General features: G+C 52.0%; 4 protein-coding genes across 20 annotated transcripts in view; 1 reads left to right on the forward strand and 3 right to left on the reverse strand.

Annotated features, from left to right (window-relative positions):
• PNMA5 (PNMA family member 5) overlaps positions 1-376 on the reverse strand; it is a 1347-nt gene extending 971 nt beyond the window's left edge. Inside the window, 1 exon segment of the mRNA XM_037821007.1 lies at positions 1-376. This exon segment is cut by the window's left edge and continues 971 nt beyond it. Coding sequence (XP_037676935.1) covers positions 1-376 — 376 coding nt within the window.
• A 17766-nt stretch (positions 377-18142) lies between these two features.
• Positions 18143-73929, reverse strand: ZNF185 (zinc finger protein 185 with LIM domain). Of its 12 annotated transcripts, none has more exons than XM_037821670.1 (24): positions 73653-73929; positions 64113-64277; positions 63220-63297; positions 62999-63122; positions 62773-62838; positions 61336-61374; positions 61141-61218; positions 60831-60920; positions 60230-60316; positions 59742-59825; positions 59431-59472; positions 58458-58679; positions 55293-55379; positions 53487-53591; positions 52927-53025; positions 50996-51085; positions 46240-46443; positions 33916-34119; positions 30547-30657; positions 29454-29534; positions 27536-27607; positions 25504-25606; positions 20810-20908; positions 18143-20405 (listed from the first exon to the last, which is right to left on the reverse strand). In XM_037821670.1, exons 3-23 carry the CDS (start codon positions 63254-63256, stop codon positions 20810-20812), a joined length of 2124 nt encoding a protein of 707 aa, XP_037677598.1. In that variant the 5' UTR covers positions 63257-63297; positions 64113-64277; positions 73653-73929; the 3' UTR covers positions 18143-20405. The 12 variants fall into 12 exon arrangements, with proteins under 12 accessions (XP_037677598.1, XP_037677602.1, XP_037677601.1 ...); XM_037821674.1 differs by lacking the exon at positions 64113-64277 and adding an exon at positions 71929-72210; XM_037821673.1 differs by lacking the exon at positions 64113-64277.
• A 19764-nt stretch (positions 73930-93693) lies between these two features.
• On the reverse strand, positions 93694-119364 carry NSDHL (NAD(P) dependent steroid dehydrogenase-like). Of its 4 annotated transcripts, XM_037821838.1 has the most exons (9): positions 119245-119279; positions 115774-115862; positions 112965-113080; positions 109252-109410; positions 100097-100243; positions 97610-97738; positions 95676-95818; positions 94957-95059; positions 93694-94186 (listed from the first exon to the last, which is right to left on the reverse strand). In XM_037821838.1, exons 3-9 carry the CDS (start codon positions 113034-113036, stop codon positions 93854-93856), a joined length of 1086 nt encoding a protein of 361 aa, XP_037677766.1. In that variant the 5' UTR covers positions 113037-113080; positions 115774-115862; positions 119245-119279; the 3' UTR covers positions 93694-93853. The 4 variants fall into 4 exon arrangements, with proteins under 4 accessions (XP_037677766.1, XP_037677765.1, XP_037677768.1 ...); XM_037821837.1 differs by lacking the exon at positions 115774-115862 and having other exon boundaries at positions 119245-119364; XM_037821840.1 differs by lacking the exon at positions 115774-115862 and having other exon boundaries at positions 119249-119267.
• A 165-nt stretch (positions 119365-119529) lies between these two features.
• CETN2 (centrin 2) lies at positions 119530-123361 on the forward strand. 3 transcript variants are annotated; one of them, XM_037821703.1, is made up of 5 exons: positions 119530-119664; positions 120862-121020; positions 121362-121490; positions 122452-122589; positions 122989-123361. In XM_037821703.1, the coding sequence occupies exons 1-5, from the start codon at positions 119662-119664 to the stop codon at positions 123076-123078; spliced, it is 519 nt and encodes a 172-aa protein (XP_037677631.1). In that variant the 5' UTR covers positions 119530-119661; the 3' UTR covers positions 123079-123361. The 3 variants fall into 3 exon arrangements, with proteins under 3 accessions (XP_037677631.1, XP_037677632.1, XP_037677633.1); XM_037821704.1 differs by lacking the exon at positions 119530-119664 and adding an exon at positions 119670-119788; XM_037821705.1 differs by lacking the exon at positions 119530-119664 and adding an exon at positions 119674-119743.
• Positions 123362-140659: the final 17298 nt, after the last annotated feature.

The raw sequence follows: 140659 nt of genomic DNA on the forward strand, positions 1-140659 counted from the left end.
ACCCGAAGGTTTTGGCCACATCTACCATTCTCCGGCCCTCATCTTTCAGGAAGTAGTTCAGTCTATTGTAAAACTTGTCGTCTGGGCTCCGGGGTTTGACCACCACTTCCCAGGTGCCCCCCTTCCCTGGGATCTCGCTGGGCACCTGGGCGTAGTCGACGGGGTCGGCCAATTCCACAAAGACCACTTTGGCGTTGTCTTCCCTGAGGAACATTTTCCCCAGCACTCTGTATGAGCACAGAGACTGCAAGCCTGCCTGCAGGGTCTCCTTAATCTCGACCTCACCACAGTCCAGGGGGATCCCCACAATGAGCACGGCCTTCCTGGGGTCCAGATCCACCCCCATGCACCAGTCCTCCAGCAGGGCCACCGCCATTGCTCCCACCCCCTCGGGACCGATCTAACACAGGGGCAGGAATCAGTCAGTCCGTGGCAGGACCCAGAGAATGTGGGGCCGATGCCACGTGGGAAAGCAGAGGTGTCCCAGGTCTCCACAGCCTGCAAATGCAAAGGGATGAGAACACTGTGAACCCCTCCACCCCCCCATCCTGGCCTGCCACAGGGACTCAGCAGCCCCCCTCCCATTCCCAGGGCTCCTGCTGTCAGTGAGGGCAGGGCAGGGTGGAGGGGTCTCCCCAGGCAAATGTGCCACCCCCCGTCAAGCCCTCCCTGCTGACCTGCTGCTGCCGTGGGCTCCTCCTCCCAGTTCATGAACTCTGCTGGGAGAGCTGCTGCTGCCTGTGGCAAAAGGGTCAGCGTGAGGAGGCGAGGCCTGGTGCCCACGGCCGCCTGGAGGGCCTGCCAAGCAGCCAAGGACAGGACAACGGCCCTCTCCCGGGTTGCCTGGAGCCCTCCTCACCAGGGCCAAGGCTGGAGGAAGGACACGCATCCCCCACCCACCCCCAGGAAACAACCAACACATGAAGATGGCTGGAGCTCTGGGCTATGCAATGAAGCCAGTGAGGGTGGCAAGCAGGAGCGGGGAGAAGCTGTAGTGTTGCCATGGAAACAGAGAGCTGTGTAGACCCGGGGGTTTGCATTGTGGGGGGGCCTGCCTGGTGGTCAGGTCCACACCTGTGAGGAGCAACAGGCAATGCTACTGGCCTTGGAGCACTCTAGCAACCAGGCGGGTACGGGAGGTGAAGGCAGATGGGGGTTGTGGGGTGAGTGCTAAGAAAGCAGCAAGCCAGCTGACTGTTTCCCATGCGTGCAAGCTGTAGTCAGGGGCAGAAAAAAACCCCAGAGAGAGTGCCCAGCGTTCCCCAAAGAGCCCTCACCCTCACCCGACCCTACAGAAGCCCCTCCTGATAGACGCCACATCGCAGGGCCTCACCTTGCTCCCAGGAGGCTCCACCGGAAGCCGCGGGTGCCAGGCACCCGGCCCACCCTCTAGTTCTGACCAATCAGGCAGTTCCTGGCCAGGGGCGGTGGGTCCCGCTGCTCCAGAGCTGTGGAAAGCAACCCAGAGGCGTTTTGCCACGTGTCTGCCCCTTGGCCGCCATTCTGCTCTCCTTGTGCCAAGGTGTCCACTAGAGGGAGCTGCTGCTGGGGCAGACGGGCTCCTACGGTAACGCTGCTGCCCCATCCCCCACGCCCTCCACCCTCACCCCCAGCGCCTAACGCCTCATACCCCCACGCTTTCAACCACACGCGCCCAACCCGTCACCCTCACTCTCTACCCCCCACCCCATCACCCTCATGCTTTCAGCCACACGTGCCCAACCCTGCCCCCCTCATGCTCTCACCCCGACCCACCGACCCCCTCACACCTCACGCTCTCCCCCGAACCCCCATGCCTTTGGTCCCATGCGCCGAACCCCTCACACCTCACGCTCTTTCCCTGACATACGCACCTCATCGCCTTCACGATCTCCCCCGACCCCCACCCCCCACGTTCTCGACCCGACGAGCCGAACCCCTCACACCTCACGCCATCACCCGGGGTGCCCCCGTCGTCCCCGTCACGCTCTGGTCCGGAGGCGCCCATCCCGTCCCCCTCATGCCCTCACACCCACCCCGGCGCGCGGCCTCCCCTCTGCGCAGGTCGGCGGACGCCAAGCGAGGACGAGCCCGGGCGCCTCTAAGCACCCCAGAGGGCTCCAGGCAGGCTCGGGGTGGCCCACGGCTCCAACGCCCCCGACGTCCCCGACGTCCCTGATGCCCCCGATGCCCCGGCCCGACCACGAGGCCCGCGCATGTGGGGCGCCCTCGGCGTGCGGGCCGATCTCGGCGGGAGCCCGCTTCCCGGGGAGCCCTGGGACCACCCGCCCCGGGGACGGACGCCCAGCGGGGGTTGAGGGGGACGTCGGGGGGCTCCCCTGCAGCCGGGTGGCCCACCTGGATCCGGGGGGTCCCGCACCTTACCCGCCGGAGACGCCTCCGGACCGAAGCGCCCGCGAGCCGCGGCCACCCCGCGTCTCCCGCCGCGGTGCAGTGTGGGGCGCCGGCCGGTGGCGGGCAGGGGGGGCGCGCGACGGCTCCCCCGCAGTGCTGCGCACGGCCCGCTTGCGGCTGTGCCCTGGAGCCCGCGTGCCCCCAGGGTACCCCCGCTCTGCCCCCAATGCCCCCTCCGCCCCCCCGCAACCCCGCCCGCCGCGCGCGAAGCCCTACCGGCTCGCCGGCTGCCCCCCACTCCGACGGCTCCTCAGAGCCCGCCAAGCCGGCCACGTGGCCCGCCGCCCCGGCAGCCATTGCGAGGCCCGCGGCACGTGGCTCTCCCCATTGGACGGGCGCCTTCGCCTGACGGTCACCAGACACCCTCCTCATTTGCATACTGCGGCGCTCGCTGCGGGCCGGGTGCAAAGGCAGCACGAGGCAGGGCGCCCCTTCCGCTTCGTCTTGGCGTTTGTTTCGGGGGGGGTGCGGGGAGGGCGGCAGACGGGGGTCACCCCGGGAAAGAAAACTCTCCGCCAAGTCCGTGCCCTCATTTTCTCTCTGACTTGCGGGACCAAGTATTACCCACCTAGACCCAAATAGCTCCCTGCCCTCTCCCAAAGGCAGGTGTCTGCCCAAGGGATGACTGGAGAGGTTGGCCCCGAGGTCAGCAGGAGGCGCAGGGCGCTGCACCCAGAAAAGTGCGGGCAGGTGCCACCAGTGTGGATCAGGCAGTAGGGTGCATACAAACCCCCAGCCCACCTCCACCCCCACCCCCCGCAATTGGATCACATGCAGGTGCTGTGACAGAGAGTTAGGGACGAGGGGGAAGAGGCAGGGATGGCAGGGCGAGGTGGGGGGGGTTGTTCTGGAATGTTCCGTGACTCGGATGCTGCAGATCCCTGACCTTGCTTTGGGTAGCAAGGCTCCAAAGCCTGTTCTTACTTATCAGGGCCAGGTGATGTAGGCTGTTGGTAAAATAAGAGATTTCTTTTACTTTACACACTCAAAAAGAAAAGAAAAAAACACCCATGGACTGTTGTGTGATTGTTTTATAAAAATCCTAAGAGCAAACCAAATTTCAATGAAAAGTCACAGGGTGAGATGTTCACGGATATTAGCTTGTTCCCCTTTAACTGCAGAGGGCTCCTGGGGCTCGGGAGGGTGGTTCTCAGCCCTCAGTGGGCCTTACTTCCTAAGAATAGATGGATCGATTAAATCAGTCCCCTTCCCGTGAGGAGAAAACAAGGCTTTTTGGTGTTTTTCACAGCTCCAGGTGGGACATTTTACCTGGGACTCTCAGATCACGTGTCCAGTGTCCTGGCTCCCACTGGCCTCGTGGACACTGAGGGCTCTGCCTGCCAGACCTGTACTTCCTGTTACAGAGGCTAGGGGTGGGAATGGGGGCTTAACTTCACAACTATTCCTTCCTTTTCAAAAGCAATTTATCAAGGATACTTAACATGCAGTAAAACACACCCATTTTAAATTTAGAGTCTGAGCACCACCCCAGTCAAGATAAAGAATGTCTCTGTCACCCCCAAAATGGGTGCATACTGCATAATTCCACTTATATAATGCTCTTGAAAAAATGCAGACTAATCTGCAATGGCAAGAAAGCAGAGCAGAGGATGCAGGGATGGGGACATGAACAGACAGGTTGTGGGGGTGGGTCACAAAAGGGCACAAGGAAAGTTTTGGGGGTGACAGATATGCTCACTCGGTTAATCACAGTGATGTTTTGCGTGGATGTATGTGGGGAACCAAGCCTTTCATGTCACTTAGACCATGTCCGGGGTGGTCGCCTGGAACGCTGGGCCACAAGCCTGCATGGAATGCCGTGTAGGCACACCTTGTAAAGATGTGTGTCTTGTGACTATGACAGCAGCGTTAACCATTCACCCCAGATTGTTCCTTCTTATCCACAGCAGGATGTAAAGATTAATATCTGAGAGACCCTGAATGCTTTTGATCACGTAGCGTAGTCTAGCTTTGTGTAACAAACAAATAAATAACTGGAGCACAGGTGCATCAGCACCCACTTGGCACATGATGCTGTGGGTCCCCTGCTCCCTTAAATCTTAACTTTGTGTCTGTGTTTCATTTCAGCGTCGCCCTGTCAGCAACAGATGTATACGTGTCAAAACTCATCAGAATGTGCACTTGAAACGTAAGCAGTTTATTGTGTGCCAAGTCTACCCCCAATAACGCTTTTAAAAACATGAATGTGCAAACAGTAGAAAAGGCCTCATGTCCAGGGTCTCCCAGAGGTCTCCAAGCTGGAAGAAGCTTTAGAGCAGAGTCATGCAAGTTCCCAGGCAGCGGGTGGGAGCGAGGGCCTCCCCGGGGGTGGTGGTGGTGCCGACCGCACTGGGGAAAGTGTGGCACGTGGAGGGGCTCCACAGACAGAGGGCCTTCGCAGACGGAGTCCAAGGCCAGGAGGTGTGCAGGGCACAGGGTGCGGGCAGGAGGCATCCACAGACGGAGCACCCAACGCGGGACTCCTTCCCGAGCAGACAGCGGGGTGGGGAGTGTCGTCGAGCAGGGAGAGGACAGCATTGAGGGACTCGGGGGCAGGCACCAGGCAGGCAGGGCCACTCTTTATCAAGCACGAAGGGCTGAATACGGGCCATCGGCCACTTACGCGACCCCTTCCAGGCTGGGGGACTGCAGGCCGGGGAGGCTGTCACTGGCTTTCGGGAAATCCGAAAGTGGAGGGGTCCGATGGTTCCAGCTACCTGCAGGATTGTCGGGGCTGATTCCAGAAGCCGCTGGAACAGCCCACATGTGCCCTCTTTTGACGTCCCATAGGCCTGCCCAGTGCTGCTGCCAGAAAATAAGAGCTTCTCCTTCTCTGCCCTCCCAATCTGACATGAGTGCCTCTTTCCCGGGAATCGAACCCAGGGCCAGTGTGATAAGGGAAACTGGGACCCTTTACACAAAGGGGCAGGGACGATCGGAGCTGAGACAAGCCCAGCTGGTGCGGCCCAACTCTTCCTGCTCAGGATCCATCATACCCTCCACCCACATTTATTTCCTGAATGATAACCACGGCGACGTTACACTTCCACTCGGGGGGCACACCCAGCCCTCGGATAGGTGAACACGCCGTCACCCTCTCTCCAAAAACGGGGAGCCCAAGTTCCCGTTAGGCACACTCTCATTCTCTGGGCAAATTGTCAGGTTAAGCACCACCAGCACAACTTAACCACAGGATCAGGAAAGGGGGAAAAGAAGGAACGAACAGGATTGTATATTCAAACATAAAATAACAAAGCCAGACAAAATGCACAGAGCTTCCATAGCTCTTATTTCAGCAGCGGGCCCTCAGGTCATGGTTCATCTTTATAACTTCCTTTTTCCATGAACGTCTGGAGGCCCCTCTGTCCTCACCCAGCTGGCTGTGGCTGCTCACCTGCTGGGGGGATCTTAAGGGACCCCGATTGCCCAGGTATCTGCCTCAACTTCGCATTCAATGGAACCAGCGTGAGGTCCCCTGGTGAACCCCGAGAGCCAGGGAACATTCCTTCCTTCCTGACACACTTTTTTCCCACAGCTTCTGGGGTGCCACATTTTCGCAGTTTCCCTCCTCCCTCACTGGTCCTCCCTCTCCGTGGGGTTTACTGGCTCCTCCTGTCCTTGGTTCCCCCTGGGACTTGGCCCCACTGGGCTGCGGCACCAACTGCTCCGTCTGTTTGGAAACCTCTTCCCTCCAGGTCCCTGTACCTGTGGCTGCTTCTCATCATTCATCATTTCAGGTCAAATGTCCTCATCTGAGATTCTTCCCCTCACTATCAGATTATATAAGTCACCAATGCAACCACTCTCTAGTCCAGTGCTGTCCAACAGAACTTTCTGCAAGGATGCAGATGTGCTGAGTGCTTGAAATGCAGCGAGTGCAATGAGGCACTGAATTGTTAAATTTGATTCTAATTAATTTATGCTTAAGTTTCAACAGCCTCGGGAGGAGGCGGGGCAAGATGGCAGACTGGTGAGCTGTATGTTTTAGTTACTCCTCCAGGAAAGTAGGTAAAAAGCCAGGAACTGCGTGGACTGGACACCACAGAGCAATCTGTCTTTGGGCATACTTCATACAACACTCATGAAAACGTGGAACTGCTGAGATCAGCGAAATCTGTAAGTTTTTGCGGCCAGGGGACCCGCGCCCCTCCCTGCCAGGCTCAGTCCCGGGGGAGGAGGGGCTGTCAGCTCCAGGAAGGAGAAGGGAGAATTGCAGTGGCTGCTCTCATCGGAAACTCATTCTACTGATTCAAACTCCAACCATAGATAGACTGAGGCCAGACACCAGAGACTCTGAGAGCAGCCAGCCCAGCAGAGAGGAGACGGGCATAGAAGGAAAACAACACGAGAAGCTCCAAAGTAAAAGCAGAGGATTTTTGGAGTTCTGGTGAACACAGAAAGGGGAAGGGCGGAGATCAGGCCTTGAGGCGCATATGCAAATCCCGAAGCAAGGCTGATCTCTCTGCCCAGGGCACCTTTCCTTAATGGCCCTGGTTGCTTTGTCTATTAGCATTTCAATAACCCATTAGATCTCTGAGGAGGGCCGTTTTTTTTTTTTTTTTTTTTTTTTTTTTTAAATCCTTTTTGCTTTTTCTAAAACAATTACTCTAAGAAGCTCAATACAGAAAGCTTCAAAGAATTGAAATTTGGGCACGTCAAGTCAAGAGCAGAACTAAGAGAGCTCTGAGACAAAAGGCAATAATCCAGTGGCTGAGAAAATTCACTAAACAACACAACTTCCCAAGAAAAGGGGGGTGTCCGCTCACAGCCACCATCCTGGTGGACAGGAAACACTCCTGCCCATCGCCAGCCCCATAGCCCAGAGCTGCCCCAGACAACCCAGTGTGACGGAAGTGCTTCAAATAACAGGCACACACCACAAAACTGGGCGTGGACATTAGCCTTCCCTGCAACCTCAGCTGAATGTCCCAGAGCTGGGAAGGGGGAGCAGTGTGAATTAACAGAGCCCCATTCAGCCATCATTTGAGCAGACTGGGAGCCTCCCAACACAGCCCAGCAGCCCAGAACTGCCCTGGGGGGACGGCACTCACCTGTGACATAGCACAGTCATCCCTCAACAGAGGACCCGGGGTGCACAGCCTGGAAGAGGGGCCCACTTGCAAGTCTCAGGAGCCATACGCCAATACCAAAGACTTGTGGGTCAGTGGCAGAGACAAACTGTGGCAGGACTGAACTGAAGGATTAGACTATTGCAGTAGCTTTAAAACTCTAGGATCATCAGGGAGATTTGATTGTTAGGGCCACCCCCCCTCCCCGACTGCCCAGAAACACGCCCCACATACAGGGCAGGCAACACCAACTACACACGCAAGCTTGGGACACCAATTGGGCCCCACAAGACTCACTCCCCCACTCACCAGAAAGGCTAAGCAGGGGAGATCTGGCTTGTGGAGAACAGGTGGCTCGTGGACGCCACCTGCTGGTTAGTTAGAGAAAGTGTACTCCACGAAGCTGTAGATCTGATAAATTAGAGATAAGGACTTCAACTGGTCTACAAACCCTAAAAGAACCCTATCAAGGACAGCAAATGCCACGAGACCAAAAACAACAGAAAATTATAAAGCATATGAAAAAACCAGACGATATGGATAACCCAAGCCCAAGCACCCAAATCAAAAGACCAGAAGAGACACACCTAGAGCAGCTACTCAAAGAACTAAAGATGAACAATGAGACCCTAGTACGGGATATGAAGGAAATCAAGAAGACCCTAGAAGAGCATAAAGAAGACATTGCAAGACTAAATAAAAAAATGGATGATCTTATGGAAATTAAAGAAACTGTTGACCAAATTAAAAAGATTCTGGACACTCATAGTACAAGACTAGAGGAAGTTGAACAACGAATCAGTGACCTGGAAGATGACAGAATGGAAAATGAAAGCATAAAAGAAAGAATGGGGAAAAAAATTGAAAAACTCGAAATGGACCTCAGGGATATGATAGATAATATGAAACGTCCGAATATAAGACTCATTGGTGTCCCAGAAGGGGAAGAAAAGGGTAAAGGTCTAGGAAGAGTATTCAAAGAAATTGTTGGGGAAAACTTCCCAAATCTTCTAAACAACATAAATACACAAATCATAAATGCTCAGCGAACTCCAAATAGAATAAATCCAAAAAAAACCCACTCCGAGACATATACTGATCACACTGTCAAACATAGAAGAGAAGGAGCAAGTTCTGAAAGCAGCAAGAGAAAAGCAATTCACCACATACAAAGGAAACAGCATAAGACTAAGTAGTGACTACTCAGCAGCCACCATGGAGGCGAGAAGGCAATGGCACGATATATTTAAAATTCTGAGAGAGAGGAATTTCCAGCCAAGAATACTTTATCCAGCAAAGCTCTCCTTCAAATTTGAGGGAGAGCTTAAATTTTTCACAGACAAAGAAATGCTGAGAGAATTTGCTAACAAGAGACCTGCCCTACTGGAGATACTAAAGGGAGCCCTACAGACAGAGAAACAAAGACAGGACAGAGAGACTTGGAGAAAGGTTCAGTACTAAAGAGATTCGGTATGGGTACAATAAAGGATATTAATAGAGAGAGGGAAAAATATGGCAAACATAATCCAAAGGATAAGATGGCCGATTCAAGAAATGCCTTCACGGTTTTAACGTTGAATGTAAATGGATTAAACTCCCCAATTAAAAGATATAGATTCGCAGAATGGATCAAAAAAAATGAACCATCAATATGTTGCATACAAGAGACTCATCTTAGACACAGGGACACAAAGAAATTGAAAGTGAAAGGATGGAAAAAAATATTTCATGCAAGCTACAGCCAAAAGAAAGCAGGTGTAGCAATATTAATCTCAGATAAAATAGACTTCAAATGCAGGGATGTTTTGAGAGACAAAGAAGGCCACTACATACTAATAAAAGGGGCAATTCAGCAAGAAGAAATAACAATCGTAAATGTCTATGCACCCAATCAAGGTGCCACAAAATACATGAGAGAAACATTGGCAAAACTAAAGGAAGCAATTGATGTTTCCACAATAATTGTGGGAGACTTCAACACATCACTCTCTCCTATAGATAGATCAACCAGACAGAAGACCAATAAGGAAATTGAAAACCTAAACAATCTGATAAATGAATTAGATTTAACAGACATCTACAGGACATTACATCCCAAATCACCAGGATACACATACTTTTCTAGTGCTCACGGAACTTTCTCCAGAATAGATCATATGCTGGGACATAAAACAAGCCTCAATAAATTTAAAAAGATTGAAATTATTCAAAGCACATTCTCTGACCACAATGGAATACAATTAGAAGTCAATAACCATCAGAGACTTAGAAAATTCACAAATACCTGGAGGTTAAACAACACACTCCTAAACAATCAGTGGGTTAAAGAAGAAATAGCAAGAGAAATTGCTAAATATATAGAGACGAATGAAAATGAGAACACAACATACCAAAACCTATGGGATGCAGCAAAAGCAGTGCTAAGGGGGAAATTTATAGCACTAAACGCATATATTAAAAAGGAAGAAAGAGCCAAAATCAAAGAACTAATGGATCAACTGAAGAAGCTAGAAAATGAACAGCAAACCAATCCTAAACCAAGTAGAAGAAAAGAAATAACAAGGATTAAAGCAGAAATAAATGACATAGAGAACAAAAAAACAATAGAAAGGATAAATATCACCAAAAGTTGGTTCTTTGAGAAGATCAACAAGATTGACAAGCCCCTAGCTAGACTGACAAAATCAAAAAGAGAGAAGACCCATATAAACAAAATAATGAATGAAAAAGGTGACATAACTGCAGATCCTGAAGAAATTAAAAAAATTATAAGAGGATATTATGAACAACTGTATGGCAACAAACTGGATAATGTAGAAGAAATGGACAATTTCCTGGAAACATATGAACAACCTAGACTGACCAGAGAAGAAATAGAAGACCTCAACCAACCCATCACAAGCAAAGAGATCCAATCAGTCATCAAAAATCTTCCCACAAATAAATGCCCAGGGCCAGATGGCTTCACAGGGGAATTCTACCAAACTTTCCAGAAAGAACTGACACCAATCTTACTCAAACTCTTTCAAAACATTGAAAAAAATGGAACACTACCTAACTCATTTTATGAAGCTAACATCAATCTAATACCAAAACCAGGCAAAGATGCTACAAAAAAGGAAAACTACCGGCCAATCTCCCTAATGAATATAGATGCAAAAATCCTCAACAAAATACTTGCAAATCGAATCCAAAGACACATTAAAAAAATCATACACCATGACCAAGTGGGGTTCATTCCAGGCATGCAAGGATGGTTCAACATCAGAAAAACAATCAATGTATTACAACACATTAAAAACTCGAAAGGGAAAAATCAATTGATCATCTCAATAGATGCTGAAAAAGCATTTGACAAAATCCAACATCCCTTTTTGATAAAAACACTTCAAAAGGTAGGAATTGAAGGAAACTTCCTCAACATGATAAAGAGCATATATGAAAAACCCACAGCCAGCATAGTACTCAATGGTGAGAGACTGAAAGCCTTCCCTCTAAGATCAGGAACAAGACAAGGATGCCCGCTGTCACCACTGTTATTCAACATTGTGCTGGAAGTGCTAGCCAGGGAAATCTGGCAAGACAAAGAAATAAAAGGCATCCAAATTGGAAAAGAAGAAGTAAAACTGTCATTGTTTGCAGATGATATGATCTTATATCTAGAAAACCCTGAGAAATCAACGATACACCTACTAGAGCTAATAAACAAATTTAGCAAAGTAGCGGGATACAAGATTAATGCACATAAGTCAGTAATGTTTCTATATGCTAGAAATGAACAAACTGAAGAGACACTCAAGAAAAAGATACCATTTTCAATAGCAACTAAAAAAATCAAGTACCTAGGAATCAACTTAACCAAAGATGTAAAAGACCTATACAAAGAAAACTACATAACTCTACTAAAAGAAATAGAAGGGGACCTTAAAAGATGGAAAAATATTCCATGTTCATGGATAGGAAGGCTAAATGTCATTAAGATGTCAATTCTACCCAAACTCATCTACAGATTCAATGCAATCCCAATCAAAATTCCAACAACCTACTTTGCAGACTTGGAAAAGCTAGTTATCAAATTTATTTGGAAAGGGAAGATGCCTCGAATTGCTAAAGACACTCTAAAAAAGAAAAACGAAGTGGGAGGACTTACACTCCCTGACTTTGAAGCTTATTATAAAGCCACAGTTGCCAAGACAAGCATGGTACTGGCACAAAGATAGACATATAGATCAATGGAATCGAATTGAGAATTCAGAGATAGACCCTCAGATCTATGGCCGACTGATCTTTGATAAGGCCCCCAAAGTCACCGAACTGAGCCATAATGGTCTTTTCAACAAATGGGGCTGGGAGAGTTGGATATCCATATCCAAAAGAATGAAAGAGGACCCCTACCTCACCCCCTACACAAAAATTAACTCAAAATGGACCAAAGATCTCAATATAAAAGAAAGTACCATAAAACTCCTAGAAGATAATGTAGGAAAACATCTTCAAGACCTTGTATTAGGAGGCCACTTCCTAGACTTTACACCCAAAGCACAAGCAACAAAAGAGAAAATAGATAAATGGGAACTCCTCAAGCTTAGAAGTTTCTGCACCTCAAAGGAATTTCTCAAAAAGGTAAAGAGGCAGCCAACTCAATGGGAAAAAATTTTGGAAACCATGTATCTGACAAAAGACTGATATCTTGCATATACAAAGAAATCCTACAACTCAATGACAATAGTACAGACAGCCCAATTATAAAATGGGCAAAAGATATGAAAAGACAGTTCTCTGAAGAGGAAATACAAATGACCAAGAAACACATGAAAAAATGTTCAGCTTCACTAGCTATTAGAGAGATGCAAATTAAGACCACAATGAGATACCATCTAACACCGGTTAGAATGGCTGCCATTAAACAAACAGGAAACTACAAATGCTGGAGGGGATGTGGAGAAATTGGAACTCTTATTCATTGTTGGTGGGACTGTATAATGGTTCAGCCACTCTGGAAGTCAGTCTGGCAGTTCCTTAGAAAACTAGATATAGAGCTACCATTCGATCCAGCGATTGCACTCCTCGGTATATACCCGGAAGATCGGAAAGCAGTGACACGAACAGATATCTGCACGCCAATGTTCATAGCAGCATTATTCACAATTGCCAAGAGATGGAAACAACCCAAATGTCCTTCAACAGATGAGTGGATAAATAAAATGTGGTATATACACACGATGGAATACTACGCGGCAGTAAGAAGGAACGATCTGGTGAAACATATGACAACATGGATGAACCTTGAAGACATAATGCTGAGCGAAATAAGCCAGGCACAAAAAGAGAAATATTATATGCTACCACTAATGTGAAATTTGAAAAATGTAAAACAAATGGTTTATAATGTAGAATGTAGGGGAACTAGCAGTAGAGAGCAATTAAGGAAGGGGGAACAATAATCCAGGAAGAACAGATAAGATATTTAACGTTCTGGGGATGCCCAGAAATGACTATGGTCTGTTAATTTCTGATGGTAGTAGTAGGAACAAGTTCACTGAAATGTTGCTATATTATGTAACTTTCTTGGGGTAAAGTAGGAACATGTTGGAAGTTAAGCAGTTATCTTAGGTTAGTTGTCTTTTTCTTACTCCCTTGCTATGGTCTCTTTGAAATGCTCTTTTATTGTATGTTTGTTTTCTTTTTAACTTTTTTTTTCATACAGGTGATTTGAAAAAAGAAGGGAAAGTTAAAAAAAAAAAAAAAAAGAAAAAAAAAAGAAAAAAGACAAACAAGGAAAAAAAAAAAAAAAAAAGATGTAGTGCCCCCTTGAGGAGCCTGTGGAGAATGCAGGGGTATTCGCCTACCCCACCTCCATGGTTGCTAACATGACCACAGACATAGGGGACTGGTGGTTTGATGGGTTGAGCCCTCTACCATAAGTTTTACCCTTGGGAAGACGGTTGCTGCAAAGGAGAGGCTAGGCCTCCCTGTATTTGTGCCTAAGAGTCTCCTCCTGAATGCCTCTTTGTTGCTCAGATGTGGCCCTCTCTCTCTGGCTAAGCCAACTTGAAAGGTGAAATCACTGCCCTCCCCCCTACGTGGGATCAGACACCCAGGGAAGTGAATCTCCCTGGCAACGTGGAATATGACTCCCAGGGAGGAATGTAGACCTGGCACCGTGGGACGGAGAACATCTTCTTGACCAAAAGGGGGATGTGAAAGGAAATGAAATAAGCTTCAGTGGCAGAGAGATTCCAAAAGGAGCCGAGAGGTCACTCTGGTGGGCACTCTTACGCACACTTTAGACAACCCTTTTTAGGTTCTAAAGAATTGGGGTAGCTGGTGGTGGATACCTGAAACTATCAAACTACAACCCAGAACCCATGAATCTCGAAGACAGTTGTATAAAAATGTAGCTTATGAGGGGTGACAATGGGATTGGGAAAGCCATAAGGACCAAACACCACTTTGTCTAGTTTATGGATGGATGTGTAGAAAAGTAGGGGAAGGAAACAAACAGACAAAGGTACCCAGTGTTCTTTTTTACTTCAATTGCTCTTTTTCACTCTAATTATTATTCTTGTTATTTTTGTGTGTGTGCTAATGAAGGTGTCAGGGATTGATTTAGGTGATGAATGTACAACTATGTAATGGTACTGTAAACAATCGAAAGTACAATTTGTTTTGTATGACTGCGTGGTATGTGAATATATCTCAATAAAATGATGATTAAAAAAAAAAAAAAAAAAAAAAAAACTTTCAACAGCCTCGTGTGGCACGTGTGTGGCACGTGTATGCCACAGTAAAGCGGCCTGGCCCCAGCCCATTATGTTTTTCTTATGTCACAGGATATATCAGAAATGATCTCACTTACTTTTGCCAACAGCATTTACCGAGCACCTGTTTAATGCCAGGCACAATGCTAGGTACTGGGAAAAGAGCCATGAGCAAAATGACAAAAATCCCTTGCAGAGGTTACCTTTAAGTAGGGAGAGACAGTCCATAAACAAGACTGCCACATGAAGAGAGGGAGCTAAAGGGGATCTAAGGAGAGCTGGGGAGTGGGTACAGTTCTGCACAGGGTGGTCTGTGGGGGGGCAGGGGCTCAGGGAGCCAGCCAGATGGGCATCTCCAGGCCGAGGGGAGAGCAGATGCAAAGCCCCAAGGCAGGAGGATGCCGGGAATGGTGTGAGTGGCGGTGGGGGTGCGGTGCGAATCAGAGTGGACTTAGACTCCAGAGAAAATAGGGCCCAGAGGAAAGTTTGGAGCAGAATAGGGGTGCCATCTGACTTGTGTTTGAAACCATTTCCTGTGATGGCTGTGCTGAAATAGCTCAGGGACGGGGCACGAGGACAGAGGCAGGAAGACAAGGCTGGTCACTGCGATCATCCAGGCAAGAGAAGATGGGGCAGGGTGACAGCGGTGGGGATGGCAAGAAACAGGCAGCCTCCGGATCTGGTTGGCAGGGAGGGCAGGAGAGTGATGGGAATCTAGTGAAGAAGGGATCAGTTAGGCCAAGTGCTGCGGCTAGGGCGAGGAGACGAGGCCTGAGACTTGACCATCGATGGATCGGGTCTAGCAACGCGGTGCAGGCGAAAGCCTAGAAGGAGCGGGCTCCGGAGAAAACAGGGGGAGAGGAATGATTTGTGTGTGCGTTTATCGCCTGCCTCCCACCCTTATCCAGAAGAGCAGCATCTGTCTGTCTCTCAGGCTCCCCTGGGGTGGGCCCCGGGGCTTAGGATAGTGCAGGGACCCACAGGAGGTGCTCGGGAAATCTCTAAAGGATTCAGTGAATGAACCAATGACTCTTCCTCATCCTTCGGGTTGCAGCTCAGAGATCACCTGTCTGTAACCTTGAGAATCCCGAGTGCGGATCTTCTTCCCGGACTCCTAGCCTCCTCTGGTTTCCAGAAACTCCTACAAAAGTCATTTCATTTCGTTGGGACAGGCTTCCCTGACCAAGCAGATCCGACTTGGCTTCCAGATCACGGCCGTCTTTCCCCACCCTGCACATTTCATCCAGACCACTGATCACACCTGCATTTAACCCACTGTGGGCTTTTGAGCTCCACAGGGACACCTACTGGGTCTGCTGCACAGGAGTGAGACACGGAAGCCTGCCTGCTGAGTGGCCGAGGGAATATGTCCCAAGGCGGTGACAGGCTGAAGACCTTTGCTGTCGGGATTCATGAGCCAAAAGGGGTGGGAAGTGGACCTGCGTAGAAGGCACTGACCGGCCTCCCACTCTCACGGCTGGGAACACTGAAGCGAGGGCATCTACAGAGCCCCACACTGGGCACTTGGACCCAGAGAACATTGGCAGAGGTAACTCCCAGGCAGAAAGCATAGTGTGGGGACCCCCAGGCAGAGTGCCTGGCATGGGGGTGAGCTGACAGCACAGCACTGCACCCCCACTTCACCAATGGCACCTGCACCCCCGTGGCCTGCACAAGCAGAAGGCAGTCCTGGAAGAGGCGTCAGAAGAAGGCATGAAAGGCTGCGTGGGATGGGCTTTCAGGGACAGGGGCAATTGTCAAGCAAAGGCACTATAGGGAGAGGACTGACAGCAGGATGGAGGGAGACCCCAGGCAGGGAGCCCCCCGAGGCAGCTGATCAGGGAGCACCCCCAAGAAGAAAACATTCTAAGCAAAGCCCAAGGCCATAAAACAAATCTCAGTCACTTTCAGAGGACTGAAATCCTACAAAGTATGCTCTCAGATAACAGTGGAATGCGTTTAGAAATCGATGAACGAAAATTGGGAAATTCACAGGCACGTGGCAATTAACCACCCACTGCTAAATAACCAGCGGGCCAAAGAAAAGTCATGAGGGAAATGAGGAAATACTGAAATGAATGAAAAGGAAAACACCACATACCAAAACGTATGGGTATGTGCTCAGAGAGAACCTTAGAGCTGTAAACACCTAATTAAAAAAGGAGAGAGATCTCAAATCAATAACCTAACTTTGCACCTTAAGGAACTAGTAAAAGAGCAAAATAAACCCAAAGCTAGAAGAAAATAATAATGATTACAGCAGAAATAATGAAATAGAGAATAGAAAAACAATAGAGAAAATCAAGGAAGCCAAAACTTGGTTCTTTGAGGAGGTCAACAAAGTGGGCGAACTTTGAACTACACTGCCCAAGCAAAGCACGGCGTGCCAAGGGCGCTCACGGGAGGAAGGCTTGCACAGATGGGGCTCCCTGGCATGGCCCTTGATGCAAAGCCAAGTTCAAAGACCAGGGGGCAGGTGTGGGGCAAGACCCCGGAGCACAAGGTGGCCAAGGACAGTGTGCAGAGAATCTTCACAATAAGGTGTTCTGAGGCAGAGATTCACAGGTGGAAGGCTTTCAGAAGCAAAGAGCAGTCCCAAGAGGACACTACCCGGTGGGGTGTGTGGGTATGGGACCCCACTGGCGTGGGCCTGGTGGGGAGGTGTCAGGAGGAGTGGGAATGGAGGCCAAGTCCTGGGATCAACTTGCTTGATGGGGACTCAGTCTGCTAAGTGAATTTTTAAAATGACACTACCTTCTTTTTCTTTGGGGTGTTTTGTCACTCTTTCAGCAGCTGAGTCCCAGAAAATACCTAGTCAGGAGCTACCGCAAAAGTCGTCATCTTTTGAAGTAGCAAAACCTCTGCCTCCCTTTCCCAGTTGTAGCCACTGTCACCGAGATGGTGCCCAAGTTGGGGGCTGGGAAGAGGGGCTCACCGCTTTTGAACCCCAGGCCCCGAGGGCCCCACTTAGGGGTGCAGGGAGTCCTCCGAGGGTCACATCTGTCTTTGGCCTTCCTGGTCCCCCTTTTTGTCTGAAATGGTTTCGATGGAGACTTCCATGGCATGCAGATGGGCTTTTCAGATAATGCAGAACTCAGAAACTTGGTTCATTTAATAGGCAGAGGGGAGATTCGACAGGATTTGGACAGGCCGGGGCAGAGGGCCTTGAGCCAGCTGCAACAGCCTGGGGTCCTGGGGCACATCTGGAGGACTGGGTGTGGGTGGCAGGCACAGCTCTGACCAACGCCTGTTCAGGATTACTTGCAAGGCAGACTGGAAAGGCCCAGGGGTGTTTTGCTGGAAGCAGAGCTGCCCAAGGGAGGACGCTCGATGTGCATCTATTTTAGGGCCTGGTGCATAGGAGAGGGATTTGAGAGTACCCATGGGTGACAGTTCAAGGGAAGCAGATTCTAACCCTAATGAGGAATGTATTTTCTAAAATGGGGTCTGTCCACTGACTGGAAGGGGCTTGTAAAGGACTGAGCTCCTGGTCACTGGGAGCGTGCAATGGGGACTAGGTGGCCTGAAAGAATAAAATATTTCTCATTAAGATTTGGTAAGTCTGGAGAGTTTTGGTAATGGGAGGGGTGGTAGCACAACACAGTGAATGTAATTAACACCCCTGAATTGGATACTTGAAAAGGGTTAAAACAGGAAATGTTACACTTGTATATGTTACCATGATACAAATTTTTTAAAAATTAAATTGAAAACTGATTCTCACTGCCATTACTGGAAAACTTGCATGTTTGAAAACACTTGGGTATGTGAATCCACAGTTCAACTTGAAATTTTATTAAATCTAAATATAGATTGAGTATTTCCAATGAAAATTTAATGTTTGAACTGAAATGTTTTAAGTGTAAAATACACACCAGATTTCAAAGACTTAGGGTGCAAAAAAGAATGTAAGATATCTCAGTATTTTAAAATCTGTTACACGTTAAATTGATGACATTTTGCATAGATCAAGTTATAGAAAATATATATTACTAAAATTAAAGAAAAAAAGAATTGTCTGGCATTCCACACTCAGTGTACATTGCCCAGTTTCTAGATCTTGCCCTTTCTTCTTTTTTGATTTGATACTTCTTAAAGCTTTTCTTTCCTTTTGAAGAGAGAATGGCTAGAGGTAATAGGAGAAAAGAAATCTCACATCCCAACCCACAGAATTATTATGCTTAAAAAGGGAACATGCATGTAATATCTTAACATTTATTAGAATTGCATATGTTAACATGGGCTAAGCAAGTAGGATTAGAAAACACTAGACAAGGAAAAAGAAGCAAAAATGTAACGCAACTGCCTTCTTCCTTGGGCCTGCAGAATTCTGTGCCTTTTTAGACATTAAGGAGATTGTCCTGGATCAAAATCGATGTTGACCCTGCAAGCTGTCTTTCAACGTCTTGCATATTGGTTTTAAAAGCCCCTCAAAAGCAAGGTGTACCTTAAAGGAGGGAAGTCAGCCTCCCTCAGGCCTCCTGAGCCTACTTCCATCAGCTGGGCCCGCACAAGGTCCCAGGCCTGGCACCTGACTCCCAAAGGCCCTTCGCACACCCCCTCTGCACATGCTAGGTGAGGCTTGAGGGTTCAGCCTCAGTCCGGGGAGGACTATACAGATAAATGGGAAGAAGTCCACAAGCCAGTGTGCACAGGGCTCAGAAACCAGAGAGAGACAGAGAGGTATTTTACAATTAAATCAAGGAAAGGCCCTCACTGGTCATCAGAGAAACTAATGGTCCCCCTAAAGAGCTGACAAAGCAACGCTGGGCCCCAGCTGACTGTGTGAAAGGGCCTGCCCTTGCCCAGCCAGCCAAGGAGTTCCTGCCTTCGGACTCTGTTGGTCACCAGTACTTTGGGACAGAGCCTGGACTGGAAAAGGGAGGTCACAGAGAGCCCTCTGCTCAGGTCTGTGGGCCCACGGGGGCTTTCCCTGGATTGATAAGCTCCTCCTATGGAAGGTCAGTTCTGGGGCATTTGATGGGCACTATGGCCCTGGCCGTACTCACTGGCAGGTCCAGGATGCCTTGGGGAGGGACTGGGGCAGGGGGCCATTACCTGATAGGGATCAGGTAACCTGCACACAGTGCCCAGCACATACCATGCACTAACTGAACACTCGCTACTGTGGTTGTGTGACTGGAGAGGGCGTGGGCTCCGAGGAGGGATGGCAGTGGTTCTGCACAGGGCAATGCAATGGCCACCTCCCTGAGCCTCCGTCTCCTCACCTGTGAAAATGGAGACAGGAACACCCTCTTCACAGGATTACTTATGGGGTCAATTATTATCATTTTATCCTAATGCCTGGTTTTGCAGCAAGGCCCAAGAAAGCTTAGTTGCTCGTCTCCCTTCTTAATCCTGCTGGGGTCTATACACCCTCAGACCCACTTGAGAGGATTTCTGTGTCAAGCTTGAGGGCCGGGAACTGAGGGCAAAGGTGTTACTAGCCGTGAAGATTCCAACAGACACAGCTGTCCCTTAGGTCAGGAGCCTCCTAGGATTACATAGTGCAGAACTTAAATCCAATTGTGCAAAGTGTGCAATACATGCCCACGTTTCCGCCTGGAAAAACTCAAAATATAGTGAAGGGTAGCTGGGGGGAAGTCATTAGAATCTGCTGTATAACTCAATCAAAAGCAACTATTTTAAAAAGCATATGGGAAATTAAAAACAAATAGTATGGCAAACAAGCTAAACATTAGCCATGCCAATCCTTAGCATTCAATGCCCGCTGTTTACCCGTCAGGGATCGTCAAGAGTCTTCAGCTCGGCCCTCAGAAGCCCCAGGGGAGTCTCTTTCTGCCCCTGCCAGAAGGTGGCAGGTGCTCGGTCACTCTTGGTGGCTCCCTGGGTCAGGACACGTGAAACCCCAAACTCCCACCCATGCCTGAGGTCTGGGGCTGCCTACACTCATCAGGAAGCCGAGAGGGGATCCTTGCTCAATCCTCTTTGATGGTGCCTGAACTAAGATCATGGATGGGAAGTGCTCTGTAAACTATAAAAGGCTACAGACCCAAGTCATTATCACAGCGTCGTCAACACTACTGGGTGTCAGCCAATTCAAAAGGGCAAAAGCAGGAAGAAGTCCAATGGGGAAGGAGAAGTGAGGGGCGGGGAGCCAGCAACTTGGGGCAGCTGGGAACAGCCAAGCTTGTCCGGGAGTCATCAGCTTCTTCTTGGCCTAAGGAAGAAAGTATGGGTAGACGTGAGATTAGAAACACACGTCCCACCCGGTAACCAGTCAAAGGCCCTCCAGTGACCAGGAGTAACAGTCCAGCTAAAGGTGGCTTCCAGAAAGAAGGGGACACAGGCATGTATCTGGGGGGTGGCCTGGATGCTGCTCTTCCCAACTGCCTTCAATGAACAGACTCTGCTCTGGGTTTCTAGCTGAGAAGCTGCTACGTGGGAGGAACGGACTGACTCCTGCAGCTTGGAAGTGTCCCTGGGGAGGGTCTCTATCCATGACACCCAAGCACTCAGGCCCCCTTGGGCATAAAGGGTGAGCAGGATAGCAGTGTCCTGATCAGAGACCCAGGAAAAGACCAGAGCCAATAGCCGCTTAGCCCCTGGGGTGCTGGCACCCACCTAGAAGAGCTTCTCGTAGCATTTCCCACAGTGGACGGTGTCGCGGTGAAGGAAGATCTGGTCCAGGAGGTCCCCCATGGGTTTACTGCAGATCCCACACTGAAAGAGAAAGCAGGGGCTGCGCTCATGGGGGACCAACACACACGATGAAGCCACGAAAACTAGCACCGTGGGGAGGGGCGCCAGATTGAGACGGACAGGTGGATTCTCTGGGCTGATGTCAGGCTGTGGACTTTGAAGCAGACAATCAAAAACGGGTAAAAAACAAACACAAACAAAACCCGTAACAAACAACAACAAAAAATCAAGCTGGCAGGATGACCACATGGTGGTTAGGAGCCCAGGTTTTGGAATTGGGCCTGGGTTTGAGCCCTGAATCCACTACTTAGTAGCTGTGTGAGCTTCGGCAAGTCCCTGAAGCTGCCGGACCTCCGTTTCCTCACCTCTGCGGTGGGCACACCGGCAGGACCCAGTACGCAAGGCTCTTAGGAGGACTCGGGGAGGCGGCCCTGGGCCAAGTGTAAAGAAAGTGCTCACAGAACACTAGCCATCACTACTGTTGCAGGAGGGGACATTAACGGTGACACTGAAGGTCCAAAAAATGATCCAAGCTGGACAGTCGGTCATGGGAGCAGGAGGGATCAGGGACGGTGAGACGGGAAGCACAGTCAGCAGCACAGCCCCTCCAAACTCACGACTCTCCAACCTGTCTCTCTAGGGAGTGCCCAATGAACAAGGTCATCAGCCACTGTGGTGGTGGCTCTTCCAGTCTCGAATAGGACAGCCCTGGACCACGAGCCCAGGCATGGGTCTTGGTCCCTGGCCCAGGGCTGAGCCTCTGGCTTCAAATCTGCAAAGGGTGCCGAGGACAGCTGCTGGGATGCTCCAGGAAGCCCCTCTCTCGTGGCCAGCTGGCTGGCAGCTTCCATCTCTCGGTTCCTACCCTTCCCCCCCCCCCAGCAATTTCAATTCTCGCTGGAAGTGACTGGCGCTCTGCTTCCTGAATTCTGTTTCTGTCATTTAAGTGACGGCAGAACAGGACTTGAACCTGAACTTGGGCTGATGCATGCAGAGGCTCGCCCTGGGGTGTATTGAACAAGACCAACAACTGGGCTCTGCCAAGCACTTCAGCTGCGGAGAATGGGGATCCCCAGGGGTGGCTATGATGCTGCAGCCAGTGGTGCTGCCTCTTCTTTTTTCTAAGTGTGATAGTATAAAAGGGCTTTTTTAAGTGTTATAGTAACCTAATGAGTAGGAAAACCCCACAATTAAGATTACTGATGAAATATTTTATAAAAACAAACTCCCGGAAGGTGAGGGCTCTGATGTCAGCCCCCAGGACTGAGGCCCTCACTTCTGATCAATTCTGTGACCTCAGAGAAATGACACCCTCTCCGACTCTGTGCTCATCCCCCATGGGGGCAGCTATCAGACACCCTGCCCACTTTCCGAGAATCCGATCCTCAGGCCCCATTATTTTGCCACAATTTTAACTTCTGTACCCCAGGTGTGAGCTCCTATCAGGCAGGTTTAAAATCCCCACCCCTCCACGTGGCCAACTCCCCTGCCCACCGGCCCCACTGCAGGCATGCACAGATGCCACCCTGCAAACAGCCCTGTGTGCCCCTCCGCCCCCCTCCCTCCCAACACCTTCCCAGTGCCCCCTGTCCCCTGCCCCCTGCCACTGCAACCCCCCTGCACACTCAGCCAGCAGGAACCAGGAGTTGCTTCAGCCTCAGGTTCACATCACCCTGCCCTGTGCTTGACAGGATGCTCTGTCACTAAGTCTGTCATATATAGACTTTTCAGACAAACCCACAAGTCAGAAAATGTATCTGGAACCACGGGTCATGATCTTTAGCTTGAAAACTGCAACCATCTTTGAAGCCTGCTGTACATGATTGGCCCCCAAAGGGCCCCTGCCTGCCCCTTCTTTGGGCAGCGAGCTGCAAGAGGGCCTCTCCAGGCCAAGTGTGGCGTTGGGATTCCTTTCTCCCTACCACTCCTGCCCTCGTCTGAGTGAGCTGGGGACCAATGGGGACAGAGGACCTCTCCTATGGCTGTCCTCCCAGTGGGCTCCCCGGATCAGCTGCCTCAGTGTCACCTGGGAACTGGCTAGGGATGTAAGTGCTCAGGCCCCACCCAACAACTCCTGACTCAGCCACTCTGGGCTGGGCCCTAGCACTTTGCACCTTAACAAGTCCACCAGGGGTTCTGATGCCTGCCTGGGCTGAGAACCCCTGCTCAGGACCTCTGGCATCCCCAAAAGCTTCAAGTCAAATGTCCCATCCCTTGACACCTCCAGTGCACTCCAACAGGTCCCCACCACCAGCCTAGCCCCTCAGCCGGCCCCACCCTGCCTTCCCTCCCTCCCACAATCACACGTGGGAACTGTGCCCTGTGCACCCTCACTGGGCCCTCGTTCCCATCATCAAGGGGGCTGGCATGAGCTCATTACCCTCACCTGGTAAAATCTGAGCTCCAGGAAGTGCACCTCTCCCCACTCCCCTCCAGCGGGCCCCCGCCTCCTACATCTCCCTTGCCCTTGGGGCCACTCCCCCTCCCGCTCTCGGAACTATAATTCATCCCCTCCCCTTGCTCCTCCAAGGCCCAACCCGCTTCCCAGTCTTCACTGGCAGGTGACCCAGCTTCCACTGACTGAGAAAATGGAAACCACAGCTGAGGTCATTCTTCTACCTACCTGCATGGGGCCTGCACACTCGGCCCTCCCTACCCACGGTGCCACAGAAGGCCGGGTCTGTGCCATGGGAACCATCGGTCTGCGTGGCTCCCCTCATCGGGGTGGGCTCTGGCTCTCTGCTGGAGCACTGCCCTCCTGCTCCGCTCCCCTGCAAAGCCAACGCCCCAAGAGAGGGGTACAGACTCGGCCTCTCCATTTCCACCCACCGGGCTCTGAGCCCCACCCCACCACCCAAACTGTCCTCAAAGGTCACCACTGACCACACACGGCTAACTCCAAAGGCCAATGCTCAGCCTCCAGTTGGACGTGTGGCTCCTGGCCAGCACCCCGGCTAATACTTCACAGCCTCGAATGCCAGCCAACTCAGGCCTCCTCTCCACCTGCTCCCAGCTGGGGTCACTCATCCGGCCCCACTTGGGTAGACGGCATGTCCTGTCCCTGGAACACAGGCCGGCCCCAGGACCATTCTCCATGGCTCTCTGAGCCACTTACACTGCACTCAGCTCAACCTTCACTCTCGAACACATGCCCAAACCTCTCCTCTCCGTCCTGCCCATGACACATGGCAATGTACATGGTGACCTTTCCTGGACACCACCCTGATGCTCGGAGACGGTGGAGCCTTCACCCCAGTGTTCAAGGAGAGCGTGGCCACTGTGTGAGCACTTGGAAGGGGTGGAGCTGCCACTCCATCAGGCCCAGAGGACAAAACTTCCATCTATAGATGACTCTCAGACCGTGAAATCGAATGGACCTTTTCCTGCTGGGTTTCGGAATTGTTTGGGACCTGTGACCCCTGCTTTCCTTCCAATTTCTCCCTTCTGCAATGGGAATGTTTATCCTATGCCTGTCCCTCATTAGTATATTGGAAGCAGTAACTTCTCCAGGTTTCACAGGTCCACAGGCAGAGGGAATTGTGCCCCAGGACAGTCCACACCCATAACTGATTGTGATGAGACTTGACACTAAACATTGTTTCTGAAATGATGTAAGGCTTTGGGGATGTTGTGATAGAATGAACGTATTTTGCATAAAGAAAGAACATGTCTTTTGGGGTCCAGAGGCTGGAGTGTGGTTTGAAGTTGTATGTACCCCAGAAAAACATGTTCTTAGATTTAATACATTCCTGTGAGTATAAACCCGTTGTAAGGAGGGCTTTTTTTCAGTTAAGATGTGGCCCAGTCCAATCAAGATGGGTCTTAATCATATTACTGAATGGCCTTATAGAGAAGGGGGTGTGGGGAGAGAGAGAGGGTGGGAGGTGGGGGAGAGAGAGAGAAAGAAGGGGGGGAAGGGAGGGAGAAAGAATTAGAGAATGAGAGAGAGAATATGTGCACGCTACAGAGGGAGCAGCCAGAAGCTGGGCACTGCCACCTGACCGAAAACTCAAGGACCAGGGATCACCAGCAGCCGGCCCCAGAGTGCAGAGTCTTCAGGAAGAAAGCATGCCTTGATGAGGCCTTGATTTGGAATTTTGCCAGCCTCAAAACTATAAGCCCATGACTTCCTGTTATTTAAGCCCACCCATTGCATGGTATTTGCTTTACCAGCCAGGGAACCAGAATGCCCCCTTAGAATCTCCTGTCAAAAGCCCCAGTCAGATCTTGTCGCTCCCTGATGCAAAACCTCTAAGAGGCTCCAGTGACATTTAGAATAAAATCCACTGTGTCTCTGGGCCTCCAGGGCCCACCCCACCTGGCTGCCGGCTGTCTCTGTGGCCACCTCTCCCACCTCACGCCTGCCACACCTGCCGTGTGAGCTCGGACACTCCACGCTGCTGCCCCCGGAAGAGTGCCCTCATCTTCCCCACAGGACTGAGCACACGGCCCTGTCAGCACTCATTCAGTCCCCTGGGCTTTGTCAGCTTGCAATTCTGCAGAGCCTGAAGATGAGCATGGGCATATACAGAGATCAAGCCTTCTGCATGCTCTCCCAGCCCCTAGGCCCCCCGGGTCTGGAGGATTTTCTCTGCAGCAACACCCCTCTTCCTTACCTTAAAGCAGTACTCATGGCAGCAGATGCCCAGATGTTCCAGGGTAATCTTTGGACAGTCCCGTATCTCACGGCTGCAGTAAGTACAGATGCCCGCAGTCACTCTGCAAGATGAATAAGAACCCGGCAGTCAGGCCGGCACAGAGCCCTCTGGGGCGACCCAGCCAGGCCCAGATGTGGTACCAGGATTCCTGCTGCCATCTTTTCCTGTGGTGTGCAATGGGCTGCAGCTTCCCCAGAGTGTGGCCCTGGGCCGGCGGGCCCTGAGCCTGCCGTGGCTCCCTGCGGTATTTCCAGAAAGCTGTCCTGTCTCTGTGCCCTCCTCTCACTAGTGTGTGTGTGTGTCCAGCAGGTATTACCGAGCAAGCGTGGTGTGTGTGGATGCCCTGCTGTGATTGAGACTGCAGGCCGCCTGCCTCTCCCTCCCCTCTGCCCAGCTGGCCTGCTGGAGCAGCGAGACCTGTATCATCTTCTACAGGAGACGTGTCCTATGGCCCTTCCCTTCACACCAGGGCCACTGCAGTCTGCTCCCAGGCCCCACACTCTTAGGCCCACCCTGCCAGGAGTCTGGTTGGGAACTCTGGTGATTGCCACAAAGTCACCTGGCTGTAGCCCTTGCTGGGATCTTAGGTCAAAGTTCACAATACTGGGCTTCTCCCCAGTTCCAGGATGCCAGCCTTTGTTCCCAGGAATCTGCCCTGCCTCTCCTCCTCTCCTGGGATCTGCTGAGGCTGCCTGCCTGCCTCGGTCCTCAGGGTCTGAAGAGGGGATGCTTGCTTCCAGAGATGTGTGTCCGCTCCTGACAGGAGCCAGGCTGATGCCATCTACCTCGAGCCCCTTCAAAGGTCCTAAACTGCCGTGGGAGCCTCGGGTGCAGCCCTCCATCCCGCACCCAGCACAGCCCCGCTCCTCCTGCAGGGTTTATGCCCAGCACTCCCAGTTCAGTCCCAGTTCACCATGATTCTGTGTGCACAAGTGGCTGGGGCTGCTGTCCTTAGGGCGTCCCCTTACTTCCTGCAACCCCAGCAACTTGTCACGGTGGCTTTGGGACTGCATCATGGGGTGACGAGCGAGTCTGCCATGCTACCGGAAGTGACACCTCCTTTCATTCGCTCCAAATAACCGATACCTCTCAGGTTTCTGGCCAAACTGCCTTCTCTGGTCGCCTTTATCTGTCAGAGCCCCACTCCTGGTGAGGTGACTCCTCACGTGCCCTGTGGCTGTCCAGGACCCCAGGTATCTGGCTGTTTTTCAGCCACAATGGCGGGCACATCCGCCCTATCACTCACCTGCCCCGTGCCTGTTTGCCCTTGAGGGCCTGCTGGGAATCCCTTCTTCTCTAATTTTCTCACTTCCTTTCTTCTCCCCAGCCTATCCCTGGCCTGTTAAGTGGCATCCACAGGAATGTCAATCTCGCAAGAAGTGCAAACATCCCCACCTGGTGCTGCCACTAACTCGCTGTGTGACTCAAAGCAATTCAGCTATTGAACCTGGACCTCAGTTTTCTTTACTGTCAACTCGATTTCTAAGACCCCTTTTGTACCCAAGAATTGATAACTAGGACATGCTGTGCTTAAGGCCATCCTGTGACCGTGTTGTCATCTGGTGGCAACATTAGAAGCTGCCGAACGGGTGCTCTCTGTGTCTCCTTTCTGGCTCTTTTCTTTATTCTCCAGCTGCCACTCTCTTTTGCAATCGTTTTTCCCCTTCTGGTCAGATCTGCAAGTTAACTGAGTGATCCATTAGGTTCTAATTGAGGGCCTAAGGGCCTCTCCAGCTACCTGAGCTCCCTGGGCTTTCTGACAGCATGTCTCTTCTCAGTGGCCTTTCGTGTCCACCCTGTGGCCCTAGCTGGATTTGAAGGTTCTGGTTGTCCCGAGTGTGACATCTCAATCAGGGAGGCACCGCCCTATACAATGCCCCACAGATGCAGTGAGTACATCTGATGCAACAGGGCCTCAGACAAAAGCCAGCAGACTTAGCTGCTTCTCCTGCAGGAAAAAGCCAGACCCGTGGGGAGGAGGCCAACATACCTCTCAGAGTCCAGAGTGCCATCATACGCAGGCTTCTTCTCCATGTTGAATGAGTCCTCGATGCCACTGATGCTGCCCAGGTGTGACAGCGGAGTGGAGGACAGAAGATGAGAGCCAGATCATTACCACAGTTACTAAGTGGGGCGTGTCTGCCACCACCAGGGGAAACTCTGAAGTGAATTCCGTAAGAGGGGCAGAACCTGGAGTCATAGGGCTGATGCTGAGGCAGGAGAAATCCCTCAGGAAAGAGCCTTCTACGGAGGACAGAGGAGGCCTGTCACGCTGAGGGAGCTGGTGAGGGGCACTAGGCTCCCTGAGGCTGTGTAAGCCCGGGAGAACCCCAGTTTGCCTGACCAGTCATCAGGAGCCCACTCACGTCAGAAAGCAGACACTGGAGATGGAAGAAAAGAAAAGAAGGAAACGGAATGCCCAGGCTTGGGTTACAGGGTGGGAATCTTGGGTTTTTTTTTTTTTTTTTCCCATTTTGTACCTTCATTTTCAATAATACTGCTCTCCATAATAAAAACTAACAACTAAAATAACAACTGAAACGATTGCCCAGGAGGACTAACTTAGCACAAGCCCTGGGATTCGTGTCACACTTGGAATGAGGAGGAGCTGGACTTTCAGCCTGGGTTCTGATTTCCACGGGGCTTCCCGTAAGGTAGGACAAAAGGGGAAACACACCGGCAACTCTCACGGCCTGAGAAAGGGAGTCCACTCGTTTTTCATAAGACATCAACCTGTGACTGAATATTAAATTCAATTCTAAACTAAATTTAATTGTCAGAGACGAAGAATGAAATTTAACAGACTGGTGGGCCTGGGAGACAGGAAACCAGGAGTGACTCGCACAGAGGCCCCTACTAGACAGCAGTGACAACAGCTACCACACGTGGGCCAGAGGCTTCCCATCTGAAAATCTCCCTGGACAAGGCTCTAGAGACAAAACTGGATCAGTGGGTGCTAGGGGTGGGGGTGGGGAGTATCCCTTGGGAGATGACAAAAATGCTCTGGAATGAGACAGTGATGATGGCTCCACAACTCTGTGAGTAAACTAAAAATCAACAACACTGAATTGTGTACTTCACAGGGTGAATTTGGTAACTCTTGATTTATATCTCAATAAAGCTGTTTAGAAAGCAACCCTAAGGAGTCACAGACAAGAAAACTGAGGCTCAGAGAGGTCATCCTGCCCAAGATGGACTGACAGTGGGGGCTGAGCTAGGGTTTGAACTTGAACTCCACCCAACCCCTCACCCACGTTCGGTCCACAGCACCAGGGAATGCGGGTCTGAAATCCCCAGGAGCCGATACTGCGGTAAAGCTGGGAAGCTCCTGTCGGTTACTAAAACCGTCACACAAGCAGGGGGATGATGTGTCATAGAAAACATTCCCAGAGGGACCCAGTCTCAGCATGGGTAGGTGGCAGCACATGAGGTGACACCGAGGCCCCCTTCTATATGTCATAGACAGAATGAGTGAAACATTATGCACATTTATCAAGAACTGTAGTCAGACGTGTGCTCAGGGGAGGCCACTGGGCCTGATGGAAAGAGTGTGGGAGCTGAAAAGAGGAGTCCTGTGTTCCGAAACAGGACGGAATGAACTTGACAGCCCCTAAGGCCCTGCATGTGTCATCTAGAAGGAAACAAAGACAGGCAGAAAGGGAGCACCTGGGAAATGGGGCATGGGTTGAACTGTAAGGGAGATGCCATGGCCGGCCCTGAGTGAGGTAAGCAGGCCCAAGTGCAGCGGTTACGTCACCGGGCAATTATGTCACTCATCAGGTCAACAAGCAAGTACCCAGAGCCACTCTGAGCCAAGTCCAGGATAGGATGGTGAGGCAGGAATGAGGACAACACAGGGCCTGGCAGGAGCAGGCCGTGGAGCTGCAGGGAGCAGGGGCTGCTCTCACCTGCTGTAGCAGGAAGATGGTGGCTTTCCGGAAGATACTTCACTAGCATTCATGTACTCCTTCACAAAGAGGAACCCTTTGCTGTAGGAAGAGCACAAGCAGACTGGAAAGGAGAACACCAGAAGACTCAGGGGAAATGGGGCCCAGGGCTGGGGGCACCCCTACGGAGTGTGCAGGAACTGAGGAAGCCTGTGGGACGGCCTGGGGACAGCGGCACCAGCAGCTTCCAGAGGCCAGCGGCAGGCCAGAGCTGCTGGGCCACCGACACTCATACGAGAGCCCTAAGAGCACCTCCCTGGGACCAATGGCCAACTTGGCACTATAAGAGGCACAGCCCAGCCTCTCCGGAGACTTCTGTGTTCTGTCCTCAGGACAGTGAGGCTTTCAGCCCCTCCTCCTGGGCCCAGGAAGTCCTCCATGCCTCAATCCTCAACCATGGGTCCCGCCCCTCGGTACCTTCCCTCCTTCAGTCTCCCTCTCAGATGGGATGTCTCCCTCCTCCCTCTTGAAGTTACAGAGTCCTAGAAGTCACCTCACCCTGGACAGGCCCCAGCAGCCTTGGACACAAGGTCTGCCTCGTGGTGGGCTCGCCTTGGCCCCTGGCCTGGCCCCGGTCTCCATGCTGTCCTCTCCAGCCTGCTGACTTGATGTCGGCAGTGTCCCCTCGGACACCCCGTGCATGCTGACCTCACTCAGGAATCTCCCTGCAATGTCACCCCTTCCTAAGAGGCAGCCGGGACTGTGGATGAGGCGGTGCACATGTGTCTCTCCTCACATCCAGAGACCAGAGTGCAGTGTGAACGCCAACAGCCACTAATGCCCCAGGAAATGCCCCCTCTGCTCGATTCCTTTTGGGACTGTGAGAAGGGGGTCTGGGGGGCTATGCCCAGGCCCACAAACAAGGAGTCTGTACCAGGGACACTAGGACTGCCCCATGGGCCCCTTAGCCAATGGGATGCTGGGGGTTGGAGGAGGTGCCAAGGTCAGGGAGCCGACATGGTACAAAAGCAGAGACTTTTAGCTCCAGGGGGGGCAATGGGGAACTCCCTGTGCCCAGAGACCCTCTCCCAGATTGGTAAGTGTCCCTTCTTACTTGACTGAGCTGGAGTCCTGTTCACTCGGAGGGGCTGGAATATAAACGTGGGGCTCCTCGGCAGCAGTGGAAACCATCACGGTGACCGAGCAGCTCGAGGGGCTTCTCACGCTGAAGGAAATGGAGGGGGGGCAGAGCGTGTCAACCCTGAGAGCTGACAGCCTCCAGGCTTGAACCAGGCCTCTTGGCCTAATCCTGAGAATGCCACTTGAAGGAGTCTGAGGAATGCTGGTGTCTTCAAAACAACCTCTGCAAGTCACTGAGCTCAATGACCGGAACCTCCCATTCTACAGTGAGAAAAGCAGCTGGAGTGGAGCTGAGACGTGCCAGGCTGCACAGGGGGCCAGTGGTGAGCCCAGATATCCCAGTATCCCCCCAGAACTCTTCTCGCTGTGGCCACAGGCCTGGGGCTTGTGATCCACTCAGTTTGAGCTGAGCCGTGGGGCCACCCTCTGGAGCAGCCTGGGACGTGCCTGGTAGAAAGGTGCTGGAAGCCCAGACTCGGGGAGCAGAAGGGGAAGTATGGCCCAGCGCAGCTCCAGATTAGACAGGACTGCCTCTCCCTAGGCCCACCCCTCCCCTCCTCTAGAGAACTCTCCAGAAGACACAAGGCTGAGGGGCAGAGCAGCGAATAAATTCAGATGTCACCAGCCAGGCCATCACTCACTTTCATCCTGCCCACCCCCGGGCAACCACCTACATGCCAAAAGCCGCCACAGCTGCCATCCGCAGCCCAGGGTGCTCTGATGGGTGCTGACCTCCCTTTGTACCTCCGACGCACATCTCTCAGGCCAGCGTCATGGGTGTGTGCCAGCTTAGAGTCTGCCCAGGGTTGCTTCTCCCCAGAATGTTCTCTCTCAGCTCACACTCCATCCATGGCTGCCATCATCTAGCCCCAGTCCTGGAGGATCACCCCCTTGCAGGAGAAGCCAGTGCCCAAGCCCCCGACTGGTTTACGAGTGGGGTGGGGGAAGAACAAGCACGATCTAGCACCTGCCTAGCTCTCCAGCCTCATCCTCTAAATCTACATCACGTGCAGTCAAAGCTCTAGCCTACTGACTGACCCACAGCTCCCCTGAATGTGCTAAGCTCTTTCATGCCTTTGCAGACGACACCGCCGCCACCTCCAGGAAGCCCCTCCTGAGTACCCACCCTCCCGCTCCAGGCTGCCTGAAGTACCCTGTCTCACTGCACCCAATCACTCTATGCCTCATCCTCTATCACCCTATAAGAATGTGCCTTGGAGACTGGAGGGGTGGGCTGATAGGGGTAAGCCCCACAGGGACCTGGAATGGGGGTGGGGGGATAAATACAAAGCCAAAGAGTGAGAAGAAGACTGACTAGAAGATAAAGGAAACTGATCCTCTTCTACTGGGACAACTGTCGAGTGTCTGGCATCCTGTGATTCATGCCCCCAATCTGGGAATAGTCGAAAACGGACGGCAGAGCTGAGAGACAAGGTAAAAAACAACCCACAGAACACCCCCCGTCGACTGGAATGTGAACAATGGGGGCCCCCGACGCTCCCATCCCTCTTAGGGGTGGAGTGAGAACCAAAGAGTGTGTGTTCCATGGCACAGAGGGCAACTTGCACCTCCTTGGCACACAAAGGCCCTGGTTACTATTCTTGCATCTATGTGTCTGTGCACTGTGGGCTGTGTGCCCCAAGGTTGGGCCCTGGGCCAGCGTGGCCTGCATCTACAACCGGCTCATGGAGGTGCTTGGCACATACTGTCTGTAGCCCGTGGCTCTTGGTTATTCCCCAACTCATGGCTGCTTTGAGGAAAGGTCTCCGGGGAGCAAAGGAGCCTCCTAACGGGCAAGCTCGCCCTCCGCCCTCATCGACTGCAGCTCCAGGAGGTGACGAGGGCCTCTGGCCCTGCACAGAAATGGGGGCCAACGGGGATGCCAAAGCTGATTTCTGGCACGCACCCTGTCTGTCATGTTAGGAGATCAGAGCCAGGCTTGGGAATAAAATAGAGCAGAAAACACCTCTGCTGAATTCCTCAGCAAGATGGAGCTACAACAGTCTTTCCCTCTCCCCACTACAGAGGCACCATACACAAGCAACAGGTCACGGAGTGATCACAGAGCTAGAAACTGATGGGCAGAGGCAAGATGAGGCCAGATTACTAGATAATGAAAAACTCAGGGTCAAAGGAAGGCAGCAGGTCAACATCAGGTAAAGGGACAGGAAATAGCCAGAAAGCACAGAAACAAGGCAATCTTGAGACGTTGGCAAGTCCTGCCTCAAATCAGGGCCTCTGCCATACATCCTGTGGGTGAAGGAGCCCATGGTCTGGGTGTGGGAGCCAGAAAGTTATACCACGAAGATGGAGATTAACTTAACCCTATGGGAACGTAGTCAAATTGTGACATTTCCTCAGGTCTTCTATCTCTTGCCCACGTGGACGAGATGGCTGTGTAGCACTTCCAACGACCACACTGTATCAGAGCCAATAACTCGAACTTTCCATGGATTTTTGGAAACAATAATTGACAGACTGGGTTTCAGGATGCCAGACTGCTTATAAAACCATATTTTTTTAAAAACTTGGAATCATTTAAAAATGTGACAAGTAGTCTACAAGACACCTAGGTTTTCAAAGTTGCAAAGTTCTCAGAGCTACCACAGACACTGTGATCTGGTGTGAAGGCACACTGCTCCACGGGGCCTGCGAGCCAGAAATGACCATCCTGGAAGACTCAAGCTGCTTGTGCAGAGCATGTCTAGACGGTGGTGCTGTCACATACCTGGCATACCCCTCCTTGGTCCTTGGCCTCTCTCAGAACCACCACCCCCCGATCTCCTCAGGCTATTGGTGACAGCCTCTTGTAATCACTGTACAACTCTAGGATGCCACCGGGCAAGAGGGTTAATGCCCAAATGCCACCCCTGCATAGCCGTGATACCACCCAGGGTGGTAGTGGTGGCAGACGCGCTCATCCAATGGTAGCCTTTATCTCTGGTGGCAAGTCCCATCCACACCAGGGCACAAAGCCCTCTGAGAGAGTCAACAAAGCCCTCTGAGAGAGAGTCAACATCAATGACAAAGGCAACCCACACATCCCTCTCCCTTCCCAGGCCTTCACCCGCCAACTGGCTGCTGGACAACACGGTTCTTTGCCTGCTCTCTCTGTGTCAGGCCTGGTCTAGCAGGTGCTGTGGCTCCAAGCTGCCACCTGGGGAAACCTCCTCCCCGGAAGCTCCTTTCCAGCCTGCCTGCCTCTGGCTCCCAGCCACTCACAACCGCAGAGAGTACCGGGCATGCCTGGGGAGGGAGGGCAGAGCTCAACCTGGCTCATGGCCCCTGACAAAAATCCAGGATACACCTGGAGAGAACAACCCTGGTGCAGCTCAGCCCTTACCTGCTGGAGCAGCTCTCCAGTGCCACGGGCTGCTCGGGTTTGGGTGCTCTGGGGCTGCTCAGGCCCCCTGGGGAGATGGCATCCGCAGGCGGCTGGCTGGGCGTGGCTGGGTCTCTTGGGCCACCTGTCGGGGCTCCAGGTCCCTCCCGCCAGGCCTCCCCGGCCTTGGGGACCCACTTCTTCTCTCCATCACCAGAGAAGGCGCTGAGGGAGGAAGAGACCATTATGGGTTCAGTGGGCTCGTCTCCCTGAGAGGGAGGCAGAGAGGAACCACGCACAGCCCTCAGCCCCGCTCCCCCTCCTCGCTGACCAACACAGTCTCCGGGTGCATCTGAAAACTTGAACGAGGTTTTGAAAGTCAGCCTTCACCTGCAAACACACTGTCCCCCCTCCTCCCACCTTCCCTCCTTTCCCTAAGCCTTCCTCGGCCCCCAGCCCACGTGCCCAGCCGAAAGAACCCCAAGCCAGCCCGTCTGCTCCCCAGGCCACAGTCTCCGGGGAGCGCTTCTCCCCGAGCCCCAGCTGCTCTGGAGGGCTGGTGGGGACAGGCGCGGGAGGCGCGCAGGGCGGACGTGGTGCCCGGGCTGGGGCGCTCCCTAGCTTGGCAAAGGGGGCGGCGACCCGACCCGGCGGGGGAAGGGCCCGGAGATCCCGAAGGGCCCATCTGTGATCCTCGGGCGCCATCTGGCGGCAAGCGCGGGCACGGCGGCGGGAGAAGCCGCGCCTGGGCCCCTCTGGACCCTGGCGGCCATTTTGCTGTCGACGGCCGTATTTCCCGACAGGCTCTGCGGCCCGGGCCCGCAGCGACAGGAAATGGCGGCGCGCGCAGGCGCACACACGGGCAGGTGCGGGCGCGCGGATGTGGCTTCTCTGATTTCGCTGCTAGGACGTCCTTGTCTTTATTGCCAAGTAGTCGCAGCTATTATTACGAGGCAATAGCATTTCCATCCCCTCCCCTTTCTAAAGATAAGACACCTGGGGTGAGGGTTGGCTTGCAGCTAATAAATGGCCACCAGAGTCAAGTTCACCTGCCCCTCAACCCGATCCCTTGGCAGCCTGGACACCTCCCTCGCCTCGAAGTGTGGGGATCGAGGTGGGGTGGGTCAGGGGCGAGGGCTCATCACTTCAGCTTCCTATTTAAAAGAAACAAAAAGCCTTTCTCGATCTCAGTCCCCTTCCGGCCGCTGCTCTCATCTTTCTCTTCCCCCTCCAACAGCCCAACTTCTTGAAAGAGCAGACTGCCCTCACTCGTCACTCCTCCTACCCATCTCACCATCAACCTGCCACTGAAGAAGCCACTCCTGCCTTTCAAACCAGCGTGCTAAAGGATCTCCCTTCCCCTCGTCTGTCTACCACCCATATGTGGTCCTACCGTGCAGCTCCAACACCCGAACTCACCATAACACCCGAACTGGGCTCTACCCGGTACAACCAGACGAGTTGTATCTGTCACTGATCTGGCAGTAACAAGATGCCATAAAGTTCATAAACAGTTACTCTCCACTTCTGTACTTGTCACAAACCGCTCATGGAGGACTCAGTCTGTCTGAACACAGGGATCACTGCGTCCATCATTCTCCTTTAGATACCTTGTAGCTAAATCCAGTTAGCTGGAACAGTTGGCCACGCCCCCCTCCTTGAACCTTCTCTGTCTTTTGTCTTCCACGGCTGCACCCTCCGGCTTGGCCCCCTACCTCTCTTGCTGCTCCGAATTCATCTCTTTGACAGGCTCCTCCTGTTCTGCCCTACCTCTTAATATGGGTGCTTCTCTAGAGCTCCAGCACCTACTCCTCACTTTAAGCCTGCTCCCTGGACAATCTCACCCATCCCCAAGGCTTCAGTTGCTGCCAACATGCAGGTGACTCACAAATGTCTATTTTCAGTCCAGACCTTACCCCTAAGTTGCCGTCCTGTCTGTCCATCCATCTGCCTCCTGGACCTTACCTCTTACGTATCTCATGGGTATCACACATTCAACATGTCCGAACCTTAACTCGTGATCTTCTGCCTCCCTGGTTGACTCTACCTCAACTTGACCAAACTTTAGTCAGGCTTCTCTCCTCCCCACAGGCCCCTGAACTTGAGCTTGTCCCAATCCTGAGCATGCACTAAAATGCAGAACATGTTCCCCCTTTTTACCAAGAACCAACTGACCACAGGGAGACACATTTCCTGTCAAATTGCACTGATCATTTCCCTCTTGCTTGTCTAATATTTCCCTTAAAAGTTTCTGCTAAGCTATGCTTACCCCTCCCTACTAAAAAATAATAACAATAATAACAATTTAAAAAAACCTTGTTTTCTATTTGATTTTAAGGTGCTTACAGATCCAGTGTTTGGAGCATTCTTCCTATTGGAATAGTGTTTTTGAATAAAGTTTCTCCTTATCTAAGTCTGGATTTATTTTCAATTTGATGGTTACTGGCTCCATGACTCGATTGGAGTGCTGACGGCCCCTCAGGCCCTGATGTCTTCACCTGGGTATTCATGCCAGCTACTTAGATGTTTTGCGTCCTTCCGGGCTGGGGAAATCAGGATACATAATGGTAAGTCATAATTCATAATCCAGTGCTCTGGACATTTGTCTGTGATAACATGGCAGGGAGTTACTTTCATTCTATTAAATGTGGCTCTTCCCAGTTCTTTGGTGTTTGGAGCAAGAATTTTTTTGGACAGAAGCCTTCTTGGCGCTTTTGGAGTCAGGATTTACTCCCTGACTCTAAGCAGGTAGTTCCTGGCTCTTCTGTGAGGCTGCACTATTTTTCCCGACTCCTTATCTAGGGATTGCACAGAGTGAGTCCTTTGGCTCCCCAAGAGGACTGCACAAGAGACCTCCTTTGGCTATCAGACAAGAATTGTGGACGGAACTTTCTAGTGAGACTTTTTTCTGCCTGGCTCCTTTTCTATTTGACCGTCCTTCTCATTGGGGTAATGCTCAATCTACTGGGTGCCCCTCCTCCTCCCTTGCTGACTATATGTTCTGCCGCCACAACACTCATTCAGTCCTGTATCTCCCAAAATGGGAACAGTTCATGAAGGATAATTTGGAATTTCCATTGCCTCTTTGGGACACTTGAGATTTCTCCAAACTGGCTCATCTAAGACCTTGCCCTTCCCATCACCCCTGGCTCCTCCTTCCTCCCTTTTACCAGCTAAGACCTTCCTTCAGCGCCCCTGAATCCTCTGATCGGCCCCCTAACACCCCTACTCCTCTGCCCCTCTCCCCACCCCTGCCAGACCTTTCCCTTCCCCCTCCAGCCCCTCAACTCCCTCGAGTCACTAGGGCTTTAGGCCCCCTCCTCCCATCAGGGGCTCCCGAGGGGCTCAGGAACCCCAAGAGCAGACACCTGAGGCTGGAAAAGCAAACTGGAAACTGACTGGGAATTTTATCCACTCAGATGGGCTTTGGAGACTGCTTGGGGTCTCCTCAGTCCCTCGCCCAAAATTTAGTCCACAGCTTCCATAATATTACACATCAGAGCAAAGAACATCTTAAAAGCATCCTCTACAAATATCGGTGGGGCCTCTTTAGCCCACATATTGAACATTTAACCTCAACCTGTCCCATGTTCCAAAAACACAATCTTGGTAAAAATATACAGTGATGGCCAGCTCTTTTATATAAGCCAGCAAGTTTGGTGTTCCTTTATATTTGACTCATGGCTGAAATTTCAGAATTAAAGCTATAAGCTCTCTATTTTGTGTCTCTATGTACGTTTGTATCTATATGTATACACGCATGTTATGTATGTGTAATATTTTCCTACCTCTGGACTGGTATTACCAAATTAACTTATAAAATCCCTTAACTGAGTTCTAGTCTATTGGCTTAGAGATAAATAAGCACCAATGAAAAGTAAATATTCTTAAAACTCCCATAAATTAAAGAAACTAAACTTAATACTTGCAAAGTAAAAAATATATATTCTTATAAAAACTAATCCAAATGTTTTAAAAATTCAAGTTCACATAATTTAGGTAAATGGCAAGCAAAACTAGTTTGATATTTTTGGTTTACTAAAAATAGCTAAGTGTTCTGAGTTATCAGCATTAGGTATAAAACAAGCATACATTTTTATTCTACTTGAGTATATTCTTTCTAAACTTAAATAGGTTTACTAGCTGAATAAGCTAGCATTACTAGCTTATTAGCATTTTAGCTTTTTAGCTTATTAGCATTTATTAGCTTATCAGCATTTACTAGGTGTCTAAGATTATAAAAAAAATGTAACTTTGCATTTAAACAGTCATTATTCTGACAAACTATTTCAACAGTAATTATGTTTTAGTATTTGTCAGCTTAAAATCTTTTTGGTTACTTAAAACCTTAGACTTATGCTAAATTAAATTAACTAATAGATACCCATTAAATTCCTAGATTGTTTCTAAGTAAAGACAAAATACAGAAACATTAATGACTAAACCTCATTTTAAGTTTACATACTTTTTCCTTCTTATCTTTGTATGGTACAGAAAGAATGTGTATATTTGAGTCTAGTCAATAAACATGTTCATTTTTCTACATTGAAAAGTATACTATAAAAAGTATATAGCTATAAGAAGTTATGAGATGTATATTCATAAGCTTTGCTAGTCTGCTGCATAATACTAATGTGTGACAGTTCACAATTATCTACCACCTGTCGATAATTTCTTTGTAAAATAGAAGCTAATAATGATTTAAAAATATCATTAGTATATAAAAATGAAACTACTAAACGTAATAATGGCAAAGGGGAACAACTTTGTTGCAAGATATGCAAAGTATGTTTTTTAAGGAAAAAGAGAGTGGTTTTGTCCTAAATTAAAATGACTAGTTCCAAAATAGTATGTAGGACAAAACCTAAATGGATGTAAAAAACTATAAAAGGTTCACAGAAAAGGAACTGTATTTCTCATGCTCAAAACTGACTAAGATTTAATGTGTTTATTTATAAGATTTTCAAAAAAGAGCTTTAGTATCAAATATTATACTGATGCAAAGCTAAAATTTGGCTTCCTCTCCATTAAAATAACAGTTTTCTTGGATGATTGGTCTGCTGTTAATAAAAGGTTATAAGTTGCTTTCTTTCCTTCTGTTCGACCTAAAAGACAAAGATTTTGTCTTATCAAAAGTTTCTTATGATTTCTGTTGACTTTATCGTGTTAATTACTTTTTTAAAAAAGTCTTTTCAACTTTAAAGACATTAAGATTCTTTATGATCATTTTACCTCCTATGTTTACTTTTAAATCTTTTATCACTTTAAATAGATGACCAAGTACCATTTCTCACTATCCCATAATCCTATTTAATGAAGTGTTCAAATCTTCTGACAACTTTTGACATTTTGCCTTCCCCGTAATCAAATCCTAAGTGTTATACCACAGGGTCCCTAGAAAAGCTCGAAGAATATATTCTTTCACCTTGTAGGAAGAGAAGTGCTAATAATTATTAGGCTTAGTAATATTGCATATATTGCATGGGAATAAAAAAAAACTGCTTATCCTTCCCTACAGTAAATTGCAATGGATAACGTTAATATAAATATTTCAGAAATTATATAAAATTCCTAAAAATGTGTCAACACCCATGCAGTCCAGATGTTTATCAGAGACATGGTGCTGCTTTGCCTGATATTAGACAACAGTACCCTGTTATCAGTCATAATTTCAATCATTTTTTAAAATGTTAACTTCTTTAACCAAATCCGGTATGCTCCAGGCCAGGGGTTTTCAATTGGAGATTCACATCACTTCCCTATGAAATCTGGTTAATACACAGATCTTTAGGATCCTCTCTCCATTGGCAATCAGATTGTATTCAGCTCCTAAATGTCACGGCTATAAATATGTCCTTGCTATCATATGCATGTTCTCTCGCTGGCTGGAGGCTTTCCCTTTAAAAGGGCCACTGCCACTAGTGTTGCTCAACTTTTATTAGAACAAATCTTGCTCACATGGGGCGGTTCACTGGCTCTCTCAGATGACGGAGGAACCCAATTCACTGGTAAAGTCACCCAAGAAATCCAGAAAAGTTGTTCCTTTATCCGCCCAATTACACTGTCCTCCTAATCCCCTATCATCTGAAACGACAGAGCTAACAGACTCTGAAGGGCTGACTCAGGAAAATTCCCTCTTCTGCCTGGGCTCTCGAAGTTTCTAAGCTGGCCACTTCTGACATTCTAAAGCCCCACAAGGGACTTATTAAATATACCCACACTTACCAGCAACAGATTGAGGCTGTTTTTCCTCTAATATTGGCTACTTGGCTCTCTGGAGGCGACGCTGCCGGAAAACTCATCTTGAAATCCATTGGAAGAGTCTTTCGAGCACCCTCCTTATCACTAAACTCATGTCTCTCATATAAAAAGGTACAAAAGTCACTCGGACTGGAAATCCAATCCATCTGGAGACCTTACCCCAAGGCTCTCTCAAGAGCCGCCATAGGCCAACAGTGCCATGAGGTAGAAAACTTTCCCAAGGACCGCGGACCATGCAGGTGACATCGTGAGGTACGTCTGCCCAAGATGCCAGAACGAAACCTCCTGGGATCCCCTTGCCAGCCACCTAGTCTCATGATTTTTGTGGCCCTTCTTTGCTCTATCCTCCTTCTCTGCCCCCTCCAGCGTTGCCTTTGATATCCTCAGAACTCCCCTGATAGCAACCGCAGCCTTCCAGAATGAGCCTTATTTTATATTATCTCCTCCTCCTCCTCCCCTAACTGTCCCCTCTCCCTACAAGGACCCCAGCATCTCTGGCATCCTTCACTCGGCTCTTAGCACCATCTCACAACCGTGCTTTTAACTGCTGGTTATATCCCCGCTTTCCTTGGGGTTCTCCAGTTCTCCCCCAGTTCTCACTCCTATCACAGATTTAGGGGCATCTTTTGTGCTAACACTCAGGAGCCCTTATGCTTTTCTCTCAAAACTTCAAAACAAGCCTCCTTCAGATCTCAATACTTTTCAAACAGGGTGAGCTATGCTTCCACCGTGACCTACCCAAGGGCCCTGTTACGGAAGCCATTTGCAATGACACCTACTTTGCACCCATACACGTAACTGCACGATTATTGTGGGAGGCAAGAGTGCACATGCCTCGCTTTGCTATATGCATCTAAGAGACTCAGATGATCCTAAATGTAATTTTAACCTGATATGCTTAGGACCATCCATCATGTAAACAACGGCCTGATGACTTTCCTCTTCCCAACTGGGTGGGAGGAGGTCTCTATCAAAAGGGCTCGAATAAACTCTAAGATGCAAATCCACAGGACAGTTATTTCCACCAACCCTGGAAAGCCCCAAAGGAGATCTAATTTATTTGGGGCCCCCATGCCTATCGGTATCTGCCTGCTAATCAGACTGGATCCCGTTACCCAGTGAATCTTAATAACCCTTAGCAAATCTTTAGCCAGACTGCCTTCTTTTCTCACCTTCACTACTCCATTACCTCTGATCTAAGTTTTCCAGGCACGAGACAGTCTGAAAGGTCTTCAAACACATGTTACAGCTGCAAGCCAAGGGGCAGAATCCCAGCCTTGAGAGGAGGTTTTGACCTTCCCTCCTCACCAGGTTCTCAAGAAACCTTAGAACGAGAGCCTCAGAGATCGGGAGTCAACCTAAAAGCCTTGGCTGCTGGGGCATGGGCCACTCAGGCTCAGAGAGAGGACCAGGACTGTGGACGATCTTAGCAAGGCCACCACCATCACGGCCAGAAAACTCCAGCGATGACAGCGAGCGGTCCCCTGCAATCATCTGGCATTGGACATGGTTGGCAACCTCTTCCATACTGTCCCGTGACCTGAGCTGATGGCTCCCACATCTCTAGCCCCAGGTCAGGTCTTCAATGAATTTCCAAACTGTTTCCGCCATAGCCTCCTGGACATCGTCACTGGGTCTTCAGCAGGCACTCATTTCCCACATGGCCCAAATGTCCTTCCTTATCCTATCTCCCCACAGCCTCTCCAAACTCCCCCCTCGGCTACTTGCTGCATGGTTAAGGGGTCTGTGCTGGTTTGGATGTATTATGTCCCCCAGAACGCCATGTTCTTTAATACAGTCTTGTGGGGGCAGATGTATTAGTATTGATTGTGTTGGAATCCTTTGATTGAGTGTTTCCATGGAGATGTGACTCAATCAACTGTGAGTGGGACCTTTGATTGGATAATTTCCATGGAGGTGTTACCCCGCCCATTCAGGGTGGGTCTTGATTAAATCACTGGAGTCCTATAAAAAGAGTTCACAGACAGAAGGAGTTCAGACGAACTAAGAGTGACATTTTGGAGGAGCTGCAGCTGAGAGACACATTTTGAAGACAGCTGTTGGAAGGTGACACTGACCTTTTGGAGAACACCATTTTGAAATGCAACCTGGGAACAAGCAGACATCAGCCATGTGCCTTCTGAGCTAACGGAAGTTTTCTGGATGCCATTGGACATCCTCCAGTGAAGGTACCCGATTGTTGATGCCTTACCTTGGACACTATGGCCTTAAGACTGTAACTGTGTAACCAAATAAACCCCCTTTATAAAAGCCAGTCCACTTCTGGTATTTTGCAAAACGGCAGCATTAGCAAACTGGAAGAGGGTCTATCCCCATCTACCCCATCCCCTGATCCCGAACCCAGGAAGCAGCCTAAGCTACTATGCCTTTTCCTTGCTGTTACCTTTACAAGACTTGAGTGCCTCTCCAGACCTTGGGGCCTGTCTCCTGTCTCCTGAGAGCCCCGTGCCTCCAGTCTTGCTGTCCACCCGCAGTTTTAGGGGGCCTCCCACAATTCACGTCTGCCCGTGGCACTCTCCTACACAGAGGCCAGTGGTGCGTCCCTGGGCCCGGGTGGCGGGGGCAGGGGTGGCTCCTATCCTCAGCCCAGGAGCTGAGGAGCCTGCCCAGACCTCCTCATCACCCCTGCCAAGCCCCCGGCCTCCTCTGCTTCTCTGGGTACCCCAGCTCCCGCAAGCCTCCCCAGTCTCCTCCGTCTGGGAGCTGCCTCCAGCACATCCGATGGGCAGAATCTTCCTCAGCCTTCCCCACGCAGCCCCAACCTCAGCCCAGCCATAAAGTGAGTCTTTCCTGACCACCCAGTCTCTCTACTCACTCACACAACCAGCCGCCTCCTCTACCATGTGTGGCTGCATGTTTTACACGCCTCTCACCACAGGGGACCCTGGCCACATAGGAAGCCATGTGACTTGGCAGGAAGTCCAAAGTTGCTCGTCCAGTGCCTTTGGACTGGGCCTCTGCAGAGCCTGGGGCTCAGGACGGGCAGAGGAGTCAAGGGTGGGTTGGACGTCCTTAACGAAGAAATCTGCTGTATGACAGGGGAGCCTGGCCCTAGAAACAGCCTCCTATCTCGTTATGGAGCCTCTGTGGTGTAAGAAGCCCCGGGATCAGGGAGGTGGGATACGCATGTGCCCGTCTGGATACATTATGTCCCCCAAGAAAAAGCCCTGATCTTTTAACCCCATCTCGTGCGATATTGGGATTAGGTTGTTTCCATGGAGATGTGACCCACCCAACTGTGAGTGACACCTTTGGTTAGGGTGTGACCTCTGATTGAATTATTTCCATGGAGGTGTGGCCTGCCCATTCAGAGTGGGCCTTGATTAGTTCACTGGAGTCTTATAAAAGCTCACAAATAGAAGAACCTCAGAGCTGCAGCTGAGACAGACACTTTGAAGACGGCCATTGGAAGTTGACCCTGACATTTTGGAGAAAGCCCTTTTGAAAGCGGAACTCTGGAGCAGACGCCAGCCACATGCCTTCCCAGGTGACAGATGTTTTCCAGATGCCAATGACCTTTCTCCAGTGAAGGTACCCTATTGTTGATGCAGTACCTTGGACACTTTATGGCCTTAAGACTGTACCTGTGTAACCAAATAAATCCCCTTTATAAAAGCCAATCCATCTCTGGTGTTTTGCAAAATGGCAGCATTAGCAAACCAGAACAATGCATCTTAATTTTATCCCTTCACGTGGAGCCACAGGTACCACCTGCTCGCCACAGCAGACTATCTGCTCAACTCCACCATGTCTCTCCTTCCAGCATGTTCTATCTTGTGGAATAAGCTGTCTGCTTTGGCCTGCAGAAGTGTTAAGTGCTTTCCTTTGCTCTCCCTGAAATCGCTGAACAACATGAGCCCATTGTGTTTTACCTCTCTGTGGACGGATGCTTTAGTGAGCTCTGTGGGGCACGCAGTGGTAGGTGGCAGGCTAGATGCCTTTGGTGGGGGGCCCCTGCTTTACAATCTCACCCCACAGCACACGGCTGCCCTCTTGCTCACGCACACTCACACCCACCAACACACTCCAGTCCCAGTCTCGAGCCACCCTCAAGGCCACCGTCACCCTCGATTGCACTCTCACCTCCCTCATGCCCACTGACTCACATTCCCTTTCACTCACTCTTTTTTTAAAAAAAAACTTTTTAATTTGAAATAATTTCAAATTTATAGGACAGGTACAAAATAAACAAGCCCCACAGAGCATACTCCAACATACCCCTATACTCCCAGATGCCCAGATCCACCAACTTTTAACATTTTGCCACAATTGACATATCATTGTATCATAAAAAGAAATAAAACAAAATCAAGTTACTATGGCTAAGAGATTTAAAACGGAGTCAGGAGATCATTCTGGACATTACCCTTAGCAAATCTCTGCCAGATATCACAAACTGCTAAAGTCTGCAAAGCCTCAAGCAAGCTTGTCCTCAAAACCCTAAGGACATCCAGACAGCATAAAACAAACCAGAAGATAAAAGATTCAGTAAACTATCTTACCTGAAGGACAACTGGGTACCCCAAATATCCACTGACCACAAACAACTGGTGTAATCTTTTCCTTTCCTTTAAAAACCCTTGCCTGACAAAAGGGGGATGTGAAAGGAAATGAAATAAGCTTCAGTGGCAGAGAGATTCCAAAAGGAGCCGAGAGGTCACTCTGGTGGGCACTCTTATGCACACTTTACACAACCCTTTTTAGGTTCTAAAGAATTGGGGTAGCTGGTGGTGGATACCTGAAACTATCAAACTACAACCCAGAACCCATGAATCTCGAAGACAGTTGTATAAAAATGTGGCTTATGAGGGGGGACAATGGGATTGGGGGGGCCATGGGGATCACACTCCCCTTTGTCTAGTTTGTGGATGGATGAGTGGAAAGGTGGGGGAAGGAAACAAACAAACAAACAGACAAGGGCGCCCAGTGTTCTTTTTTACTTTAGTTGCTCTTTTTCACTTTAATTATTATTCTGGTTATTTTTGTGTCTGTGGTAATGAGGGTATCGGGGATTGATTTTGGCGATGATTGTACAACTATGTAATGGTACTGTGAACAATCGAATGTACGATTTGTTTTCTATGACTGCGTGGTATGTGAATATATCTCAGTAAAATGAATATTAAACAAACAAACAAAAACCCTTGCCTGAACAGATAGATTCAGAATCTAGAATATAGATTACCAGGGGCTGGGGCAGGGGTAGAGAATGGGAAGTTAAGGCTTAAGATGTATAAGGCTCTTATTTGGAATGATGGAAATGTTTTGGTAATGCGTGGTGGTGATGGTCGCGTAACACTGTGAACATAATTGACAGCATTGATATATACATATCTGAAATGTGATTAAAAGAGGAAATGTTGGATTGTATATATGGTAACAGAATAAAAATTTTAAAAAAAATTCCTTGGGGGTATACCTAGGGGGAAAAAAGAACCCTTGCCTGGAAGTGCCAAGACAGGACACAATTTGGGTCACTACCTAAATCTGTGCTCTCCAAATTGCAATTTTAAGACCCCAACAAATGCCTTTGTTACTTCTTGGCTGACACTATCCCTCCATCCCTCCATTTATCTATTTTCTAAACATTTTCCTCTGCACACTCTTACCTTCTCTCTATGCTTCACCCTGTGTCTGTCTGTCTGTCTTTCTCTCTCATGCTCTTTCTTTCCCTCTCTCACCCTCTCTGTCCTCTGCCAGAGTCATTTTATACCCACAAATAGCCCTCACCTGACCTGGGACCCTATTTTCTGGGAGACAGCCCCTCCCTCCAACTCCCTGAGCTGGCACAGGGCTTCTTACTCCTGGGGTCAGTCACCTGCTCCCACCACAGGCCTCCAGGCCAGCTCCTCACGCTGCGAGGAAGCCTCTCAGCACCACTCCAGGCCCAGGGCATCACCACCATAACCGCACAAGCCAGGCAGGAGCCTGAGCCCCCCGTGTGCCACTGGCCGGTCATTGACAGGCAAAGTCAGGGGGAGCAGTTCACACCTGGCTCACAGCCCATGACAAAAATCCAGGCTCCAGTTGGCAGGAGCCACCCTGGCACAGCTCAACCCTTACCTGCTGGAGCAACTCTCCAGTGCCATGAGCTGCTTGGGTTTGGGTGCTCTGGGGCTGCTTGGGCCCCCTGGGGAGCTGGCATCTGCAGGCGACTGGCTGGGTGCAGCTGGGTCTCTTGGGCCACCTCTCAGGGCTCCAGGTCCCTCCTGCCAGGCCTCCCCGGCCTTGGGGATCCACTTCTTTTCTCCATCACCAGAGAAGGCGCTGAGGGAGGAAGAGACCATTGTGAGCTCAGTGGGCTTGTCTCCCCAAGGGTGACGCAGAGAGGAACCACGCACAGCCCCCAGCCCCGCTCCCCCCTCCTCGCTGAGGAGTGCAGTCTCCAGGTGTACAAGGGGAGGACTGAGCCCACGATGCCTTTGCCAGCCCTGAATCCAGCCAAGAAGGAGTGGCGTCCCCTGCGAGCTCTGTGGTGGGTTGTCCATCACTGCAGCCAAAGACCCCAGCCCCAGCTCCCCCCAGCCCTGGGCCTCTTTGCTCACGGAAGATAATCCCTGCCTTCCAGCTGGATTAACAAGGGGAACAGTGCCCAGAGGCCATGGGACTCTTCAGCCCCAGGTGGAGGTACCCAAAATGCCCCAGCAAGCAGACTGCCACCTCTGGCTGCACCCAGAAGAACCACAGGCAAGCAGATGTGACACCACCCTGATGATGCTGGGGAAACTTTCCCTGAGTGCTAAGCCTCTCAGGGCTGCTTCTCCCTGACCATCCACTGCAGCCCATCCAGACCCCCGAGTGTCTGCTCAGAGGACAGCGGTCCCCGAACCAGCACCATGCCCTGACACACCCAGCCCACCTCTGCTTGTGACAGACATGCTGAGCCAAAGACAAACCGAGACGGCCTAAAGACCTTGAGCCCCATCTCCATGGCCCCGAGCTCCCTTTACCAGGGACTGAATCAACATCCTCTGTATAATGTGGCATCAAAGGTTGTCCTCACACAGATCGTGAACAGAGCCAAGATTCTCTGCCAAGGCAACTTGGGGTCCGCTGCAACATCAGGACAAATGGATGGATAGGCCATGGAGCACAGCCACTACATCTTTAGGAGGTCTAACCACCTGGACCATAAAAAGGAAATCTCGGCAAAGCAGTCCCACAGAGCCTTGCTGAGCCATATAACATCCTGGGGGGCTTACCTCCCAAATAAGTCTGTCTAGGCTCCTGAATAAACTGCACGAAGTCGAGAGATTAGAGATAAGCTAAAGAAGGCCTGCAAAGGCAGAGGCAGAGCCTGGAGTGATGTGGCCCCAAGCCAAGGAACACGTGGAGCCACCATGAACTGGAAGAGGGAAGGAAGGAGTCTCCTCCGGAGCCTTTGGAAGGACCTCAGCATCCAGAACAGGGAGAGAACACCCTTCTGTTGTTTGCTGACCCAGTTAGTGGTCGTTTGTTATGGCAGCCCTAGGAGACTAATAGTGGGTTTATGTGAAGCCCTTCCTTCTGGCTGTAACCAGATCAAAGAGCCAGGAGCCTAGCACAGACATTGACGACTCGCAACACAAACATGCTCTCTACACGAAGAGGGCACCTCCCTTCCACTTGAGCACTCTTTGCAGTAGACCCCTCCACTGGGTGACAATCGTCTGCTGTGAGTAGATGTGTCTAAAGGTCCCCTGCTCATGCAGAACATTAACCTGAAAAGCCCAGACTTGCAACATATCAAGAAGAAAAACAGCATCTGGCTTAGATGTAAGATCAAATAATAAAAGTTTAGCAGGGAGGGGACAAGCTATGGTGTCTTGTCAAATGAAGTCAGGCTAATCAACTTGGTGAAGGGGAGCAGAGGCTAGCTTTCCAAATGTGCTGGAACAGTTGGGGGGGGGGGACAGGTGTTCCTCTGGTGCTGCTTTATTTAGGTTGTGGCTTTTATAAAACCAGTATTTCACATTACTTCATACCAGGAACAACTACCTTACATGCTTTACATATACAAACCCATTTAATCCGCCCAGTGACTCTATATGGGAAGAGCTATTATTACCACTATTTTACAGGGGAGGCAACTGAGGCACAGAGGAGTTGAGTAACACAGCCAAGGCCACAAAGCTAGTAAGTGAGAGAGCTCAGATGTGAAGGCAAGCCCGGAAGCCCAGGCTCTAACCACCGTACTCTACTGCCTCTCCCCATCCGGGCGGTGAAGCAGGAGCGAGTTAGAGGAAAGCAGAGTCCCTTAAGCTTGGGACACCTGGCATTGCTTTGTAACCCAGGAAAAGTGGGGCTCCACCGCGCTCCCGGAGCCCACGTCCCCATCGTCCCCGGCCTCAACCCCCCAGGGCACTGAGCCCCTCGTCCCTGTCCTCATCCCTGAGCCCGTGGCCGGGGGTCCGTGGCGGTGCGAGGCCCGGGCGCCCCCCGCGCGCCCCCTGCCCCTGCCCCCGGAAGGCTCGGGAGGACTGCGTCCCGGTGTCCCAGGGCCCGCAAAAGGCGGCCGGGCCGCAGGCACCCCGTGGGCTCCCTGCCGACCCCGAGCTGCCCCCGCGTCGGCAGCTCCCGCCCGGAGGAACCGGCGTCGGCCCCGACGTGTCCCCGCGGCCACCGCGCCCGCGGGGGAGGGGACGAGCGCGCCGGGCCCATTCGCGATCATCGCGCGCCACCTAGGGGCCGTCGCGGGCACGGCAACGGGACAAGCACCACCGAGGCGGAGCGGGCCCGGGCGGCCATTTCGCTGCAGACCGTGGGATTTCCCGGCACGCACTGCGGACCGAGACCGCGGAAGAAGGAAATGGCGGCGCGCGCAGGCGCAGACGAGATGCTGGCGCGGACGCGTAGGCGCACACGCGACGGCCCGCACTGGAGAGGCGCGCAGGGGTCGGGTGCGTAGGCGCACGGGTTCTGCGCTCGGTGTCCTGCGTCCCCGTCTGGGTCTTTCGGTCCCAGAGCCGACCCCCACCGGGGACGTGGGAAACCTCTGGCACCGTGTTTCTCAACCTCAGCACTAGTCACATTTTGGGCCTGATAATTCTTTGTCGTGGGGGCTGTCAAGTGCATTGCCGAATGTTTAGCAATTTCTGGTTGTGCACCCGGCCTGGACGTGAGAATCAAATGGAGCTTTTTCAAACACATCGATGGTAGCATCTCAGCTCCAGAACCATTAAATACAAATCTCTGCGTGGAGCTCTGGGAGCCTTAAAAAAATGCAGCCGGGGTTCTGAAACACTGCGATCGAGAAAGTTCATACTGATTTTTTCAGACTTTTAAGCATTAGACAAAAGTAGTTCTGAGCCTGGCTCTAGAGTGGGTCTGGCTGTTCCTGGCTCTGCCCCTCTAGGAGAGTGTCCCTCACTTTCCTCCTCTGTCAAATTGCCTGATGATAAAACCCGATTCTTCCCCATTTGGGGAGGATTAAATGAGAGTATGAAGACAGTGTGCTCTGCACAGTGACCAGCTGGTTCTATGTTTTGAGAATAAGCTCAAAAGAACAAACACATCACATGAACCAGTTTTTTTCTGTGGTTTTTTTTTTTTTTCAGTTTCTCCTGAGGTTTTTCTTAGAACCTCTTGCATTGGGACTCAGCTCTGCCATGTAAGCTTTCCCTGCCTTAGTTTCCTCATCTTAGGCAATTCACAGGTTGCCGGGAAGACTGGGACAGTGCGGGTAAAGCACCTAGCTCAGTAGGTGTTAGCAATTGTTTTCATTCTGAGTGGTAACTGTCAGTGCAATTTGAAACAAAAGAAAGTCACATAACAGAACCTTATACCTTAGCAATTCATTGCCACTGCCCCCCCCAACCCCCACCTCACCCCAGCCTCCAGGTTTAGTGGGAGTGACAAATGTAAAGCAAATAACCGCACTGCGCTATGAAAATGCACTAACCTTTAAAAAGCCTAAATCAGGCCGTGTTCCTCTTTGGCTTAAAACTTGAACTAACACCCAAACTCCTGGTCATGGCCGTGTTCTATCTCCAGCCCCCCTCACCAGCGGCCCTGTGCATTTGAACATGCTAAGCTCCTTCTGCCACAGGGATTTTAGGCTTGCAGTTCCTTTTTTTGAGCTCTCTTCCCCTGCCCTTCCTCGAGTCGGTGCCTTCTCTTGAGCACCCCTCACTGCCAGTACTGCATCAAAGCATGAGGCACAGAGACCTTGGGTTCCAAGCCTGTTCTTCATTCCGATTAGGGTTAAACCTCGCGGGGTGGAGCGGAGGACTGGATGAGACATCGAGGGGTGCTCCAGAGTTGAGCTGTTGTGTGATGATTAGCAGCCTCACGGTGCAAAAAGCCAATCAGCCCCTGCCTTCCTTGCCACACCTTCCCCCTCCCCATGAGGACCCTCCGTGCCAGCCCCACTCAGCTACTTACAGTGTCCGGGAGCCACCAGGTTCTCCCGAGCCCTTTGGGTATGTGTTCCCTCTGCCCTTTGGAGATTCGGCTCAAAAGCCACCTCCCCCATGAAGTTGTCCCTGGTCCCTCTTCCCAAGCACTACTGGTCCCTCTATCACAACTGACAGGGGAGGCAGTATTAGTATGGGACCAGCTCCTGAGAGCTCTCGGAAGGCAGGGGCTGGGTCTGATTTGTCTGTACAGTCCGGCCTCCAGCATGGGGCAGGTGCCATCAAAATGGCTGCTGACTGTGAGAGGAAGTGACCTTTACTGATTATGGATTGCTTCCTGGCAGAGGCGACAGAGTATGGTGGAAAGTTCCAGCTGGGCCTTTGCCCCTCACCACGTGTCTCAGGCCGGTTCACAGGCCTTGCAGACACACATCCCGAGCTGTCATCCTACACCCTAGACGCTTGGCACTGCCTGCCGGCCTTACCCCTGCGGGTCGGCCTTAGTATCCTCCGTGTCCAGTGGCCTTTTGCTCTTCAGGTCAGCCGGGGCGGCAGGAGCCAACGTGGCGCTGGAGCTGGGGGAGAAAACACACAGGCCTGTTGAGGCCTCGGACCAAAGGGGGCTGGTGGCCCAGGTTTGCCCTCCCCCGCTGTCTTCTCACGGAAACAAGGACCTGTGTCTGCCACTGTGTGTGGTGATGTCACTTGAGCCCTGAACAATGTGGGGTCCCTGGGGAAGCCTCTTCCCGTGCCTGGGTTCTGTATCCTTGCCTGACCTACCTCCTGGCATTCCAGAAAGATCTTTGCTTACTAGGGCTTGCTAAATGTTCCCCGCACCCACATCAAAATGGCTGCTCCAGTGGGTGGCTGGCTAGGTGGGCAGATGAAGTGGGGTCCCTTACACCTTGTGCCCCAGGAGCCATTTGTCTCCCCAGGCGCTGCCACCTGAGATTCCTTTCCCTGACCCCTGCTCACTGGGTCACTGTCTTGAGGAGAGGGTTGCTGAGGCTCCGCAAGCTCCACCTCCCCCAGAAGCCCTCCTCTCGGCCAGCGGCCCCACCCCCACCTTGGCCTGGGTCCCCTTGGCTTGGTGCTGGGTCTTGGGGTCAGCAGCCTTATCACCCGGTCCCCTCCCTCCACTGCCCTGATGGGTGGGTCCACTTCCAGGCTGGGGCTCCTCCCAGGCTCCCCTGTCCCACTGTGACTCCCTGGTGTGAAGGCAGGAGGGAGTTGAGAAGTTCGAGGGGGCCCCTGGGGCCCCAAGGCTGGGCCTGGGAGGCTGTGTCCAGCAATGGCTTTTGGAACTGAGGGGCAAAGCTAGCAGGCAGACACAGCCTGTGGGAGGTGGCCATGCCCAATCTGGGTTCAGGACTCTCTGTCACCCCTTCCTGAGAGGGTATCCTCCGTCTGTGACAGCTGACGTGACTGAGGCGCTGCTCAAATGGATGCTCGGGCCCCCCCCCTCCCTGGAGTTGGGGTGCAAATCATGGCTCCACTGCCTCTGAGCCTTGTGGCCTGAGGCAACTTGCCCGACCTCTTTGGGGCTCAGTGTTATCTGTGAAATGGGCACACTGGGTGTGCCTGCCTCCCAAGTTGGCTGAGAAGAGTAAAGGGGTGACTAGATGCCAAGTACTCGGGATACTGCGCCAACAGGCTCCTGCACAAGTCTGCACCCCCCACGCTCACCCAGGGTTCCTTGGGTTTGTTTCCAAACCCGTTTAGGCAACCGCAGCGGCCAAATTCAATGAATAAACCTAGGAAAATGGATGGTTCCACGAGAACCATGTGGAATCTTTTGGAAAGACGATAAAGGCGAGTTTCTCACAAATTGCTGTCAAACAAAGCCTAGCTAAGTATAGGTAAGACAACCGTGAAACAAAAGCCTAACAATCTAGAAGATTCTTCCCTCGGATTATTTTGCAAGTTACTTCGAGGTTTTGCTTCCCTTCAAGAAAACCGAAAGCATTTTCTCGATGTGTCTCCTCGTTAGTAGCTGCTCAAAGCCCTGTCTCCATCCAGGCCCAGCTGCCCACCCCCCCCCCCCAAGGCTGCCACTTTTCCACCACTGTCCCTTGGGACAGAGCTGGCTGGGGAGTGGGGACAGGGCAGGAAGAGGAGGCTTTGGAGCTTCTGGAAGGGAAGGGAGAAAGCAAGACAAAGGGGCCTCCTTCCAGCTTGTTCTCAGAGCACAGCCAAGCAAGCAAGAACACACAGGTCCATCCACTAATTGGTTGTGCATCCCTCCCATCTTCACTGTACCCCAAGATGGGGAGCTGGGCCTCCAGCTGCTCTGGTGGAGCGTGAGAGCGAGGGGCAGGGGGTAGGAGAGGAGCAAGAGTCAAGCAGAGGAAAGTGCAGCGACGGAGGGCTGGGGCCCGTCCCCCAGGGACATGAGCGCCTTCCCCCGGCTGCTTACCCTCCTCGCGCCGAGTCGATGTCTGCTCCGGCCAAGGCTGCAGGTGGGGAACTCGGGGCCCTGGATGCCAGGGTGGCATCGCCCAACCATGTGCTCGACCTGTTATCGGAACAGAAGCATTTGCTGACTCAGCTCTGGAGTCTGATCTTCCCTAACACAAATGTCTTGAACACAGGTCTCAGGCACGGACACAGCCCACTCTCTCGGCGACGATTTCTGTGTTTCTTCCAAACGTGATGGGCCGAGAGCTAGAGGGGAGCCAAGAAACAGAGCAACTGGCTTCACAGGGGATCTGGGCAGGGGCCTACCCCCCTCCAGGCCCCACACAGTCATTGATTCATTCATTCAGCTGATATTTGTTGAGCCCTTGCCCTGCCCCCAGCTCTAGAAACACAGCCGGAGAGAGGAGAGACCTAGTCCCAGTTCCGTCTCTTGACTACTCGACCTCAGGCTGTGCCAGAACAAGACAGAGCTTGGGTCAGGGGCCAAGGGGATGCGTCAGCTCAGTGGCAGGTGGGCCCTGGGTGGAAAGAGGAGGTGTCTGCTCCCTGACGTGTTACCTTTTGGAGTCGGAATCAGGGGCCTTGAAGGCCGCCTCACCAGCCACGTCTCTCTGGGGCTCCCTGGAGCTGGGGGCCTCCTGGTCTTTGAGGCCTGGGGGAGACCTGTGGAGGAAAGAAGCTTTACCTAACCACCCTTCGGCCACTCATGCTCAGAGGAGGACAGTTAACTTACCCCCCAAATGGCAGCTGTCTTAAGGCACTGAAAACCTGATATTGACTGATCGATTGGCTGGTTCTCCAAATCTCCTTACCAATAGCTGCTGTTGGCGGTGGGCCATTAGACACCAGACCCTGTGCCGGCCCACTTTCCAGATGAGTAAACTGAGGCCCAGAGAGCCCGGGGGACTGGCCCCGAGTTCCACAGGCCACAGGGGAGGAGCTGGGATTTGAACCCAGGCAGCCCGACCCCCTCTGGTCCCTCCAAGGTCGTCGGGGAGCCCCAGGGGGTGGAGCCCAATGGAGACACGTCCAGCACCACTGCCACACCTGCCCTCTCATCCCCTCTCCTCCGTTGACTCTGGGGCGCCACTTCCTACCTCCTTGGCCACAGCTTCCCGGGGGTCCCCTTTACCCTTCCCTTAAATGTCAGCTGCTGCCTTGCATTGGGGCCCATGCCCAGTTCCCGGACCCCCTCGGCCCCAAGCCTGTGTGAAGGGCTTCTGCTCTCGTTATTTCAGCTCTCATTTGGCTGCGTACAGCATGGAAATCTCTAGAGCCCCAACTTCTGTCCCAAACCTCCATCATAAATCGTCAAACACTTTCTGGAACTGTTCACTTGGGTGCCTGTGAATAAATTCACTGTTTATTCATTCAGCAAATATTAAGTATTCAGTCGTGTAGCGAGGCGGGCTGGGGCAGGGTGTGGGGTCCTGGAGCTGCCTGCTGCTGGTTGTGAACTTGACCTAGTTATGGAACTATCCGGGCTTTCAGTTTCCTCATCTGCAAAATGGGCACAGGGACCCGAGCCTGGCTGCTTGGGGCAGGGCAGGGCTTTGTAGAGTCTGGTTGTCTTCTTTCCCACCCCATTCCCCAACTTGATTCTCCTGTGGAAAAGGTAGGAGAGCCCTCTAGGGCTTTTGTCACTCTCAGATGAGCTGCCAGCCTCATCTCCTCCTGTGTCTCTTGGGGTCACTTAAGAGACATCATCACACTGAATGATTTGCCCGTGTTCAAGCCACGCACATGCCTGTGCTGCTATTTGGAGCCAGGCCCTGGGCTGGGGTGGGGGTGGGGGTCGAGGAGAAAGCAGGGGACACTTAAGCGGTGTCTGCCCTCCTGGCGCTCAGAGTTCAGGGAGAGGCTCATCCATAAATGGACAACTGGGACACAGTGGGTGACATGAGGAGGAAAGCCCAGGGATGGGGCCCCAGACCAATAGGAGACTGTTGCAGAAAGGAGGAGGGTGATGGGGGGCCTGGGGAAGGCTGTGAGGGGGAAACCTCCCTAAAACAGAATGGACAGGGCTTGGTGCCTGGCTGGGGGGTGGGGCTTACAGGGGGAGCAGCCAAGAAAAATCGAGGGAGCTGGGAATCCCACAGGACTCATCACAGAGGCTGCTTCCTCCAGGAAGCCCTCCCTGAGCATCCCCGGCCCAGACAGGGTGGCAGGTGTGCAGCAGGTGCTCCATGAGTGGTAGCTGGCAGAGGGCTGAGTGAGGTGGCAGATGTGTGGGGAGAGGCTGCCACAGAGAGGCGGGGAGGCACCCAGCTCTTGGCTTGCCCTTCCAGGAGAACTGCTCCCTCCCTGCTCTCCCAGCCTCCACCCCAGAAAGAAGAAGCCGGAACAGTGGCAGGACCTCCTTACCTCCTTCCTTCCAGGTCCGGAGCCACCAGGTGGAGGTCTGCCCTGGGTGTCGTGATCTGCAGGCAGACGATCTCCTCACTTCTCCCCCTGCAGCCAAAGGAGAGAGAGAGAGCCAGTGAGCTGCTGCTCCGAAAAGCCTCTGTCTCCCCTGTCTGGGTTCTTCTCCTTTCCGAGGGACACCCAGACCTTTGGCCCTTCTTCATTCCAGCTCTTGTCCACGCTTTGGCCTCAGGCCTTCTTGGTGCTGCGGCTAAGCAGGGGCCACTGCCCAAGTCACAGCTCCAGTGGGAGGGGAGTGGAGGGCTCCTTCTGGGTGGAAAGGGGACCCAGCTCCGGTCCTCCCAGCCCCGACACCCCATCTCGAGCTGCTGCCCACAGTGCAGCTTCCGGATCACCCTGTCTGTGGACAAGTGTCAGAGGCGGGCCCTGCCCATGACACTGTGGAGGCAGGGATTCTGAGTTCCTGGCTGATGGTGACCATGGTGAACGTGACAGCCATGAAACCCACAGAGCAAATTTTCAGTGAGGTCCAGTGGGAGGTGGATGGTAAAGACTTGGGGGATGAGGGCAAGTGGCCGGGTGCCCACAAGATGGCACCCAGGTGGCATCTGACGACACGGGGCTCTAAGTCCCTGTGTATAAATCCGGCCGTGAGGACCTGCACGAATTCTGCCCCAGAGAAGGCCACTCAGCAGTCTCAGGGGGTGGGGGGCATCGGAGGGGTGAGGGTGAAAGCAGGGAATTGGGTAGTTCCTGCACTGGGGGGGCCTGGGGCCCTGGAGTTGACCCTGGGAGCCATGAGGCTGGAAGTGACAGGAGGGAAACTGATTTGATGACGACGATGGTACAGTAAAGCTATCACAGGCCAGTAAGGTGTACTTTCTCACCGGTGTTTTCCGGTTTCATTAGAGAACCGAGAAGAACAAAAGGGTTGCCCCACCCTGTACCCTCTTTCTCATCCTTTCCGACTCCCTCAAACTCTGCCTTCTTCAAGACGGTGCTCAAAGGGTGCCTCTCAGGGGCCTCCCAGCCTCCCCTCTGCTGGCAGCCCACCTCCCCTCCAGACCCTCAACCACAGAGAGCTCTTGTCCACTCTCAAGTCCTCAGTAGCTCAGCTGCAAGCTACTGGAGAACAGGAACGTTCTGGAAGGCAGCATGTGCCCTTGGAAGGCGCTCAGGGAACACAGAGCCTGGTGCCTGCTGAAGTTCGAGACCCCAAAATGGGATCAGCGAACCCTGAGCGTGGCCAGTGCGGAGGGGTGGGCTGGCCTGGCTTGGGGAGGCGCCCCCTCCTGGGCCACCCACAGCCGCGCCCCCCGCCAGGGCCAGCAGGGGGCAAGCTCGGCCTCTTTCTGCTTTCGGAGCCGGGCACTGTGCTGAGAACTTCCTTGACAGGATCCCACTTAGGATGGGCAACAGCCTGGGGAGGCAGCTATTACCGCCGTCCCTATTTTTATACGACAGAGGACTGGGGCACACAGAGGTGACATGACTTGTGACGGTGCCACAGCCAGGAAGCAGCAGAGTTGGGGATGGGCCTTGGCCTGAACCTGTGTACTGGCTTCTCCTTAGCTACTCTGGCTGTGATCGTCCCCTGTCACAGTCTGGAAGGCCCAGTTGTGACAGGTCTCTCTGCAGGCGTGGGGGGATGGCTGGTGGCTGCTGGCCCAGTGCAAAGCCTCATGGGACAGGGTCGGGGAGAAAGGCTACCTGGGTGGCTTCAAAATCTTGTGACTGCACGATCTGAGGTGAGGGAAAAACTATCGGCAACATTGAGCTGAGGCAACTCTCAGGAGCTTGGCCCTCCCTCTCCAACTTTCTTGAGCAGCCCCTGGGGCACACTTCTGAAGAGGGGGACTCTTTCCTTCCCGATGGAGGCCATTGGGAATGTTCTATAATCTGGTCCTAGTCCTGTTTCCTGGGGTCATACAGGCAAGACAGGTTTGCTCCCTGTCCCCGTAACAGCTCTTCATGACCCCAAGTTTGTTCTTCTCCAGCTTGACACCCCAGATCCTTCATCTCCCCCTTGGATACCTGAGTTTTGGGGTGCTTTGCTAACCCAGGCCTTGTCTGCGCCTCACCCATCCTGCCCACTGCTGACGACAACTCCAGCTATCCCCGGGCCGTTTCCATTCTCCCCCGGGCCTCACCCCCTCAGACTCCCCCGTCTCTGTAAATGGGGTTCCCAGCCACCCCTGAAGGCTGATGCTTTAAAGCATCCATCTTGCTCAACCCCCAGATCCCATCCATCACCACATCCTGCTGATGCAGCCTTGGAAAGAGCCCGCACATCTTTCCGCTTCTCTGAAAGTGATTATGGACGAGAGTAATATCGTGGGGGCAGCCAGACAAACAGGGAGGCTCCTTCCTGATGCTCAGGGCCCAAGGTGGGGAAGGGGGCTGTGGTGGCATTCTGGACTTGTAAGAACCCCCTGTCTGGCCTCAGGGTCCTCCAAGGGTGCACCAGAGGCCCAGCAGCTCCCAGCAGACTCCGGCTCGGGCAGAGCCCTCAGTCCAGGCAGGTGCTTTCCATGGCAGCGATATCTGGGCCACGGAGCGCACGGCAGGACTTGGTGCCGTTCCGGGGTATTGATTTCTCGGCATCAGCCAGCAAGGCTGTGCCATCATCTGTCCAGAGACTTGGGACCCAGAAACCGGGACGAATCCAGGCCGGGCCTGGGGTGAGATCCCTAGCCCTCCGCCTGCCTCTGCCCTGTCACCCCACATCCAGACCCTCCCTGGCTGGCAGGCCCCAGCCAGCCGACAGCACCTACCTGGGCTCCCGGCTCCAGGATGAGCTAGGCACACTTGGCATGTGCTCAATCCAAATTGCCCGGGCCATTTGGGTTCTGCCTCCGTCCATACTGGCAAAGAGCATCAGACACCCCTGCCCCCAAAATCCAGGCACAGGCACGGCTCTGGGGACTGTGGAGCCTCTGGCCCACTCCTGTCAGACCCCACATTTCAGACCCTTCTCAGATGTTGGGCTGTCACTGGGCTCAGTGGCACAAGGGTTGAGGTGACACAGATAAACACTGAAGAGACAAAAGCTCAGTCGTCTCTCCCTGGAGGCCAGGCTGCTCTGCCACTTTCAGCCCTGGGCCAGCTAGCCAGATGGGTCCTGAAGGATTTCCATGCCCCACCCTGGCACGTGGGGACACTGACCCTGAGGCCCAGCAAGGAGGTGGCCTGGCTGGCGGCCCTGGGCAGACAGGAGTGCGTGAGTACCTTCTGAGGCCAGCAGGGGATCTTGCCAGAGCAGGTGGGTCCCAGCTCTGCTCAGAAGGTCCGTCTTCATCCACAACCTCAACCCTTTGGGTGAGAAGAGAAGAGATGCATGGCCAGTCTCCAGGGCGCTGGTGTCCTCCTTGGCCACTCTGGAGCTTGCTTTGAAGGACATGCTTTCATTGGTGTCTAGATGACCAAGCCCAGGGCCCAGCCAGACCTGCTCCTGGCCTTTGCCCCAGCTGGCACCTTGGCCTGGGACACTGGGCCTGCCAGCTCCTCTGCTCTCACCACCCCACCGAAGGCCCCTAAAACTCAAGTCCCTAGAAGTGGAGTCCTTCTCTCCCCCACCCCGCAGACTACCCCCGTCCTCCACCAAAGGTGTTCCCCTTTAGGGCCTGTCTCCACCATCAGGGTCACCTCCCAGGGGAACTTTTCCCAATGGTCAGACAGCAGCGTGAGAGCAGAGGGTGGATGAGAGGCAGGGAGGACTGTTGCCAGTCACCAAGGAGAAGGCCTTCCAGTGCCTTCCCGCTGCCTCCCGGCTGACGGAAGGGGGGCAGATACCTCCCTGGGCCCAGGGGGCTCTGAATGACATGCTTCTGGGCCCCAGCCCAGCGACCCCTCCTGCCTGTCCCCGGAGGAGCAGGAGAGGGAGGATGGGAACAACTCCTCTGTACCCCAGTAGCTACTTTTACTTCAAGACCCCAGGTCCATCTTGAGCCAGGGGCTCAGCCCCGTTAGCCTTTCACAAATGGAAGTTTCCGGACACAAGCCTCAGTTTTAGCATCCTGTCAGTCAGGCTCCTGCCACCTAAGCTGGCAGCAGCCCTACACACCCCTATGCCCTCTGCAAAGCCCCCGCACAACACCCCTGCTGACAGGAGCCCAAGGCTTCCCTTGCTGCCACTTACCACTTCACGATAAACAGGGCCTGCGTCTCCTGGGTGGGGCTGCTGGAAAGGAGACAGAAGGTTGGCGTGTTGGGCAGAGCCCTCCGCCTTGGCGGGCCCCAGGCCTCTCCCCCACTCCCGGCACCTCGGCTGCCCTGTTGGCAGAGGCCCCTCTGTCTTCTTGAAAGTGCATCTGAGAATCTGGAAAGGTCTGGCCAGGAAGGCCCTTGGAAGTGCCCTCCCAACCCGCGCCCTCCCCAGCCCGAGGAAGAACTGAGGCCCCAAGGGGCAGGGACGTGTCCCTCGCTGTGGCTCCCGGCTCTGAGGCTCACCCGGCGCTTTTCTTGGCCGCTGACAGAACGTAGGAGTGCTCCCGGGGTGCCGTCTTCCTCACCACGCTGCTCGCAGCCTCCGACCTGGGGCAGCACAGGGGACACAGCTGAGCGTTCTGCCAGCCTGGCCTGGGACATACCCAGGATGCCTCAGGGCCACCGCAGCCATCACAGACCTTCACTGAGGCGGCCACGGGTTGGCATTGGGAACAGGCTGAGCCCGGAGCTGAAGGCACGTAGAAGGCCTTGGGCTCAGCAATCCATCTCCATCACGGCCCACAGTGGGGGTGAGGGGACTGGGTCCCCAAGCCAGAGGGTGGAAGGAGGGACTGGGGGTCGCAGCTTGGCTATTCATCCCCTAGGGGGTCCCAGGAGCTGTGTGGGCCTGGGGCGGGGCAGGGGAGCGGGAGCAGGGGATGGCCAGGGAAGGGGCAGTGAAGAAGGAGCCTGGGTTGGGGGTGATGGGGAGACCCAGTGGGCGCTGTTACCTCTTTTTCTGCTCGTCAGAAGAGAAGGGTGCCTCCTCCTCCTCCACAGCCCCCAAGGATGAGCTGCGCCTGACATTGTAGGGGGCCCTGGGGTGGGGTGGGGTGGGGGGAGACAGGCTGAGGATGTGGCGGTTGTGGCTGCCTCTCTCCCCCACACACACGCCTCCCACCCTGCTCCCACCCACAGGCTGCACCCCCGGGGGCCTGCTCTCCCTGTTGCGATCCCCGCTGTCCCTCAAGGCCCAGTTCCGGTCTTCCCCTTCCCAGGAAGTGTTTCCCAGCTCCTCCCACACCTCTGGGCACACGGGACGGAGCCTTTGAGGGGGACCTCAAGGGGGGCTGCAGGGGGAACCCACAGATTTACATCCAGGAAACAGCCCAGACTTAGGCTGAAAGTGTCCTCGGGGTCACCAGGCCCCCCCAGCCCAGCCCAGCTGAAGGACTGGACGGGTGCAGGGCCTTCCTGGGTCTCCTCACCCTGAGGTGGGCTCCAGGCCACAACTGTTACTGGCAGAGGGTCTCTGACTAGTGGGACTAGCTGTCCCCAGGGCTGTGCCCAGAGGCAGGGGACACCAGGCAGGGCCCAGGGCAATCTACTCACAGCTTCTTGTAATCCTCAGTGGTCATCTTGTAGCCAGAGGAAGAGGGCCGGGGAGCACTGGCACTAGCTGCTCTCACCAGACTGCCGGCACTGAGGAGGCAAGAAGTGTCGCTGTGCCCACCCAGCAGGCACGTGGCAGGTGGATGGGGGGTCTGGGGAAGCGGGGGGCCCTGCCGGGTGCCCAGGAGGCCTCAGGGACACAGCCCAGTGTCCGGTCTTCCTTGGCCTCTCCCCTCACCAGTGGCCTGGGCTCAGCCCCCGTGCTGCTCCCCAAGAGCTGCTGCCCCCCAGCTGCCCCCCGTGAACGTACCTCTTTGGAGCGCCATTGGCCTTGGGAAAGTGCTGCTGGGACTGGGATGAGCTGTGTATGGGCTTGGTGAACACTCCCCTAAAAGAGAACCCAGGAGAAGCAGCTCGGTGACTTCCCCCTGGAGGGGCCGGCGCAGTGAGAAGTTAGGGGGTGGGTGGGTGGAGGGGAACAGGCTGGGGGCCTGCCGTCACCCACCTGATGATGTAGCCGTCGGGAGCCCTGGTGTTCGGAGGCCTGCCAGGGAGAAAGAAGGCAAAGGGTGTTGGCTGGCAGGAGTCAGGGACCTGCAGCCGAGGCTTCAGTGGCCGGGGCTGGGGTGTTCGGTGGCCAGGCACTGGCTGCAGAGGTGTAACCCCCAAAGTGCAGCTGCTCCCTGGCCTGCCAGGCCCCAGCGCTCCCCAAGGCTCAGGTCACACTCGGTGCCCCGAGGGAGAACTCCTCTCAGAGAGCCGGCAGCCCTGCCACCCCCTGCTTCTCATTTAGACCCAACTGTGGCTAGAGTTGGGTGAGAGCCACGGACTTCCACAGTCCTGATGTTCCACCATGGCCTCATCCAGGAAGGCTCTAGAAGGTCCAGCAGGATGAGCCCAGCACAGGCAGGAAAGAGCCGAGTACCCCCTCTTCCCTCCTCTGGGCCCTTCCCTCCCCTGGCCCCATGGATGCCCCCATCACAAGCCTGGATGGAAGATTGAGGCAGGGGGGCTGGGCCAGGGGATGGCCAGCAGCCGGAAAACACCAGGCTCCAGGGACTTGCCTTATTCCTGGGCAAGGAGTCAAGGGCTCTGGGCAGATGGTCTCCCTGTCCAGGCTGGAGCTGTGGGGTCAGCTCTAAGAGGACCCCACGTGGGCAGCTGGGCAGGGCAGTGTAGCACCCCAAGTTCTCCATCCACACAGCCCCTGACCTCACCAAGGGGCAGCCTCCTAGAGGTGCAAGTGTCCCCCAGAGGCCAAGTCCCAGAAGCCCTTGGGATGGCGGCCAAGAAAGAAAGGTTGCTTAACCCCCTTCTAGCCACACAAGCCTTCTGGAATGAAGTGCCTGTGGGTGGGGTGGGGGAGCCTTGGGGGTTCAGGCCATGGATCGTGGCTGGCCTGGGCCTCCCAGGGAGTAAATGAGAGACAAGGATTTATTTAGACATTGTGTCATCCCCGTTCTGGGCCCTGAGCTGCTCCTGCCTCTCCCAGCTGTTGGGAGCAAGGACCCTGCCCTGATCCCCTTTCTCTCTCAGGAGGCCCCCTCTGGACACAGCTACACAAAGGTCCTTGAGACGAGATGCTTTTTCAATAAATCGAGAGAGGACATCCTGGTCCCCTTGGCACAGAAACCAAACAGCATCTTGCTTAGTTAAGGGCCATTTTCATCACTGGAGCCAGGGAGACCAGCGGCAGGGGGAACAGCTGGCCCCGAGGACACACAGCAAGGCCAGCAGACCCCCAGGCTGCCCTTCCCAAGAGGATGGAGTCGATTTTGACCAACTTGCTCCCAAGGCTCCCCCCACACTGGGCTGAGGGCGAGGAACTTTCTCCTGCTGCTTTCGTTGTTCTTTCTTTCTGGATTGGTCCTTTCCTACCCTGGTTTTCTGGGAGATTCCTGCCACCCTTCGCCACGCTGCACAAGCGTCCCCACCCCCTTACCTGGCCTTCTGGACCTCCCCTGCTGAGGAAAAGGAGGTGGCGCGGCTCCGGCTGGAGGGCAGTTCTCTGGAGAAAGAGGGGTCCCCAAAGAGTGGTTCCCAGGCTCCGCCACCGGCCAGGCCCTGAGGCCACCTCTCCCCTGCTGCCTGGCTGAGTGCCAAATGTGGCAGTCCCTTGTCCCCCCAAGGATGGCTCCCCCTGTGTGCCACGGCCGCTTCCGCCTTACATGGTGCGGCCCTCCAAGTCGTCCTGCTTGGTGATCCAACTCTTGTCCCCCTTCAGCGTGGTGCGCACTTTCATCTGCTTGAGGACGTTGTTGCGCTCCTCCTCGCCTGGCGAGAGCGCCTTCCCTGACAGGGGCAAGGCCAGGCCGCCTCAGAAGGGGAGCCCCAGCCCCAGGGACCCCCTTTCCACCCCTCCGCACGGGCTGCTGGCCCTTGGCCTCACCTTTGTGGCTGCCTCCGAGGGCCGAGAGGCTCATCATATCTGCTGTGTGGCCCTTTCGCGGTTGACTTGACAGGGCTCCTGGGGACAAAGACACGCGTGCAGCCTGTCACCTCAGGTGTCTGTGATGGCTCGAGGGTCACTGGCTGGGCTCTGAGGCTTCATGGCAGCCCCTGGCCCACCAAGGCCACCCAGAATGTTCTTTGGACATGAGGACAGAATGAGCCAACGTTTAGGCACGTGCCTGCCCCCACCTGGCCTGGCAAAGCCGGCCAGACAGCTGGACGGGAGCCTGTCCTGGGCTGGGAGTGGGTTCTGTCCCCCACTGGGCCCAGACTGGCCTGGACGAGGGGGCATGGCTCTGTTTGGAATGGAGGGCAGTTCTGTCCCCCGTGGGGAAAGCCAGGGACCCCACTGCCAGCTCCTGGTCAACCTCAGAATGGGACTGGGATGCTGGGGGGCACAGGCCAGTGGTAACCCCCTTCCAGGGCTGAGCTGACACCAGCCCCGCACTGCTGCCAGCTGGCAGGGCCTGGAAATGTTTCTGTGGAGGTCGGGCCCATGGGTCCCCTGGGGTGGGGCCTGCTGAACCGGACAGGGCAGGGGACCAAGGGCAAACCAAATGATCCCCATCGCCAAGAGGCAGCCCTCCTGTAAATGTCACCAAATGAGCAGGACAGAGAGCTACAAATGTGAGGCCCATATGCCCAGCAGAACTCGTCCCAGGGGTGATCCTCAGGCCACACAGGCCTGGCTGCCCTCATCCCAGATGTACTGCCGAGAAGATTTCTGCCAAATCAAACCCACCCAGGGCCCCACGCTGCCTCAGGCACCCACCTCCACAGGTGAACCCACAGTCGGCAGGCTCCCTCCCTGCCCAGGGCCCACAGCCCTACCTCACGGGCCCCCACACTGGCTCCTTGTCCTCAAGCTGGGCTGTGTTTCAGAAGACAGATTTCTTTTCTGATGGGGGAACAGATCTGAGAGAGCCAGAAAGAACACTGCCAGGCCAGGATCTTTCCACAGGACAAAGAGGAGGGCAGCTCTTTGGGTTGAAGAGGCTTTAAAATGATGGCATATCAGACAGACAGACAGACAGGGCGTGAATCCATGTCCTGGCCAGAGAGGTGCGTGCCCAGCCTCTCCCCCCACCTCACCAGCCCCTCCCCCCACCTCACCAGCCCCCCTCCAACAGCCCCCCATGGCCACGGTTCAGGCCACCATCACCTCGACCTGCCCCCCCAACTCTGCCCAGGGCTGAACCCCACCTTTCCTCAGGCCAGCACTGCTCCCCCAGGGCTCTCCCCAACTCCTCAAGCACTGTTGACCCAAATCCTCCCTGCTTGACCTGCCCCCTCCACCAGCCTCATGGAGAGCAGGGCCGAGGTGCCCCCCAACTCCCAACACACCTATGTCAACTCCCATCGGGTTCTGCTCTGGACTTACCAAACCCCAGATCCGGCTTCCCTCTTGCAATGACCATCCCCCTGCCCCTGTACTGTGGGTTGAATGTGTCACCCCAAAGTTAGGCCAAAGCTCTAACCCTCCCATACTGTGAAGGTGACTCTTGGGAAATAGGGGCTTTGCAGATGGAATTGGTTCAATTAGGATGAGGCCACACTGCAGTAGGGTGGGTTCTAATCCATTCTGACCAGTGTCTTTATTTGAAGAGAAGAGACACAAGGAGAGACGGAGAAGAGGGCTGTGTGAAGAGAGAGGGGCCCAAGGTCGGAGGGTCGCTTCCTACAAGCCAAGGAGCACTGGGGGTGGCCGGCCAACCACCAGAAGCTACACAGAGATGAGGAAGGCGGGAGCCTGGTGCTGCCGATGCCTTGATTTCTGGGAGCCCACACGGCTCGGTTGGGGTACTTCGTTAGGCCAGCCCGAGGAAACGAGGACATCTTGCCTGGCCCTTTCCAGAGAGCAGCACAGAACGGACATCCGAGAGGACAGCCAGCCGGGGACAGCCCTCGCCCACAGATGTGAGCGGCGTGATGGGAAGGGAGTTAGGGGGAGCTTTCTGGAAGACAATTATCCGTATGTATCAAAAGCCCTGAAAATGACAAACCTATTAACCCAGAAATCCCCGTTGTGGCACCCTACCCCAAGGTGGCAACCGCAGGAGGAGAACACAGCCTTACACAAGATGGCCCGGTGCTGAGTGTAACGCACAAAATCTGGAAAGAATCTGAGTGCTAACAGTTGTATTTAAACATCCTATGATCCATCCGTTCAAGGAAATACTATGCAGCTATTAAAAATGCAATTGATACATACTTAACATGCCTTCAGCTACGTTTCTGACATATCATTAAGTGAAAAGCAGATTCTAAACCAAGACTTGGAGGATGGTGCAATGTATGTGAAAATATATTTACATTAGCATAGACAGACACATCTGAAAGGATGTTCAAAATGCTTTCCTCCTCTGCGTGGCCTGCTTTTCCAAATCAACGTGTACTTCCTGTGTGGTAGACTGAAGAGTGGTTGCACCCATTGGCATGGGAGCTGGGCTGGGGCTGTTGGATCAGGGGTGATGAGTCTTGGAGTTGATGCCAAGTGGGCCCCGCTGAGGAGGGAGGTGGAGGTGAGGAGAGAGGGAAGGCGCGCAGGGCCCAGGGATTCTCCCACAGGAGAGAGAAAGGCGGCCCAAACATCCAAGGGTGCCAGCCCGCCGGGAGGGACCCCGATGCCCCGACGCTCGCGTCTTGCCCACCACTGGGTTTCTAAGGGCTGGGGACCCCGCAGGCGTCTGTGTGAGGGCTCTGTCAGGGCCTGCGACATCAGCTGCTGACGGCGGAGGGATGGGCGTGCCGCCGTCACAGGGCCTGGCACTCCTTCTTCTGCTCTGGTGTCAAGCGTGTGTGGGAGGGGGAGAGGGAGAGGACATTCCTGGAGGCAGGGAGAAACCACAAGCCCAGGCCCAGGCTCCCGGGTAGCAGGGAAAGGCCCTGACAGGCGGGGACGGCCCCCAAATACTGGTGGCATCCAAGCTAGTGGCACCAGGGCCCCCCCCCGAAGGCTGTGATAGCAGTGGGGCCAGGCAGCCTGGGCTTAAGCCCCCCCACCTGCGAGCCTGCGCGAGTGTGTCCCCAGGCCCTCCCGGGCCCTGGGAGAGGAAGACAGCGGGTGTGTATGTGGGGTGTGTGTGTGTGTGTGTGTGTGGAGCAGCACTGCTCCGGCTTGGCCACGTGCAGCGATGGTGCAAGGAGCCCTGTGCACTAGGACCCTCGCCCTGGAATCAAAGCTCGCACCCTTGGGTGGCCCCGGGAGGCGGGTTACAGGGATGGCACCAGGTGGGCAGCCCTGCACGGACCCTCCGCGTCCCCAGCGCCAGGCATTGCCATTGCAGTGAAGCCTCGGGGTGGTGTCGTCCCGCTTCTCAGGGAGGAAACTGAGGCCCGCTCCAGGCCACGCACCCAGCCAGCGGCCCGCGGAGGGTCCCCCGCCCACCCCACACCCAGCGGAATAGAAACGGGGTCCAGCTGGCCCACGTACGCCCACCGCTGGCTGCCTCGGCTGCTTCCTCCAAAGCGGGGGCCCTGGGCGTCAGGAGCCCACACCCAGGGGCCGCACCACGTCCTCCCCGGGCGAGGGGGGCTCTCCACACTCCCACCGCCACACAAGGCCTCCCGAGGGGCTCAGCCCGGCCCGGGCCCAAGCACACTCAACCCCAAGACCCTTGGGATGGGGGCAGCCACGCTGCACTCCCCGCCCCCTCCCCAGCAGCCTCCCCTCCAAGTCCTTCCACGAACCACTTGCCTTCCCCAGAGCGCCAGGCCTACCCATGCCCCCAGGCTTGTGACAGAACAAAATGCAGAAAAGAATTCAAGAAGAAATTTGAGTGGTGCCCCCGTGCCTTCCTGGCTCAGCCCTGCAATGCCACCATCTCCAGCTGCCTTTGAAAACGAAGAGGCCCGCTTCCTGCCCAGGCCTTCCCGACTTCCTCTCCTCTGGGAACCAGGGGCTCCTTTAAACCCTTCCCAGCCACACCAGCATCTGGAAGATGCTGCCCAGCCTGAGAGCACTGTCCCACAGGCTCTGATTATTGTAAAGAGCCTGCCCCCTTTCCTAAGTGGTCTTGCATGGGTTCCTCTCTGAACCTCAGTCTCTTCATCTGTAAAAGGGTGCCAACTTGTGACCCAGCTGGCATCCGGCCTGAAGACCTGCTTGCTGGGCATCCTCCTGATAGGACCCTCCCAAGACAGAGCATGGGGATCTGGCCCCAGCTCGTGTCTTGACACTGGCGGGTGGCCTCATCTCCCAATGGCCTGCCAGAGTCTATCTCGAGCTAGAACACTGGGCAGCCCCACAGCCCCTTCTTCTACCCTGCTGGTGGAAAGCCTTCTGGTTCTTTGGGAACCCCACAATGCCCTGTTGACTTATCCGACAGCTTCCCTACCAGCTGTCCCTCGTGGCACACCCCTGGAGCCCCACTAGCCAAGGCCCCCCTGGTACACAGGCCTCCCTCCACGTACAAGCTCTGAGCCAGCCCCTATACTTCCAGGACAGATCTCCGTCTCCCATTAGCCTGCGGATGTGTCTTGGGGTGCTGGGGACGGCACCAGGGGTAGCGACACTGGCAGGGCTGGGTGGGAGACATGGTGACCTGAATGCAGGTGGCCTCTGAATGCCACTCAGGAGCTCCCTCTCCCCCTTCCTCCCGCCAGCTGCAGCCTCTCCAGGCCACCGAGCAACATCTAAGGGAAGAGGCCCCTGGCCACACTGGACAGAAGAGGAGGAGCCAATGGGCAGGGGCAGGCGGCCTGGTGTCATCAGAGGTCAGCAGCGAGTCGGCGCAGATCATGGAGGAGAGAGCCAGGGCAGTTGGCGGACAATGACACCGAGGCTTGGCTGGTGCATGGGAGACCGAGATGGAGATAGCGGCGGCAGGAGGGGGGCACCCTGTCACCCCATGGGGACATGCCCTGCCTCCCAGACAGAAGACCCTCTCAGAGAAAGTTCTGTGGCTGCCCCAGGCGTGGGCTCTTGTGCGAGAGAGTAGGCCAAGAGATTGTCCCTTGGGGTGACAGGGGAAGAGGACAGCTCCCAAACCATGGAGAATGGAGTGCTAGGTGCCAGGGGGAGCTCCTAGGGCAACCCGGAGGGAAGGGGGAAGAAAACGCCTTTAGCTCTGTCTTCCTGGAGCACCAGACGTCGCTGCCAACAAATGAGATCCAGCCAGAGGACACGTGTGCTGGGGCTTGTGTGAATGTGTGTGAGCTGGGTGACAACTTCGGTGTCTTTCCCGAAGTTTACTTGTGGCACTTTGTACCCAGGTTGCTGAGAGGAAGCCCAGCTCCGTTTTCCCACGTGCGCCAACCTTGGGGAGGGCCCGATCCTGGGCTCGTCCCGGCCTGCGGGGACCATGCCCAGCTCTGTTTCTCGGAACCAGAGGCCGCAGCTCAACTCTGGGTGGGCCTTTTAGGTTTGGGGCAGGAGCTGGCGAGAGGAAGAGGTAGGACACAGCAGGTGCCCATCCCAGGCCATGTTTCAGGAAAGCTTGGGCTAAGAGCAGTTTGGGGGGCTCCTGGGCAGGAGGGGAAAGGAACTGCTCCCACCTGGGTCACAAAGGAGGAGGCAAAATTGCAAAAAGGCCCTGGCCACCCCAGGCCCGTCCTTTCCCCTGAGGGGTGCTGGTTCCCCACCATCCTTGTTCTGGTCACCTCCCAAGTGGATGGCCCAACGGACGTGCATGTACCGAGAAGTGGGGTGCTCAGAGACCCCAGCCCAGGAAAACAACAGTTGCGGCCTGGTCCCCATGCCTCGGGGCCGCCCTCCAGGATATTCTCCAGAGTCCTCTTTGGGTGAGTTTCAAGCAGATGCCCCAGATAAGGGTCCTCCCTTGGGGAGTAATGGCCTGAGAAGGGGGTCCCTTGAAGGCTTCCCGGGAAGGGTGTATGGGAAAGAGCACTGGACAAGGAGTCCAAAGATCCGGGACCCCACTCTGGCCCCTGCACCTGGTCTCTCGGGGAAGCTGTGGGCTTGGGCCCAGCCCCGCTGCTCATCGCTGGGGTCCCGGGGCTCACCTGAACCCAGAGAAAAGCTGGCAGTGACAATCTGCTGGGGCTTCCTCATGTCCCAGGATTCGCCCTCCGGAATCCCCACTGCCCCAGGAGCCAGAGGCCCAGGAGAGTAGGGAAAGAGTGCTGGCCACGGAGGGCTTCCTGGAGGAGGCCGCAGCACGAAGTGCCAGGCTGACAAAGGCCCCGGGCACAGAGATGAATGGGGCCAGCCGGATGGGCAAGGGAGCGTGAGGGGCCTGACCCGAGCGGGGCTTCCTCATGGGGAGGCCCTTTGCCAACTGTCCCTTGGCCAAAAGGGTGTGAGTGATCAAACGTCCCATTTAATGAAGCCGCCTCCCGTGGCCACTTCTTGGGGACTGGGACATCCTGGCCAGTCAGCAGCCAGCAGTCAGGTCACTTTCCTCCAGGGAGGGGACAGAGCAGGTGCTGCCAAGATTCAGGTGATCAGAGACCCTGGCCTCATCCACTGCTCACGGCTCAGCTCCCAGAAGCCCCCAGTGAGCTCCCACCCAGAGGAGACTTGGGATGTATAGGGGAAAAAAAAAATGTACTATGGAAAAAGAACACTTGGGGGTGGGGGTGGGGGGGGGTGTGTTTGTAAATGTGCTTTACAGGTAAATGACTTTTGCATGAAAGTCTGGAATTTCAGCTTCCCCCCACCCTCCACCCGCAACACCCCAGAACCTAGACTTCTCGGCGTCGGCCCTAGAGGAGCCTGGGAGGCTGCCGTCTGGGGCAGGCCAGCTCCTTCCCCAAACCATGGCAAGTGGGGGCCCCGAGGAGGGAAGGCTGTCCCCCTGGGGCCCCGGGCTCCCCCAGGGTTCTCAGGCACCCATTTATCTTCTGGCTCACGGAGGGTGGGATAAAAGCGACTGCTCGGGCCTGGTGTGTGAAACGTCGCTGCGGAGGCCAGGGGACAGTGGGGGCCGCGAGCCCTCTCAGCCCAAATAGGGTCCCCTCCAGAGCCACCTCCAGGCAGCCAGTGGGGTTGCAAGGGACCCGGGGCTCATGGAGCCCCCCACCCCCCCCACCCCCACACTCCCTCCGTCTCTCTCCTTCTCCCTTCCTGCTACCACCCGTTCAGCCTTTGCAGGGAACTCACCCCCTACTTGCCCCCAACAGTGGGCAAGTTCTAGGTGAACATGAGTGAAGTTCAAAGTTTAAGAACCACCCAGATACCCTGGACTCCCTTGTCTTCTCTCCCAGGCCCCTTGCTCCCCCCCCGACCTTCCTGTCCTCAGGACCCCAACTCTGAGCCCCCCCACCCTCACCTCCTATCACTGCCCCAATTATCAGATCAGAAAATGGAGGCCCAAAGGGAAGAAGGCAACTGCTTGAGATCACATTTGCATTTCCTCAACAAGCCCTTCCCGCAAGTTCGCCACCAGGCTGGGTGCTGGGGAGACAGACAGACGGGGGCCCAGGGGAGGGCGAGACCAGCTTCGCTGCCTAAGGAGGTGCCCTTGGCCGCGGCCCTAAAGAATGAGTAGGCGCTCGCCAGGCAGAAGTGGGGAAGCCAGTCCTGCTTTTCGTGGTTTCTGCCGACCTCTTTTTTTTTTTTGAAGTCTAAACCAGACACTGACTGATGTAAGCATTTTTCACCAGGGATACCCGTTCTTGTGACTGGAACCGTGCCCGCTGTCTCCATAGCAACCCTCTGCCACATCAAGCCTCCGGGAAACTGACCTAGTCATCAGAAAGTGGCGTGCTGAGCCAACAAGTCACGGGGGCCCGTGGTGAGGTGTGCCCGCGGATGGGGCCCCAGCCAGAGGCCACCAGCCGGCCACCTGCCCAGGGGGCAGCTCTGAGGGGACGCCAGAAGGTGTTAATGAGGGGTGACGAAGGTTCCGAATCCCCCAGGTGCCCCCTCATTCTCCAGTCTCTTGCCCACCTAGACTGGCCCCTCCACTGCCCCCCATGCCAGTTCTCCATCCTCCCAGTGCCCCAGCGCCCAACACGGGCAAGTGATCCGAAAACGCTCGCCAAGGCCCAGACGTTTACCTGGTCACTTCCAATTCTCTTATGGTTTGGAGCAAGTCCCTCTCTGTGCCTCGGTTTCTCTTTGGAAAAATGAGCAGACCCACCTGCCCACCTCAAGGACGGTGACCTGGGTTGTGAAAGCGTCTTTGAAACCACCGAACTCCAGAAACATCTGAGAGGTCATCAACCCGCCTGGCTCCTTATGGTCAGCCCAGGTGGCCGCGTGAGGACTCAGCCGCAGTCACTCAACTAGCATTTATCGAGGCCAGGAATGGAACCCAGCCCTGTGGGGCTGCCAAGCCCAGCTCCTGTCCCCTCCATGTCATGGTCACTGTCCAGTGGAAGGTTCCGGTCACACAAGTGCTCACAACAAAATATCAACACCCCCCCCTCCATACAATTCTTACCAACTTCCTGTAAGTTTTCAATTTAATCAAAAGGATAAAGTTAAAAGTAAAAACTATGAAAGGCAAAAAGAAAACTCATCCAACTTTGGCAGAAAGATCTGGATTGCCATTGGATGCCTGGCCAGCATAGACAAGCAGAGATTTTTTTAAACTTCTTCCTCAGGTGGAAGGACCACATCCTGGCCAGCTTTTCCCTCCCCACGGGCCCCTGACCTCTCCCCTCCCCACTGTGGCTGCGTCACAGCAGGTGCAGAAACCGAGGCCTCGAGAGGATGCGTGCCTGGCTCCGGGGTGCCCACCTGGCTGGTGGCTGAGTTGGGGTTGCAGCCGCTCATTGAACCACTCGGCTTCGGGACCCCCCGTCAGCCAGCCCCTGCCCTACTGGGTTTGGGACAGTGGAGCAGCCAGTCCTGCTGCTCCACTTCCCAGGGGCCCTGCTGGCTTCCAGCAAGGTCCAGACTAAAGGGACAGGTCAACTGCGGGGGCTCGAGTGGAGAAGGAGGCAGCAGGCGTCCAGCTTCCTGCGACTGAGAACGGTTCCGAGTCTCTGCACTCCTGGATCTCAGGAGGGTGGCGGGGAGCTGGGAAGAAATGCGACATAGGCTGGGGGAGGTCGTGGTAAGTCGTGGGCTGCCCCTGGGGACACCACCCTTGGGGAGGGCTCTTTCTAGAATCTGAGCAGGAGATGAGTGGACAACCATTGCCGGCATTTTCAATCAGGTGGCAGCTCCTTACTGAGTGGCTTGTCTGGCTTCCCCACCTGACTGTCACTACCAGGGCAAGGCCCGGGTCTGCTTTCTCTCCAAGCCCCCATTCCCCTGTTTTGGGTGGACAATTCACGGGGGACAGTTCACAGAAGACCTGGGAGAAAGAGAGCTTGGTCGGGGAGGCTGGACTCAAGGGGTCCCAAAAGATGTACACAGGCAGGGGGCCTTGACCGCTGGCTCTGAGCTCCATTTCCCACTTCCAAGCCCTCCTCTCCAGGAAGCCTGCCCTGACCCTCCCAACCAGAGGTGACCCTCCTGCCCCAGGCTGCCATGGCCCTTTGTGCCAGCAGGCCCTTGTCTGGAACTCTGGCCACTTGCTTCTAAGGGGCCCCAGCCTCCCTCTGCAGCTCTGGGGCTCTAACCCAGAGCCCCCGCCTTACTCTGCAGGCCTATCAGCCCACGGAGCCCCACTTCCTTGGCTCCAGGTGCCAGAGGGCTGGCCACTACCGCTGGAGGCGGAGGTGGGGATGGGAGGGGCTCTGTTCCCAGCGTGTGGGCGCACTCCCCGCCCTCCATCAGCTTCCCAAGCCCTGAGATGCCAGTGTCAAGGTTAAGTGCAAACTAAACGGCTCAGGGAGAACGCAACTCCTCTGGCACCTCAGATGACGTCCCACAGCCCAGCCACAGCCCCCACCTACCCCGTCTGAGCCCCCAGCAGCCCCGGGGGAGGAACCCCCTGGACAGAGGGAGCTGCCAGGCGCCCCAGGCGGGAGGTAGCCAAGCCGGACGGACGAGAGGAGCTGAGCTTTCAGCCGCTGTCCGAAAAAAGGACCAGGCTTCAGAACAATCCAGCCACAGAGCCAGCCCGCTGCAGATCCCGGAGATAACGCCGAGCGACACTCGATTCGGCGCCTTCTGTCTGAGCAGCTCCCTTCCCGGCCGCCCTCCTGGCGCTCACCCTAAGCCCAGCACATGCCCTTCATAAGCCACCCGCAAAGCCCCCTGCCCCCTGGGCCTCCAGGATGAGGGGGGGGGGATCCCCAGGGTGACCCAGCCTCTGGGTCTCAGTTTCCTCATCTCTAAAATGGGCACGGGGTGAAGTAACTGACCCAAGATGCCCTCACTCGGATGGGACTGGAAGCAACTCTCAGAGCAGCCTGGCCGCGGGCCGTTTATCAAACTGTCTCTTCCAGAAAGGACGAGGACAGAGGGACCCAAGTGCAGCACTCCCTCCCCCAGCAGACCTCCAGGAGGGATGCTCAGAGCCGTCTGGTTTCTGGAGGGGGAAACTGAGGCCGTGCGTGGTCCCCACTCACCCGGCTGGGTACGAGCTCGGCCTCAGGCGTGGGGTCCCCGGCGGGCGCCCCCGCTGTCTCCCCGTCGGGCCGCGTCCGACGGCTACTCGACAGCCCTACCTGGCACAGGTGCCCGGCTCGTGGGGCGGCGGGCGCAGGGGCTGCAGGGGCGCGGGCTCCCTCGGGTGGGCAGCGCCCTTCCGGGCCAGGCCGGGGGGCGTTGGAGCGCGGGGGCAGCGGGGGCGCGGGGCGCGGCGGGGAGCGCGCAGGGCGGCGAGGAGGCGCGACTGGGCTCGGCCCGCAGGAGAACAAACAGGTTTGCTCCGGCCGCCCGGAGCCTCGCCCCTCGCCCCTCCCCTCGGCCGGCCCCCTTCCCCTGCCCTCTCCTGGGGTAGGTAGATGCGCCTGGCACATTCCGCACATTCTCCCGCCAGTGTTCTCGGCGCGCCCGCCCCCTCCCGGCCCCGCCCCGGGGGCTGCGGGAGAAACCGAGGCCCGGGCACCCCTCGCCCCGCCGCGCGCTCTGCGCCCTGAGCCAGCGCCAGGAGGCCCGTGTGGCCGCGGAGAAGCTTCCAGGCAAATTCCTCCGGGCGCGCAGCACCCCGGGGAGGCCGCACCGGCCTCGGCCTCGGCCTCGGCCACTTGAAGGTCTCCGGCGTCCCCGAGCGCTGGGCCCCCGCTCGCTTGGGCCAACGACTTCCCCAGATGCTGTGGGTTTCGGGCGGTGGAGAAGCACGGTTCCTAGATCCATTTTACAGATGGAGCTCCCAGACAGGACGGGGAGGGGCGCGGGCGGGGGCTGGGGGTGCCTGGCGGCTGAGATCATGCAGGAAGTCCTGGAGGCAGGCAAGAAGGAGCAGGAGCTCGCCTGGGAAGCGTTCTCTCCCCGGAAGGCCGTCCTGGGGGCCCTGGGGGCTTCCCGGGCATGGCGGCCAGCGGGGCGGGAGGGCCTGCCCCGTGCGCGGCCTGGGCGCAGAGGCCCGACCGAGCCTGCACGGTTGGGTAAGCCTTGCCTTCCTGCTTGTCGAGGGCTTCCCAGGCGCAAAGTGCTGGGCCAGGGGCCAGGGCAGGAGGCCTGCTCGTGGGGACCGTTAGTCCGGTCCGAGAGACGGCATAGAGTCGGCCAGGAGTTGGCCTGCCGGGGTGATGGGGTCACAGGGTTGGGGTCAGACTCTGCTACTGCACAGCCAGCCCCCACCCCGCTTTGCTCACTGCCTTCTGGCCACAGCAGCTGCCTTCTGACTCCTGAGGACATCGTGTGTCCTCTCACCTTGGGGTGTTGGCTCCCGGATGCTCAGACACCCTAGAATGTCCTAGAGCGTCTGGCTAGTGAACTCATTCTTCAAAACTCAGCTCAGATGTCCGTAAATCCTCCCCTGACGGCGTGTCACCCAGGCGAGCTACTCACTTCCTTCTCTGCCCTCCCTGAGTTCCCTCGGGTGACATCGATCTGTCACGGTGGCCGTCACCCATCATTGTTCCAGGTTGTGAGCCCCAGGAGGGCAGGGCCCTGTCTGATTCACTGCTGGGGCACAGAGACCAGTGCAGGGGGGTCTGAGAATGTTTGTAGAAGGCAGGGGGGTGAAGGGGTGATTGCCACTCTGGAAACGGGCCCCATCTTTCCCTTCCTGGGGTTCACCTCTGTTTGTGTGTGTGAATGTGGGGGGTGGGTGGGGACAGATGCACAGTGGGCTTATAAAGTCTGTCTCTTGCCAACTATCATTTTTCTGCTTCCAGCCTCACATACCCCAGTCCAGTGGCCAGCTTCAAGCCCCCTCCCCTGACTGCTGGTGGCCTTCCACTGGGCTTGCCGTCCTAGCTCCTAAATGCTCTCACTATATGATCCCCTCTCTGGTCCCCTCAACAGCCCCTCGCTTCAAGACGTAGAACGTACAGGACAGAGTGGTGGATTAGATGTCAGGGAAGGCCAGCAGCAGACAAGGGCAAGCTCCCTGCAGAGCCCTGACTCGGCGGAGGGGGTGGGAGCTGGGGCAGCTGCAGGGCATGAGCAAGCAGGGCCCCTGAGCAGGAGGCTGCCCTGGGCCTCGAGCTCTTCCCATGGCCCGGTGACTCAGCCAGCTCCGCCATGACAGCTCCAGCCAAGGGGACCAGCCCTACCCTGGCCCCTCCCTCCCTGCCAGGCTGCCAGGCCCTGCAGCTGATCCTGCAAACGGGTTTGGCTGGCACAGCCACTGCCCCGCCCTGCCCTGCCCACCTGGTCACTGCCCCCGCGATGCTTTGCCCCTCCCCCACCCCTCCCCTCCCCCCAGCCCCCTCCGGTCCCCGAAACCGGGCTCCCAGGTCCCAAATGACCTGGGCCCAGATACACCCAGTGCTTTCACCCCGCCGGGCCCACATAAGGTGCCCCCTTGTTCTGGAATGGCATTTCCTCCCTAGGGACACCGAGTGGTCTCCCACTCACTCACAGTTGCAACCTTATCTCCCTCACCAACCTTCGTGAACTTGCCCTGGGCGCCCCCTCGAGTTCTAGGCCAAGGCCCTGGGCGCGGCGGGTGGCCCCCACGCTGGGCTCCCCTCCCCAGAGCACGGTAACTCAGCAGCGGTGCCACCTGCATGGCACTTGCCCTGCTGGAAGTGGGGTGGCTCGAGGGTGGCGCCTCCTGCCTGGGGAGACATGAGGCCCAGGAGGGCAGAGGCACCCCGTATGCTGAGGGGGGCCACAGCCCAGGCGCAGGTGGTGCAGATGGATTCCCAGGTGCAGAATTTGGGCAAGCAGGGCTAGATGCAGAGTTCCCAGGCTACGGAGGGGAAGGACGGATGGGCCGTGCAAGCTGTCAGGTGCCAGAGAGCCCACCCAGGCTAGGCAGGGGACAGCCGCTCCCTGGGGCAGCGTGACCCCACACCTGAAGGACCGTAAGACGGCCACCCAACCAGAACCCTGCGGTTGTACAAATGGGGAAACAGAGGCTCAGAGATGGACGGGTCCTAAACGGGGTTGCACAGCTAGTCCGTGGCAGAGCTGGGACTAAAAGGCTCCAGCTGCTCCCGATGGCGCCTCCACACCCCCACCTGCCCCCACCAGCGGCTTGGAGGTGGAGAAGCTGGGGCAGGGGTGGGGGGCTGCGGCTCACTCGTGGGGAGGGCCCAGCTCTTGCTTGCATCATCATCCCCTTGTCCCCGCCCTCCTTCCCGGAGCCCCGCCCTGCCGCCTCATCCTCCTAAGCTCTTCGACCAGTTTCCACTTGCTGGGCGACTCTACCAGCCGCGAGCAGGGCGGATCCCCAAGGGGCAGGGGTCCCCAGGCGTGGCTGCACCCGCCATGCACCCTGAGGAGCCCGGAGCCTGCAGGGCAGGGCCTGGGACTTGGGAACCAGCTGCTCAGGTTGCCGGGAGTTGATCCAACCCCTCAGCCGACGGGGTGAGGCGCCTCACCTGCCCCCACTGTCACGGTCTTGCCTCGGGGGCCTCCACCCGGCCCTGGCCTGGGCTCCCGGCTAAGGGGCTGTGGTCCCCCTATTGGCATGCAACCCCCCCCCACTCACCAAATGTCCTCTTTGGGCCTCCTGACCCCACTGTGCTGCTGCCCCCACCCCACCCTGCCCCCAGACTGGGCCACCCCAGTCCTTCCCTGGAGCGGCTCCCCATCTGATGGGAGAGGCAGACCAGTTCCACGCCTGGGAATCCCTCATTCTATGGCCTTATTGGAAAGCAAGGAGACATGAGAGCTTGCACAGGCCGCAGGCTAACACCTTCCCCTCACTGCAGCCCGGTCCTCCCGCTGCCCTTGGCCCCCGCTGCTTTGAATCAGCCTGGGAAATACCCACCTGGGTCCCCGCCTGTGTGACCTGAAGCCCCCAAACCCAGAATCTGCCTCTGTCCGCCGCTTTGCAGCAGCCCCAGGCCGGCCCTCCGGAGCCCCCAGGCCTGAGCCGAGCCAGGGCCTTGCTGGCAGATAATCCTCGCGTGCCCCGAAGAATGGCTCTTTGCTGCTTTAAGAATCATCCACAGATCGGAAAAAGAATGTTCTAATTGGAAAACCTCCCCGCCATGGTTTTCCGGAGTTTTAGTACAGTTGGCCAGCGAGGAGGCTCCTGGGATGAGGAGGAAGGGAAGCCACGAGCAGGAGACAGTGGGCCCCCTGCCCGGCGCCCCCTTGTCCCCCTGAGCTCAGCTGCTGCCGGCAAGGAGCCATGCCGAGGGTCTGGCCAGTCTGTCTGTCTGTCCATCCGCAGCTGTCTGGCCTCGGCCTGTTGCCCCATTCCCCGGCAGGGCTGACACTCCCTGGGCAGCATGCATGCGTACCCCAAAAGAGGAAAGGGTGGGTGCCACCTCCTGCCTGCTTGGGAACTGGGAAGGCCAGGGTCTGCGAGACGTGGCTGAGAGGGGCAGGCTGCAGGGACCCAGACTTCCTAGCAGGAGGGTCTGTCCCACGAGGGAGGGAGCTCTGAGTGGGGGGCCCTGCTCAGCCTGGTCTGACTGCACCCCGGGGTGCCATGGGAGGCGAGGCCCCAGGGGCCTGAGGGTCTGTCCAGCCCCAGGAGCTGCCAGTCTGCTCCTTGCCCTTCGGCTTGGGAATGACCTGGGAAGGGAAAATACAGTAAGAGGCTGGAGACACACGAGCTCAGAGGTTGCCGCCCTCATCTGTCTGAGCAGGTTGGGGGTCCCCATCTGGGCCCCTACCCAGGAGTGCTCGGGGCCTGCACTGGCCGCCATTCTATCCCACCCACTCTTGGGGCACATGGGTCCTCAACTTTTCAAAGGCAGACCTGCTGCTCTCCTCCTGGTCCTGCCCAACGAGCTGCTTGGCCAAAAACCCCACCCATCCTGGAGAGACTGGGCTGCTCGCGGGTGGAAGCTTCTCGCGCCTTGAGGCTCATTCCCACGGGCTTTACCCATCACCCACACTAGGGAGGACATTACTGCTTTTCTATGGACCCCGCTGGCTGGGAGGAAGTGATGGGGGGGTGATAGCAACGAGGTGGACCTTGTCACCTCCAGAGAACCCGTTGCCACAGCCACCTCTTCCCTCGGGCACAGCCTGCATCTTGTTGTCACCCCCAGGGGCTCCCATGCAGGCCTTCCTCTTTCTGAGCCCCCACCCCCTCTCTTTCCAGCTCGCTTGTCCACGTCGTTCCTTGACAGCTCTCTTCAAGTTCCCGGGGACATCCATGGTCCCTGCTGCTCTCTTCAGTTCCCGCCCTTTCCAGCTTAGGGTCAATGGTCCATTCCTTGCCAGCACCCTAGTGTCCCCCTGTCACCGCCCTCAGACAAAACAAAACATCTGCCTCTTTCACGTCTGCCCCAAGGTAATGGGTGATGTTGGCAAAGAGCCCACAACCATGCAGAAATGGATTTCCCCCTTCTCACCTACACCGGGCCTTCCCTCTTGTAATGATCTTTTTCTCTTCTGCATCCTAAAAACACCCATTTCATCCAGAGCGTCTCCCTCGACATTTTTTTAAAAGCATCTGACTGCACCCCACTTCTCTGCTCTTCGACTGAGCAAAACTCCAAAGAGCCTTCTAGACCCACTCTCTCTTTTTCTCCCCTCCCCTGTTCCATCCCAAACCCCTTCCTAGAAGAAGTTCAGCCCCACTACTCCCTTAACATGGTTCTTGTCAAGGTCACCCAGGAGCTCCATGTTCATCTCTGCTGTCACTTAACCTGTCAGCCACAGTTGATCATTGGCCTTTTCTGAAAAACCTTGCTTCTCTGGGCTCCTCTGACACCCCACTTCTCTGGTGGTGCAAAGATTAGGATCACCGACTCGGGGTGCAAATTCCACCTGTGCCGATTCATAGCTCTGTGACTCCAGGCACGTTACTTGCCTGGGTTTCAATTTCTCACCTCCTGGGGCTGTTGCGAGGGTCACGTGGAATGGCACACACGCAGCCCTTAGAGGTTGTTATGTGGTCGTGCTCCATGAATGTTTGCCATTGCTACTTGAAATCTCTGTGTGAATGTCTAAGGGTCAACTGAAAGGACACGTGTCTGGAACGAAGCTCTCGTTTCCCACCCCCAGCCAGCCTCCTCCAACCTGTTCCCTCTGTCTTCCTAATCAGGACAAATGGCACCTCCTAGATGCACAGGTGGAAGGCTTGGGTGTGTGCCTGGGTGAGCTTTTCTCCTCTCATCTCTGCATCACATCCAGTCAATCAGCAAGTCTCAGCCGTAGCTCCACCACCCAAAACTACCCAGAGCCTGCCAGCCTCCACTGCTCCCAGCAGCCTACCCCACGCTCCCCAACCTGTGCTCTCTGTCTGGGTGACGAGGTGACTCCATGTACCTGGTTTGAAACTGTTATGGACCCCAGAATAGCTATGATCTTTTAATCCAATCGAACCTTTTGATTGAGTGTTTCCATGGAGATGTGACTCACCCAACTGTGGGTGGGATCTTTGATTAGATTATTTCCATGAGGTGAGGACCCCACCCATTCAGGGTGGGTCTTGATTACTTTACTGGAGTATTTAAGAGAGCTAAGAGCCAACACACACGCTGACACTTGGAGACACTGGGAGATGCAGACAGAAGGACGTTTGGAGACTCTAAGAGATGAAGCCCAGAGTTTGCACCAGAGAAGCTAAGAGAGGACCCCAAGATGCTTAGAGAGAAATGCCCTAGGTGAACAAGTAAGGATGCACAGGAGCTGAGAGATTGGAGCTAAGAGAGACAGAAGCCCAGACACAGTTTGGAGAAAGCCATTTTTGAAACTAGAACCTGGGAGCAAAGGACCAGCAGACACCAGCCATGTGCCTTCCCAGATGACAGAGGTTTCCTAGACACCATTGGCCATCCTCCAGTGAAGGTACCCAATTGTTGATGTGTTACCTTGGACACTTAATGGCCTTAAGACTGTAACTTGTAACCAAATAACCCCCCTTTATAAAAGCCAATCCATTTCTGGTATTTTGCATAACAGCAGCTCTAGCAAACCAGAACATGGTCAAAGATGGAAACTGGGGTGTCACTGACAGTCCTCCTTCCCCTCCTCCTCCAGGTGTGCTCTCTGCCATGGCTTTGACCTCGTCTCCCAACTCTCCAGCTCCAAGCCCCCCAGGCCTGGCCTCCTGCCGGTCCCTACAGGAGCCTCGTCCTCTCTCATCCCCAGACCTCAGCGTTGACTGACAGCCTCTTGCCCTGGGTGACTCTGACGGCTCTCTGCTCTCAGCCACAGGGTCTTGGGGCTTGGGACGACTTGACTTCCCACTGAGTGTCTTCCACCTCTGTAGCCCTGGGACCCCTTCTCCTGCAGGCCCTTCTCCCTCCCTTCTGGATGTAGGAAGGCGCTTTACCCACTCAGCCCTCACGCTCCGCACCGAAATAATCTCCAGATGGCTCAGACGCTTAATGCAAAAAAAAAAAAAAAGAAAGGAAACCATAAAAGTACTAGAAGGAATCCTGGGCCTTTCTAAATATATCATGAAAACCAGGAACCATAAAAGAAAAGATGGCGAAATGAAAACCTCCTATATGGCAAAACCCACCATAACTGTCGTTAGACAAATGACAAACAGGGAAGAGTTATTTGCACAGCCTGTGAGAGTGAAAGGCTCAATCTTCCTCAGTGCACCCTCCTAAGAGAATGGGCAGGCAAGGGAAGGGAACCCACAGTGCACAAAAGAAGACTTGCAAATGGCCAATTACCATCTGAAGGGAATGCAAACACAACCAGCTATTCCCAGCCCTCCCTCAGCTGTGTCAAAATTAGAAGGCAAAGCCCTGGGTTGGCTGGGGTGTGGGAAAATGGGCAGTCTCAGGCCCCCAGGGCGGGGGGACAAACAAGTGTGACCTCGCTGGGCCTGCGATCTAGAAATATGTGACCAGATGAACAATGAATGTCCCCTTTGACCCGGCAAACCAACATTAAAAAATTTGTTTTATTATGTTATTTATTTTTAAATAGAATATCACACGTGCATATTATACAAAAAGCGAAGCACAATGGACACTCGCTTTTATATAATATGCACATCCTCTGCCATCCAGCTGTCACTCCCACCACACCAGGGACAAGTCTCTTGCCCTGGTCAGTGATACCATCCATGTCACCTCCTGGCTTCCAGATGATTCCTTTTCCTGGTTTCCCTCCTATCTCACTGGCCGCTCCTTCTGTCTCCTGGGGCCCCTCTCACAGCACTTCTCTGACTCTTAACTTTGGGGAGACCCAGGGTGCAGTGCTCGGAAGCTTCTCAATTGCACTCTGGGTGATCCCAATCCACCTGGGGGCCTTAACTCCTATGGGAAAGTCGGTGACTCCCAAAGGTGCATTCCCCAGCCAGGCCGACCCCCTGGGCTCCAGATTACTCTAGCCCACCACCTGGTCATCCTCTCGGCTTGTGCGCCTATTAGGCACCTAACTACACGTCCCTAACTGAGCTCTCATCGGCCCTTCCGCACCTGCTTGTTCCGCACAGCTGTGTCCTGGACCCTCCACCTTCTCCCAGCCCCTCACCCAGGCCGTCAGCAAGTCCTCTTGAACAGGCCCACAATCAGGCCCCTTCCCACCGTCTCCACCACTCGGGGAGGGAACGGGTTGTTTGCTGAACATTCTAGAACACATCTCCTGACCTCCTGGGCAAGAAATTCTCTAGAGCAGCAGTTCTCAAACCTTGGCAGGCCTCAGAACCCCCTGGAGTGTTTGTCAAAGGACAGGGTCTGGGGCTCCATCTGTAGAGTCCAGGATTCAGTGGGGCTGGGGGTAGAGGGGTGGGACCAAAAATTTGCATTTCTAGCAAGTTCCCTGGAGGGATGCCTGGGAATGGAGGGGCACTGCTGGGTCACTGGGCACGGGCATGTTCTACTGGACAACACAAGACTAATTTTTCTTCCTATCATCAGCCAGCATGCGATGCTCCCAGCTGCGTTCAGTTTTGTCAGTGCACTGGATACAGAGTGTTAGCTCCTTCTGGTTTTTGAATTGTATTACTGACCACCAAACTGCATCAGGGGAGAAAAACCATAAGTACAAGCATGCTCCCTGCAACATCGTTTAGGATATTGGAAATTGCTCTGGCATCACAGGATATGACTCCTGGAGATGAATCTGGACCCGGCATCATGGGATCGAGAACATCTTCTTGACCAAAAGGGGGATGCAAAATGAAATGAAATAAAGCTTCAGTGGCTGAGAGATTTCAAATGGAGTTGAGAGGTCACTCTGGTGGACATTCTTACTCACTATATAGATAACTCTTTTTAGGTTTTAACGTATTGGAATAACTAGAATACCTGAAACTATCAAACTCCAACCCAGTAGCCTTGACTCTTGAAGACGATTGTATAACAATGTGGCTTACAAGGGGTGACAGTGTGATTGTGAAAGCCTTGTGGATCACACTTCCTTTATCCAGTGTATGGATGGATGAGTAGAAATATGGGGACAAAAACTAAATGAAAAATAGGGTGGGATGGGGGATGATTTGGGTGTTCTTTTTTACTTTTATTTTTTTATTTTTATTTTCACTTTTTCCGGTACAAGGAAAATGTGCAAAAAATAGATTGGGGTGGTAATTGCACAACTATATGATGGTGCTATGAACAGATGATTGCATCCATGGGTACATGCAAAATTTACACCAGGATAATATGTGGCTGATCAAAATGATGATTATACATCTCTAGTTATGGACATGGAAAATGCCCATAATATATTGCTGAATGAAAGGAGAAAAGCAGTTGACATAAAAGCAGGACACACGACCGCGTGTGTAGCATGATTTCATCTCCATAAAATTGTGCAAAGGCATTGGCAGATGCCTGGGAGGGTGTTAACACCGGGTGTCTCTTGGAGATGGGTTTTGAGTTACCATTATTTCTTTTTTTTCTTTTCCGTAATGTTTGATTATTTAAAAAATGCACCTATCTCATTTTTATTGAAAAAAAAAGGCTGCTTCTGCAAAATGTCTTCTTATATTTCTCATGTTTGTATATACAGAGAAAGTATCTGGAAGGTTTCACATGAAACTGGAGTGGGTTTGTGTGGGTTGAGTGAAGGTACTTTTAGTTTTCTCTTGATTCTTCTCTGTACTCTTTGAATTTTTATGACTGTATTAGTTTTGTAATAAAAAAACCACTAATAAAAAAAAAAAAAGGAGAGCGACATCTAAACACTCCAAACCAGCCCTGCCAGTCCCTGCCACTGCAGCCCCAGATTACTTCACGACAAGCCCACTCAAGTCGTGCCAGGGAGCTTCTGAGCTGCAGAACTGGTGCCAGTCATTGGCTGGAGCCGAGAGCAAATGTGTCACCCCCATAAAGCGAGGAAATAATTCAAGTCGACAAAATCAGAAAGGTGTGGAGACGGTGGATGTGAACTCATTTGCAAGGCACTGGCGCTTCACAACCAGGGGTTGCCCCCAACTGAGAGGGAATTGACTGGGTCCAAACCAAACAAATGCACAAACAAAGACTTCCTGCAGCAGGTGCTGTCCCTCAGGGGGATGGTGTCCGGTTTTAATTTCCCGAAGGCCACCAGGACTATTGGCGATGCCAGCGCAAGGGATGGGGTTGTTTCCAGAATCGAAAGGAAACAGAGGTGCCGTTTTGCCAATGCCTGACTGCGGAGCAAATGAAGGAAGCAGCAAAGCCTGCTGGGTTTGAAGTCAAGACAGCCTCCTTGGCCAGGGGGGCCCCTCTCCGGGGTGCAGCTCTAGAGGAGGCAACACTCTCTTGGATGGGTGGGTACTTCCTGGCCTTTGATAAAACAACACCCGACAAAATCCAAAACCCAGTGGCGTGACTTCACGTCCCCACCCCCCAACTCCCCGATAGACAACGTGTTCCTCACAACTAGGCACTTCATCAATATTGCTGGGTATTGAAAACCGCTTCAATTGCAGGTTTTTATTGTGTTTTTAAAAGTCATACATACTTGCTGTAAAATATCAAAACTTGATAGGGTTGTACAAAGTCACCCCTGAAGGGGTACCCTAAGCCCCCAACCCTGATACAGGTCAGAGGGCAATGAAAACCAGGGCCCAGAGCGGGGAGGTGGCACTGGGACTAAAAGTGGGGCCAGGAGCGTGTTGGGAGACAAATAGGAAGAAATGGTCCCCCCCCAAGAACTGACCGGAAGGGGAACCTGGAGGTCGAGACCACATCCATTTAGCATGGATTTCCGAGGTCTGCTGAGCCTCGGGGATGGAAGCAGAAGGCTGGGAAGGTCTTCCAGGAGGTGAACTTGCCATTCCCCAGGCAGAGAGGGGCCTCCGTCCAGGGGTCCCATAGCACCCCCACCATCTGTTCAAGGGGCTTCGCCTTTTAGTCTCTACGTGTAAAACTTGGCATCAGCCTTTACTTCGAGACCACTAAGTCTTTATTCACCTATTTAATATATAAATAGGGTAGAAGGTGGGGGAGAGAGAGAGAGTCAGCATGTGTGATAACCTCCACCATAAACGGGGTCCCCCAGCCCCCGGGAGACTCCTTCTCTGGCAGTTAGGACTGAGGGGCAGGGGCTGTTGGCAGTGAGTCTGAGGGGAGAAGACAGGCCATTCCCGGGGCTGCGTGGGGCCGGCTCAGGGTACAGGCTGAATTGTGTGGGGACAGGAAGGCAGGAGGGGGAGCAGGAGGGAGACTGGGTGTCACCTGCTGCTCTCCACAATGGCACTGCTCTAGCCCCCTTCATGGTCTAAAGAGAGCTGCCAACAGTGGCAGCCAAACACCATCCACCAGGCCTTACTAGGAGGTGGCAGTACGGGCCTCCCCAGCATCATCGGCCATTGCCCCAGCCCCCCTCCCCTCTTCCCCTCTCTCCCCCACCAGAGACAACAGAGTGCAGGGGCTGGCTTGCCCATGGCAGGGGACTGATGGGAGTTTTGTTCATTAGAAGAGCAGAGAAGTGGGGTGCAGTGAGAGACTTTTTGAAAAAATGTTGAAGGGGACATTCCAGATGAAACGGACATTTTTAGGATGCAGAAGAGAAAAAGATCATTGAAAGAGGGAAGGCCCTCACCCCTGGCTGCAGGGGAGAGCCAGCATCCGGGTGCCTTCCTCGGCGGTCGGCAGCCAGGAGGTGTTGGTCAGTCTCTCGGGGACACCGGAAGAGGGTGGGGTGGCAGGAGGGTCTCCAAGCCTTTCTGAGGGGAGGGCAGCAGGCCACAGTGGGTGGCAGGAGGGGGAGAGTTAAATCCAGTCTGAGGTTGACATTTCATTGCATTAAACACAAGAGACCGGAAACTTCTGAAAACTGTCCAGGTCTTGGCTGCTAATCGGCTCGGCTGAAGGGACTGATTAGAGGCTACACAACTAGCCAAGACGTATTCATTTATTCAGCAGCCCCATGAGGCGGGTGCCACTGTTATCCCCATTTTACAGATGAGGAAACAGAGGCCCGGAGAGGAGAGTCACAGACAAGTGCTGGAGCTGGGATTTGAACCGAGATCATCTCGCTTCAGGCCCAGGACTCAGGGTTCTGGCCCCATGGGGTTCTGCCTGCTCGCTCAGCTGGTTACCCAGGGAATGGGGAGCCCTCTGTGGGAGCCACGCCAATGATGCCATGTTTGTGTTGGGGGCATCCTGGGAAAATCCTTGTGGTCTGGAGGTTCTCTTTGTTGGGTGAAAATTAAATTGAAATTCGAAAGCCTTGCAAGCCTTAATTATAAGAGAGGCTATGTGACCTGCTGCTCGTGACTTTAAACATCGTGCAAAATGCCACCTTTGAAAGGAAGCGTATTTCTGGAACCATCAGTGGGTGGCTGGCCCTTGAATGCCTGACTGCTGGCAATGAAAGCTGGGGTCCCACCTCACCAGCCCCTGAAAGGAAATGCCCTGTAGCTGTCTCAGGGGTGGCTGAGAAGGGCTTTAGCTTGGCACCTCCTGAGACCCCTGGCAGAAGTGTGGCTCCTCCAGACCCCACCTAACCTGCCTGGGAGGTGTGGGTGAGGGGAGGAGCTGCAACCCTTTCCTCCTCTTCTTTGGGCCAGAGGAGGAGCTCGAGGGTCAGAGTGGGGTGGTTGTTTGGCCAAGTAGAAGGAAAGGAAGAAGAAATGAGTCCACACGTGACGATGCAGCCCCCCGTGGTATTGGGCGATTGAGAGACTATACACTCCACGGGGCAGGAGGGGAGGAAGACAACTTTTTTTTCCTTTTCAATGCAATTTTGTTGAGATATATTCACACATCAGACAATCCATCCAGAGTCTACAATCAATGGCCCACAGTGAAGACAACTTTTGAGAAATACATGTGCCCAGGCTCCACCCCGAGAGCTTCTGATTTTTAGGTTACAGACAGGGTGACGACTCACATATCGAACAAGGGCCCCCTGTGCACCAAGGACTTGAGTGAGGTGGGCAGGGTGGGTGGGTGGGCTTCAGGAGCTGCGGCATCTAGGCGGCCGGAAACTGAACTCAACCTGGTTTCTAAGCTTTGGGTCCTTGGGGCATGGAGCTGTCAAGGATATGAAAAAGAGGAAGGTTGACTGGAGGATATGGACCTTGATTTAAAATGCATTTCATTCCAAAGTTTGACTGCTGGCCTGCCACAGTTTTCAAATTGAATTCCGTCATGTGTGTGGACAGAGGCCCAGGTGACCGCGTGGGGACTCAGCCGCAGTCACTCAACTAGCATTTATCGGGGCCAGGAACGGAACCCAGCCCTGTGGGGCCGCCAAGCCCAGCTCCTGACCCCTCCATGCTATGGTCACTCTCCAGTGGAAGGTTCTGGTCACACAACTGCTCACAACAAAATATCAACTTCCCCCTTCCTTAAAGAAATCTAATCCAAAATGTGGCAAAATGTTAACAACCGTGGGGACTTCAGATAAGGCTTCCGAGTTCTTACCAACTTCCTGTAGGTTGTCACTGCCCTGTGCCAGCACCAACTTAAATATGGCACTTGGCTAATATTTTGTTGAGGGTATTTTTAAATTTTTCATCTCTGTGCATAAGTGGGATCGGCCTGTCGGAGTGTTTCCTCTTTTCCTAGTCTCTGGAGGGTATGGTTTTTGTATGATTGGCATCCTTTGGCTTTGTTGACTTTCTCTACTGCATGCTCTGCCCCCCCATCCCACCCATTTCATTAATTTCTGTTTTTATCTTCACTTGGTCTTTCTTTTTGGGGGGTTCATTTTGTCCTTCCTTTTGCAACTTCTTGAGACAGATGCTTAGCTCATTCATTGCTTCCTGATCTGGGTGATTTTACATAGATGTCATCAACACAAGGCTCCAAACGCTGGGTTTTGGCTCCTTTCTCATAATGGACCCTATTTGAAAGTGCATTTGAGTTTCTGTTAGACTTTTGTTTAGACATCGTTTGTGGTGTGTGCTTGGTTGGCCCATCTTGCCTGCTGCGGGTGGTTTTCCAAAGCCGGGGTTGCTGAGGGGTGGGGAGGTGTGACATGTCACCACAAGACGAGGTTCCCGGCCCAGGAGTCACCAGAGTTGACTTGCGGCTAGATCTGGGCACCGAGCGGAGATGACATCACTGAAGCTTCATGTGACTGCGTCCAGTCAACTGAGAGTTAGTATTTCCAACACGCTTTGAGGATGAGGTGCGCTGCTTACACCCGGGACCCCCTGCTGGCCAGTGGTGCCTCCTAACTGTGAGCTTCCCTCCTTCTCTCTCTCCTTCTTTCCTTAGCACAAGAAACCTGGGAGCGACTGGGAGGGTCACAGGCTTCTGGAAGGCCCTCGGTGGGAGCTGGACAGAAGAGTCTGAAGCCCCTGGCCCAGGGGTGCCACGCTGCTCAGAGGCCATTCTGGGCACTCCACCCTGAAAGCAGCCTCTCTCGTGCCCAGTGGCCTGTGCTGCAAGTGGCTTTTCAGGAAGAAGCAGTCGTGCTAAGAGGGCAGGGACCTCGGGGTGCCCTCGCCTGAGCAGTGTCCTTGGAGCTACCCAGCTCATAGGTGGGGCTCTTGGTTGGGTCTGTGGCCCTGGCTTCATGCCTTCGAACCCTAATTCCAGCCCCAAATGGGCACCAAAGGGCACACGTCCAAATCCCAGGCCCTTCCCTCCTGAGACCCGAGGCCCAGGACAAGCTGGGACAAGCACTTGCTCACCACCCACATTTCTTGGCACCCTCTAAGCCCCCACCATCCTGTCAGTGACCTCTGTATGGGTACGGCAGTCGTCGGTTGGTGCCGAGGGACTGTCTTTTGGCAGGGGTCCCTGGTAGGCTGGAGTGTTGGTTGGGGGGCAGCTGGGGGAGGTCACCCCTCTCTGCTCGGCCCTCTCTTCTGCCTGCATCTCCCCATAGTGACCAGGGTTCAGGCTTGGGGTCCCCTGGCCCCTCCGCCTGAGCCAGTCCTGTCACACTCCCTTGCACTCCGGTTCCGACAGCAGCCCGGAGGAGCCATCTTCTAGGTCCCAGGTTCCTTGGGGTCTGGTGCGGTGGGCTCAGTAATGGCCCCCAAAGACGTCCACACCCTATTCCCCTGAGACTGTGACCTTCCACGGCAAAAGGGATTGGCAGAAGGGATTAAGGTGGGATCTTGGGATGGGGAGATTATCCTGGGTTACTTATAATCACATGTCCTGCTAAGAGGGAGGCAGAAGGAAATTTGATGACTACAGAAGAGGAGACGGCCAGGAGAGAGGGAAGCCACTAGAAGAGGCAAGGAAGGCGTCTCCTCTCAGAGCTTCCAGAAGGAACCAGCCCTGTCCACACCTTGACTTTAGCCCAGTGAAAGTGATTTCCAACTCCTGACCTCCAGAACTGCAAGAGAACAAATGTGTGGTTTTAAGTTTGGGGTCACTTGTTACAGCAGCAGTTGGAAGCAAATATATCTGGGCAAAGGTAAGGGGTCGGGGTCACTCAGGGGTATCCTGAGAGAGGTAGAAGGCCGGTGGGGAACAGGGTTCTGGGGCAGAGCTGTGCGCCTCAGGAAAGCCTCTTCCCCCCTGAGGCTTTAGGGTTCTCACAGATGTGGGGACAGTCAACCTGGCCAAGCTCCACAGGCCCGTCCATCTGTCTGTGCATCTGTGTATTTGGGAATGTGCTGTCTGGGGCTAAGCAAATCTGCCTTCTAGAAGACCACCGCCAAAGAATACGGAGGGGAAGATAAAGCAAGGATGCAGGTGTCAGGAAGACGACGTGAAAATCTGCTCAGGCACCGGCTTCCCTAGGCCCACACGGCCCCATGAGGCCTCTGCTAGATTGCTCACCATGGCGCCCTCACTGACCCTGTCTCATTCGCAATCCTCGACTACTTTGTTTTTGGTTCATCTCTCAATTCTAAAGGCCTCATCCTTAATCCTCTTGCATCCCCAAGGCCTCAAGTAGCAGCAGTAAACCCAGACCCCCTCAAATCTCTCTCTCTCTCACCTTCTGGATGCTTCCAACTTGACACGGTCAGCACGGAACATAACCTCTTTCTCGACACTGCCCAAATCCTTCCTTTCTTCCGGGCCCCTAGCTCGGTGAATGGCACCCTTAGGCCCTGATTCCTGCAAGCTCCCACCTCCTAGTTCTCTTTACCCCTTCCCTCTTGCCCTTGGCTCCACAGCTAATCAAGATCACCAAGTGTCATCCATTCTAGCCCTGAACTGTCTCCAGACTACGTCTCCTCCTGGGCATCCCCATCTGTTCTCTGAGTCATCTCGCGCTTGAACTCCAGTAAGGGAAACAGGCCAAGTCCGCGGGCTCTGTGGCCCCATCTCTTCCCCCTGGACCCTGGAATGCCCCCTCTCCTCAGCCTGGCCCAACTCTCAGCCTCCTAAGCCCGGCTCAAAAGTCCCCTGGGCCCTGACATCGTTCTGGCTGCGGCCCCTCTTAAGAAGGACTTGGCAAACTTTTTCCGTAAAGGACCAGGCAGGCAAGATTTTTGGTTTTGTGGGCCATTTGGTCTGTGTGGGAGCTACCCATCTGTGCCGTGGTAGCACAAAGCAGCCATAGACGATGTGTGAGCCAATGGATGGGGCCATGTGTCAATAAAACTTTATTGACCAAAACAGACAGCAGGCTGGACAGGGCCTGTGGGCTTCAGTTGGCCGACCCCTGCGCTGGAGGCTCGGGTGATTGATTTCCACATTTTGTGTCTTCCTTGGGATGGGGAGCTCTTTGAGGGTAGGGCCTCCATTTTGGTCACCTCGGCATCCCTCTGGACATAGGTTCTTAGTAAATATTTTCTGAATTGGCATCCCTGCCCCGTGGAGAACAGTTGGTGGGGTGTCTCTCTCACAGCCTGATGGACATGACATCTCATGAGAGTTACCAGGGGACAGGCTGAGGCCTTCTCCCACATCCTTTTCTCCCCAACCCCAGTCACTCTAGAAAGTTCTCTGGCACATTCCCTGGGCTGAAGGAGCCAACGTGAATGGACATCCTGGGGCAGGCCTGGCAATGGCAGGCTCTGGTATTTCCTGACAGGACTCTTTTCTTCCTCTCCATTCCTAACCACCTACCCCTCAGATCAGAGGAGCCACCAAGGGCCCTTGGCGTGGCCTTTCCCCAGGGCTCCCCCGGCTGATCAAGGTAGGGGTTGGTTGGTGGGTTTCTTCTCTAAAAACCTTTAAGTCCACCACATTTGCATGCCTGAAGGGCCTCAGAGCCAGCAGGGGAGCCAGGCTGCTCAGCCAAGGGTTAAATCCTGAGGAAGGGCTTTGATGCAGGGAGGGAGGGCAGGGGAAGTCGTGGCAAAAGGAATTTCAGTTGGGTGAAAGGAAGAACATTCTGTATGAAGCAGGACACTTCCAGGTCAGGGGAAGCCTCCGGCTCCTTGTCAGCCTCCTTCCCTGGGGTGGGCAATAAAAGCACAAATCCTGTGAGGAGACCCCCCAGCTGGGAGTTCGGAGAAGAGACAGCGTCCAAGGGGGACGATCAGGCCAGGGATCTGGGGGGAGGCAGCAAGGAAAACTGAGGCAAGGCCCGAGCCAGAAGCCTTGGCTCAGGTTGGCTGGAGGACAGTGGGTGCAAAGCCCCCTGGGGGAAGCTGGAGAGGTGGGCCGGGTGCAGGTCACTGAATGTGGGGTGCCAGGGTCTCAAAACTCAGGACCTGCGGGAGTGTTTCTGGCCAAGAGGGAGGAGGAACCTCTGGACAGGGGCAGAGATTGGGTGAGAAGTGGCCCAGAACCCCTGACCCGAGGCCTACACTTAGGTCATTGTCACCGGGGTGGGAACGGCCTTTCCCAGGCCCTGTTTCTGCCAGAGAGTAGAGGGGCGCTGGCCTAGGGTCTGTGCTGCAGGACACCATTTTTGGGACGTGTGCCACAAGCCGTCAGCAGCCAGGAAAGGGACGAGTGGGATGGTGTGAGTGGGAGCAAGTTGTCTTGCAGTGACTGAGGTAAGGTTCTAGGTGGACATGATGACCTGGTGAGAGGCTACTCCGGTGGTCTGGAACCATCTGGAAGGCTGGTTAACATGGAGTGCTGGGTTTCTGGTTGAGTAGGTCTGGAGTGGGGGCCGTTAGTTTGGACTTTCTGACAAGCTCCCAGGGAAGAGCTTGGAGTGGCGAGACTCGCTGGGCAGGGAGGGCACCCAGCAGCCAGCTTGGGGCTCAGGGGTGGGAACTTGCAACCCCAGCCCCTGCTCACAGCCCCCCGCACTTTCCCTTTGGGCACAGAAGACGGTTTGTGATGCCATGTTTAGGTGTGAGGCCCCATCCAGAATGACAGTTTCTGCAAAGCCCGGGGCCAGCATGCACAGGTAGCATGTGGGTGAACAAAATGAGGGCAGAGTGGCACCCCGAGGGAGAAGACAGGGCTGAAGGGCTCTGAGTTTGATGAGGGACATCTCCTGTCAGGGTAGCTAGAAGTGGTTTTCTAAGGAAGCTGGCAGGTGGGCGCTGAGGGTGGCTGGGGTCCTTGCCTCAGCAAGGGGCTGGTGCAGCTTCGTCCTGGTTTAGCCATGTCTTCCCTGGTTCAAGGTCCTGGGTGCCTCCCTCTCGTCCTCTCCCACAGGAGAGCAAGCTTGGGGCTTGGACTCCTTTCCAGATGCCCCCAACAGAGGCTTCATCTCTCCACTGCTCACCACGGCTCGGGCAGCCAGAATGATCCTCTTACCCTCAAGTGCTTAAGCTGTCAACGGCTTCCCAGGTCTACAGGATAAACCTCAGGCCCCTTAGCTTGGTGTTGGCACTCCTGCCCTGTTGGGGCCCTGCCCCCCACCCCACCCCACCCCAGGCCAGGCTGGGCACTTCTGTGCTTCATTGAATCAACTGTTTTACGTACCACTGAGAAAGACAAACACTGCTTATTTAGCTCTGACATGCCAGTGACTAAGAGATGCACTCAGGCCTCAGAGCCATTGAAGGGTGGGAAAAAGTGGATCTCAGGATTGATGAACTTCCTGGGTCCTGCTCTCCTATTTCCAAGCTACCACTCAGGCCACTTCCTTAGCCAGAAACGCCAACTGGGGACCTGCACCCAGTGGGCTTCTATCCATCCTTCAAAGGTCCAACCCAAGACTGCCGCCCCCTCCATGGAAACCTCCCTGGCAGCCCCCGCTGGAAGCAGCCTCTCGTTCCTCTGAAATGGCCCCAGAAGGCCTGAGTGTGAGGAGGGGGGAAGTAGCCCTTTCTGCATCATCTTGTGGAGGTTCAGGCTGAACGCCATAAAGACTTTCCCACGTCAGACCTCAGCAGGCTGGAGGCCCCCTGGTAGCAGGAGTCATCCCAGCCCCGGGCCCAGCAGCCCAGTGCACCCCACCGAAGCAACAACAGCTGGGGAGAAAGGGGAACGGGCACGCAAAAGAATGTTTTATGAGAAAACAAAACACGCTGATGGGATGGGGGACAGTCTGGAAGCGTGTGAGGAACTGAGCAACTAGCGGGTTTTTTTCCCGGGGACAGGAGCGATCAGTTGCTTCAGCTCCTAACAGCTGAGAGGGTTTTTCAAGTCTGTGTGTGCACACATGGAATGTACCCCTGAAGTCCCACCCAGGGATGTCTAGCTTCTGCTTCTCTTCTGGGGCATTCTTAAAACGGGGTCCTTAAACTGAGCCGAGCGACTTTCTGCTCTAGTACTGGCCTCAGTGGAAATGTGTCTAGTGCTTCATCTTCAATCAGCAAATGGCTAATTTGCTGACTCTTCCTCCCTTGCATATGGATTACAGACTAGCCAGGAACTAAACAGGAGGCGTCAAAGGTGGGCTAAGTGACAAGGAACCCGGGTGGGGGTAGGGGGAGGGAGGGAGGGAAGGAGAGAGAAACGCACAACTGGAGAATGTGAAGCTGCTTGCTTTAAGAAATCCCACTCCAGGCCGAGAAAGGAGGAAGGCCTGCTGCTTCTGCTGCTCTCACAGCCACGGCAGGGACTGGGGTGCTCTCGTCACTGAGCAGGAGTCCTAGGCACCCAGGAGAGAGCCGGGTCCCCGGGGCGTGTCACTCAACCCTGCACAGGTGGCGGAAGCTCTGCACGGTCCTCTCCATGGCCTCATCCAGGGTGACCAGTGGCTGGTAGCCCATGGCCTTCTTGGCCCGCTCGCAGCTGTAGTAGTGGAAGGTGCCGGCTAGCGCCACCCGCATGGGCGTGAAGGTGGGCCGCAGCTGGAGGATGGGGCTGAGCAGTGTCACCAGCAGGGACAGCAGGAGGGCCAGGTAGTAGGCCACCCAGTAGGGGATGTGGTACTTGGGCGCCTCGTAGTTGAGGCCGGTCAGGATGCGGGACAGGAATGTCCAGAAAGGGATGGGCTCGTCGTTGGTGATGTGGAAGGCCTGGGGAGAGAAGGAGGGGTCAGAGAGGCTCCCAGCCGGAGCACCGAGCAGGCTGCATGGGCCTCTGAGTGCAGCCACGGAAAGCTGCTGGCTCAGCCCGGGACTGAGGGTTTGGGGAGCCGGTGGCAGCTCCCTACCCGCCTGCCTGCCCTGGCAATTTTGCAGGGAAGCTCCAGAGTGGGCTTCCTCACTCGGTGAATCTCCAGGCCCGCACGTACCTGATGACTATGGCAGGAAAGCGCCGGGACGCTGGGCGGGAAAGATGAGAGAAAGTCTCATCCAAGGGTCAGGATGGAAGTGAAGTTAGGACTGCAGTCGGGTGGGTAAATTGTTAGTCTCCTGGGTGCATTTGTTCTAGACCACCCCAAAGGTTACAATGGAGATGAGCAAAGGCTCAGGAGGACAACAAGGCTAAAGCAGCGAGAGGGATTCCAGAGCTAGGAGAGGATCCGGGGAAGTCATGGGCCCTGGGGCCAAACGGGCAAACACCAGGAGATTCCAGAGGGATGAGAGGAGAGGGCTTGGTGGGTGATGGGTGAAAAATGGAGATGCTGGTGGACTTGTGGGGTGAGCTATCTTGGTGTAAGGACAAGTATCCTTCCGTCACACTATGGTGGGTGGTGACACAGCACTCCCCACCCGAAGGGCTTGACTCAGCACCTGGTGCCTCTAAAGCAATCTGACAACAAACCCAGCCTCGGGGAGAATTAATTTGAAGATAGGCAAACGTGCTGGGGCAGGATGTGGCAGGACGGCTGCAACCCCCTTACCTTCCCACACAGGGCTGCGTCCTGGGCGAGGTGCTCTGCGGCCAGGATGTGGCCGTGGACCACGTTCTCCACGAAGGTGAAGTCCACTAGGTTCTCCCCGTTTCTGCAGGCACAGAAGGCACAGCTCAATCCCGGCATCTGAGAGGGGCTTGAAGGGCTGCTCCCTGCTGGGCGACGCCAGCCCCTGCCATGTCTGGATGCCCATAATGCTGAGTGGGCCAGGACGTCCGGGGCCCTCAGGGGTGGGGGAATGGGGGGGACCAGCCAATGAGTCTGAGAGGTCGGTGCCCACCCCACCCTGGGGGTTGGGTGGTGGGGCGTCTGCTCCAGGCTCCAATGGGGGCAGCAGCTCCTCAAGGCCAAATATGCCTTGCTCTGGTCTCACATTTTTCTACCAGTCTCTTTCTAATCCCTTAAAGTGGTACTCAGAGGTGAGACAGGGTAGCAGAGGTAAGAGGGAGCAAGAAAAAGAGGAAAGAGAGAAGAAGGAAATGAAAGCACACACCCACCTGCCTTCCGAGACACAGTGAGTGGAGACCCCTGGCCAATCCCTTCTCCTCTGGGCCTAGTTTCAGTCTCCAACTAGGGACACAAATATCTCCCCAGAGGGCAACCGTGAAGGTCATGCCAGAAGGGGTGCGGAGCTGCCCGGGCCCTGACAAGGTGCTGGATGAACGTGGGAGAACCTCAGAGCACAGCGCTGCCGTGGGCCGACTCACCCGATCACAAACTTCATCTTGCCGTTCCTTGCCGCCTCGATGAGGATGGGGACCAACTGCGGGTCCCTTGGGCCGAAAATGCCATGAGGGCGGATGGCTACAGTCAAGAAATTGCTCTCCGGGTCATTGGCGCTGAGGACTGCCTGTGGGGGAGGAGGGACAGGAGGGACAGCTGGGGAGGAACCAGTCAGAGCAACTACAAAGCCCTGGGTTTGGGTTCAGAGACCAGAATGCACATGAACATGGTGTGGGGCAGACCTCCCTTGGTAGCGGCTTGTGGAGAAGACCACAGGCCACCGGGGAGGTAACAGCTACAAAAGGGGCACCTTGCTTAGGCGCAACGTGCTGACTGCCGGCTTCCACCACTTCTGGGCTGTCCTGGTCAGTCCTGAGGATCTCATCCTAGGAAAAGGCTCTGATACAAGGAAAGCCCGAGAGCAGAGCCCCTTCCCCGGGAAGTGCCCCCAAAGCAGCAGCCATCACTCCCCTCAACTACTGTAAGGAAGACACAAAGGTCTGTGCTGTGTCCCTTACCGGGTGAACCAGAACGCAGGAGCTGAAAGTGCAGACAAGTAGGCTGTGCCTCAAAAGTAACAACTGTCCAACTTCCTGAAGATTCCTTATGCCGTCAATAAAAAGGGGGCTCATAAAGGTACCTGCCCTGACAGGGGGCTGTGTGCTGGTTGCACGGGATGATCCACGCCAACTGTTTAGCCAAGGATATGGCAGGTAAGCAGGGTAATTCTGATGCCACGTCACTGAGGATTTTCTAGTCAACGTTCACAAGATTCGCACATGTGTTTCGGTCACAGCAATTTGAAGTTACTCATTGACTGAGTTTATGATGATCAGCACTGCCCCCAAAGGGAGAAGCAGCCTGTTTTTTTTTTTTTCCATCAGTGAGCGCAGCAGCTCTTCCTGATTCCCAGCTGCCCCTCCTCTTCCCGCCAGGCCCCGGGGCCCATGTCAAATGGGGAAATGACTTATAAATAAGTCTTCAAATGGCCTCTACCAAGACTCACCACTATTGCTAAAGAGAGGGTGGGAATTGGACTGATCAACAGGATGGAGCTGGCGACCGGCTTTGCTTATTGCCAAGGCTGCCGTCCGGAGCTCCTGAGCCCAGTGGCTGGGAGGTCCTGGCACCTCGGGTGGGACGTGTGCAGGGCCCCTGGGAGAAGCTGGGTCACTGCAGGCTCAGAGGGGGCTTTGGTGCTCTGGGGAGGAATCTGAGCATCTGAGGAGCAGGTGGGGAAGCCTGGCAACAGGCCCCCAGCCCCAGGCTTGGGGAAAGACCCCTCATCTCCCTATGGATGACTTCCGGGGTTTTCTGAGCTGGAGTAAAGGCAAACAAATGGGACGCAACTGGTTCTCAGGGGGAATAATGCTACTTAGGCACTGAACTCTGGTTGGATATGCATTCGCTGCAAGAGGAAATCTAAGTGGGTGCAATCTGCTGCAAACCCTTGGGAAAAGGGCATCCTTTGAGACTGTTGGCCACACTGGCAAAGGCACGTGGTCCCTTGGCAACGCTGTCTGCCCAAGTTGAATGAGGAAGGCTGCACATGGCGCAGAGGTTGGTGGATTCTGAAGCCTGGCTTCAGCCCCCCACTGGCTGCACAGCCTCGGGAAGGTTCCGGAAGCTCGCTGTGCATCAATGGCCTCACTGGGAATATGGTGACAGTAACAGAACCCCACCTTATGGGACAGTTGGGATGTTTAGACAAGGCACTTCCTATCAGAGGCTCAGAGTAGTGTCTGGCCACACAAAGTGTCCCATCAGTGTTAGCTATTCTTTTGTTACTTTTAAAATCTATTTTCATCCACAGTTTTTACTTTGCCAGTTAAGTACAAAGGCCCCAGAGGGTACAAATCTCCTGGGTTCATAACCATCTGTCTTAAGGACCTTGGTCAACTGGCTCTTGCGGACTTACCTTCTCCTGCAAGATCTTAGTCTCCGTGTAGTAGTCGATAGGCGTCGTGGCGTACGGGAGGTCTTCGGTTCCATTCCTGATGTCGACGCCCTCAAAGATGACACTGGCACTGCTGGTTAAAATGAGTTTCTGGCAGAGAAGAAAGGAAGATTTTGTAAAGAAAAACAGGCATCAGGAATGAGCACTATGAAATGGTCTGACAGTTATTTATGAACAGCACCTGTTCACCTCCCACAGGTGGAAGGCGGCCCTGACTTCACTCTCTAAGCCAGAGGTCACCATCAGGGGCAGCCACGTAGATTCCAGACCCATTACAGTGCTGCGTTCGAAAATGGGGGAGCTTACATTTTCTTCTCTCCCAACACACCCAAAGGACACAACAGACTCCCAGGGAGATGTCTGTTTGAAAAAGGCCACTGGTGATTCTTTTTTTTTATGCAATTTTATTGAAATATATTCACATAACCTACAACTGGTGATTCTGATACCAACACACACATGCAGACAGACAGACAGACAGACACACACACACCCTGAGCAATGCTATTCCAGCCCTCCGGCTAAGGACAGCTCATCCAACATCAAACACCAGTAGCTTGGATCCTATCTTTACATTTTTCTGGAACATCATCCTGGAAGGCCTTACCAGAGTGGCAGGATAAGACAAATAAAAAGGTGCAATGATTGGAACAAAGAAACAAAACTGTTATTATTTGCAAAAAACAGAGGTGAATACACAGAAAAAATTAGGGCAATAAGAGTTCAGAAAAGTTGCTGAGCACAAAATCAGTCTACAAAAATTATCTGTGCTTCTATGCATTAGCAACAATTAAAAATGCAATATAAGAGATGTTTTTTTTTATGTGGTATACACATACAATGGAAGGGAGATGGTTTTTAAACAGCAAGCAAAAACAAGGCAAAAGAAAATCAATTTAACAAAAGACATGTAAAACCTTTAGGAAGTCAGGTATGAAACTCTACTGAAAGGCATTAAAGAGATATCAATACATGGAGAGATATCCCCTATTTATGGGTAGGAAAACTTGATACTGGAAAGATGTCAACTCTTTCCAAAATTACCTCTAGGCTCAGTGCAATTACGGTATTAACCAAGGACCTAGAATGTATGTAGAAAGGCAAAGGCAAGACAATTTTGGAGAACATGACTGGGGAGATGACTTGCCCGGCCAGAGACTGGGACTCAGTAAATGGCTTTCTTAATTAAGACAGAGCGTGTCGGCACAAGGATAGGCACGGAACAGAGCTCAGCGGCAGTTCACGGTGGGGAAATGATGGCTCACACAGTCAGCATTGCCACATGGCAAACCACCAGGTCTCTGTGTCACTCCACATACAGATAGAAATTCCTGGTGGTTTAAAGCCTTCAACATGGAAAGCAACGCTTTAAAACTTGCAGAAAAAAAAAATACACAAAGCAACCTTTTGATCTCGGTGTTGAGAAACATTCCTTTAAATACACCACACACACACAAATCCATTCCTGCACCCTTATCCGCCAAGCTATTTTGCCCCTTCAGCAAATGCACTAGAGCTGCCTATAGCAAGATGGATAAATCTCAAAAATGGTCATTTTGTTTTCTTAAACTCTGTGATGAGTGCACGGGTGCCTCATTATTCTCCTGTTCTTTTTGTGTGCCTGGAGTATTTCACTCACAAAACAGCAGCAGTGTCTTTTACCAGAAGTTCTGATTCAAATCCTACCTCTTCCATTTGCCAGCACAGAGATGTCACCTAACCCCTCCGGAGCTCAGCTTCCTCACCGGTTAGGGGATATTAGTAGCCTCTGGTTACTGAATGAGGGAGCAGATGAAGTGATAATTGCATGGACAAGCGTCTTGCAAACTGTGAAGGGTAAGGGGTTGCGCAGAGCCCGGAGGAGCTCTCTCCCTGGCCAGTCTTGCTGCCCAACAGTCTGAGGGGAGATTCTTGGGAGAGAAACTTCCTGGCTCATTTTGGCCTCTTCTCTCATTTCACAGCATCTGTGGCACATGTCACCGAGTCTGGGGTGCTGGGCTGACAGGAGCTATTTCACACAGAAGCTGGTGCCTCTGAGAACCAGGATTTATGACAATGCAGCAAACCTACGGTGTGGGGGAAATTCACATCCTGTCAGGTCTGAGTTATAAGAGGTTTCCATTGGCCAAGAGTAAACACAGTTTGCTTTTCTTTTAAAATATAAGAAACATCTCTGTGTCGTAGCTCTTGAACCAGAGACTCGTGAATAGGCCTTTGGGTTCTCGGATGGCCTCACAGTAAAATAATCAACCACCTCTTTGTATGCAGTTAGAATATTATAACTCAACTGGCCATGACGAGTGGGCCATCACGTCACCTAGGGATTCCTATGGCTGAATCTCTAAGATCTTTATACTTTAGGAAGCAACCCTGGCTAGGCAAGGGCAACGTCCCCCCATCCTCCCACGCTATGTTCCCAAAGGCACTTCGTCCCGGCTTTCCCCTTACCTGAACCCCAGCCTCTTTGCAAGTTTCAATGACATTCTTGGTGCCAATGTAATTCACTCTGTAAAAGAGCTCCTTGTTGTCACTGAACGGTGGGGGTGACGCACAGTGAAAAACTGTGCTAACACCTTTCAGAGCAGGGGACAGATCCTGGAGAAGAAAACAAAGACAAAAAATATATATATAAATATATCATCCCGCTTTAGGCAGGTTAAACAGCCTTGTCATGTCCCATTCCCCAGCTCGTGGCTCGGAGGGCCCCTGCCCTTTTATAATTGTACAATCAATACAGAAATACGTTCCTGTTGTAAAAGATCCAAATGATACGGAAGTAGGTGGGCCCGTTGTCCGGTCTTTAGTAAAAGCTAGTTAGGGGCAGAAGCCTGTGGGATCCAGACAGAGGTGACACAAGTCTCTACCCCCGGGGCAGGGGCATAATTCAGGGCACCTGAGGGGTAAAACTCTTAGGGAAAAGTGAGCTCATGGATAAAAATTATGAACCATGGAAAAGTACCACACTGTTAAAAACAGCGGAAAGAGCCAATACACAGGAATATTCCTTCCTGTGAAGCTGGGCATAATATGGCAACCGAAAAGGAGGGGTTTAATTTACTGCTGAATGAAGTACAGCTCCTGAGAGAAATGGCTGATTGCAGATCTGGGACAGGAAACACACAACATGAGCCAGGAACATCTTGTCCTATCAGAACGGAGCTATCTAAGACTACTCGGGTCATGTTAGAGAGACGCAAGAGCCACCTTGAAAAAGGGACAATCTGATTGCCAGTAAGAACAGCAATTCTTTCTGAAGCTTGGTAAATAAAGGGAAACAATCAAGCACTTAATCTAAGGTGCAAATATTTGCACTAACCAAGGAAGAATTATGTGCCTAGGGTCACCAATTATTAATATTTTGCAACAATTTTCTCTCTGTATATCCATGAAGACATATAATTTTTTTTTTCCTTAAATCATTTGAGAGTAAGTTGTAGGCATCATGCCACTTCACCCCTAAACATTTCCCCAGGCGTCTCCTAAGAACAAAGACATGCTCCTAAATAACCACCAAACACTGATCGCACACAAAGAATTTAAGTGATACGAAGTTATTATCCAATAATTAGCCTATACTCAAATTTCCCCAATTGTCCTAATAATGTTCTTTTACAGTCATTTTTATTTTTGGATCCAGGAACCAATCATAGCTATTATGTCTCTTTCGTCTTTTATTCCAGAATAATCCCCCCATCTGTTCTTTTCCGTCTTTCATAGCCTTGCCATTTCTCGAGTCCTGGTCTGCTATTTGATAAATGGTCCCCTGACTTAGATTAGTCTGTTTCCTCATGATTAGATTCAGGGAAAGGATTCAGGTGGGTGAGACATCACTTCCAGGAGGCAGATGGTGGCAGCTGGCCCCACTGCTGGGGATGCTAAGTGCGGTCACCTGGTTTAAGGTGGCACTTGCCAGATTCTGGCCATCAGAAAGGTACCTTCCCTCTCAGTAATGAATAAGTAATCTCTGGGGTGTATATCTTGCTCCCCAACAACCTTCCACTCAATCATTTCAGCCTTGATTGATGATTCTTGCCTGGGACACTTAGTGCCCTGGTTGTGACAAGGTGACATCCTAACTCTGCTTTTACATTTATTAATTGGATTCTTCTGTAAAATAGCACACCCTCCTCCCCTTGATATTTCTTTTAAGTACCTCTGTGGACTTGTGGATTCTTTATTTATTCAATGTATTATAATCCATCACTGTCCTTATCTTTTTTGATGCTCAAAATGCCCCACGTCTGGCCAGTCCAAGTCTCTCGAGCTGGCTCCTGTGTCCTTTTGTTGGGTTTCGAGCACTTTCTAAGGGAATGTCCCCGACTCACGCTCTATTCCCCTTGGCCTGGAGTCCCGCAATAGGCTTTTTTCCCAGGGGCCCCGGTTCCTTCTGTGGGCAGTAGCATTTCTTTAGTATCCAGCCAGTGGTCAGATATCCCTCCTTTTGTGGTGTTTTTTGTGTCGTCGTCATTTTTCCAAAGAAGAATCCAACAAGACCAAGACGTTGCATTTGGTTGATATGTTTAAGGCTCTTTTATAGGATCCCCTTTATTTATATATTTTTAATATATATGCAGTGGCATGCATATATAAGTGGCATGCAGAAACCACAATCTGAGTACTAAGTCTGCTTCTTGCTACTATGGACTCAATCTGTGCTGCTTCAGGGGAAAAAAATGACCCAGTATCAGATCAACCCTTGCATCCAATAGAAAAACAATATTAGCCACAGATGTAACTAAATTTTGTGGTAGCCACATTTAAAAAAAGGAGAAAAAAATGGACAAAGAGGGGTAAGTAACTTTAATATATTTTATTTAATACAATATATCCCAAATATTATCACTTCAACATGTGATTGATTTAAAGTTTATTAATGAGATATTTTCTATTTTTTTCTTTTTTGTACTGTCTTTGAAACTAGTGTGTATTTTCACACTTACAGCACATCTCAGCTCGGACTAGCCACATGCCAAGTGCTCGATTCCATGGGGATGCAACCAGCAAAATCTGAAATGGGAAATGCTATAGGACAATAAACAGGGTTCCCTCAACCAATAAACTGAAGCTAAAAAAAGTACACGAAGGGGCTCCTATGAAAGAGTCTTAAACATACCAATTAAATACAACATCTTGGCCTTGTCTGGATTCTTCTTCGGAAAAAAACAACACAAAAAACGCCACAGAAGGAAGGATATCTGAACATTGGCTGGATACTAAAGAATTATTGTCAATGTTATTTAGGTTTGAAAGTTGGAGCATGAAACTGTGGGTCTTTTTTTTTTTTATAAGGAGCCTTATCTTTTAGAGACAAATACTGAAATATTTAGACAAAATTATATGGTTTCTAGGATGGGCTTCAAAATAATCTGAGCATGGAGTGGGGGGCAAAGATGAAACAAGACTGGCCACGAGGGGATGCAGAACAGAAGACATCGCCTATAAAATAGTACAAAGGGATAAAGCGAGGCTAAACGCAGAGGACAAAGTGAAAATCTCCACCATCGTGTCAGTGAGGCTTCCCAGAAAGGGAGAGAAGACAGCATGGGGGTAGTCAGTATTTGAGGAGTTCTCCAGCCATGAGTAAAGATGCCAGGCGTCGAGTGAGACTTGAAAAGAAAACTAAAACTTGGATGTAGACGGAGTCTCTACAGATTGTAAAGTGTGAAAAATCAACTCCTAAAAGCCAGGGGACGGAAAGAGACGTGACCTACAAAGCAGTAAGGGTCCGACTACGAGTCACCAGCCAGCACACCAGCGTGAACCGAACTAAAAGTCTGCGCCCAGCCAAGCGAGTGTCTGCAACTGAGGGTGAAATAAAGACACTTTCAGGCCCACAAGGCTTGGAGAGTTGAGAGATAGTGGCCGGTGGGACTCTGAGGGAAACACTTCAGTGAGAGAAAGAGGAACCTGGAAGCAAGAAGAGGGACACGAGGAGCACTGAGGAGGCAAGAATTCGGCCAAGCATGGTGTGGGATCTCAGCACGGACTATTCAAACTCGCCGTTAGAAAGGCCCTCCCTGCCACACCCTGCACCCCCTTGTCCCTCTGTCTTTTGGTCAGATTTGTCTGGCAAAACCCTGGCCCTGGTTGAGTGTGGCTCTCCCTTTCCCCGTGCCCATACCCCAGCAGCTGGAGAACACCACCCCCTGCTGACCCACCTCCCTTCAAATCCTTCAGCAGCGCCCGGACACCCCACTACCGTCTCCCTGGTCTAGCTGCTCTCCCACCCTGTCTTCCTCCAACCCCTAACACCCCATTCTGCTCCTCATGCTCAGTAGCGAAATAAGCAGCAGAGAAGTTTTTTCACCCTCCCACAATGCAACCTGGTGTGCCAGTTGGGATATATTATGTCCCCCAAGAAAAAGCCATGATCTTTTAATCCAGTGTCCTGGGGTATTGGGATTAGGTTGTTTCCATGGAGACGTGACCCACCCAACTGTGAGTGACACCTTTGGTTAGGGTGTGACCTCTGATTGAATTATTTCCATGGAGGTGTGGCCTGCCCATTCAGAGTGGGCCTTGATTAGTTCACTGGAGTCTTATAAAAGCTCACAAATAGAAGGACCTCAGAGCTGCAGCTTACAGAGATATTTTGAAGATGGCTGTTGGTGGTTGATAATGACATTTTGGAGAACGCCATTTTGAAACGCAACCTGGGAGCAAGGAGACACCAGCCACATGTCTTCCCAGCTAACAGAGGTTTTCCAGACGCCATTGGCCATCCTCCAGTGAAGGTACCCTATTGTTGATGCCTTACCTTGGGCACTTTATGGCCTTAAGACTGTAACTGTGTAACCAAATAAACCCCCTTTATAAAAGCCAATCCATCTCTGGTGTTTTGCAAACAGCAGCATTAGCAAACTGGAACACCTGGCAAGCTGCCCGTGTGTCTGCCTTCCCTCCGCCTGGATTCCCCTCTCTGGCCAACGCCACAAAGAGACCCCACTAGATCCCACTAGCTCCCACTGTCCTGTCCTCCCCTCTCCTACGTGAGGATCTGCTCCAGGAGCTGTCCCAGCAACCTTCTCCGGCATCAACGTTTTGCTCTCCCACTAGCATACAAAGGCCTCCTTGGCCGGTTTCTCTGTTCCCATCACGATAAAACTGCTCAAAAGAATCTCCTATACTGTCTCCATCTCACCCCCATTTCTCTCACACCCCACCAAGCCGGTGTTTGTTCCCAGCACTCCCAGGCAACCACCTCAAGATCGCCTTCCTGCCAATTCCAAGACTCCTTCCTTGGATCTCATGATGGTTGCCTGATCAACACCATTCGATGTCTTTTCAGCCCATTTTCTCCACCTGGTGTCCTGGGCCCCACACTCTCCTGGACTCCCCCCACCTCGCGCAATGGCCACCCCTTCTCGGTCTCCTTTGCTGGCTCCTGCTCTCCCGCCTCCCGAGAGCCCCGGGACTCAGATAGGGGTGCTGCTTCTCTGCCCCTCTGCCCTCACTTCCTTGGCGATTTCACTGGTGCTTCAGACAGCACAGCCAGCTGTCTCCTCAACACCGCCACGTGCATATGGGAGAAGCGTTTCAAGTGAACACGCCCCAAACCCTTGACCCCTCACCCCTGCAACCTGCTGTTCCCAGCCCCCACTTGGGTCTCAGCTCAAACATCACCCCCTCACCCCCGGTGGTCAGAGGACCACATCTCAAGACAGCCTTCCCCCATCATCCTCTAGTCTTCTATCCCATTTCATTTTCTTAACTAGCACATATCAATACCTCATGTTAATTTCTCTACCCTGCCTTGCCCCCTGGAAAGTAAGCTCCGTGAGGGCAGGCCAGGATTTCTGGCAGTTTGGCTCATGGCTGCATTCCCAGTGCCTCACCCAGCACCTGGCTCACAGGACGCACTCAGTGTGCACCTGCTGACTACAGGAACGGGTGGCTGGCGGGGTGGGTGAAAGCACCTTCGAGCAATGCTGGAAATAAAACACCAGCCACAATGGCACAGAACTGGGGGAACAGTTTGGAGGGAAGTTCAAGTTTGCCACGGATTCTTGTCTTCGAGAAGACAAAACCCCTGTGTTCAGGGAGCTTATGTCCTGGGGGAGGGAAAGAAAAATAAATCAGCAAATATGAAGTCCATCAGCTGGGGCCAAGTGTTATGCAGAGGCAATAAAGCAGAGTAAGGGAGATGGGAGGGGAGGGGGGCGACTTGCCATTTAGCATAGGGTGGTCAGACTTACAGGAAGTTAGGGAACGAGCCCTGTGGTTTGCAAAGAGCATTCCTGGTGGAAGCAGCAGCAAGTACAAAGGTCCTGGGGCAGAAACTTGGTTGGTGAGTTTGAGGAGCTGTAAGCAGGCCACTGTGCCTGGAGCAGAGCAAGAGTTGGGGAGGATGGGGAGGGGGAGTGAAGCCAGAGAGGTAGCGGGGTCAGAGGGCACAGGGTCCCGTGGGTGTCATTTTACTCTCAACAAGATGGGATGGGCTGATTTAGGCTTTTAAATGGTCCCTCTGGCAGCTGGCTTGAGGGGCCAGGGTAGAATCAAAGACATGACGTAGGAGGGGATGGCAAACATCTATGTGACAGGTTGGACTGGGGTGGCAGCCAAAGAAGTGGACAGAAGTTGCCAGATGCAGCAACTTCTCCCCCCTTCCTTGGGATGGAGGGTATGAGTGAGAAAGGAACTGAGGATGAAAGCAAGATTTTGGGCCTAAGGAATCAGAAAGCGGTGGGGAGCACATTTGACTTTACAGGAGCAGATCTATGGGGGTCAGGGTGGGCTCGCAGCAGGGAACCAGGAGCTCCTGTGCAGTTCAGAACGTCTAGTGGACACCCAAACAGAGATGGTGTCAGTCTGGAGGTCAGGCAGAGCTCCAGCCTGGAGACACCAAGTTGGGAGTTTGTCTGCTTCTAGATGGTGTGGAATCCACGGGACTAGATGAAATCACCTAGAAGCAGAGGGCCGTCAGAGAAGCAGAGAGCTCCAAGGACCAAGCCCTGGAGACAGCAAAGTTTACAAATGACAACGATAAGGAGATGGAGCGACCAGTGAGGTGGCTGGAGAAATGGGAGGGTGTGGCATCCCAGAGGACAAGCGCAGGGAAGTATTTCCAGGAGGGAGGGAGGGATCGATAAAGGGGCAAGTCAGATGAGGACGGAGACTCAACCACTGGCTCTGGGAACCTCAGGGTCCCTGAAGGATCTGACGGGGGCTGTTGGGTGAGAACCCAATGGGAATAGTTTCACAGGACACCAGAGGGAAGGAATCCGAGGTGGTGAGTACAAACGGCCCTTTGAGCTCCACCAGAAACAGGTGCAGAGAAATGGGGCAGTGGCGGCAGTAGGGTGCGGTGTCTGGGGAGTTTGATTGTTTTGATTTGTTAAGACGGGTGATGCTGCAGCAGGTCTGTGTGCCGATGGGGGACCAAACTGCTGATGTGGGAGAGCTGGGGACAGTTGGGGAGTGGCATCTCTGGGTAAGGAAGAAGAGCCGGGCTCCAGCTAGTGCCAGCGCCAGAGCACAGGCCTTAGGGCGGAGCAGGGCAGAGGCTCAGGCACAGACAGGACCCAGGGGCCACCTGAGCTAAGACCCAGCCAGGTGGCATTTCCTTCTCCAGCCGCACTGAGCCGCCCAGCTACTCACAAGGAAGGGGTACGTTTGGATTTGACCAGGGCTGGAGTTTTACCCTGGAAAATATGAGCAAAGAAGGGGGTGAGGGCTACGCATGAGAAGCAGACCGTGGAGTCAAAGGCAGTGAGGATGTGAGGATGTGAGGACGTGAGTGGGGTGAGGGATAGTGGAAAGTCTGGGTTGGGGGTGGGGGTGCAAAGGACCGTTCGAGTTGACGCATTAGATGGTGGCATTTATGGGTGATGACTGGGTTGAGGTCCATGATATGAACAGGAAGCAGAGGACAAGATTGGTACCAGGAGGGCCATCTACGTGCACGTGGAACTCACCAAAAAGCAGGATGGGAGGTGAAATCACCAAGGCATGAGTGGGGTCACCTGGCCGTGGAGGAATGCGGCAAGGAAGGGCATTGGGAGTACTGTCTGATGGAACAGTCTTCAAAGTTGGAGGGTGATAAGGGCAAGAATGAGGGAGAATGCTCTGGAAGTGGCAATGACGAGCAAGGAAGACTTCCACCCACCTCCAGGTCCAGAGGCATGAGTGACATGGGAGAGAAAGCGGCTGTGACGTGGACAGGACTGCGGAGGAGGGAGGGTCCTCAGCTCCCAATAGAAAACGACTGTATTGCAAATGACACCGAGGCCAAGAGCGAGAGCCCAGCGATAGGCTGAGGGAAGCTGCCCCCAATGCACGAGACACACGAGGGGATCGGCACCCCAAACAGAAGCGAAGCACACATCAATAAGGAAGAGGAGGTGACCCCAAAGATAAAGGGACAGTGGTCACTGACAGGTACTTCGGAGGAGGAAACCCAAACGTCTGTCAATAGAGAGCACAATGCCCAGTTGCCTGATTGTGCGGGACACATATCTCCAACCACCGACGAGGCGCATGGCATAACCAAAATGTCTAAGTGTCAGCAAGAACGTGGAGCCATAGAGACATTAACGCACGGCTGGTGTGACTGCAAAACTGATAAAGCAGCTTTGTGGAGCTATCAGGCAAAATCTAAAATATTTCCAACTACAAACACCCTTACAGCACAGATGAATCTTGAAAACCTTATGCTCACTGAAAGAAGCCAGGGCAAAAGACTATCCTTTGATTGATTCCATTTACATGAAATGACCAGAATAGGCAAATCTATATAGTCAGAAAGGAGATTAGTGGGTGCCTAGGGCTGGAGGGATTAGGGGGAACAGGGAATGGGGCTTCTTTTCGGAGTGATGAAATGTTCTCAAATTAGTTGATGCTGATGGTTGCACAACTCTTGTGAATATATGAAAAACCACCGAACCGTACAGTTTAAAACGGTGAATTTTATGGTATGTGAGTGTGGTGGTTTGGAGCTGTATGTACCCCAGAAAAACATGTTCTTAATGTTAATCCATTCCTGTGGGTGCAAACACATTGTAGGCAGGACCTATTGACGAGGCTACTTCAGGTCTTAATCCTATTACTGGAGTCCTTTATAAAAAGAATGAAACTCAGAGAGAAAGCCATGGGAAGCAAGAAGCTGAAATTCAATGAAACCCAGAAGAGAAAGGAGGGGCTGGGAGAAGGTGCCATGTACATTGCTGTGTCACAGAGGAACCCGGGGCCAAGGATCACCGGCAGCCAGCCCCAGAACGCCAGTCTCTGGGAAGAAAGCAGCACCTTGATGATGCCTTGATTTGGAATTCTCCTGGCCTCAAAACCATGAGCTAATAAATCCCCACTGTTTAAGCTATCCTATTGCATCATATTTGCTTGAGCAGCCTAGGAAACTAAAACGGCAGCCTAGGAAACTAAAACTGTAAGTTATCTTTCAATAAAAAAAAAAATGAATGCCCCATGGCATAGCAATTGCACTTTGGGTTATACACCCTAGAGTAGGGGCTGGCACACTGTGGCCTAACTTTTAAGCCTCTCGAAAAAAAAAAAATCGAAACAGCCATTGGTTGGACTTTGAGTCAGGGAGGTCATACGATTTCCCTTTGGGAATTGTGGGAGATCAGGCAAGGCTGGATGGCTGTTACCTGCTGGCTGCAGAGGTCACCCAGAAAGAACTGCACCTGGGGATTATCGAACCCTTGCCGGATATCAAATACATTGACGGCGTAGCCTCTCGCCAGCAACTCTTCCACCATGTACTGCCCTAGAAATCCAGAGCCTCCGATCACCGTGCATTTCTTGGCCTGCAGAGAGAGGGACGGCAGGGTTAGAACACGTGATGACAGCAGGAAGTTATAACACTGACATGCCATGAATCAGTGAAATGGCAGGTAAATGTGTGCGGGAGTTTGTCTTAAACTCTTTTCGAGCCGAGCTTGAAGCTTTTTAAAACTCTGGTGTTCCATCGCCAGTGGCAATCTCCTCTCCTAGGATCAGTCAAGAGGGAAGAGAGAGAGCATATGGCATGGAAATGGATTTTGGTTGGATCTGATGACAAAATACATGATCTAGATTTAGTGAAAGGAAAAGGGGGCACTGTTGAAATTAAACCACCTATGATCAAAACTGGACAATCCAAGAAAAAAGTGATACCTCCTAGTTCCGATATCTGATCCCTGGGCACTTACTTCTAAGGCAAAGAAAAGAAAAGAGAAAGGCCACCCAATTGATAGTTTGCACTTCAAACACCAGAAAGCTGCTAACCACCCGGGCTCAGGGTTCTGCTCCCCCTTCTCTGCCAGGGTTTACATTTCAGCCTATGCAGCATGCACAATTTCCTTGCCAAATTCCAACCCTAACTGGAACTGCAGCAACTGAGTATAATGGAAGGACAGAGCAGCAAATGCACGGACTTAAGACATTCTGACTCCAGGGAGTCAGTGCAAAATTGTGGCTGCCCCACGCTGCATAAGCTGGCTGTAAGTGCTCCCGGGGAGGATCTGTGACGTGCCCCCTCCCTAGGATCTTTCTAACACCATCTCTGGGTTTCCTTGATGACAGCCCCCCATTTTCCTTAGCTCATGTATAGGAAATCAAAGTTAGGGGTGCAGAAATTAAAGATCTTACAGACATTCTGGTCCCGATGAAAAACGGAATGAACAACCTCCCCTACTTATCCTTTAAACACGTCCACAATGAAGATGTTCAGGGGACTCGAGCAGTTTCAGGGCCAGATGCCTTCACAACTGTCTCCCTCTCACTCTGGGTGTCCTGTCTGGAGTGACATTTTTGCTCTGGCATCCACTCATCCCACCTGGAGATGGTCCTGGAACTTTAGCGTACTTTGCTCTTACATAATCTACTCACATAACTGACCTCAGTGCATGGCCCAAAATCCCACTTGATCCCCTTTGCAGCAATCCCTTTCTTCTCTCTGCAACCCCAACACGGCTTTTCAGGCAAACGACAGTTCTTCTGAGTAACCCAGAGCCTCCTCGCCTGGTTTCTCCTGCTTTACTCAAAGTTTGGCTGAGCCCAAAGAGGGTCAGAGCTACAGATGTTTTGATGGCAAACCAAAAGGCTCCCGATTCTTTTTCCTATAACCTGACCTCTCGTTACAGCTGTTTCAAAAGGCTAAGTCTAATTTTTTTCAAAAAGATCTAACTTTGCTATTATGTCCAGTACAATTTCATTTTATGATTTTAAATGTAGCTAATCAGTGCTTTACGCTTTAATAACGTGACATGGATTCTTCTATTACGCTGGAATGTTGCACCAACATTGCTTGGAACAAGTGGGCCCAGGGCTGTTTTATAGAGAGCTTTGTTAACGATGGGAATCAAAACGACTTTATCCCAGAGGAGTCAAATGTGCAATGGGACGATGTTCTTTATTTGATCTATAATGCTAGGCATTAAGAAGATGAAGTGAAAAACTACTTACTTTCCATGGCCACGAGAAATGAGGCAGGGAAGCGGGCACGGAGGACAAGAGAGAATACTTATTAACAATTAAGAATGAAACTCCAGACTAGAAATGGGTAGCGAGACTCACAAATGAGTTACTGAGGGAAGTTAGAAAATCAATGCCTTGGGGATTTAAGAATAAGCAAACAAGCCATCTAGACAAACCAATTTAATTGTATTATAATCTTGAGATAAGAGAATGGTCTAGGCTGCTGGGCTTTTTTGAACCTTGTTTTGCTTTGTACTGAGCAGTGGAACCCTTTTTTCAGAGATTTTATGCAGAATGCATAGATAAGAGATAAGTTACCTGTGCCAGTTTGGATATATTATGTCCCCCAAAAGGCCATGTTCTTTGATGTAATCTTGTGGGGGCAGATGTATTAGTGTTGATTAGATTGGAATGCTTTGATTGTTTCCATGGAGATGTGACTCAATCAACTGTGGGCAAGACCTTTGATTGGATAATTTCCATGGAGGTGTTACCCCAGCCATTCAGGGTGGGTGTTAATTGCATCACTGGAGTCATATAAAGGAATTCACAGACAGAGGGACTCAGAGCAACTGAGAGTGACATTTGGAAGAGCTGCAGCTAAGAGAGGACAAAATGCCCCAAGAGCAACATTTTGGAGAGCACACAGGAGCTGAGAGAGGGGCTGAAATGCAACCTGGGAGCAAGCAGATGCCAGCCACGTGCCTTCCCGGCTGACAGAGATTTTCTGGACACCAGTGGCCTTTCTCCAGTAAAGGTTCCCTATTGTTGATGCCTTACCTTGGACACTTTATGGCCTTAAGACTGTAACTGTGTAACCCAATAAACCCCCTTTATAAAAGCCAATTCATTTCTGGTGTTTTGCAAAACGGTAGCATTAGCAAACTGGAACATTACCCTTTTAAATTTCAGTTGTTTAAATTTATAACTTTTACTTCCTATAAAGTCAATCAATGAGAAAGAACAAAGGTTATTTTGAAGAATGCAAAAATTGGAAACTGGATGACAGTGGCAGTTAGATAGAACCCTTGAATTCTCAATTTTCTTCTTCGTTTTTGAGGATCAATAAATTCCAACGTACAGAGATAAGGCAGATGGCCAGTGGCTCTGCTTATCTGTCTGAACACCAAAAATTCAGGTTAACCTTCAACTGCACAGAGGCCCCAAAGGAAGCTTTACTCTGAGTTCTATACCAAAAACAGGGTGATGGGGTGGCCCACTTATTAACATTTGACATAAACACATTTTAACACGATGTAAGTACATTTCTGAAATGGTTAAAATTCATTACAAGTAAATCAAAACGAACCTTTACAGATCTATGTGAAGTACCAACTTGGGGTCTGAAAACCACTGGACCCAACAATTCCTTGAAATCCCTTTGAAGATCTGAGATTAGGCCTCGGGACACTTTACAACTGCTGCTACTGCCCTCTGGGAACGCTTCTGCCACCACGCCAGGAAGCCCAGACTAGCCCACTGGAGGCCGAGAGGCCACGTGGAGGGGACCCAAGGCACCCAGCTGACGGCCACCAGTTACTGCTGGTCATGTGAGCGAGGCCACCTGGGAACACCCCCTGCAGGAGATCCCAGATGACGGCAGCTGCATGAGTGGGGTGCAGGACCAGCCAAGGACCCCCAAACTGGGTCCAGCTCGAACTGCAGAATCATGAGCAAATCAATGTTGTTCTAAGCCGCTAGGTTTTGATGTTGCCTGTTACACAGCAACAGGTAACTGATATATCTGAAAGATATACCTCTTACATAAAAAAATACATTGTTGATTGAATATATGTACTAAATGCGATTTTTAATCCACAAATTAAATATCCTTGGCATGCTGATGTGTGTTCACCCTTCCCCTTCCCTGATTTTGGTTAACATTCTCTGTGTCAATACTTACTTTTGGAACGTCTCCTGCCACATCTATCTGTTTCACCTGGTCTCCCATTTGCTCACCAACTTCTTGGTCCATTTCTGCTCAAAATATGGTCCTGTATGTGATCAGCTTTTCTCTTCCTGAAGATATATTTAGAAATAGACATTTACATTGTATAAACAAACGAAAACATCTTTCAGCTGTTAGCGTTTGGTGTGGATGCCGTCCCCCTTTGAGTTTTCACACATTAGCACCATGATCGCTAGTTGATGAAAAGCTGTGACATGGATGCTCAATTAGGGAAGGGGCAGAGCTGGGCCTAAAACACACCCAACACACACCCGGCCTAGAGGCAGAATCGGAAGGTGGCTCAACCTCCACATTCATCAATTACAACTCAGACAACTTTTGCTTCGTAGCTTTTCCCCACTGTACGCTCTATTTATAGAACTGATTGTTAAGGCTTGGCAGTGCAGTGGGAAAAACCAGAGACCTGGGCAGCCCAAAGGCCTGCGCTCCAGTCTTGGCTCTATCACAAACTGTTCATCGGCTCAAACCAGTGATCTTTGCTGCCATTCAATTTCCCCATCAAAAACAGACTCATGTGCTCGTGATAGCAGGGCACAGGACAAGATGGTGCTCTCCTGGCTGTTTAAGCAAAAGCCACCCTGGCTAGGCTGAGTATGGTGGGGACCCCCAAGAGGCTCACATCTGGGGATGACACCAGGCCATGCCTTTATGACGGCCCTTATGATTTGCTCCTCCTTTCATGTACCCACTATACTGAACGGCAAGCAGAAAGTGCAGTTTGATTTCTGGCTGTGGCGCATCTTGTCCTGCATTTCTGCCTTCTGGGTAGTGGCTGATTTGCTTACTCACAGGTCCCTGGAGCTTTGCCCCCCCTCCCCTTCTTGGAGCAAATGGGCGAGATCATGAGTCCCTGTAAGAATCAATGCACAGTTACATGAGGTGTCCAAAGCCGAAGCGCCTTGAAATGGATGTCAGGACACTCAAAATCTGATGGAGCCATTTGGGGACACATATTTCTGAAATCATAATTCCCAAGGAAATGTATCTGAAAACCTCACCTGTTGCAGGCATTTTTAGAATGCACACCATGAATAAACAAGAGTCCCCTAAGACTCTCTGCTCACCCCATCCCTCCCTTTAACCCAAGCAGCTCTGGCCTGGGTGATGGGCCTCATCTGAAGTTAAGGTGTATCAGGACCAAAGTAGCTCAGGAGCAGGGATTTGGGCCCTTGCACCAAAATCCTGCAGACAGAATCTGCTGTGCGTTCTGGGTCTGTCTTGCTCGCGGCTCTAACTCCGGCAGGATGCCCAGGGCCTGGCACACGGGGGCCCACATGTGTTGGCTGGATGAATGACTCCATTATGCACACACACACGCAGACTCCCTCCCCCATCGCTCTCCAGCATGCACGTGCGCGCGCACACACACACACCCATCTAAGATGTAGGAGCTTCATGGGCTGGGGGACACACAGGTTGGCTCTTTTTTCTAGTGGTGCTTTAGTCATGTGTTCCCACAGGTAGCTTCTTACTCCATTTCCCCAGATCCTCAGAGAAGCACCAGGAAATGGGAGGGCGGATGGCATCCACGGGGGAAGGAGATCCCCCATATCTGGCAACTGACCCCACCAACAGTCTCTGCTGGCAGGGAGTCACGGCATGACCGTGACAAGTGTGTGCCTTGGCAGCTACCGTCTCATGCCCCCTGGACCACAGGATCCCATGGCACGTCTAACCAGGCTCGGCAAGCCCACCCTCTGAGGGGTGCTGGGCCCGGAAGCCTCTGCTTACCCTCATCGCCTACAAAACAGAGAGAGAAGCTCAGGCCTCTCTTCTCAGTGCAGTCAGTTCACTTCGTGAGCCTGGGTTCAAATCCCAGCCCTCTCCCGTACCCACTGGGAGCCCTATGGGAGCCTGTGCTTCCCTGTCTGTAAAATGAATGACCTCGAATGGTCACCGTGAGGACTAAATAGAGTTAAACAAGATGCCTGCAAAGCCCTCGGCATGGTGCCCCCCATTCAAGGCAGCTAACACCCCCCACACATTACTTCCTCTGCCCTCCCATGCTGCCCTCCTCTCTCCGGCCACGACGTATAAGCTGTGGAGATGGGGTCTGTCCTGCTGTAATAGAACATTTCAAAAATGCTGTCTTGATCCAGTTTTGAGGCAATGGCTAAAAACCGTCGCCTCCCCTTCGCGAAGTCCACTTTCCAACCGCTCCCCTCACAGGGCCTGAATTCTCCTGGGCCGTGACACAGCCAAATGGCCAGAGGACCCCAATGCCAGGCACCTAGGGTGATCCCTTCCTTCTGGGGCCTGTGGAATTATTCAAACTACCCAAGCCACTGGAGCCTGCACTCCCTACCCAGCCCCGCTGTCGGCTCCAACTTGCAGTTACCTTCTCCTGGGGGGGGGGGGGGGGCAGACACCCCATGTGGCCCTGTGGGGCTGCCTTCTCCCATCTGGAACTGTAAGAAAGACTTCAGCCTTTCACCTGCACAGTGGCTTTGTGCTACATCCCACCATCCCAAACACTTAGCGTCATGCCCAATATCACATAGGACACCTGTCCGTCACCGCGTCTCGTGGCACTCACCATGCTGGACAGGCCATGGTGTGTATTCACCGTGGGGAAGTGCAATAGATGGGCAGCCAAGTTCCTCCCAAAGGCTCATTTCTGGGGTTGTCTCAACAACCAGAGATGAGCTAGTGAAGAGACAAAAGGGCTTGGTTTTTAACGTATGTGTGTTGCAAGGGGCGATGGCAGAGGTGCAAAGAAGGAATAAGACAGACTGAGACTCACAAGCAAACTGTGGGAGAAAGGACCCTCCCACCTCCGTCAAGGCAGAGCAGCAGTGCTGTCTCCAAACTACTGCAGCCCGTTCTTCTTTCCTTAACAGAAATTAAGGCTGGAGATTAGATTTCATCACCCGCACGGCCTTAGGCTTTGCACAAGAAGCAGGGAAAAGAGAAGGAGTAATAGAGAGCCTGTCTGGGGTAAGTAAAGGATGACAACATCCAATGGTGGGGGGGGGGGGCTCTTTTGCTTCAGATCTCTGGGGGACTTCAGGGTGAGAACGCCTCTCAGCACAGGGGGGCCTGTTCAGCCGGGCACTACCCACGTGTTTCAGGATGGGAAAGCAGGTTCAACGCACCACCCACCAGAATGATGGGCTCCTCCCATGCAGAAACGGGGGGCCGAGGGCAAGGGCTCCAGCTGGCAGCGTGCTCTGTTAGTGGCACCACACGGGGCCCAAGAGAAGCTCCGAGAGGAATGAAAGCAGATGTCCCCAAAGATGCGTACACTGATGTTCACAGCAGAAAAAGGTGGAAGTGAGCCCAGTGTCCCTCAATGGATGACTGGAGGCACACAATTTGCCTGTATATTCATGAGGCCCGAGGCTTCTGATGTGCGACTCTCACAAGTCCTCAGCTTGTTGCCTGATTTTCCCCACGCAGAGCTGGTTTTGATGTTCTACGTCAGATAGCAGGTTTGGGCGGGGGAGGTCTCCAGTGAGATTTCTGCCTCCCTCCTTCAGCTGATCCTGACTATCCGAACCCCTAGAGATAGCCAGGCTAGTGGCAAAACTCTTACTTACCCATTTCAAAAGACTCTGCCTCTATCTTGAGACAAACTAGGCTTTCTTTGGGTTTTGTTTTGCAAGAGGCTTGTTTGCTACGGATTGCTGGAGCATTGTTTGAGCAGCACACCTCTACTTGTCACCTCTAGAGAGTGAGGAGGGGGCCTGGCTGTCTTACTTTGCTAGGGCTGCTCTAACAAAGTACCACGAACCTATTGGCTAAAACGATAGAAACTGATCGTCTCACAGTTCTGGAGTCCAGAAGTCCAAAATCAACGTGTCAGCGGGGAAGGATCCATTCTGGCCTCTGCCTGGCTTCGAATTTGTGGCCACCGGGAAACCAATCAGCACGCCTGCACGCTTTAACTTACGCCGTTAGCTACCTCTCCCTGGAATACCTCCCCTCTCGCCCTCCCAGGCCCAGCTCAACTGCCACCTCTGTGAGACCTCGTCCCCATCCCCAAGAAAGGTGAGTTGCTTCCTCAGCACCTGAGGATGCTCCCATCTGAATTCTTAGCACCCTGTCCTTTACTTGAAGCCCAGCAGTCGCGGCATCTGGGTCACCTCCGTGTGCTCAGGGCCATCAACGAGCCTGGAACAGAGCATGCGGGCAAGTGAACACGTGCTGAAATGTGCAGCTGGTCTACGAGGCTTCTTCACCTGTTTAACGGCAGTTTTTCTTGTTCATCTCAAAGAGGCCATGAGGGTCAAACTAGCCTGGGGGGGGGGGGGGTAAAAGGGCTGCAAACTGCAAAAGGACACTCAGCTGCAGGCTCGTGCTGGATTCTGGCTGCTGCCAAGCAGAACCTGCAAAAGACCCAGCACCTCCCCTCAGGAGCTCCCCACCTAGGGCGGGAGACAGAGTTAGCAGAGGCCCACAGGAGAGCGTCTATGCCCTGGTGAGGACAAACCCACAGCCCAGGGCAGGCTGCTGGGCCAGGGCTGCCTGCCTGAAGGGGATGGACCCGAAGCTGAGCTCTGGAAGAAGCGAGTCAAACGGGGGTGGGTGTCCTGAAAGCCAGGGCACCAGCAGGCCTGGGAGGGACGAGGACCAATGTGTTCCGGTAACTGTGACAAGCTGTGCCACGGCGAGTAATGAGGCAAGATTGGAGCAGGGTTGGGAACATGCAGGGACTTGTGCCACAGGCTAAGCAGGGACCACCATGGCAGAAGATGGGAGCCCCTGGGGATGTAAGTAGGAGTGAGTACTTTGATCAGATATGAGCTCTGAAAAGTTCACTCTGGCCACAGTCTTTAACCAAGTCTAAGGCTCAGGGCGCTCCAGGTAAAGGAAACGCCAGGAGCGAATCATAGAAAAGAAGTGACAGCCGCCTTTAGACCTGCTAAACGTCAGGCCCTTGTACATATGAGTACATTATCCCACTAAGACCCAGAAAGCATCCAACTGCTGAATGACATATACATCGTCGGACTCATTCAACAGATGAGAAATGGAGGCTCAGAGAGGTCAAGTGACCTGCCCAAGGCTACACAGCTGGTACACAGCCAAGGCAGGACTGTGATTATTCCTGAGGGAACCTGAAAGTTTAAGAGAAGGGGAGGGATCTGAGCAGAGCTGTTTACTGGGGAGACTAAGCTGGCAGCACAGGGTAGGTTGGTTAGAGGGGTGAGAGGCAGCAAACGGGGGGACTACCCACCAATCATTCAACCAAGACTTCTTGAGCACCCAAAAATGGCCCCTCACCTCCAGGCAGCAGAGTACCAGCAGCAAACAAAACAAAGACCCCTGCCCCCGTAGAGCTTACTTTCCCAGTGGAGGGCATTTCAGGGGTAGAACTTACAGAAAATGGAGGCTAGCTAAGAGGGGGAAGGGAGCCGCGCAGAGAGTCACAAAGGCTCTGAGGTTTAGAACCTGGCTCACTGCTCGCAGCGGAAGAGGGCAAAGGGCAGAAGGTTGGTGAACGCTTTTATTTACCGAATACCTTGTGCTGTGTCCTCTGCCTCCCCCAATTACTGCCCTAATGACCGGAGGGGAAGCAGGGAAGGACTGAGGGCCACTGAGCTCTGTGACACTGGGCTGGCTAAGGAGGGCGGGTCCCCGGACCTCCAGCCAGCTCCACTTCTGCAGCCCCATTTTAGCCCACACCCTCGCACGAGCCCCCTTGAATTCTCCAAGCATGCCCCGACCTTCCAACCTCTCGGTGACACTGCACCTGGATGCTCCTCCCTGTCTGCCTTGAGTGTTTGGGGGTCCCAAACAGGACACTTTGATGACCCTCCCCCATCCTGTGCTCACATCTCCCTCGCTCCCTTCAAAGTCCGTTCCCAAGGTCCCCAGCTCACCTTCCTGGGCTACTTTTAGCCCCGGGGGAACTAGCGATCCTTTCTTGGCACCTGGCTTGGGGACTATTCGTCTGGATCAGGCTGGGGGGGGGGACTCTCGAAGGGACACCCTCAAAAGAAAGAGCTCTGGCCCGTGCAGTCTGGGACGCGGCTGGATTCTGCTGCCAAGTCCCGGCCGGCCGTGCGACCCTCGGAGGCGTGTCTCTTCCCCTCTCTGGGCCTCAGTTTCCCCGGGTGTCTCTGAGCCCTCGGATGCCCTCTGTACCGCGCTAACTCAGCCCGGCGCCCGTAAGCCCCGACCCGGGCCGCCGCGCCCAGTCTCCCGCCTCCCAAGCCCCTGCCCTCCGCCGACACGAGGCGGCCCCCGAGGGCCCGGTCGCGCCCCTTACCCGCCTGTGGGGGCCTCCGGTCGGCCTCAGCTCTCCCGCCGCGGGCGCAGCCAGAAGCCCATCCCGCGTCGGCAGCCCCTTTTTCTCCTCCCGCGTGAGCCGAGCATCGGCCGAGGCTCCTCCACCAATAGGATCGGCCCGGGTCGGCGCCGGCTCAGCCAATCAGCGCTCGCGGCGTGATCTTGACCAATAAACCGCGGCGTGGGCCGCAAGCGCACCTCCCCCTGCCCTCTGCCTGGGCTTTGCCGGGTTAGCCGGGTTAGCCCCACCCTCCCCCCGGCCCTACGCCAATGGGGAGCGGCGGCGGCGAGCGGCCCGCCAATGGGGAGCGGGGCCGCGCGCGCGGGGCGGTGGGAAAGGCGCCCATTCCTTGTGTACATCGGTTGCCCTAACAACGGCTAGTGAAGTCCATTGGCGATGGTAGGTACCTGTAGCCGAGTTGCTCCCGCGCACCGAGGCTGAGGGTTTTCCAGGCCTTGAGTCGGTGACACCGCCTCTCGTGCGCGTCTCTGGGTTTGGTGCACCCCTGCTTCCTCCGAGCTGGGTACCGGAAGGGAAGGGTAGGGTAGGGACGCCGGCTGCCCCGCTGGGCCTGGTGGCTTCACCTCGCTTCCTTCCCCTCCCCCGGGCTCCCCCGGGCCCCAAAGGGCTCCCCTCGGGCTCGCCTCGGCCCCCTCGGTTTCTGTTCCTGGGTAAAGAGGACTCGGCTTCCTCGCGGGCCCCGACCCCTTTCGGACTGCTTAGCTCTACCAAAGTTTCCGCCCAGAGCTATGGTCTCGTTTGTTAACACGTATTTTAAAATTTAAATATACAGACATTCGTGAAACGCGTGGAGCTTCGTGGAGAAGGCGCAAATGTGCCTACTGGATATACTTTTTCGACTCGATACTGAGAAAATAAAATCTGAACAACTTAGTAACGTTTGACAAACCACAAAGTCAGAGTATTTAGAGGGAAGCCGAGTACCCCGAGTGGGCATTGTAGGGACATTTCCAGAACTAGGATCCGATCCCCCAATTCAGAGGGGGGAACTGGTTGTCTCTACGGTGATACAGAGGCAGCTCACTGGCAAAATGTCTTTCGGGGTGATTTCCAATGAGAGGCGTCCAAAAGAACAAAGGATCCCTTTGCCTCTAGAAGCAATAGCAAAGAAAAAGGGGTGGGGAGGATAGAGGTGTATGGGGTGGGGAGGTGAGGGCTGACTCTTCTAAGATGCCTTTGACAGTTCTCTTCAGAATCAGTTAACACTTCTCAAGCACTTCTGTAGGCTCCTTCCGGGGGTGGGGACCGGGGCTGGGCCATGTTCTTGCCTCAGTTAGTGAATATATTTTTCACAGTGGTTTCTGGAGGGAGGTTTTAGCTCCACTGTATCAATGAGGATATTGAGGCTCAGAAAAGTTAATTGACTTCCTTCCATCCACAAAGGTAGTAAGTGACTTTGACTTAAAATCCATTGTTTTTTCCAATAAACCCTGTTATTTCCCCTGCTAAGTAAAGCTTTGGAATTGGTTAGTATAAAATATTTTAAAAATACATATAGTTGTCTGTAACTGTCTTATGCAAAGTATGGGCTGTGTTATGTCATCTTGTGCTCATGTGTTTGTGTACTGTCAAAAGGCCTCCAGCTTCAAGAAGGCCAACATGGCATCGAGCACTCAGCGAAAAAGGATGAGTCCTAAGCCGGAGCTCACTGAAGAGCAGAAGCTGGAAATCCGGGAAGCTTTTGATCTCTTTGATGCTGATGGAACTGGGACCATAGATGTTAAAGAACTGAAGGCAAGCTCTATCCATTCCTGCAATTCTGTCTTGACTTTCCCCTGGCCCTTTACCTTTTTCCCTGTCTTCATTTTCATCACCTCTCTATCCCCTTGTCCCTCTTCTCCCTGCCAAGAGTAATGGGGGAGGAATGCCCTGTGGACTGTTTTCCTGTCTTTACCTCCACCAAGTGTTACTAAATAAACTTGATTGCAAATATCAATGTGATCGATGTTATAGTGTCCCTCAGTCATTTTAAGATTGTTGTATTAGATGCTGATTTGATGTTCTCTACACTGCCATATTTTGCTCCCGCTAGGTTTAGATTTGCATATTGAGACAGCATCCTGTTTTCATTGTAGGTGGCCATGAGGGCACTGGGTTTCGAACCCAAGAAAGAAGAGATCAAGAGAATGATATGCGAAATTGATAAGGAAGGGACAGGAAAAATGAACTTTAGTGACTTTTTGACTGTGATGACTCAGAAAATGGTAAGTTAGCTAAGATAATCAGCCTATTTTCTACTGATAATGATGGATAACTTTGAATCTAGATATGGAAAGTACCTCACTGAAGTAAAGCCAATAAAAACTGGAGAGTTTACCTGAGAAAAGATAGTATTTTAGACTGAGAATGAGGATGCTTAGGTTCTACTTGGCTTTCTTTGAAGTCTCAGAGTCATAGGAGAAGGCATTTTACCCTCTGTTAAAATAGTAAAAGTAGTACTGCTGTCACTTTTTTTAAACTATTTTCTTTCTCTAGCTGATATGGCAACATGGTAAGGATAAGCAGTAAAACCTAGAAGCACCAGCAATTTTAAAATGCCTCACATATTTACATTACAAAATGCTTTCCATTACCAGATTTCTTAGTTAAAAATTAAGTCCCTCCCCGAAATTAAACCCTCTTTCCCTTGTTAATTGAGGTCCATATACTTTAAAGTTTGAAATCCTTCTCTCTCCAGTTTTTCTTTCTGTGCAGCCTCAGCCTGAGGGGGCTGAATCAGAAGCGTCCCTAGAGCTGGGATTGCTTCAGCAGCTGGGCTTTTTCACTGCAGGGGGGATTTGCTTCTTCAGCACTTCCAGGGTAGAATTCATCCAATCCCTAGTCTCTCAAGGGGTCACACTTTTAAAGGGTCCCCATGCAAGTCCTTGAGCCTGTTTCTCAAGCGTTCTTAGCTTATGCACCAAGCGGGTACCTCTTCCTTCTGAATTCTGAGCCAGTTATGAAATAGTTGTGGGAGTCGGGTAGGGAGCAAATGTCACCTTGGATTGGTGGGCCTGGCTTGCCTGCCTTGGCCCCGAGGCCAAAACGGGCTTCCTATCATTTGTGCCAGTCTAGGCTGGAGTTCCATGATTGAAAGTGAGAGGGCGATTGGACTGGGGTGGGCTACAGGATATGAGTAACTGCGCTATTTCCCTACTCATATGTTTTTATGTTTTGCTTGTTAAGTCTGAGAAAGATACTAAAGAAGAAATCCTGAAAGCATTCAAACTCTTCGATGATGATGAAACTGGGAAGATATCTTTCAAAAATCTCAAACGCGTGGCCAAGGAGCTGGGCGAGAACCTCACTGATGAGGAGCTGCAGGTCTGTCATGTGCCGGGCGGGGTTACCCTTTCTCTTTCAAGGAAAGCCAGTGTTCTCTTGCCCCTCTGCTGACCACTTAATTTCTCCCTTGATAATCTGACAAACCTGTGGGCCCTCCTCCTGGGAAAATGCACACATGTACACTTTGACTTACAATTTTAGGTTTTATAGATCCCTCTAGTCAAGGGGTTCTTCAGGCTCCCCGCTTCCAGGTGATACGGATGACAAAATATGACTGGGGTTTCGAAGAATTTGCCAGGAACCCAGCTCTTCTAAAAAGGCAGCCCGTTTCCTATGGGCAGACTCCATCATCTATTCACATAGCTTTGTTAAAAGGCTATTGCTTCCTCGACTTTTAGTTTATGAATTGATCTAACCTGAATCCTTACTGTCCGGCAGGAAATGATCGATGAAGCTGATCGAGATGGAGACGGAGAAGTCAATGAGCAGGAGTTCCTGCGGATCATGAAGAAGACCAGCCTTTATTAAAACCATTCTGGTTTTTTTCTACGGCAAGCGTGTGCAACTAGATTTAGTGCTGTCATCGTGTGAAATCTCTGTAGAGAACCAAATATTCCCTCCCTACTGATCTCCCTAATATAACTTGAGTAACAACCCCCATTCTCTTTTAGACCTTCAAAAGTGTTCTATGATGTTCACGTTGCCTGTTGTACCCATGTCGCCACAAGCAGCAGATATTTCTTCTGTGGTTCGGGTTTTCAGTTGACACCTGAAGGTCGTTTTTCTCTTTTATAAAGCCCATTGAAGTCTCTCACTGGCTTTTGGCTGTTTGTTCGTGGTATTTCTTTTGTCTTAAAAATGAAGCCTTTCTTATTTTGAGTTGCTGTTCTCTAATGATGAGTTCTTTAGCCTTGACTACGAATTTAATCTTATCAACCATTGTGTTGAAGGCAGGCTGGCAAATACAAAACTCCTTCTCAGCTCAAGGACATAAAATGAAATAATTCCTTGCTATTTTCCTGACATGACTTGTTTCTTGCCTTGGGAACCCATCTGTTTTTAAAGCTAGTGGAATTTCCATTTTGCCTAAGCCTAAATGATGCTCTAAAAATACTTTTGGCAAAGTGTAAGGCTGAAAAAGAATCTCCTTGGTAATAATCTGTGCTTAGGCAAAATATGGGGAGCCCAGGCTGTTACGCAGTCGCATCCAGCCAACTTCTGGTGAGTTTATTTGGAACCTTGGAGTTGGGTTAGACTGAGGGACCTTGACCTTGCCCAGCCCCCTCCTGGCCCCCTACAGGATTACCTGCAAGAGAAGTCCTGGGAGATGATATTAAACTCCCTGTTCCAGGGTGAGGGTCGGGAGAAGAAGGGGCAGCGGCAATGGAAAATGAAAAACAACAATGACAGGATTTCCTCAGTCCTCCACAAGTGGACAGGCAGAGAACTGGGTTTTCAAACTTCTGGGTACATCCTGCCCCTGGGATAAATAAAAAGAGGATGCCCAGGTAAATTTGAATTTGAGAAACAATACTTTCTCAATGTAAGTGTGTCCCACTTGGACTTTCAGTTGTTGATCTGTTACCTGCCACTCAGATTTAGTGGGGCGTTCTGCATTTTACCTGACACCCCTACCTGGAGAGCATGTGGAGGCATGATCCCGGGGCTTCCGTCCCTGGAAATCGGCACCCGGGAGGACTTGGGTGCCCACCCCTCCGTGAAGCCCACGCAGAGGGGCTGCCTTTTGGGGAGGCCTGAGACCTGGGTCCTCAAACAGACCCCAGCACTTCTTGGCTGGGGGGGAGGGGGGCAAGCTACTTCTCTGGGTGCCTTGGTTCCTTGTCTGCAGTGAGGGGAAGAGCTGTGCGTAACCCAGAACCGATGAGGGTCAGATGAAAACTTCCAGCCAGGGCCTGGCTTTGGGGCGTTCGAGAAGGGAGGTGTATCAGAAATAATTCGTTTTCACTCCTTTCTTTGTTACGGTTATCATAGAAGTTCTGCTAAATGTGGGTTCATGAGAGCTCTTTAGGTGAATTGTCCCAAGTCTAGATGGCAGCGTTTCCTGGGAGGATTTGACCTTTGTTGTGTTGCTATTTTCTAATGAAAGGCGTATGATCTGATGAAAGGTATATTGGAAAGGAGTGAAAAGACCTGGGTGTTTCCTCCCATTTCACTGTTAACCGTGACCCTGGACACCTCTTTCTCTCCTACGTCATGTTTCCATGAATGAAATAAAGTCCCTCAGGGATCTCTGAGGCAGAGGGAGAGTGGCGAGTAATCTGCAGATGAAAAGCATACGGTGTTCACCCCATCTGTGCCCAGCATCCATGCTAAGATGAGTTTGCAGCTGTCCAGTGGAGGGGATGGGAACAGAGGGAGCAAAGATGGGGTGGGGAGGGGAGCTGGGGAAGGGGAGGGAGCAGAAGACAGTTCATGTGGAGGCAGAAAAGCAAGTCGCAGGGGATTGGAGGGGATGGGGATGGAGAGGGAGCCAGAGGTCAGTTCACGTGTGGCTGGACTAGAGAGATGCAAGGGGATTGGGGCGTAAGGGAATGGAAGGTGAGCAGAAGTCAGTTCCTGTGGGTGCAGAACACAGGGTGGGAGAAGGATGGGTGCCGAGATGGAGCAGATGCCTGTTTATCGGGGGTGTACGAAGAGCTGTTGAGGGGCGGGGGAAATGGGGACAGAGACGCAGCAGAGGCCTGCTTGGGGTGGTGAACAATCGAGTGGCAAAGGAGGGGAATGGGGCAGAAGGGGAGTATAAGGCAGTATACATGGGGCCGGACCAGGGAAGTGTATGGCAGTGGGGGTGTTGGGAGATGGAGAGGAAGCAGATTTCAGCTCCTGTTAGGGTGGATCAGAGAGCTGTGGGAGTGACTGGGATGGGGATGGAGACGCATCTGGGTCAGCTCATGTGGGGCCTGAACAAAAAGTCAGGGCACGGGGTGGTGGGGAAGGACGACGACACTGTGGTGGGGTCTCTCTCTGTTTTCATTCTGTTCATAAAGGACTCCAGTAGAGGATTAAGACCCATCCTGAATGAGGTGGGCCATGCCTTAACTGAAGTAACCTCATCAAAAGGTCCTCCTTACGATGGGTTCACCCCCACAGGAATGGATTAGCTTTAAGAACATGATTTTCTGGGGTACACACAGCTCCAAAACACCACAGCTGTTTTGATCTTCAAAATACTACAATGGCTGAGAAAGACCAGAAAGTTTAACTGTGGGGTCCTAATCTAGGCCTTTTAAGGACCATGATTTGGATCTGGGGGCATCTCCACTGGTTACTGGGGGAGGTTTCCTTAAAATTAAGTCAGGCTCTGAGAGGACATGACCTCAGGAATGCTCGCCCACCTTCCACACCCCAACCTCAAGTGCCCAGATCTGCTGGCTTTTCCTTGGCCAACTGCAAAACTCAAGCCCAAGCCAGTTCTTCTCCACTAGAGGAAGCCTCTGGTTTCAACTGCAACCCCATGCCAGGGCGTCTCAACTTTATTTTGTGCTTTGGTCACATTTGCAAATACTAGAGCTTTGGGCAGCACGCTCCAAGAGAGTAATCAACTCACAACATTAAGCACTTTAGCGACAATTACAACTCAGACACTACTCCAGTAGAAAATGGCCCCCAGTCACTCAGTCACCCTTGGGTTTGATCAGAACTGCTTACTGCCTGGACTGCTCTTATTCATGACGCAGTCTGGGAACTACCCTTGTTTTGAGCCCATTGTGCTAAGTCTCTACCACAAGTTGCTCTCCACGCTCCTTCACGTCTCATGACCTGCTCAGCTCCAACATTCTACCTGGCAGAAGTTGCTGGAATAGTGTATCTTCGATTGTAGCAAAAAACGATCAGCATGCATTGATCACAGCTGTGAAGCGGTGACAGCATCCTGGTTTGCCATACTGTGATACACTGTTGAAAACGATGGTTTTTTGCAGATGACCCAAATCTCCATCAGAAGTCCCCCCTCCCCCACTCTCACAAGGACTCCGAGCGGGCCCATTTCTAAGAACGTCACCGTGAGAACTGGATGTATGTGGACCCAAAATCACCCTCTTCTCGTCTTTTCACCACTGAGACACAGCCTTCTCTTCCAAGTGCCCCCTTTTTCTTTCTGATCGCTTCAGTCTAGAGGCTTCTTGTCATATTCATGTCTTTTCTGCTCTTTGTCACCAAGAGTTTCCCTGTAGCAGTTACTCTGCCCTCTCCTTTTTCACTTCTGAAGCTACCACCTCAATCCAGATTGGCATTGCCATAATGTTCTCCTGGCTGCTTTCTCTGACCTGTCTTTTCCCAAGAGAATCCGTGGTGCCATCTTTCTCATGCTCCCATCTTGCTCATGGAAGGAGCATGGCCTTTAGGTTCAGTCACATCTGGTTCAAATCCCATCTCTCCTACTCGGTACCTGTGTGTGTGGGGGGCTTACTTAACCCTCCTGAGCCTCAGTTTCCTCATGTAGAAAACAAGGGTTGAAATGGGGCCAACAAATGTTGGGGGCTCAGCCACAGCTGCCCTGACAGTCCCTGTCCATCAGCCTGGTTTTCTTCTTCCCCATAAGAAGTGCCCTGGTTTGTCACCCTGACGTAGAGTTGATTTTTATATATGCACTTATGCCTCTGCCATTGTCTCAAATTTGAGTTCTTGCCTTCTGAAATCTCCCTCAAAGCTCCCTCTGAGAGAGGGCCGAGCTCCCAAACAGCCTTGGAGTGTGACGAAGATGGAGGAGTGTGGACGGTGGCGAGATGCTCAGCCCATAATCGGGCTTACTAACTGTGTCGATCCCACAGCAAGGCTACGTCAACTCATTAAAAAATTCTTGCCTCCTGGAGGTTTTATTTCTGACGTCATCCCCCTCTCACGCTGAAAACCTTTTTGTGTTCTTTTGAGTGTCCTGACCAGCATGTCAAGGAAACAAACCCAAACTTGGAATTCATGCCACGACACTCATTGTTCGACAATGTGAGACACTGTACGTGGGAAGGTATTTGAGCCATCCCTTAAACTAACAGGCTTAAAAGACGCACCAATGACTAAGAAATGAGTCACAAAGGTGTGGAGGAAAAGCAGCAGAAGGGGCAGAGTGACAAGGTCTCTGGATGGTGTTTCTAACCTGCTATATATAGTTTAAGAAAAATGCTTTCAGGATGAAGCTGGTGAAAGGGCGAGCAAATCATATCTGGCAAGGCAGACAGCAGCTTGTGAGAGCCCTGGTGGAGCCGGCCCGCTGGACTTCCATCGCTGGCTCTGTCCCTCCAGCAAGTTAGCTAATATGCTCCTTGTTTGCTTCGTCTGTCAACTATATAATATATAAAAGAACCTACCTCGAGGGAATTGTGTGAGAATGAACCGAGTTAATATCTCTAAAGAGCTTAGAACAGGGTCTGGTACATGGTAGGCATTCAATAAATATTCATTGAATGAATAAATTTCAGAATTTGGCTGCAATCCTGCACTGCAGGGTTCCAGACTTACATCCTTAATCCCAGTGTTGCAATTTAGAGGCTCCTAACTTGGGTTACTTAGACTCCAGGGACCCCTGAACCTTCCAGAGAAGATCTTTAAACTTCCTGAAAGAAGATGCAATTTTTTTCATAAAATATCATTTTTAATACTTTTTTTTTTTTACAGAAGAGGGGGCACACAAAGGGAAAAGTGCCTAGGACTCACAAAAGTCACAATGCATCCCTGACCCTGTCACTTCTAGTTACAAACCCCTTCGAACAGCAAATACACACAGGTGATGGCTGAAGACAGTGGTGGAGGTGAAACTATTGATAAAATCCAATTTTATTGAGATATATTCACGTAATATACAATCATTCAAAGTGTACAATCAATTGTTCACAGTATTGTCATATAGTTGTGCATTCATCACCACAATCACTGAACATTTTCATTACTCCAAAAAATAAAATTAAAATTAAAATTAAAAACAACATCCAAAACATCCCATTCCCCTCCTCCCCCATTATCTTTTACTTTTTTTTAAAATACAGTTTTATTAAAATATATTCACATACCCTACAGTCATCCACAGTATGCAATCAATTATTCACAGCACCATCATACATTTGTTCAGAACATGCAACTTTTGTGGGTAAATTGCAAGTGGGCAATTTTCTTTGGGGAACAGGATCTATCATTTTCATTAGATTTGTTCAAAGAGTCCAGGAGCAAAAAAAAGGTTCAGAGCTGCTGGAATTGGACATCATCCTTTGGGGGCTTGGAGGTAAACATCCAAACCTGCAGCATCGGGCCGTGGCATTGTGTGTGTGTGTGTGTGTGTGTGTGTGTGTGTGTGTGTATGGGAGAGGGAGGTTGGGGAGGCACCTGTGTGTGGGGGGGTTGGGCATTTTTTGTCCACACACATTGTGCCAGTTTGGATGTATTTGTCCCCCGAAACACCATGTTCTTTGATGCAATCTTGTGGGGGCAGATGTATTAGTATTGATTAGGTTGGAATCCTTTGATTGAGTGTTTCCATGGAGATGTGACTCAATCAACTGTGGGTGAGACCTCTGATTGGATAATTTCCATGGAGGTGTTACCCCGCCCATTCAGGGTGGGTCTTTATTGGATCACTGGAGTACTTTAAAAAGAGCCACACAGGCCCAGACACAGAGCAGCTGAGAGTGACATTTTGAAGAGCAGCTGCTGCTGAGACAGGACAAAACGTCCCAAGAGCAACACTTTGGAGAATGCCATTTTGAAACGCAACCTGGGAGCAAGCAGATGCCAGCCATGTGCCTTCCCAGCTAACAGAGGTTTTCCAGACGCCATCAGTGTTCTTCAGTGAAGGCACCCTACTGTTGATGCCTTACCTTGGACGCTATATGATATTAAGTCTGTAACTTTGTAACCAAATAAACCCCCTTTATAAAAGCCAATCCATTTCTGGTATTTTGCAAAATGGCAGCATTAGCAAACCCGAACACACATGTTGCCTGAGATGCACCTGTCTCCTGGCCCTGCCCATTTTCCCCAGTGAGGCTGATTGGGGGCTGCTCTGGGGCACGGGGCTCTCTCTGGCACTGGCTTTGTCCCTGTGCAAGGACCCCCAGCCGCCCTTCACTCCTTGGAACCTCGGGGGTCCACCAAGCTCACCACCCCTCCTCCCTCCTCTCCAGCGTTTTCACTTGGAAGATCAAGCTTCTTGAGGGAAACATGTTCACACAAAGGATTTGAGATTCTCTTCCAAGAAATTGCTCTCTCCCTTCCTTACATTCACTAAGAGGCCTTTTACTTCTCTGTCCTCAGCAATTGTAGAGACCCTCAATTCATTCTGGGCTTTAGCCTCCCCAGAATGCTTCTTTGGGATTCACACTGTGGTGATCAGTAGATCTGTTCTCTCCTTCTATCTTTTGCATTCATTCATTTGTTTGTTCCTTCAGCAAATGCTTAGTGGGCACTTATTCTGTTCCAGGCCTCTCAGTGAACAAACTAAAGCCCCTGGCCTCATGGGGTTTACATTCTAGTGAAGGAAACAGGGAACAAGCTCACAGATAGAAATAATAGCATCAGAGGCGATGAGGGCTATTAAGAACAAGAAGGAAGGTAAGGGATGGAAGAGGATGGAGGGGGTGGGAGTTTAGACTGAGTGGTCAGGGAAGGCCCCTTTAAGAAGGTGACATTAGAACAAAGACCTGAAGGGCGGCGGGGAGACAGCTGTGCGGATATCTGGGCAAAGAGTGTCCAGGCAAGTGCCAAGGCCCTGAGGCAGCAGCAGGCTTGGCATGAGTGAGGAACCTCGAGGAGGCTAATGTGGCTGGAGCAGAGCGAGCAAAGTGGAAAGCAGCAGGAGATGAGGTCGCGGAAGGAGACAGGGGTTGGGTCAGGTAAGGCCTCTTTAGCCCTGTGAGTAAGGATTATTTTCTGTGGGTGATGGGGAGCCAACATGGCATTTGGGGCAGGAAAGCAACATGCCTTGCATTGGAAAGTCTTGTGCTCGTTGCTGTGCTGAGAAGAGCCTCTGAGAGTGAGGGGAAGTATGTGACTTTACAGTATGAGCACATTTAGACGCTTCCCTGCACAGTCTTTCTTTTTTTTTTTTTGGTCGTCCCTGTTTATTTTTTTAATTTTTTTAAAAATTCACTTTTATTGAGATACATTCACATATCATACAATCATCCGTGGTGTACAATCAACTGTTTACAGCACCATCATATAGTTGTGCATTCATCAGCCCAATCGATTTTTGAACATTTTCCTTACATCTGAAAGAATAAAAACAGGAATAAAAAATAAAAGTAAAAAAGAACACCCAAGTCACCCCCCATCCCACCCTATTTTTCATTTAGTTTTTGTCCCCATTTTTCTACTCATCCATCCATACACTGGATAAAGGGAGTGCAATCCCCAAGGTTTTCACAATCACACTGTCGCCCCTTGTAAGCTACATTGCTATACAATCGTCTTCAAGATTCAAGGGTTCTGGGTTGTAGTTTGATAGTTTTGGGTATTTACTGCTAGCTATTCCAATTCATTAGAACCTAAAAAGTGTTGTCTATCTTGTGTGTAAGAGTGCCCACCAGAGTGACCTCTTGGCTGCTTCTGGAATCTCTCTGCCACTGAAGCTTATTTCATTTCCTTTCACATCCCCCTTTTGGTCAAGAAGCTGTTCTCAATCCCATGATGCTGGGTCCAGATTCATCCCCGGGAGTCATATCCTGTGTTGCCAGGGAGATTTACACCCCTGGGAGTAAGGTCCCACATAGGGGGGGAGAGCAGCGAGGTCACTTGCCAAGGTGGCTTAGCTAGAGAGAGAGGCCACATCTGAGAAACAAAGAGGCACTCAGGGGGTGACTCTTAGGCACAGTTATAAGCAGGTTTAGCCTCTTCTTCCCTGCACAGTCTTTTTAAAAAAAATTTTTAACCTCATTTGGATTATTTGAGATTGGGAAATTTCTGGAATTTCTGGGGCAACTTTTGCTCTGAAATTTGAAGTGGTGGAGACAGATTTCCCCTGTTAAGGATCCCCATCTTTCCCTTCGCTTTTAGAGTCTCTAGCCATGGGGTCACATTGTGCTGTGATCTGCCTTCTGAGGACCTCTTAGTCTAGGCTTGTGGCTGGCTGATGGCTGCCCGGGTTGGCCTCCTGTCATTAAGAATGTCAAAACTGCCATTACCATTTTCTCCCATCTTCTGGCAATTTTCTCTTCCCCACAGCCAGTTTTCCTCTCTTGTGGGTCAGATTTAATAGAGCGTTCTAGGGCCAGTGACCTACAATTCCCAGACCTGGGATTTCCCAAACAGCTAGTACCTAATTAATCGAAGGGCCTTTCCTTAGGGTTACAAAGAATTTGATCCTTGCATTACAACTGTCGGGCTGGAAGCGTCATTACCCATAAACCAGCCGAGGCCCAGGGAATTCACGCCTGGAAACTGAGACTCAAATCCAGTTTCTGACTGTGAAGCCCATGCTGTTTCTGCAATACGACTCTGCTCTCTAAGCAAGACAATTTCCCTTTGTTTCAATTAGTTTAAATACTTTTAAGTGAAAGTGGGAGGGCTGGTCCCATTCCCTTTCTCTCTGGTTTGGTTTGCCTGGTTGCTTAATTTTTCTTGCTTAAGTTTTGATCGCCTGCAAAGAAGCCTAGGCGGCCAGCAGAGGGCGCTCTCCCACCAAATACCGCCTGGTTTCCGGGTTGCCACTTTGGACAGATGTTTTCTTGAAAAGGGAGATCTTTCTAATTTTTTTTTCTTTTTTTTCAGACAAAAGAAGGTAATTCCAGAGATTTGTCACAATATGTAATAGGAGAAAGTCAGCTCAGCAGAGGAGTTGAGACCTGCTAGGATATGCATGTGAGGATATAAACGCAGAGAACAAGGTCTGGAAGGAGGACAACAAACTCTCCACCGCGGTTATCTCTGGAGATGGGAAGGAACTTGGAGGGTCTCCACTGAAAGGGGCTTTCCTCCTTTTCTTCTTTTCCTGGGTTTGAGTTTCTTAAAACAAGATGCCTTCATCGTATGACCTTTTTTTTAAAAAAAATTCATTTTATTGAGATATATTCAGATACCACGCAGTCATACAAAACAAATTGTACATTCGATTGTTCACAGTACCATTACATAGTTGTACATTCATCACCTAAATCAATCCCTGACACCTTCATTAGCACACACACAAAAATAACAAGAATAATAATTAAAGTGAAAAAGAGCAATTAAAGTAAAAAAGAACACTGGGTGCCTTTGTCTGTCTGTCTGTTTGTTTGTTTCCTTCCCCCATTTTTCTACTCATCCATCCATAAACTAGACAAAGGGGAGTGTGGTCCTTATGGCTTTCCCAATCCCATTGTCACCCCTCATAAGCTACATTTTTATACAATCATCTTCACGATTCATGGATTCTGGGTTGTAGTTTGATAGTTTCAGGTATCTACCACCAGCTACCCCAATTCATTAGAACCTAAAAAGGGTTGTCTATATTGTGTGTAAGAGTGCCCACCAGAGTGACCTCTTGGCTCCTTTTGGAATCTCTCTGCCACTGAAGCTTATTTCATTTCCTTTTACTTCCCCCTTTTGGTCAAGATGTTCTCCATCCCACGATGCCGGGTCTACATTCCTCCCCAGGAGTCATATTCCACATTGCCAGGGAGATTCACTTCCCTGGGTGTCAGATCCCACATAGCGGGAAGGGCAGTGATTTCACCTGCCAAGTTGGCTTAGCTAGAGAGAGAGGGCCACATCTGGGCAACAAAGAGGCATTCAGGAGGAGACTCTTAGGCACAATTATAGGGAGGCCTAGCATCTCTTTTGCAGCAATCGTCTTCCCAAGGGCAAGTCCCATGGTAGAGGGCTCAGCCCATCAAACCACCAGTCCCCTATGTCAGTGAACACATCAGCAGCCATTGAGGTGGGGAAGCCCAACACCCCTGCATTCTCCACCAGCTCCTCAGGGGGGCTCTGCATATTTTTTTCATTTTTTTTTAATTAACTCTTTTTTTTTTTTGAATCAACTATATAAAAAAAAAAATTATAAAAGACATACAATAAAAGAACATTTCAAACAGACCATAACAAAGGAGTAAGAAAAAGATGACTAACCTAAGATAACTACTTTACTTCCAACATGTTCCTACTCTACCCCAAGAAAGTAACGTAATATAGCAACATTTCTGTGAACTTGTTCCTACTATGTCCATCAGAAATTAACAGACCATAGTCATTCCTGGGCATTCCCAGAATGTTAAATTTACCCATGATAGCTTATCTGTTCTTATTGGATTATCGTTCCCCCCTCCTTAATTACTCTCTATCACTAGTTCCCCTACATTCTACATTATAAACCATTTGTCTTACATTTTTCAATGTTCACATTAGTGGCAGCATATAATATTTCTCTTTTTGTGCCTGGCTTATTTCACTCAGAATTATGTCTTCAAGGTTCATCCATGTTGTCATATGTTTCATGACAGCGTTCCTTCTTACTGCCGCGTAGTATTCCATCGTGTGTATATACCACATTTCATTTATCCACTCATCTGTTGAAGGACATTTGGGTTATTTCCATCTCTTGGCAATTGTGAATAATGCTGCTATGAACATTGGCGTGCAGATACCTGTTCGTGTCACTGCTTTCAGATCTTCTGGGTATATACCGAGAAGTGCAATCACTGGATTGAAGGGTAACTCTGTATCTAGTTTTCTAAGGAACTGCCAGACTGACTTCCAGAGTGGCTGAACCATTATACAGTCCCACCAACAATGAACAAGAGTTCCAATTTCTCCACATCCCCTCCAGCATTTGTAGTTTCCTGTTTGTTTAATGGCAGCCATTCTAATTGGTGTGAGATGGTATCTCATTGTGGTCTTAATTTGCATCTCTCCAATCGCTAGTGAAGCTGAACATTTTTTCATGTGTTTCTTGGCCATTTGTATTTCCTCTTCAGAGAATTGTCTTTTCATATCTTTTGCCCATTTTATAATTGGGCTGTCTGTACCATCGTAATTGAGTTGTAGGATTTCTTTATATATGCAAGATACCAGTCTTTTGTCAGATACATGGTGTTCTAGTTTGCTAATGCTGCTGGAATGCAAAACACCAGAGATGGATTGGCTTTTATAAAAGGGGGTTTCTTTGGTACACAGTTACAGTCTTAAGGCCATAAAGTGTCCAAGGTAACGCATCAACAATCGGGTACCTTCACTGGAGGATGGCCAATGGTTTCGGAAAACCTGTTAGCTGGAAAGGCACGTGGCTGGCGTCTGCTCCAAAGTTCTGGTTTCAAAATGGCTTTCTCCCAGGATGTTCCTCTCTAGGCTGCAGTTCCTCAAAAATGTCACTCTTAGTTGCTTTTTGGGTGTTTGTCCTCTCTTAGCTTCTCTGGAGCAAGAGTCTGCTTTCAACTGCCATCTTCAAACTGTCTCTCATCTGCAGCTCCTGTGCTTTCTTCAAAGTGTCCCTCTTGGGTGTAGCAAGCTTGCTCCTTCTGTCTGATTTTATATAGTGCTCCAGTAATTTAATTCAGACCCACCCTGAATGGGTGGGGTAAGACCTCCATGGAAATTATCCAATCAGAGTCATCACCTACATTTGGGTGGGGTGCATCTCCATGGAAACACTCAAAGAATTACAATCTAATCAGCACTAAAATGTCTGCTCCATAAGATTGCATCAAAGAATGTGGCTTTCTCTGGGGGACATAATACATTCAAACCGGCACACCTGGTTTCCAAAAATTTTTTCCCATTGAGTTGGCTGACTCTTTACCTTTTTGAGAAATTCCTTTGAGGCACAGAAACTTCTAAGCTTGAGGAGTTCCCATTTATCTATTTTTTCTTTTGTTGCTTGTGCTTTGGGTGTAAAGTCTAGGAAGTGGCCGCCTAATACAAGGTCTTGAATCATCCTATGACTTTTTTTTTTTTTAATCATTTTATTGAGATATATTCACATACCACGCAGTCATACAAAACAAATCGTACTTTCGATTGTTTACAGTACCATTACATAGTTGTACATTCATCACCTAAATCAATCCCTGACACCTTCATTAGCACACACACAAAAATAACAAGAATAATAATTAGAGTGAAAAAGAGCAATTGAAGTAAAAAAGAACACTGGGTACCTTTGTCTGTTTGTTTTCTTCCCCTATTTTTCTACTCATCCATCCATAAACTAGACAAAGTGGAGTGTGGTCCTTATGGCATTCCCAATCCCATTGTCACCCCTCATAAGCTACATTTTTTTTTTTTAATCATCATTTTATTGAGATATATTCACATACCATGCAGTCATACAAAACAAATTGTACTTTCGATTGTTTACAGTACCATTACATAGTTGTACATTCATCACCTAAATCAATCCCTGACACCTTCATTAGCACACACACAAAAATAACAAGAATAATAATTAGAGTGAAAAAGAGCAATTGAAGTAAAAAAGAACACTGGGTACCTTTGTCTGTTTGTTTGCTTCCCCTACTTTTCTACACATCCATCCATAAACTAGACAAAGTGGAGTTTGGTCCTTATGGCATTCCCAATCCCACTGTCACCCCTCATAAGCTACATTTTTATACATCTGTCTTCGAGATTCATGGGTTCTGGGTTGTAGTTTGATAGTTTCAGGTATCCACCACCAGCTACCCCAATTCTTTAGAACCTAAAAAGGGTTGTCTAAAGTGTGCGTAAGAGTGCCCACCAGAGTGACCTCTTGGCTCGTTTTGGAATCTCTCTGCCACTAAAGCTTATTTCATTTCCTTTCACATCCCCCTTTTGGTCAAGAAGATGTTCTCCGTCCCACGATGCCGGGTCTACATTCCTCCCCGGGAGTCATATTCCACGTTGCCAGGGAGATTCACTCCCCTGGGTGTCTGATCCCACGTAGGGGGGAGGGCAGTGATTTCACCTTTCAAGTTGGCTTAGCCAGAGAGAGAGGGCCACATCTGAGCAACAAAGAGGCATTCAGGAGGAGACTCTTAGGCACAAATATAGGGAGGCCTAGCCTCTCCTTTGCAGCAACCGTCTTCCCAAGGGTAAAACTTATGGTACAGGGCTCAACCCATCAAACCACCAGTCCCCTATGTCTGTGGTCATGTTAGCAACCATGGAGGTGGGGTAGGCGAATACCCCTGCATTCTCCACAGGCTCCTCAAGGGGGCACTACATCATTTTTTTTCCTTGTTTTTCTTTCTTTCTTTTTTTTTTTTTAACTTTCCCTTCTTTTTTAAATCAACTGTATGAAAAAAAAAGTTAAAAAGAAAACAAACATACAATAAAAGAACATTTCAAAGAGACCATAACAAGGGAGTAAGAAAAAGACAACTAACCTAAGATAACTGCTTAACTTCCAACATGTTCCTACTTTACCCCAAGAAAGTTACCTAATATAGCAACCTTTCTGTGAACTTGTTCCTACTATATCCATCAGAAATTAACAGACCATAGTCATTTCTGGGCATCCCCAGAACGTTAAAAAGCATATCTGTTCTTCTTGGATTATTGTTCCCCCTTCCTTAATTACTCTCTACTGCTAGTTCCCCTACATTCTACATTATAAACCATTTGTTTTACATTTTTGAAAGTTCACATTAGTGGTAGCATATAATATTTCTCTTTTTGTGCCTGGCTTATTTCACTCAGCATTATGTCTTCAAGGTTCATCCATGTTGTCATATGTTTCACGAGATCGTTCCTTCTTACTGACGCGTAGTATTCCATCGTGTGTATATACCACATTTTATTTATCCACTCATCTGTTGAAGGACATTTGGGTTGTTTCCATCTCTTGGCAATTGTGAATAATGCTGCTATGAACATTGGCGTGCAGATATCTGTTCGTGTCACTGCTTTCCGATCTTCCGGGTATATACCGAGAAGTGCAATCGCCGGATCGAATGGTAGCTGTATATCTAGTTTTCTAAGGAACTGCCAGACTGAGTTCCAGAGTGGCTGAACCATTATACAGTCCCACCAACAGTGAATAAGAGTTCCAATTTCTCCACATCCCCTCCAGCATTTGTAGTTTCCTGTTTGTTTAATGGCAGCCATTCTAACCGGTGTTAGATGGTATCTCATTGTGGTTTTAATTTGCATCTCTCTAATAGCTAGTGAAGCTGAACATTTTTTCATGTGTTTCTTGGCCATTTGTATTTCCTCCTCAGAGAACTGTCTTTTCATATCTTTTGCCCATTTTATAATTGGGCTGTCTGTACTATTGTCATTGAGTTGTAGGATTTCTTTGTATATGCAAGATATCAGTCTTTTGTCAGATACATGGTTTCCAAAAATTTTTTCCCATTGAGTTGGCTGCCTCTTTACCTTTTTGAGAAATTCCTTTGAGGTGCAGAAACTTCTAAGCTTGAGGAGTTCCCATTTATCTATTTTCTCTTTTGTTGCTTGTGCTTTGGGTGTAAAGTCTAGGAAGTGGCCGCCTAATACAAGGTCTTGAAGATGTTTTCCTACATTATCTCCTAGGAGTTTTATGGTACTTTCTTTTATATTGAGATCTTTGGTCCATTTTGAGTTAATTTTTGTGTAGGGGGTGAGGTAGGGGTCCTCTTTCATTCTTTTGGATATGGATATCCAACTCTCCCAGCCCCATTTGTTGAAAAGACCATTATGGCTCAGTTCGGTGACTTTGGGGGCCTTATCAAAGATCAGTCAGCCATAGATCTGAGGGTCTATCTCTGAATTCTCAATTCGATTCCATTGATCTATATGTCTATCTTTGTGCCAGTACCATGCTGTCTTGGCAACTGTGGCTTTATAATAAGCTTCAAAGTCAGGGAGTGTAAGTCCTCCCACTTCGTTTTTCTTTTTTAGAGTGTCTTTAGCAATTCGAGGCATCTTCCCTTTCCAAATAAATTTGATAACTAGCTTTTCCAAGTCTGCAAAGTAGGTTGTTGGAATTTTGATTGGGATTGCATTGAATCTGTAGATGAGTTTGGGTAGAATTGACATCTTAATGACATTTAGCCTTCCTATCCATGAACATGGAATATTTTTCCATCTTTTAAGGTCCCCTTCTATTTCTTTTAGTAGAGTTATGTAGTTTTCTTTGTATAGGTCTTTTACATCTTTGGTTAAGTTTATTCCTAGGTACTTGATTTTTTTAGTTGCTATTGAAAATGGTATCTTTTTCTTGAGTGTCTCTTCAGTTTGTTCATTTCTAGCATATAGAAACATTACTGACTTATGTGCATTAATCTTGTATCCCGCTACTTTGCTAAATTTGTTTATTAGCTCTAGTAGCTGTATCGTCGATTTCTCAGGGTTTTCTAGATATAAGATCATATCGTCTGCAAACAATGACAGTTTTACTTCTTCTTTTCCAATTTGGATGCCTTTTATTTCTTTGTCTTGCCGGATTGCCCTGGCTAGCACTTCCAGCACAATGTTGAATAATAGTGGTGACAGCGGGCATCCTTGTCTTGTTCCTGATCTTAGAGGGAAGGCTTTCAGTCTCTCACCATTGAGTACTATGCTGGCTGTGGGTTTTTCATATATGCTCTTTATCGTGTTGAGGAAGTTTCCTTCAATTCCTACCTTTTGAAGTGTTTTTATCAAAAAGGGATGTTGGATTTTGTCAAATGCTTTTTCAGCATCTATTGAGATGATCAATTGATTTTTCCCTTTCGAGTTTTTAATGTGTTGTAATACATTGATTGATTTTCTTATGTTGAACCATCCTTGCATGCCTGGAATGAACCCCCACTTGGTCATGGTGTATGATTTTTTTAATGTGTCTTTGGATTCGAATTGCAAGTATTTTGTTGAGGATTTTTGCATCTATATTCATTAGGGAGATTGCCCGGTAGTTTTCCTTTTTTGTAGCATCTTTGCCTGGTTTTGGTATTAGATTGATGTTAGCTTCATAAAATGAGTTAGGTAGTGTTCCATTTTCTTCAATGTTTTGAAAGAGTTTGAGTAAGATTGGTGTCAGTTCTTTCTGGAAAGTTTGGTAGAATTCCCCTGTGAAGCCATCTGGCCCTGGGCATTTATTTGTGGGAAGATTTTTGATGACTGATTGGATCTCTTTGCTTGTGATGGGTTGGTTGAGTTCTTCTATTTCTTCTCTGGTCAGTCTAGGTTGTTCATATGTTTCCAGGAAATTGTCCATTTCTTCTACATTGTCCAGTTTATTGCCATACAGTTGTTCATAATACCCTCTTTTTTTTTTATTTTTTATTTTTTTATAATTCATTTTTACTGAGATATATTCATATACCATGCAGTCATACAAAACCAAGCGTACATTCAATTGTTTAGAGTACCATTATATAGTTGTGCATTCATCACCAAAATTAATTTTGACATTTTCATTACTACACACACAAAAATAATAAGAATAAAAATTAAAGTGAAAAAGAACAAGTGAAGTAAAAAAGAACACTAGACAAAGGGGAGTGTCACCCCTCATAAGCTACATTTTTATACAATTGTCTTCAAGATTCATGGGTTCTGCGTTGTAGTTTGATAGTTTCAGGTATTTACTGCTAGCTATTCCAATTCATTAGAACCTAAAAAGGTTGTCTATATTGTGCATAAGAGTGCCCAACAGAGTGACTTCTCGGCTCCTTTTGGAATCTCTCTGCTACTGAGGCTTATTTCATTTCCTTTCACATCCCCCTTTTGGTCAAGAAGATGTTCTCCAACCCACGATGCCAGGTCTACATTCCTCCCCGGGAGTCATATTCCACGTTGCCAGGGAGATTCACTCCCCTGGGTGTCTGATCCCACGTAGGGGGGAGGGCAGTGATTTCACCTTTCAAGTTGGCTTAGCTAGAGAGAGAGAGGGCCACATCTGAGCAACAAAGAGGCATTCGGGAGGAGGCTCTTAGGCACAATTATAGGGAGGCCTAGCAAGACCTTAAATTTTACCAGAGTTTGTAAACTTTATATACTGATTCTAGCTTAGCTTTGGTAAAAATACTTCCAAGTGACAATTTTTTTTTTAAATCATCATTTTATTGAGATATATTCACATACCACGCAGTCATACAAAACAAATTGTACTTTCGATTGTTTACAGTACCATTACATAGTTGTACATTCATCACCTAAATCAATCCCTGACACCTTCATTAGCACACACAGAAAAATAACAAGAATAATAATTAGAGTGAAAAAGAGCAATTGAAGTAAAAAAGAACAC

The sequence above is a fragment of the Choloepus didactylus genome, chromosome X (assembly GCF_015220235.1).
Source record: "Choloepus didactylus isolate mChoDid1 chromosome X, mChoDid1.pri, whole genome shotgun sequence".
NCBI lineage: Eukaryota > Metazoa > Chordata > Mammalia > Pilosa > Megalonychidae > Choloepus > Choloepus didactylus.

What these genes read in the sequence shown, in the direction of transcription:
- CETN2 (XM_037821703.1), top strand. An exon ending in TAGATGTTAAAGAACTGAAG is followed by an intron (nt 121,021 to 121,361) that starts GCAAGCTCTATC and finishes TTTTCATTGTAG; the next exon opens with GTGGCCATGAGGGCACTGGG. An exon ending in CTGTGATGACTCAGAAAATG is followed by an intron (nt 121,491 to 122,451) that starts GTAAGTTAGCTA and finishes TTGCTTGTTAAG; the next exon opens with TCTGAGAAAGATACTAAAGA.
- ZNF185 (XM_037821673.1), bottom strand. Translation starts at nt 63,256, where the DNA reads ATGATGAGCCTCTCGGCCCTCGGAGGCAGCCACAAAG. An exon ending in CCCGACGGCTACATCATCAG is followed by an intron (nt 61,219 to 61,335) that starts GTGGGTGACGGC and finishes GTTCTCTTTTAG; the next exon opens with GGGAGTGTTCACCAAGCCCA. An exon ending in GGCACTCTGGACTCTGAGAG is followed by an intron (nt 25,607 to 27,535) that starts GTATGTTGGCCT and finishes TTCATCTTGCAG; the next exon opens with AGTGACTGCGGGCATCTGTA.
- NSDHL (XM_037821837.1), bottom strand. Translation starts at nt 113,036, where the DNA reads ATGGACCAAGAAGTTGGTGAGCAAATGGGAGACCAGGTGAAACAGATA. An exon ending in GCAAAGAGGCTGGGGTTCAG is followed by an intron (nt 97,739 to 100,096) that starts GTAAGGGGAAAG and finishes CTTCTCTGCCAG; the next exon opens with AAACTCATTTTAACCAGCAG. An exon ending in AAGATGAAGTTTGTGATCGG is followed by an intron (nt 95,060 to 95,675) that starts GTGAGTCGGCCC and finishes CTGTGCCTGCAG; the next exon opens with AAACGGGGAGAACCTAGTGG.